We start from the raw sequence: 141,169 nt of genomic DNA, 5'->3' as shown, positions 1-141,169 counted from the left end.
GGGATTTGACGTTTGAGCGGCGCGCGGGCCGTGCGGCCGGGTGGTCCCTGTTCTCTGTGCACGACATGGCGCTCAGACTCATGGACGAGGACGCGCTGCTGCGGGAGCTGGGCGAAAACCGCCGCCGCTTCCAGAGCCGCATGCGGCAGCTGGTAGAGAAGGTGCGGCGGGCACGGTGGCCGGGCGGGACTGGGGCTTCCTGAGGACGGGGAAGGTGGGGCTCAAATGGGGAGCCCCTGGCAAGGCTGGGGTGCCGGGGCCCGGGCCCTGGAGGCCACAGGCGTGGGTTAGCCCCCATCCCGACCCTGAGCCCTGACGGGTCCCCGCTTTCTCCCCACAGTACAACCAGCCCTTCGAGAACGACCCGCTGGTGGAGATGGCCACACTGACCTACGAGACGCCCCAGGGTAGGGGTCCCCCGACTTCTGAATATTCACAGTAGAGGGAGACCAGGATGGAGACGTGTAGGGTTAGAGCCGTCCTTACCCCTGCGAGTAGGAGCCCAGAAGCTGTATCTCGCACAGGGTTAGGTCACGTGCGGGTGGCGTCTCCTGGGGGTGGACGCTGAGGCAGCTGTGCCGTGTCCCTGTGGGCAGGCGTCTCGTGGTGCTGGCCCTGAGTGGGGAGTGCTGGACCCCGGCTGAGTCCCTGTAGATGAGGCCGCGTCCTCTCTCGGACAGCCCTTAATACTGGATTTCCTGCGACAGTCAGGGCCGAGCCAGGAGTCCTGGGGACCAGCGTGGGCTGCCTCCAGCGTGCCCAGCGTGGGGTGTCTGCAGAAAGCTGGAAAGAAGAGCTTCTGGGCCTCTCATGTGGCGTCCTGGCTGCTGCTGTGCTGGCCCCAGCCCTGGACGCTCATGCTGAGAGTGGTGGTGCAGGCACACACATTCAGGGCTGTCCTGTGTCCGCTGCCAGATGCTCCTCACTGGGTCCCTGGCGCTCACAAGACAGGGCCAGCCGAGCCCGTCATCCCGTGAGTTTCTGGTTGGAGTCCCCACCACACTGCTGCTTTGGCAGGCAGCCGCACAGCTGTAGTGCTGCACTGGCTTCCCCGGGCCCTGCATGCCTACGGTGAGACAGGCAGTCATCGGTGTCTGACGTGCTCTCGGCACAGAGCTGAGAAGCAGCTTGCCGTGGGTCCCTCGGCCAGAGTTGCAAAGCCCCGATTTGGCTCAGTCCAGCCCCTGCTGGCAGTGCCGCACCTGGCCTAGGGTGTTTCGTTGTCAGTGACGTGGTCTGAGAGAGTCTCGCTAACAAACTTATTTAATCTGGATTTTTAAAGCAAGCATGCCTTCGGCTGGGGAGATGGACTGCCGGGCCCACAGGAGCCCTGGTGGCGCAGCGTCAGCGTTCTGGGTTACTCACCTGCTCATTTTGTCTCTTCTCAAGGACTGAGGATATGGGGCGGAAGGCTGGTGAAAGAAAGAAGTGACGTGCCCGCCCAGGTATCAGAGGCCTCGCCGTGGGGGTGAGGGGGTGGGCCGTGGCACAGGTGCCCGCTTCCTCGCTCTGGCCTTGCTGGGGCCTGTGTCACAGACTGAAAGGGAGAGAGATCTTTCACTCCCCGTGGCATGGGCCCTGCAGGCCCTGCCTCCTGCCACGAGGCCCTCCGACCCCTGCTAGCCCTCTTGGGCTGTCTCCTGTGTCCTAACAGCTGTCACTGGCGCCACGTCGTCATGGAGAACAGAAACACCCAAGGCCTCTGAGCACAGCAGCAATTTGTAACCAGGTCCAAAGTCCAGAGCGTGCTGTGCACTGACCCTGCCTGCGGGTAGGGACTTCCGCAGCCTTGTCCTGGTGGGCGTCTGGGCCGGCAGGAAGCTGCCCTTGGATGGCCTACATCCCACACCGGAGGGCCTGGCTCAAGTCTAGGCTCTGTCTTCATTTGGGGCCAGTCCTTGCTGCTGTGGGCATCTGGGGAGGAGCCAACAAGTGGCTATGCTTTGTAATAAACATAAAGTAAGCAGATGTTTTAAAATAGTGCTTAGAATTACCTGGAAGTCCTGGGGCCTTTCATAAAGCAGACGGCACACAAGGAGAGGGACCTTACAAGGCGCTTTGTCTCGGTGTCATGGCGGGGTAGGGAGTGTGGGTGTGCAGTTACCCCTGCCAGCTCACCCTGTCCTGCCCTATGAAACAGGCCAAGAGGAGCAGCAGCTCCCCGCCAGCCACGGCCCAAGGTCATGAGCTCTCCGTCGACAGCACAGGAGGTCTGCAAGCTGGTGAGTGTCACTGGAGCTGGCAGCAAGCTCGGGAGGCCTGGGACCCGAGAGTGTCACCGGAGCTGGCAGCAAACTCGGGAGGCCTGGGACCCGAGAGTGTCACTGGGGCTGGCAGCAGGCTCAGAAGGCCTTGCCTGTGTGTCACCGCTATTCAGAGGCTTGATTCCTCACTGTTAAGGTTTCTGTTTGTTTCCAGGGTGCATTTTTAGGAACTAAGCATCCTAGTGCCCCATTCTGCCCTTCCGGGCTCCTGGCAGGTAGGGAACCCTGCCTTGCGAGGTCACATCTGTGGTACTTGGCATAAATGTGCCTCTCAAATATCTGTGGATCAGTAGGCACACACCCCACTTAAAAAAGGGCTTAGTAGGAGAGCCCACTTTGCCCTGCGGGTGGTGTGAGAGCCCTGGCTTCTGCAGCAGGCCTGGTTCTGCTCCTGTTGCTTGGGGTCCTCCCCGCCCTGCGCCCTCTGGAGCCCAGCAGCGCCCTCTGCTCCATCCTGCTCTCTCACCCCTCTGGGTGCCCACCACCAGAGCTCACATGAACCTGCAGCTCCCCTCCTGGTCACCTCCGTTCCTGACCACCTCTGTTCTTTCCTCGCCTGCATTCTTCCTGGCCTCACTTTGGTTTCAGTCTCCATTGCTGAGGCCTAGCTGTAGGTAGAGTTCCTGGAACCCTGTTGCTGGATCTGTTGGTAGGCTGTGCCCCACTTTTTACTTTGGTGGCTTTGGCTAGCCACATCCCCCCGTGCACCACAGTGGCATTTGGAGTATCTGCAGAGCCCGACTTTGCCCCAGGGACTTTGCAGGTTCTTGTCCCCACTGGGCCCTTGGGATGCCCTTCCCCAGTCCGTCTCTCCTGGGGTCCTGGCCCCCCTCTCTGACATTCCCTCTCATCTGGACTGACTGACCAGATGCACCATCTGCAGAGGCCATGCTGGATCAGGGCTCTGCACTTGTGGTCGCCCCTTGGGCCCATCGGTGTGTGCCAGTGTGTGCCAGTCCTTCACCACTGCCTGCTGCAGACTGAAGCCTCTGTGCAGTCCTGTGGCACCTTGCCTGCGCCAGCCCATCCGGGGGTTGGGTTCCCAGGGGGGCACTGGTGCTGTTTCAGCACAGAGAAGCCCGCATGGGCCTCTGCAGTTACTGGTGTACATCCACATTTCAGCTCTATACGTCCGTCAGGCCCCTGAGCTGCTCAGTGGTTGGAAATAATTATCCACGAGCCACACTGTCCAGTAGTCAGCGTTGACTTGAATTTGATGGAAAATTATGTAAAGTCAAGTTCCAGTCCTTGACCTTCCTGGCTGCAAGGGACCTACACGCCCACAGGGTGCCCACTGCCAGCCAGCACTGTGTCCTGCTGGGTGTGCTGGGCTGGCAGGGCCCTCCGGGAGCTGGGGTGGTGCACAGCTGCTTTCCCCACGGGGTCTCAGCAGGACATGGCCCTGTCCTCATCCAGGGGTCACTCAGGAAAGGTTCACACGGGATGCCCGCAAGGCAATGCCAGATCCACACGGGAGGAGCAGACCAGCTTCCCCAGCAGCCGTGACATCACTTTGCTTCCTTCTTTTAGATCCAGAGGGCAGTGATGTCGACGCGTCTCCGGACCGGAAGGCTGCGGCCAGCTGGGCTGCAAGGGTGAGAACTGTCTCTGGGGTTGGGCTGGCATAGTCGGGCCTGAGGGTTCTTGGCACACACACTCAGCTGGCAGAGGCTGCGTGTCTAGCAGCATTCCCGCCCCTTCGTGGAAGTCCCGCAGGCTCATTTGGCCCTCCATGTCTGCAGTGACTGCTGCCTCCTTGCTGTGGCACTTGGCAGCAGTGCCACATCTGCCAGGCTGGCTTGCACGATGCCCTTCACCCTGCAGATCCAACTGTCCCTTCCTCGCCCTCCCACCTGGCCTGAGCACCCAGGCTTGACTGCTGGGTTCTGAGTCCTTCCTGCCCAGGCTTAACTGAGCAGGAGTTTCCAGGTCAGCCTTCCGGATCCGTGTCATTGGCAAGGTCACGTGCCTGGGGAGCCGACACAGTGAATGGTAGTGCTGTTCGTGTGTCTGCACACGTGCCTGACGGCTCACAGGGACCACGAGCTTCCTTGCGGAACCTCATTCTCAGGCAAGCAGCCCTCACCGCTCCACCTTCTCTCCCACTCAGCCTGTTGTGTCTCAAGGGCCCTTGGAAACCGAACTGAGATGGAAATATTTGACCCAGGTGGATATACTGCTGCAGGACGCAGAGTTCTTTGAGGTAATCTAAGTGTGGTAAGCTTGTAAACTTAGGACAACCGTGTAGTGTCCCCAAATCAGGAGCACACAGGCACAGCATTGCCCTGCTGAGGTACCAGGTGAGCCCCGGGTCCCTCGGGGTAACGCCACGGAGCTGTCAGAGATGGGAGCCCTCGGGATGTGTGCATGGCGGTGGGGGCCAACCCTTGGGCAGGGGGCTGGGAGCTGCATGATTAGCCATCAGAGCTGGGAGGCTTGAGGGGAGCCATTCCTTGGCGCTGCTCTCGAGGGGCTCTGCCTGCATCTGAAGATGAGAATTCAGGAGCTCCCCAGTTCCTCTCTAATTTGCTGACTCCCCTCAATGTCCTTCACAAAACAAAGGGCACCTGGTGCGAAACAGGCAGTGCCTCCTACAAGAGCGTCCACTTCCTGGCCAGGGCGAGGGGCATGGCATGGCATGGCATTGGCCCTGCTGTGCTGCTGGCCCAAGACCATGGTGACGCTGTGTGTCCCAGTGGTGCCTTTCTCCACCCCTAGGCGAAAGTGATGACCGCTGGGTGGCTGTGTGGTTCTGCCCACAGGACTGCAGTGAGGGGCAGAGCCATGGGGTCCCTGCCCATTAACCATCTGTCACGAGGTCCAGGAGTGGTGGGAGAAGAGGCCACCAGCCCTCCCATGAAAGGGACAGAGTAGTGACCAGCAGAGAGGGCACCTGGAGGCCATGTGCACAGGCCTTGCTGGGCTTCTCTGACCACTACTGCTCCAGGCCCATCTGCTCACCATCCCTGACCTTGGAGGTGGCACCTGGCCCAGCAGGAAGGACCTGTTTCATTCGCCCAGGGCCTCCATAACGGGCAGCTCCTCACCCTTGACCTTGGAAGCGGCACCTTGCCAAGTAGGGAGGGCCTGGCTCCATGAGCCCAGGGCCTCCACACTGGGCAGCTCTCATGACCCCTGGCTTTGATTGCAGAGAGCAGCGCGGAGGGACGGACAGGACCCCTGCTGGACCCTGGCCACGCCTGCCCCTGGTGAGTACACACTGAAGAGCTGGTTTTTCCCCCAGCAGTTCTGGCTGCTGTGCAGTGGCTCTTTGTCCGGGCCTGCTGTGCTGACATGCCTGGGAGTGGCGTTGGCTTCCATGTCAGGGGCAGGAACCATCCAGTGTGTAACAAGCAGCGCGTGCAGGAGGCGCAGTGAGCTGCCTGTCTTGCTGGCAGCTGTGCACACGTGCATGTGAGCTGTGTGTCTGTTCATTTGAGCATTTGCTGTGAGTCTCCTGAGCCCAGGTGCCTTCTTGTATACCTGTTGGTCCTGCACGGCCTTCCCCAGTGGGCCGGTCCTGCCCACTGTGACCTTTCCGGGGGCTTGTACAGGTGCAGTGGGGGCATCCCTGTGTTTGGTTGTTAACCTGTGCCCGAAGCAGCCCCTCGGCCGTCCGCGTTCCAAGCCCAGGCCCCTGGGGTGCTCCAGGCCGGCCGTTTGCAGGGCATTTAGCGCCTGGATGTGCATGATTGGGGTCTGGGGTTGGGTTCCTCTGGAGCACTGCTGGCAAACCCACTCGTGCCAGCACGTCCCACCTTTGGTGAATGTTGGTTCTCACGGTGGAGTTAAGGTGGATCTGCCCAGTTTCTCCCTGTGGGAGAGCCTTTTCACTAGGTGTCCACTGGGGGACCTTTGCTTTGCTTACAGGACTTCCCTCCAGAGCTTGCCCAAAACACCAGGGCTGGTTTTTGTTTTGTTTTTTTCAAATGTGTTTAAACATGGAGTGGCAGAGGAAGTGAGATCCTTCATCTGCTGGTTCACTCCGCAACAACCAGGGCAAGGTCAGGCCCCCTCAAGGAGCCAGAAGCTTCTTCCAGGTCTCCCACGTGGGTACAGGGGCCCAAGAACTTGGGGCATTCTCCATTGCTTTCCCAGGCCACGAGCAGGGAGCTAGATCAAGTGGAGCAGCTGGGACTTGAAGCAGCATTCATGTGGGATGCTGGCACTGCTGGCGGCAGCTTTACGTGTTATACCACAGCACTGACCCCGTGCTTGGGGTTTTGGTTTGGGTTTTTGCTTTGCCAAAATCAGTAAGGATCCCTGATGTGTTTTGTTGCCAGCATTCAGTTCAGAGCTCCAGTGGTCCCAGTTGGGGCCTGGGCAAGCCCATCAGGCTGGCATCTGTGTCCTCTGACCTTCACTCAGCAGTCTCTGAGTGCTCTCCCCTCTCTGTCGCCCTTCTCTGCCTTCTCAGCAAGCGTCCAGTCCCCTGGCAGCAGCCCTCCAAGGAGCAGCCAGAGCTGTGTCCTTCCGGTCCCTTGGGCATTGTGTGTGGGATCAGCTTGATCCCTGGTTCGTTTTTCTCTGTATTACGCGTTTTACCACCTGCAAAAGTCACAGCTATTGGAGGAAGTGTATCTGTATCAGATTTTTGACTCACGTCCCTGTCTAACTGGGGCAGGTGACAGGACAGGCGGGCTGCGCGAGGAAGGTGGGAGGGGTACTCGGTTCCATCCCCGTTGGCTGGGCGTGGCCTTGAGCTCTACGCAGTCTGCACAGGGCTGTGGTGACTGTTTCTCTCCTAGGAAATGGTGATGTTGGCCCAGCGAAGCCAGCTTCGTCTCCCCAGGAATGGGGCCCCTCCTGTCCTGGCTCAGCAGACACAACCGTGGTCCCCAAAGATGCCAGCCTCTACCTTGTGGGGACAGACGGGAACAGCTCCTGCAGCAACCAGGGCTGGGCCACCAAGGACATGTGCGACGTGACCATCAGTGACCTGTACGCAGGAATGCTACACTCCATGAGCCAGCTGCTGAGCACAAGGCCTGCAGGGGTCATCTCCACCAGGACCTCTATCCTGCGCGCCTGGAGCTGCAGGAGGCGGCAGAGGCACAAAAGCAGACTGAATAGGACATACTGCAAGGTCAGCAGGCCCTCCCACAGGGAAGCCACACGCCCACCCGTGCCTTCTCCTGAGCCCAGCGCCAGGGCAGGAGTGCTGACAGAGTGCGGGAATTTCCTAGACGTTTCTCACCGAACGACGGGTTCCGAGCTGAAAGAAGCTCTTCTTGAAGAAGAAAACAAGCCCCCACGTAAGACATTGGATTCAGACCGGAAAGAGCTGCAGTTAACGCCCTGGAAGAAAGCCCTGGGGACGCCCCAGGACGCCAGCCCTGTGCGTGACTCTGGCAGGGAGAACAGGCTGAGGACATTGCAGTGGCTGATCTCCCCTGTGAAGATCATCTCCAGGCCAGGGGCGCTCCAGGGCCACGGGCAGCATAGGGAGATTGAGGTCAGGTTTGATAAACTGCACCAGGAATACTGCCTGAGTCCCCGTCAGCAGCCTGGCAACCTGCCAGGCCTTGCAGGCTTCTGGGCCCTGGATGTGTGCAGGGGCGGGTCTTGGAGCCCCGGGCACTCAGAGACCCAGAAGCCGAGCCTGTCTGTGAGCAGAGCCAAAGGCAGAAGTTTGAGGGAAGCCTTTGAGCACCTGGGCAGATGCCTGGAAGCAGGCGAAGGCCCATCAGAGGGCAGCCTCTGCCCCTCTCCTACCAGGACTGGCCCCCTCTACCCTTCACCTACAAGAACTGGTCTCCTGTCGGGTCCCAGCCACCCGCAGCAGGGCCAAGGAAGCAGCCCCAGCTGGTCTGGAAAGTTACTGGCGTGCAGTAGAGCCATTTCAGGACCGAGGACAGAGTCTCTGGGCAGCCAGCGGAGCCGGTATGATGAGATTAAAGAGGGTTTTGACAGACTGCATCAGAAGTACTGCCAGAAGCCCCAGCAGGCCGCAGCACCTGCACATGGAGCCAACATCCAGGCCCGGCACCCCGCAGATGACACCCTGCACTGCTGGTTCCAGAAGTCGTCAATGTCACCTCAGTGCTTCAGACAAAGCCTGCTGGGTTTGAGCACAGTGCAGGATAGGGCATCAGCTGACAGCACCAGGCAGGACTATCAGACTCCAGCGAAGCGACGCAGGCTGCATGACCGCCAGCTGCATGCATCCTGGGCCGACCCCCGCAACTCCAAGGCTGTGTCCAGTCCAGGACCACCCGGCGAGAAGGTGCATTTGTGAACCTGGGCGAGGGATCCTCTGCACTGGCTGCTGACAGTGGCTTCCCAGGCCAGCGACCTCCATAGTGCTTTTGGACACACTCCAGGGGATTCCTGGGGGTTCGTTTTCCAAGCATTTGCTCCAATTCTTTCCTCTAGTCAGTATTTCTGTCAGGAAGGTATGTGTGAGCAGCATCAACAACCTGATCTGTAGAACTTGGCATATTCAAGAAATATTCACTGGCGTCACAGGGAGGCCACGCTCAGGAAGTGAGAGGGACAGAGGGAGAGCTGTACCCGTCCTGGCCCAGCACCCCTACACTAAGCCCAGGCAGGGGTGGTGGTCGCCACTGGGAGGGAACCCGGCCACTGGATGGGAGCTGATGGGACATCCACTAGTTCAGGGCTCCTGTTTCCTTGCTGTCACAGAAGTAGAGGTGCAAGGCAGTCCACAGGCCAGCCACAAGTGGCCACGTGGGTTTGGCAGTTTCATGTTCTCCAGCAAAGTATTTCCCAAGTAACCAGGGGAGTGAGGAAAGGAGCGTGGAGGGGTGTCACAGGGGAGCTGAGATCACACCACCAGCTAGAAGATAGGCAGCCGCCTTTGGGGTCCTGTGAGAGGGAGGCCCGCCTACCCCAGCCCCATCCTTAGGATGTGACCTCAAGATGGAGGTGACCATGAGAGCAAAGCCGTGTGTGCTGTCTGGTCCCTGGGTGACGACAGACAGTAAAATGTGAAATCGCGTTGTTCCCGCCCACCACCAGCACCCGAGGAACGAATCTGGCTTCCCAGCTGGAAGAGAACTGGCTTTAGCTGGGAGGATCTGGAGCCACAGTTGCTGCCCTGGGTGTCCTGAAGCACTTCCCTCTGGTTTCAGGTATGAGCACCAAGGTCGCGCAAGCCCAGAGCAGGTTTCCATGGTGCTGACTCGCTCAGAGAACTCTCCCTCCTCGAGTGGAAATACTGCAAATAAAGTTGCTGCTTGGAAAGCCCCAGGGTGATCGCAAGGCCAGCTTGGCTGTTTCCAGCAGCATCTCCCCGTCGCGTCTCACAGGATGAGATTCTCCACTCAGTAAACCTCTCAGAACCTTGGGTCCCTCCTATGAGGTGACAGCATAACAGTGTGTGGGAGGAAGTCACGCTGGGAGAAGCAGGGGAGAGAAACGGCCAGAGGAAGGGGGACCAGTGTGCACGTTGACTAGGCCCTGGACACACAGCTTCATTGTACCTTGCTGCTCACATCTGGGTTCCTTGTGAAATAAGAAGGCCCCAGCCCCTGCTGTAGCCACTTGGGATCCCCCTCTGCTGACACAGGGCCCATGGTGCCTGCATGCATGACTCGGCTCAGGTTCTTAAACCAAACCCCAGAGCCTGGGGAAGGGGCACAAATACTTGGGTTGTTGCAGTTCTACAGATTTGAATGCAAGGCCAGGAAGCCAGCATGGTCGGGTGTGAGGAATGTGTGGTTGAGTCCTTGGCGCTGAACCAGCAAGGGGGCAGCCAAGGGCCCAGCTGCTCGGTGAGAGCCTGGCCCCCTCCCAGCAGGCTATGCCGCATCTCTGGCTGGCCCACCCCAGCTATGACAGCTGCACACCTGGGTCAGGCTGTGTACTTGTGTAGCTGTGGAGGGACAGGCTACGCTCCTGACAGCCTTAGATTTGTGTGGGCTGTCACAGCATCTCACCCAAAGGGTGGGCTGCAGCTGTGATGGGGCTGGCCCCACTACCACATGGTGTGGCAAAGCCATGCTACTCATGGTCAGAAACTCCATCTCAGACGGCCTTGTTGCTCTTGGAGCCGGAAGTCACGTGCTGGCCGTCTCCCTGCTGCACGTGGTAAATGGCCGAGTCATTGCTGGCCACATCTGTGAGGTCGGTCTCTACCTGGCAGAAATCGGCTGCTTGCTTCCATGTGGGCCACCATGAAATAGCTGGACACCCCTGGAGCTGCCACCTGCAGGCTGGTGGGCAACCACATGGTGCTGCTGTCAGCAGGTGCAGGGCTTGCTGCCCTGCTGTGGGGACGAGCAGGCTGCTTGCTCTGGAGGCCTGGGAGGGAAGCCTGCCCTGCTCCTATCCCTCAGCACTGCTTCCTCCTTCGCACCCTCAGCCCCCCGGGCTCCTGTTCCTAACTGCAGACCTCTGGAGAAGGGTAGATAGGGGTGAGCCTGGTATGAACATCATCCCCTGGAAAGTGCTCCCAGGCTGGTGGCACCTCTTCTGTGCCATCACAGCTCTGCCACCTTGGCCACGGCTTTCCTACCCTGTTGTGGGGGTCTTGGGGCAGAGGCTGCACAACTTCTTGGTTCCTTGGGGCTGGGACACACATATCCTAGGTACTGCCTCCTCACAGACAGCAGTCCAAATGGCAAAGATTTATTTGAAAAATAGAAGCAAAGAAAAAATTACCTTACAACTAAAAAAAAGCATGACTGGGAGGATTTCATTTCCACCCCTGGCCAGACTGAGCCACCTGTTAGGACCTTCCTTCCGGTGAAACCAGCACCCCATACTGGCTGCAGCTGTCCAAGACCTTAAGCGTTTCCTGGGCAGCCATGCGGACCCCAGGGTCCGTGTCCAGCTGCAGCTCCTGGAGCGCTGGAGGGTGGAAGCAAGGATGAGGCCTGACTGGGCTTGCCCGCTGTAGACTGCGGTCTCCCAGGGCCTCAGGGCTTTAGTGACCACTCGCAGGCCAGAGGCACTGCCTATGGGACCCAGCAGCCGGGCCAGTGGGGGAGGGCAAGGGTCTTCCTGGTGACCCCTCCTTCAGTGCCCTGGTCACACCCCGGGGGGCCCTGAGACTATACCACTCACAGCTGCGCATTGAGGGGAAGTCCAGCTTCTTCAGGTATTGTGCAGACATCTGCTTTATCATGATTCCTAAAGTGACAGCCAGGGAGACAGGCTAGGCTAGGAGGTGGCTGGGCCACCTGAGAGCCAGGCTGAAGGAGGTTGCCCTGCTCCAGGCCAGCAGGAGTGGGCTCCACGGGGCAAGACCCAGCTCCTGCTTCCCACCTCCTGCTCACCTGCCAGGTTGCAGGAAGCAATTCTGATCCTGGATAAGTTGTTTCTGATGTAGGTCAGTGTCTCCAGCAGGAAGCAATAGAGGACAGCTGGTTTTTTCTGAGTCTGCAAAGCCCAAGCGACACACACAGACTTGGGGAGTAAGATCCAGGAGATGGAAGGGTCTGCCCAGAGAAGGGTGGGTGCCACCCATGTCCTACAACACGTTAGAACACAGGCTCAGGGCCTTCAGTCCCTGCCGTCTTGCTGGTCACTATGGGGGTGGGAGGATGGCTGTTAGATCTGTCCAGAACATCTGTGTGCTGTTCCAACTTGCTAGCCCCTGGCCACACGTGAACTTGCAGAATGGGCCTGACCTAAAAATGGCATACCCACTAGGGTTTGAAGGCCCAAGAAAATGCAAAGTTTGAATTTTGATCTCGGTTGCACATTGCAATGATCAAGTTCTAGGTAGGTTGGACTGAAAGAAATGTATCACTACCACAAAACTGCTTGTGAGTGCGGCTGCTGGGCTAGAAAGGAAGGGGCCCTGGCCAGCACTACGAGGCTCATCACAAAGGGCATGGAAACTGGAATGAAAAGATGGTTATGTTGGTGCAAAAAGGGAAAAATGGAGGTCCACACATTCTAAGGTCTTCAAGCATTTGTATCCAAGTGCCTTTTCACGACATTGACCACAGAGCTGACAGCCTGCGGCTGGGAGGAGGCAGACAGGGTCCCGGGCAGGTAGAGCTGGCCAGGCCTCCTCACCAGCACGGAGCACATGGTCATCTGGAACATGGCCAGCTCGTCATCTGTGCTCGTCTCGCCTCGCCGCGGTGGCCGCTCCAGGGACTTCCAGCCCCAGAAGTGCAGGCACTGGAACATGGTTGCCTTGCAGGCCTGCGAGGGCGGGGACACAGGACGGCTGAAGGAGCAGTGTCAGGTGCCTGGCAGGGCCAGCTGTGCCCCGCAAGGCTTGACCAATCCAGCTCACCCCTTCCCCAGTCTGGGGAGAAGAGGGAAAGAGGGAGTAGGGTACTGAGTCCAGAGGGAGTGGTCTCCATGTGGGGGTGCAAGCAGCCCAGGTTCACCAGAGAGGCTGTGACCAAAGAGGCAGACAGGACTTCCTGCCCCCAGCAGTGGAGGAGCTGAGCTCTGGGGAGGAAGGTCCAGCTGGGGCCAGGTAATCCCCTCACTTCCTCTTCCCTGTCCCCCCCTCCCCTCTGTCTCCCTTTCCTCCTGCCCCCTCCTGCTTCCTCTTTGTCCCCCTCCGCTTCTTCCTCCCTCAACCCCCCTCGCTACTCCTTGCCCTACTGGGAGGGGTAGCAAGGGAGAGTGAAGGTATATCAAACAAAACCCTGAGTCCTGACACCTGGAAGTGGCCTGCAAGAAGCAGAATCTAAAGCCAGAAGGCGGGCGGGGCTGGGGCTAGAGCAGCCGCACCCCCATGATCTGGGGGGTCCTGCCTCTCCCTAGCCCAGGGGTGGTGCCCTCCAGCTCCAAGCCCATGGACCCTGGGACACATCTCACCTGCGCTGTGTTGGAGCAGGGGTCCTGGCAGTGCAGCAGGAGGGGGACCCAGGCCTTCTTCACTTCGCCCTTGAAAAAGTGCTTCTTGGAGAGGCCCACAATGGCCGCCAGCTTCCCGAAGAGGACAAAGGCCTTCCAGCGCAGCAGTTCGCTCTCCTGGGCCGAGGTGGTCACACTGGGCAGGCCCCCACGCAGCCTGGCCATCCTCCACCCCTTGAGCTGTTTTCTTAGCAGAGCTCACCCAGCACCTGGGCCCCAGCCATCACACTGGTCCTCAGACCATCTCTTTCCTGGACAAGGAGTCAGGCTGGATTTGAGTGCACTCCCCTCCTAGCAAAGCCCAGCTGGCCTGAGCAATGTGAAAGGAGCCACCTTTGAGCCCCAGAACACAACCAGACTGACTGCAGACCTCAGAATGGGCTGGATTTGCTGTGCAAGATCCCAGGATTGGCTTATTGCTCTAGCAGTGCCAAGGAGGGCACTGGACTCTGGCTTCCCAGTGCAGTTTCTCTAGGGGACAACAGACAACAGGGTACCCTCATTTTAAAGATGTTCCCTAAGAGTTTGCACATCAGAAATCTAAACCCCAAATTCACATGCTTTGGAGATGTGATTAGGCTGCTCTTAGTAGGATTCTAAGGGGAGGAGGAAGGGCAGATGCTGTGGTGCATCAGATTAAGCCTCTGTCTGTGTTTGGGCACCAGCTCAAGTCCCAACTTCGGCCTGGCTCATCTCTGGCCGTGGAGCATTTGAAGAGTAAAACATCTCTCTCTCTTTTTTGTCTGTACCTTTGCCTTTAAATTGATAAATCTGTTAAAAGATGGGGGAGGGGGAATGACACCACACAAGTACGCTAGGCCCTGGCTGGATGCAGCTGCAGCTGCAGGCACATCCCTGCCTCGAGCACCTTGCCCTACAGCCTCCATCTCAGCCTCCTCCCTCGCTGACCCAGGACCCGGCCTCGGCCCTTCTGCCTGAGCCACAGGCGAGCTCGTCCATGGGCACTCACATCATCGAAGAAGAGTCTGCAGTGCTCTGAGATGGTGTCGAAAGAAGAGCCCACGTCCCCTTCCCGGAGCTCAGCCAGGATCTTGGTCAAGGCCTCCATACCCTCCGCGGTGACACAGGTGCTGACTGGCACCCGCAAGGAGCGCAAGCAGGCCCCAAGGAGGAGCTTGCGGTACTGCTTCACCTGCAGGACCGCACACATCTTAGTCTGCATGCCCACTCCACACTCATGTCCTGTGTGGCTTCAGCCCCTGCCTTGTGCCCCAGCCAAACACCCAGGATGGGCTTCATACCTTCCTGGGGGACCCCAGGGCCATGTTCCCCAGGGCACGTAGGGACAGCACCTGCAGGACCTCATCCTCCACCTGCCCCGCACCCTGCTCCAGCATCAGCATCGCTGGCCTCAGCAGCTTCTCCTGGTACAGCCCCGGATCGCTCATAAACTGCAAAGAGAGCATGGCGCAGTCACTGCCCGATGGGGGATGGGTGCAGAGGGGCTCGAGCGCCTCAGTGTCGTCATGCAGAAATGGGATGATGATGTTCTTGCACCTGACTTGAGGTTGTTGTGAGGATTCACTAAGGAAGTGTGGGAGACATCACCCTGATAGACACACACATCTGTGTGTCCTTGTGACCTCAGAACAACCACCCACATCTGAGCAGAAGCCCCCGGGGGACAGACGGCAGGGAAGCCAGACAGGTTGGTACTGGGGAAGTAGAGCAGTCTGGTGCCCATCCATTCGTTGTCACGTCCGTGTGTGGTTCCCTAAATGCCGTCAGGTGGGGAGGCCATGCGACAGCCTCCCTCCTGCCCCAGTCTGACCTCAGTCAGGTGGGAACTTCCCGTGTGACTTTAGTTTTACCGAGCCCCAAGAGCCAGGAGTGCAGCACTCACACCTGATTTCAAAATGCCCTTGGGGATAAAGCTCAGACTTAGTGCACATTTGGTAGTAGGTGAAAATGGCGGAGGGGGTCCCTTCCTTAACTACCTTTGTTTGAGGTTTATACAGAGGAGGCTGCACACCAGGAGACGCCTGTGAACTTGGGCAGACTTGGAGGGTCTATGTATGGCCCACAGCCAAGAACCACTGCACTTTTAAATGGTAAGAGAAAAAAGCCAAAGGGCATGCGGAAGTCCACATCTCACTCTCCACCCACAAGGCTTTGCGGGACTCAGACATTCCACTGGTTTGCTTGCTGTCTGGCTGACTTCCCACTGCAGCAGCCAGCTGGCCGGAGTCGTTTACTGAAGCAGGTGTTCCTCAAGGCGCCTGGCCCGTAACACCTGCTCTGGCTCCAGCCCATGATCCCAGCCTCCTGCTAATGCATTCCCTGAACGGCTCAGGTGGTGGGAAACCTGAATTGAGAATTGTCGTGGCCCTTTGCGGAGTGAACCAGAAAATGGGAGGACCCCTTCCCTTCTCATTCTCTCTGACCCTCAAATAAAAATGAAAGCAATCGACTGTATGGCCTTTACAGGAAAGGTTCGCCACCCGAGGCCCTCCCACCAAACCCTGAGCGTCATGCAGTCATCAGCTCTTGGAGCAGAAGTTTCTGCCCAGTTCCCTAGGGACCTCAGAAAGCTCCAGTGGTGTCAGAGCTGTTCATGGGACAGCCGGGCGAGGCATGGCACCCTCTTCTCTCATCCTGCTCTCAGAGGCCCCCTCTAGGTGTTCACATTGTCACCCAGGGGGCAGCTGCTACTCTCTCCCCACCAAGTGTGGGGCTCTGTTTCAGCTTTCACCCCACCATGGCACCCAGCCCTGAACTGCTCATGTGATGAATGAATGAGTGGATGAACACGCCAAGACAGGAAGCTGTCCTGTTTCCCCAGCCTCAGGTGACCCTCAGAGGGTGGGCCCCTTACGTCACCCACTCACCCACACCCCACCAGCACCCAGGGCCTCACTTCCACGCAGATAGCAGTGCTGCTGACTCGGCAGCTCAGGACTTTCGAGTTCATGCCCTGGAGCACCAGCTCTGAGAGCCTCTGCCTGTAGCCTTCCAGGTGGCGCATGCACAGCCTGAGGGTGAGAGACAGGAGGGTTATGGGTGGCTGCCACTTGGCTTCCCTCCCCCACTCCCCTCCAGGAGCTTGGTTGGGGTGGCCAATGGGAGGCCTTCTCTACTTCTATAAAAGGGACAAGAAGAGGACTGCTCTGCTCTGGCCCTATGTGGATGTCCTGGTGGCCTTGGGCCAGCCCCCTCCAGGCACTCCTGGCACCCGCTGTGGAGCAAGTAGGTCGTGGTGAAGGCTTTCTGTTGCCCCACACTGCGGTGGCACCCTAGAGTCAGGTCCCAGTGGTCATTGCGGCAGGTGCCTGCCCAGGAACTAGACATGCGGCCATGCCCTGCCCAGGGGATGCCCAGCAGGCAGTGCCTCCTCCACCCCCAGCAGAGGCTGGCTGTACCTGGCCAGCAGGCTCACTCCCTGCAGGAAGGTCTCGCTGCTCTCCAGTAGGGTCCATACCACCTGCTCTTCCAGGGCCCGCAGCAGGTGCTCACTGTTGAATCTCTGCAACAAGAGCTGCATGGACTTGATGGTGATCCTGCAAGAAGGTGAAAAAACAGGCTGTGGTCACCACACTCTAGGCAGCCGCTGGGCCAGCCAGGTCCAGCCCCCATGGAGCTGAGGATACGGGCATGGGAGAGAATGGGTCTGCCAGTTCTGAAGCCATGACTCCTAATTAGACACACAAGAAGGAGGCATGGCTAAGACCAGCTTCAAGAAACTTTTCTTCCCCCACTGGGAGAGGGAACAACATTCAGGAGCCCCTCTGCATTTTCTGGGATGGCATGAGGCCATGTTCAGTCCAGACCTGCAGCCTGGCACCCCATGCTGGCCTCCTCACTGCCCAACCATGACTAAACACCTTTGTGGGGTCAGCTCCTCGGGCAGGGGCCCCCGGTGGATCAGCCTCCAGGTCTTCAGGACGGGTGAGGCAGCTTCAGGCCGGTAGTTCCCGCTTAGCTGCAGCAGGAGCGTGTAGACGAGGTCAGGAACCAGGTCCAGCAGCTTGTTGTCCTTGTCCATCTTCTCAATGAGGAGGTGGATGGTGCACAGGGCCTGCAGGGGACAGCTGGGGGTGTCAGGAGTGCAGCTCGAGCCCCTGAGGAGTCCTGGGGGTCCGTCCCATGCCACTTACCATCAGGGGGTCCACGGCAGCTGTGCGCCAGATGTCAGCTTTGGACATGGCGTTTATCTTGGGGCCGAACTGCAACTGCAGCCGGTCCATCAGGCCGTAGAGCATGGTCCGGGCAAAGGTCGCGTTCTTGGCCACGGTCAGCCACACCTCTGTTAGGTGGCTACCCAAAGACAGGACGAGGGCTCATGGGTTTCCTGCTCTGGATAGCATCCCTTTTGGCCCCCTGCAGCCCCCTGAGTCCATGCTGAATTCAGGGATACATCTCAGGGAGGCGAATCAAGCTGATAGTCACGCACACCCGGGTCTCTGGTTCCCTGCTCAGAATCCCTTTTGCTGTTTGGGCTCAGTGTTGCCTCTGGGAAAACTGATCCTGAGAAGTCTGCATTTCCAGGTGACCTCAGAGTCCCCAACAGACCCACTGTCTGAGGACCCCATGGTCATGACCAGTAGCTTCCTACGTCCCCTGTGTCAGGTCAGCACCAGGAAGCCTGTACATGTCTTCTTCATATGTGAAAGGCTTAGAGACAGAGCTCTCCCACCTGCTGGGTCACTCCGCTGATGGCCTGCAGCAGCCGGGACTAGGCCAGACCAGAACAACAACAAAAGGCTAGCAACCTGGAATTCAATCCAGGTCTCCCACGTGTGTGGCAGTGGGACCCAAATACAGGAGCATCATCCACCGTCTTCGAGAAGCCACAGGAATGGAGGGCAGCAAGAGGGAGGGGCCTCGGTCCCATTCCTGGATGATATCACCATGCACACCTGCTGGACTGCCTTCTGAGCTGTGCACATAGGGCTGCACTGTGCAGGCGTTCACACCTGTCCTGCTTCCAGAGCCAGCTGGCCGCCCCCATCAGCTCACAAAGCCCGCACAGTCCTCTCCCTGGGACCCCTGTAGAGCAGGCTGCCCATGGGAGCCATGCTGCCTCAGCCCTATGGCTGCGCTTGGAACTCTTTGCTCTGTACTCAGACCCATAGTGTGACCCCTCTGGGAAGGACCACCCCCACTGTTTTTGTGACATGCCAACCTGCCCCCCAAGCTGGTCCATATGAGTTGTGGACCACCCCACCAAACACCCCAAACACACTCCCCAAACCTGGGGAAACCCTGCGTGCACTGTTGGCAGAGCTCAAGCAGGAAAGAGGGGCCTGCTGGGTCTCCCAGAGCTGGGGGACAGACCCATGCATTCTTGGCAACCAGGATGGGCCCACTCCAGCCTGCAGGGACCCACCTCTCCATGGGCAGGGGCTGCCTCAGCAGCGACGTGAGAACGGTCTCCTGGTGGTAGTGTGCCAGGAGCAGGACAGCTTCGATGAGCAGGCGCCGCACATCCAGTTCCTCCACCGTCGGCAGGTGGATCAGGATGGTGCCCAGGATCTCGGCCACCTGGGGAGGGGGCAGCCTGGGCTCCCACATCATGGGCATGCCTCCTTTGGGGCTCTGGCCCAAGGGGCTGATGGGTCAGGGAACACTCAGCAGCAACCTTCTGCTCATTTCTTAGTGTTTTCAGCATGGGAGGCAGGACACAGCGGGAGAGGAAGCTGCTCGGCTCAGGCCTGGTCTCCTGTCTGCCCACTGGCCCAGGCCATCTCGGCCTGCTTTCCTCCCTACTACCTCTCCTTTCCCCACTCCACAGCATTTCCTGTTCCTCCTCTCCAGCAGCAGCCAGCGGCTCAGCCAGATAGTCACAAGGGGTGGGAGAGCCTTGTGAGGGTCCCTCAATCAGGTGCAACCCCAACCCTAGCCCCAGGGGCCCCCACCTTGTCCTCCAGCTCCTTGACCCGCAGCTGCAGGAAGGTGCCGATCCAGGTGACCGAGGCCTTGTCATGCTGCAGGCCCATGGCCCCAATGTTCTCGCACAGCTTCTGCACCAGGGCTACCACCTCATCGCTGCTAAACTCCATGCAGATCACCTGGGAGTAGAGTGGTCAACACTGTGACCCCTGACACCCTGCCTCTCCTGCTCCCTCACCTTTCAGCACCCTCTTTGCAAGGGGCCCAGCACCTCACCTTGGCAATCCTGGAGGACATGTAGAGGACGGTGTCCATGTTGCTGACCCATAGGTCCTCCTTGCATTTCTCCAGCTCCCTCTCCTTGGCTGTGTCCCACAAGGAGCAGGTCTGGCTTGCTGTGGGGGGAGCCAGGCAGGGTCACCTCTGCCCCCACCCTTCCCCCGTCCAGCCTGCATCCAGCCCTCCTGCCCTGTGCAGGCTCTGCTCCTGGTGTCCCACCTTCCCCGTACCATGCAGGTCCAGCAGGCAGGACAGGATTCTCATGGAGGCCATGCGAGTTCTCAGATGTGCATCACAGGTACAGGGGGCGATGAGTCCCACCAACGTGCTAAACTGCCCCGGCTTCAGGGGGATCTGAGGGGCCCGGCAACCGAAGACTCGCATCCTCCATCCTCTCACACACACAGCGTGGAGGGTGACCACAAAGGACAGACCCTACCCTGGCAGCTTCGGGCCCTGGGGCAGGGATGTGCCACCCCCTGCCTTCCCTCCTCAGAACCAGCTGCATGGAGACCAATCAGCTGGGATCCCAGGGGTCCTGCCAGGGTATGGCTGGAGTCAGCTTCGCTCTGCTGCAGGCTCCTGCCTTGCTCCTGGAGCCAAGTCCTGAGGGTTCTGATCTAGTCCCCAGCCTACTCACTGAGGGACCCAGGTCTTGTCTGAGTCTTGGCCTCTTGTCTCTGTGTGCCCTCTCTAGCAGGAGGCGTTATCTGGCTGCTCTCCAGCAGCCACAGCAGCCCCTTCCCCAGGGCTGCCTCGGGGAGGGTGAGAAGCCAGGGAGGCTGGGCTGGACTCACGCAGAATCCAGCACTTCGCTCATAGACGTGCAGCAGGTGGAAGAGAAGCTGCATGGCCTTCTCCCGCTCCCACTCTATCTCCGACAGAATCCACTTCTCCAGGAGCTGCAGGTGCACAGAGCATGTGGGGGTTGGGAGGGGGTACTGTCAGAGATACTGGGCCCACCTCGGCCAGCCTTCACCCTCCGCAGCCTCCCCACTCCTTGTCTGATGCTCAAGGCTTTCCCGGCATTCTCCAGGTTTCTGGTTTTCTTGTCCAGCCCCAGTTGTAAGGGCAAGGAGCTTGGTGGCTGTGCTTGGCCTGGCTTCTGATGCCTGCCTGTAACACAGGCCCAGGAGCACACCACACCCTGCTCCCACACCCCGAAGACTCTGAGGAGGGGGCCTATTCTAATATGGAAGCTCATGTCAAGGGACTGGCGGTGTGCACAGTGGGTTAGGCTGCAGCATGCAATCCTGGCTTCCCAGGAGAGTGCTGGTCCAGCTCCCAGCTGGTCAGCTGCTGATCCAGCTCCAAGCTAATGCTTCTGGGAAAGCAGGAGAAGATGGCCCATGGGAGACTTGGATGGAGGTCCAGCCCCTTGGTTTGGCCTCATTTAGCCCTGGCTGTTGTGGCCATTTGGGGAACGAACCAGGGGATGAAGGTTCTCTCTCATCTTCTTTAAAAAATGGAAAAGCATGAAGTTGGTTCCAGAGCCAGGCATATGGAATTGAATAGGAATGGGTCCCGTCTCCATGGCTGAGGGTCAGTTGATCAAGAGGGTTCAACAGCCTTCCATTGTCTGCGACCCAATAGCACAACCAGGATGGCCAGGAAGTGAAAACTGACAAGCAGCTCCGCAGAGACAAGTAGGGACTGGGGGGCTGCTTTCTCAGCACCTGGTAGAGCAAAGCAGCAGATAACAGAATGACCTCCCTTGACCAACTTGACCTGGTTGACACTAGGGAAACTCCCCACCCAAGAGGTGTACAGGACATGTGCCAAGACAGATCCGACCGGGACCACAGAGCTATGTCAATCCATTTAAAAGGATCAGAAGGCTACACAGCACGACCCCCAGTGACCACAGAGCCTCACAGCGCGACCCCCAGCAGCCACGGGGCCTCACAGCGTGACCCCCGGCAGCCACGGGGCCTCACAGCGCGACCCCCAGTGACCACGGAGCCTCACAGCGCGACCCCCAGCAGCCACAGGGCCTCACAGCGCGACCCCCAGCAGCCATGGGGCCTCACAGCGCGACCCCCAGCAGCCACGGGGCTTTAGCCATGGGGAAGCTAAGGCAGAACAGTCTCTGGACAAACCCCTCAATCTTTAGAAATATCTCCAGAACCCACAGCTCAAGAGAAATCCAAGGGGGAGGGGCTAAAGAGTATTTTGAAGGAACATAAATTTAAAACATGGTGCATCCCAATTTGCAAGACCCCAAGTCTGCGAACTTGGGTTATCTGGCCCTGAGGTGAGACATGCCCGACACCATGGCCGTCAGGGGTGTGGCACCTGCAGGACATATGTACAGGGATGCATGAAACATAAAGGGATTTTGCATCTAGACTTGGGCGTCGTTCCCTACACATCTCAGTTATGCAGACATCCCAAAATACAAAAAAGGAAACCAGAAACGGTTTCTGGTTGCAAGCATTTTGGATGAGAGATTTAGCAGATAATAAGAAGTAAACAACCCAATTTTAAAAAGAAGTGAAACTGTAAAACTAGCCAAAATCCTTGGAGAAACACTGAGGATATGAAAAAGAAAGACCAAGAAACTGTTTTTGCTTAGAGGGGAGTGAAGAGAATGGAGTGCAGCACACAGCATACATCAGCTCCTGAGACGAAGAAAGCAGCTAGGAAAGTTCAATATGGGTCGCAGGTGTTAAGCACTGGGTTAACGTTAAGTTTTCTGACTTTGAGTGAATGTTCTGTTTTTAAAACCATTTCTTTTCCTCTAATTGAAAGGCAGGAAGAGAGGGAGAGATCTTCCACGTGCTGGCTCACTCCCTAATTGCCTAAAAATAGCTGAGCTGAAGCCAGAAGCCAGTACACCATGCATCTCTCACACAGGTGGTGGGGATCCAGGCACCGAGCCATCATCTGCCACCTTGCAGTATGCGTTAGCAGCAAGTCTGGATCCAAGTAGAGCTGGGACTCAAACGGGCACTCCAGTACGGGAAGTGACTTCACCTGCTGTGCCATAATGCAGTTAATAGTCCACGATTCAAAAGGGTGTGTGTGTGTGTGTGTGTGTGTGTGTGTGTGTGTGTGTGTGTAACAAGACAGAGGAAGACAGAAAAAGAAATCATAGCAAAATGTTGGGGAAAGTGGGTCTGGACAAAGAGTTTCCTTGTTCTCTTCTTGCAGCTTTTCAGCAAATTTGAGATATCACCCGTGGGATGAGTGCAGCCATTGGTGCTGCCTCCCCCTGCTTCTCTCAGCCTGACCCTCGGGCACTCCCCATGTGGGGTGACTCACGTGCACCATCTCCTGCAGCCCCTTGGGGTCCAGGTGCCCCTGCAGGAGACTCTCCATCAGCTGCTCCAGAGCCCCCATTGCATTTGCGTACAGAGCCTGCACCGAGAGAGAGCAGGCAGCAAAGCTGGCACCACGCAGCTGCTCGCCCAGGAGCATCCATGCCGGCTTGAGGGGTGGGACACGTCTGATGCTCAGCGTTAGCTTCTGCTTTTTGTGTGGTCTACAAGACCACCTTTGAAGAGGAATCACATTTACATGACCCCTGCAGCCCACTTCTGACTCCTTATCTGGGGCCAGAACCCGAAGGCAGAGGCAACCACCTGCCCAAGAAAAAGTTTCATTTCCCATTAGCCTCTACTTCTAGGTGACACCATGTGAATGCATTCTGGCCAATGGGAAGAGGGTGAAATGTCCCCTAAGTCTTCCTTGTACCTCCTCTTCTCTGGTGTCCAGGTTGGACATCACAGGGCCCTGTGGTGTTGACAAGGGCGAGACCTCTGTCAGCCTGGGTTCTCAAAGAACTGCCTGAAGCAGCTCCACATCTCCTCTCAGGACAACTGAACTTTACTCAGGTGGGAAATCAAGCAGGAGCCGGGCTGTAGTGCTCGTGGCTGGCCTCGCCTGGCGCTGCCCAGCACAGGCCCGTGGCTGCGTCTGGGCACTCACAGAGGGGCAGGGAGCTGAGGCCTGCGGCTCTGCCCAGGTCCTGCTGTGTCAGGCACCAAGGGGCCTACCTTAATGGCCTCATTGTCCTCTCTTGGGGGCTGGAGGGAAATCACCGAGTGGATCCCAATGTCCATCAGCTCACTGCTCTCCTCCATGGAGTAGGAAGGCTTCAGCTTACTGGGGAAGAAGGCAGAGGTGGACATTAGGACCTGCTGCCCATGGTGGAGCCCAGGCACGGACTGCACACACAGGGACTGCCTGCTCCAAGTCTGTGACTGCCTCACCTCTGCCCTGCTGAAAAGCAACCCACACACAGGGCCCCGGGCCAACCCAGGCTCCCATGTCTGTGCCCAGAGTCTTGCTCAGCATACCCCCAGGACAAAAAGCTGCCAGTCATGCTGACAAGTCCACCCTGTTGTGGGCTAAGGAGTTGATTAGCACTGTTAAGCTGAGCACTACAGGGAATGGGCTTGGGGCTAAAAGCACCCGGTCTAATTGGACTCATCTGTACCCAATATTCTGCTAATGAGGGTGTGGGGGAAAGAGTTTACAAGGAGAGGTGAAAGGGCAAAAAAGAGACTTCAGAGAGACTTCCACCATCACTGGTCTGTTAGTGCCTCATCCCCCAGACCTTCGCCGTGTCCACGTTACTGGCACTGCGGGCCAGTACACACCCAAGAGCCTGCTGAAGCCAACCCTGTCGTTCCTCGCTGGCCCATCCCTGTTATGGAGGAGCAGGTGATGGCATCAGCTCACCTCAGATGGGAGAGCGCGTCCATTGCCACAGTCCGCACTGGAGAAGCCAAGTGGTCCGGCGGCTCGGCCTTGATGATGGCCTGCCCGAGGAAGAGGGGGAGAAGGGAGGACGGTGAACTGCACACTGTCCAGAAGCCCCAGAGCAGTGAGAGTGACTGTGACAGCGTCCACCCCTCCCCCAGCCAGGTGCAAGAAAGAGCTGTAACAACCAGGCCTCTTTCCTGCGACACTCTTCAGTGCCTTAGGGGGCTGGGCTTCTTGCTCCAGGTCAGTGCTGCCCTGGCTGGGTGCCCGTCCCCTTCTCTGGGCCTGGCCCAGGTCAGGCAGCAAGTCAGTGCTCACTGGGATGGTTTCCTGGCAGGGATGTGGGGGGGCGTGTTCTAGATGCAGCATGCCGGCCGGCAGCTGACATCTTCCACATGGACTGAAGTGATGGCACACTGCTGTAAGTCCCACAGGCCTTGGGGAAGCACTCTGCAGAGGACGTCCTTCGGAGGCCATACCCAAGCTGCACCTTCTAGGTCAGCCTGCTGTAGATCGATGGCATCTCGAGTCCCACTTGTCGTTGCCTCCGAACAACCAGCTGGAAGGACTGTGCCCTCCATCCTTCCCCACCCCTGTGAGGACGTCACTGTCCCCTAAGTGCCTCCCCGGGACTGCCGCTGAGGCTGCCACTGGCCTGACCCAGTGTACCTCCCACTACTGCCCATGAACCGGTGGCTCCTGGGCACCACAGTCTCCACGTGGCTGGACACCATGGGTTCCCACACAGCAGGAGTCTTCCACCCCTGCTTTCCAGATGCTTCTTGGCTCTGAAAACTTTTAGCAGTCACACACCAAGTCTCAGAATCCCTTCCAGCGAGACTTCTTGTCCTTCAGATGCCCTCAAGAGCCCTGGGCAAACCTTGCTCAGGCAGAAAAAGCCAAGCAGCCCAGGGTCCTGCCTGAGCGAGCTCAGACGGAGGAGGCTTGACTCCACTCTCACCGTGACAATGCTGGTAAGGGTCGCCTTTTGGGCGAATTGGAAATCTTCTAGGCTCTTCACACTTCTGATGGCACTGGTGACCTGCGCAATGCTCTTCATCAAGGCCATTTTGAGGCTGACATCCTGTAGGAGAGGGGTGGGAGGGAAAATTCATCTGCCCCTGTACCTTCCTGTGCTCTGTCCCTTCCCCCACCTTGAACCTAAGGACTACGCTTTGGCGGCATGTCGGGGGCTCTGGACAGAGACCACCACTGGGTCCTGTGGAAGATACCCTCTCTCCCCAGCCTCCTGCCATGGTGCCCAGGGCAGACATGGGGCCCAGGGCACTGAGCCCCACAGGAAGATGCATGGGTGCCTGGGTGAAGCGTCCCATAGCTTCTGCTGTACGGATGAACCCTGGAGGGAGGTGATCCAGACCCAAAACATGAGTGCTTGGCGACCCCTCAGGCAGGTGCTTGGAAAAAGCAGATTGCCATGGTTGCCAGGGACCCGGAGAAGGAGCAGAGGAAAAAAGTTTGAGTTGTGAGACGAGACTGCTGCAGAGGTGGGCGGTGTGAATGCACTGAAAGCTCTGAAACCTGGTTAGATCCAGGGCTGCTGTTGGGCCACAGTTAGTTAACCTAATGCCTGCGTTGCTACTGCACATATCAGATTGCAAGTTCCCGTCTGGCTGCTCCACTGACAATCCAGGCTCCTGCTAATGCTCCTGGGGAAGCAGTGGAAGATGGTGCAAGTGCTTGGGTCCCAGACAGAGTTCCAGGCTCTTGGCTGCCCCAGCTGTTGCAGGCATTGAGGTAGTGAACCAACAGGTAGAAGGCCTCTCTGTCTCTCCCTCTGTATTTGCAATACTGCCTTATAAAGATTATATGTTCTTTACCATAATTTAAAAAAAGTAAAGTAACATTGGCCTCCTTTGTGTTTTATCCTTGTTTCCAAGAAAGCAGCCACTGCCTTTGAGTCTCTTCCCACTTCTTGTCCCTTAGGATCAGGCCTGGGCCCAGGCCGAGGCCAGAGGCAGAGGCAGAGGGCTCCTCCTCTGATGTCTGGGGTTCACACCACCCACCCACTCAGGACAACTTCCTCCTTCATACAGCCCTCAAGTGCAGAGGACAGCACAGCTTTGGGCAGCCTCTCGCCTGATGCTGGGCTCAGTGAGGACTCCTGCCATCTCCTGGGCAGGAAGGAGAGTCAGGTAATGACAGAGGGTGACTCCTGGCTGGCCTGGCTCAAGGAGGGCAGGAAGCCCTTGGGCACTAGGGGCAGGCTACCTGGCAGCTGCTGGAGTAGTGGTGAATGATCTTGGTGACAATGGGGTTGTCCACAAGGGTGAGCAGCAGCTGGGGGTGGCAGTAGGAGGCCACACAGCTGTACATCAGCATGAGGGCGCTCTTCACAGTCTCTCGCCTCCAGGGGAGGTCCTTCTGCAGGGAGAGCAAGAAGAGCCACACCTGGATGAGTCCATGGCCCCACAACCCATGGAGCCATTGAGTTGGCTGTGCTACAAGTGACTGCGCGTAGGGTGTCATTTGTTCACTCACCCATTCTTCATTCATTTATTCATTCACCTTTCTCGGGCACCACCTACACACCAGGCACTGCATGGACACGCAGAGGCAGCACAGACTGCCCAGGACAGCTTCAGGGAACACCGAATGCTAAGCGCTATAAGCAGGGGGTTGTGTGGAGACGGCCCCTCCACACCTCCTCTATCCAGTGGCCTGTACCAGACCAAGCATGCATGAGGCCAGCAGTGCCGTGGAGCCACCCTTGGCCCTGCCCCACTGGTGCTCACATCCCCTGAACAACCTCCAGGCAGGAGGTGTTCCCATGGTGGGCAGGGAGGAGGAGCACCCCAGCCCCTGGTGCTGTGGGAGAGAAATCCCGGCCTCGGGTCTCGCCATGGGGAGGAGCCCGGGGTCATCTCTGGGGTACCCTTGGTGTTCACCCAAACAAACAAGCAGACACTCAGGCAAGGGTTCAAATGCAAGGGCAAAGCCTACAGGCTCAGACGCTCCAGGAGCTTCCCCTAGGAGCTCAGCCAACCTGTGGAACCGCGCTCTGAGGACATCACATCTCACAGGGCCATGGGCTGTGTCAGTCCAAATCCTGGCTCCTCCCCCACCACTGGCCTTGTGCCTTCAGACTAGCTCTAGGTTTTCTCCCGTGCTACCATGGGAATTGAAAACCGCCAACTCCTCCACCACCGCTGCCCACCCCACACCAACACTGTCAGCTCGTGGGCAGAGCTGTTCTTAGAAGCAGTCCATGTAGGCAACCCTGGGCACTGCCTACACAAGGCCTTCAGCTCTTGTGGGGCTGCGCGGGGCCTGGGACTCTGCATTCCCAACCAGCTGCAAGTGAGCTGCACTTGGGAGTTCCTGGGTGGGGCCTGGAAGCCCCTGAGCTGCCTCCTTCAGCGGGCACGTACCCGCCAAGCCCCAATCTGCCAGGACTGCTCCGACTCCTGGATCCTCTCCTCAAAGTCCTGGAGCACATTCAGCACCGTCTTCACCTGGCCACGGGCACACAGGCCGAAGCACATGACCACGCCCTGCAGGGAGACCCCGTGGCCGGGGTGAGGGCAGGGCAGATATGTATACGTGCATGAGCACACATACATACACATGTGTAAGGCGTACATACGTGAATACATCAGGCAGATACTGGCACGCATCCATGCACACACATATGTAAGTCATAAACACATACACTCAAGGTACACACAGCTGCATACTGCACACACACAAGACGCGCATCTACACAAAGGCACACGCAGGCATATATACATGCTCGTGAGCTCACGGGGCCCTGAGGGCCTGCAGACAGCAGGGAGCTGAGGCGTCCTCACCTCCCGGTCAAAGTCGTTGCTGTAGTCCGTCTTGTACAGCAGTTCCAGCAGCAGCACCTCGACCTTGTCGGCCTCCAGGCCCATGGCCAGGGTGAAGCCCAAGGCCTGGTACAGAAAGCCCTGCGCAGCACCACAGAGGAGGGCTCAGGCCTCCCACTCCCACGGGAAAGTTTTTACTAAGGAGCTGTAAGATGGTGTGTGTGTGTGTTGCTTATCTAATATGTGCTTTGCAACTGTTTTCTCCAATTGTACGAATTGTCTTTTTGCTTTTCATCTTTATTATGTACAATTTATTTTTATCACTTCGAGCTTTTTGGTGTCTTTTTTATTTTCAAGTCATGGTTATAAAGAAACACAGACTTTGCACTACTGGTTCACTCCCCAGGTGCCCACAATGGCCTCGTCTGAGCTTCAGCCAGATCTCCCAGGTGGCCGGCAGAGGCCCAAGCACTTGGGCCATCCTCTGCTGATTTCCCAGCTGCGTTAGCAGGGAGCTGGATGGGAAGTGGAGCAGCTGGGACTTGAACAGGTGCCCATATGGAATGTAAGTACCCACAAGGTAGGCCCCGTGGTGTCAAATTTAACATGAGTTTGCCCAACACAAGACTGCTCTAGTTACAGACAGCATGGCCCTCTCCAGCCCCTCCTGGAAGCCGCCTCGTGGTCTGCGGGGCCTACCTTCTCCACAGAGGGGCTGTCAAAGCTCTCCATCTGGTTGTTGAGCTCTTTGCTCAGGCGCAGGCTCCACGTGGAACCCTGGGTCTTCTTGAGGGAGCTTTTCAGAAACTGGGGAGACAAGAGACACAGGGAAGAGGGGCTCCAGCTTCCCAGCCTTACGCTAGCTGGGCCCTAGGAACGGAGTGTGACCCTGTGCAAGTGCTGGGGGCCCTCACCCCCATCTCTAGATGTCTCTGCCCCATTGCATGCTAACATTCTGTGGCTTTGCTGGCTGTGGAGATGGGGGCCACACCCTGCTGTGTTCTAGGCATTCGACTGCACAGGCAGCAGGCTTACTCTCCCAGGCGTCCCTGCTGATGAGAACTGTGGAGGTCATGGCTATGTCGTCGCTGACAGCTGGGGCTGCTAGCCTCCCATCTCCCCCGAGGTCAGACATGTACCTGGAAGAGCTTGTCCTCCCAGGCCTTCTGGTTCCAGGTGAACTCAGTGTGCTCTGTAGAAGTGCACATGTGGGGTCATGTATCAGGTTCCTCCCGCTGCTGCCCGTGGGATCAGCTCCTTACCTGGGCACTCAAGGGCCTTCATGCACAAGCCCCGTACTCACAGCATTTCCCTCCCTCCCTGCCTCCCTCTCCTACCCCAAGCTACTCAGTCAACCCACAGACCTGCATGGACAAACCCACCCTGTGCCTCAGCTCCCACTTTGCAGTTATGCAATTGGTTCCCCAGTGGGAATATCGGAGTGAGCGGATGCTCACCTTCCAGGTACTGCACCAGCAGAGGGATTTCCTTCTCCCAGATGTCAGCCATGAAGGGCACGATGCTCGGGCTCAGCGTCCTCAGGAGGTTGAGCATAGCTATCCCGCGGCCCGCCCCCTTGTAGGGTGATGACATCAGCACCTACCAGGTGCCAAGGTTCCCATGGAGCAGGGGCTGGGCACTGCTGCCCCTCATGAACACAAGGAGGCCCTCATCAGCTGCATGGCTTGCAGTCTGAGCTGCCAGGCCACCTCCTCTGTCCTCCTTCCTGGGGCTTGGTCTGGGGACACTTAGGGCACAGGGACCTCCAAGCAGATTCAGCTGTCCAAGTCCCAGCTATCAGAGCAAATTGCCCAAGCCACCTGTATCCACAAGGACTGCCTGGCACTTGGCACACTCCATCCTGCCAAATGTCCAGTTGCCTCCTGGGTCCTCCCCGGGTCCTGCCTCCCTTTAGGACTCTGGAGATGAGGAGCTCACAGAACAGACCCATATGGCAAGGCCACTCACCAGGAGACGGGCCAGCAGCTTCTGAGGGGTGGGCAGCTCCACTGAGGAAAAAAGAGACACCACTCCCATTGGGGCTGCCAGGCACAATCCCACTGTACCCCCAGAATGGAGAATGGACACTTCCTTTTCATGGGCTCATTCTGGAAAGAGGGGAGAGCTGGGTTGGGGTCCAGCAGGTGCAGAAGCTCAGACTGTGCCTATGTGCTATGGGGGCCAAGAGTTGCCATGGTCATGTCTTCCTTCTGCTGTGAATCTTGGTTTCTGCCAAGCCACTGCAACCATATGGCTTCTCCCCCATCTCTGTCTGCAGCTCTGGGGCAATGACCCCCCACCCTGCTCCATGCTTGGTCAGGTGAGCAAGAGAGGGACAGGACCTGGGAGAGGCTCAGCCTCTGTGTGTGTGTGGGAGAGGTGTGAGAGAGCCACTAGAGGGGTGTGAGGGAGCCATGAAAACCTTTCCAGACTTCCCTACCTCTCTGGGTTGGCGAGCCTCCCTGCCTCGCCTGTATATGTGGCCGAGGAAGCCAGGGAGGGGAGGGAGGGGACAAAGTGACATCGGGAGTGGTGGGTGGGCTCAGGGAGATCCGAATCCCTGGTGTTAATGGGACCCACTCCCGGTGGACCACAGGGTGAGGATTGGAGTGGTACACAGGGGATAGGTGGGGTGGAGTGGGCATATGCCCCTGGCTGGCCTAGAGGGGCCAGTGGGAGCAGAGGACCAGAAAGCCCACAGAGGGGAGAGGTCAGGCCAAGAGTAGCAGGACTGCAGGCTGTATGTATACATGACATCAACCCCTCCCCATGTTGGACAAGTGCTGGGTGGTCCCTGGAGAAGGGGAAATTGAGGATAGCTCAGGTGGGGGACGGACACTGATTAGCCGCCAGCCTGCCGGCACAGGGGGCTGCCCACCAAGCTTGTTCTTGCCAGCCACGCCGGCCTCTGCGTCCTTGCCGTGCAGCTGGCGCTCGGCCAGGTTGGTGAGGCTGATGCAGATGGGCGTCAGGGCCTCGGTGTAGTTTGTCTCCATGATGTAGCACAGGAGCCTCATCCAGAGCTCCTGGGCAGGGGTCAGGAGGGCAGAAGGAAGGGGCCATTCAGGGGGACCGGGAAGGCTCCTGCCCTGCTTCCCCACAGCTGCCCCTGACCCTATCGCAGCCCTAAGCAGGCTCTAAGCCCACCGCAGTGCTTGCCAGGATGCCCAAATGGTACCCAGCTGATATAGTTGGTATTAGCCCAATCCTGCTTTGTACCATGCCCAACTGTGCACCCACCATAGCCTTATGTCCATGGTCCCACTCTGACCCCAAATCCTCTGGAGAAGGGGCATCCTGAGCAGGTGAGTGGGCAGTGCTGGCCAGACAGCCAGCAGTTACAGGTTCATGAAACTGGACACTAATCTAGGTGTGGCTGAGAAGGATTCGAGTCGTGACAAGACCCACCACCCATGTGGGAGGTCCGCCTCCATCGGGAGGGTCCTTGTGTGGTCAGGTCAGAGGCTCTGCCAGCAAGCAGGTCCCCAAGAGAGGATGATGTTCTTCTGGTCACCATGGCACCTCCTGCCTCGGAGTTTCAGCCTCATCAACCACTGCATGGGCATGAGCCCAGTTGCTTAAGATGGACCAGCTTGGAGTATCTTCTGCTTGACCAGCACAGATGGTAGGGGCTGCATCTGCTTCTCGGGTTTTTGGCCGACCATTCAACACCCCCAGCTATGATTCACTTCCCCCCACCTGTGTCTATAGGTGAGACCCCCGTGCTACCAACTCGCAGGTGCAGTGGCTAGACCCGTGCTCCCCAGCAAGACCCAAATCTCCCAGCTCCTGGTTGCCCACAAGGAAGCAGCATTGCAGAAGCCAAGGGTATTTCATCCCGGCCCCTGCTGAATCACAACTGCAAGGCTTTGAGAAAGATGACCACATCCCTCGCCTACCTTCAGCCTTGTCATCGGCAGAACTCTGACACAGTTAAATCAAGGAAATCCAGGAATCTGACGGGCTCATCAGGAAAGCTGGGTGAGCCTGCACCTGTTGCCTACCTAGCGCAGCCTGAGCCACATGCAACTCCTCATGCACAGTAGCTGTCAGTTTTCTCACTATCTCTGCCATGTCCATGACCGGCCACAGGACGGGGAACACCCAGGCTCTGTCACTCTTGCCAGGATGCTCTTGTGATACACTTCTTCTGCTTTCTGGCTATCTCACGCTCATTGCACTTAAACTGGACACACTGCGTTCTTCTATAGCCTCTGCTCTCGTCTTTCCCACAGCAGGAACTCACTATAGCATTAAATTGTGAAAAGTCTTCCCAACAAGCGCATACACCCTTGAGCTGAAGGGATTCTGAGGGAATAGACACAGATCAGACCATCAGACCCGGTGGGCACCAGACACGCCTTAATGCTCCAGGGCACAGAGGAGGAAGGCAAAGTCCCATCAAGGACATGGCTGTGGAGCTGGGACCCTAAGGACAAGCACTCCGCAGGAGGAAGAAGAAAACCCTCCTAGGCAGGCAGGACAGTGGGATGCAACACGCAGACAGCACAGGATTCCAGGCTTGCTTGGTTCTTCCCCGCCTCTTCCCTTCCACCCCCCAATTCCTCAGGCTGGTGTAGCACAGCCCACGCCACCAGATCCAGGTGTGAGACCCATAGCAGAGTGCACACTCACATTGCTGGTGCCTCTGACCAAGGATGTGATGACCTTCACGGTGTCCATGGTCACATTGTGGACCATCTTCTCCTCCAAGTCTCTGTGACACGAGCTCTCCCGGCAACTGGTCTGAAGACAGAATGGGCTAGTCAGGGAGCCCTCCTGTGGACCGCTTGTTGTAGTCTTGGGGGTCTATAGGCCACTCAGAGCCATGTGTGAGTGCATGTGTATGTGTGTGTCTGGGTGTGTCTCCTTCTCGTACTTCTGCTACGAGCAGAACAAGGGACAGTCTCCCCCACCCTCACCGCTTTAGAAGCCATTTCCGAGGCCCAGCTGCTCCCGACATTGTACATGGGGCCACTCACCAGTTTGTACGTGGATAAGGTCAGTTGTACTGACACGTACTTCAGGCCCCAGCCCTTGATCCTGTCCTGGTAGCCAGACAGAGCCAGCTGGCTGATGATGCGAAGAATGGCCATCCTTACCTGGGAGGAGGCATTGGGGTGGGGGAGGACAGAGTCAGGACCTGCTCTGCTGGGGGGCTTGATTCCAGGACAGGGTCTCAGCACCTCACAGCCAGACAGGAGTTTGGGCTGGTTGGGGTTAGAAGGAGCCCTGAGGGCCACCTGCCTCCTGCCCACTCTGGCCCCACCCTGGCCTCACAGGATGTCCTGGGGCAGCACACCCATGGGGACCTCATGGGAGCCGTTCAAAGACACACAGCCAACATACCAGCTGCTCTGCCCACCAGCCCCCATGCAAGGGGCGTCCCTCCCTTACCCTGGACCCTGGAACTCACTGCATGGGGGAGGCCAAACAGCAGAACCAGACACTTCTTCCGCCCATTGTTTCCTGGCTTTGGAGACTAGGCTCTGGCTTAGCCTCCATCTAGCCATTTCTCTGCCCCATGCTCCTCACACTCATCATGGCATCTTTCAGTAGCCAGAGCCAGGGCTGCCTCCACCCTGAGCTGGCCACCATTGCTGTAGAGCCTAGGACTGGGGTTCACAGCCTTTTGGGGATGGAGGAGTGACAAGAGGGGTGGAGTTCCTTCCCGTCCATCCAGGTGTAGTAAAGAGCTTGGACAGCGAAAGCCGCCACGTGGTGGCTGCTGTTCCATCCTTAGGATGTCTCCTGTTCCAGTTGAGCACCAAGGGCCCAGGCAAGAGCAGGACTCCTACGTTTATGGGCCTCCCTCTCCCACAGCCTCACTCAGGACTGGGCCAGAAGCCAGGGTCCCCTTCACATGTCTTCACCCCACCCAGCTGGCTCCTCAGGAAAGGCCCCGGCCCCATGCCCCTGCCAGGTATCAGCCCTGGTACCTTGGATCTGGTATCAGAGAGGGTGTTCTTGACGATGCGGATAGCCAAGCAGATGGTCCTGATGTTCATTTTGGGCTCTGCAGGAGGTGGTGGGCCAGGAGGGCTGTGAGGACGCAGGGTTCGCCCTGGCCCATCCGCTTCTCTCTTCTCTGACTTCTCCCAAGTTCAAGACCCCTTTCCTAGGGTCTGCCCAGGCCAGGCTCCCCCTCTCATGTCCTCCCCGCAGCCTGCTGCTGCAAACCAAGCCTGGGACTGTCCCCAAGGGCTCTGCAGTACCTGTGCCCTCCCGCCCAGCTGCATCCAGAAGGGGGAAGCACTGGCTCACCACTGGCACCAATCACAGCCCTGATCAGGTTCAGGGTGCCTACGCGCACGGCCTCCTGGCTTATCTCCATCTGGCCGAAGAAGAACTTCATCAGCTCCTTGGGGTAGGAGTGAGCTGTAGGAACAAGGATCCTTCTGTCATGGCCCCTGTGCCGTGGGGGACAGCACAGGCCGCAGTGCCCCTCACCTCCCACCTGGCAGTCTTGGGAGCGTCCCCATGGCAGAGGCTCACCCAGGGCTATGAAGCAATGCACGATCTCCACCAGGTTCTGGCTGCTGAGCTGATGCTGGGCCGGGGCCTTGGTGCACACCTGGGTAGGGGGTGTGCAGGGAGCAGCGTGGGAGGTCAGAGGGCACAGACCACACTGGGGACTGCACAGCTCCAACAGCCCAGCTGAAGGTGGGAGGCGCACCAGAGGGGCAGGTGCTGGCCCTTCTTCTCCCAGCATCCCACACAGCCCAGCCCCTGCAGACCCCACCCTGAGCCAGCCAGGCTTACCTGCGAGTGGAGTTCTGTGAAGAGGGGGTGCAGCTGCATCTGTGGGATGGGGGTGTGGGTGGAGACTGACATCTCCAAGATCTGCCTCAGGACCTGCAATGGGCAGGCAGATGGTGATGGGCAGCCATCTATGGACTCAGGGTCAAATCCTAGACCCTTGAAATGCATCTGGGTCCTTTGGGGTGGTTAGACCTGCTGAGTCAATACTACCTTTCCATCAGCCCCACCTGTTTCCCGTGTGTCAGAGCTGCCGAGTCAGCACTGTGTTTCCACCATCCCCACATGCTTCCCGTGTGCAGTAAAGTGCAGGAAATACCACCCCAAGCCCCCAAGCCTGGCATTCAAGCCCTTTTCACTTTCTTTCCTATTCATCTGGTAATGAATTCCATTCTTCAGCAGGAATGATGTGCAGGGGAGCAGGTGTTTGCCCCATGAGCTAAGGAACTGTTGAGATGCCAGGGACACACAGCAGAGTTCCTGGGTTCCACCCTGTCTCTAGTCTCCTGCAACTTTGGTCCCTGGGAGGCAGCAGTGATGGCTTAAGGGACCGGGCTTCTGCCACCCACACGAGAGGTCCACACTGAATTCCGGCATATATAATGCTGCTCAGGTGGTCCTCTAAGCCTGCCATGCCCCTTTCTGCTTCTCACTTCTGTGGCTGAGGACTGGGCCTTCAGACATCGTTGCCAGTCACATCTACCGGGACATGCCCCAACCAGGGCTCCACCAGTTAAAGCATAGTGTGGGCAGGCCAGCTCCCTAGAATGCACCCCAAGTTCATCTCCAACTGGAGCCTTAGAATGTGGCCTTGCTTTGAAATCAGGTCTTAGCTCTTAAGCTGAGAGCATGTGGGCTCTCAGTCTAGTGACCAGTGTCCTGGAAAGGGATAAAGAAGACACAAGGAGGCAGCCCTGGATGACAGATGGAGGCACAAATGGTACAGCTCAGTCCAGGAGCATCTGCTGCTCCAGGCAGCCGGAAGGGACAGGAAATGTGTCATCCCTGGGGCCTTCAGAGGGAGTGCAGCTTGGACCTCTGACCTTGGGATATGGTGAACATAAACATCCATGATTGCAGCCCCCAGGGTTGAGGTTCTTGGTTAGACCAATCCACCTGATGTAGCCACCAAGGCCTCTGCTACCTGGAACAGTTGCAACCCTACAGATGCCAGGTCCTAGCCTCATCATGTACACAGAGGTCAGGTGTGCTTGCATCATGTCAACACATCTGCCGTCACTGCCTCCAACCAGACAGGAAGCCTGCACCCCGATTCTCACCACCAACACTACTGAGCATCCTGCCCCGTGGCCCTCACCTGTGTGATGAAGAGGGCCTCCAGACTGCCCTGGTACTCAGCCAGCAGCAGGGGGATGTAGTCATACACCTGCTCCCGCAGGTCATCATTGGGCAGGAGGAGGCCCAGCATGGGCTTCAGCGACTTGATGACGCCCAGCTTCACCTGCCATAGGAAATGGGGCCATGGACTCATTTCCCAGGCCGCCCAGCTAGCCCTTACACATGGACTCGAGCCCACAGGACAGAAGGAGACCTTGGAAGTAGCACCAGGTCTCCCCCAAGCTTCACAGGCAGTGCAGCATGGCCAGATGCCAATTGGGAGGCCCACCTAGGTACTAGCTGACTTGGAGGTGTTCAACCTCCCTGTGCCTCCTGGCCTGGGATCTGCCAGCATCCCCTGAGAAGGGTACATCAGCATCACACCTCGGGGTTGTGGTGCCTCAGCCACACGGTCACAAAGTAGCGATACATGGGGAACAGCTTCAGAGCAAACTGGTCCTCTGTCATCACGGGGTACACACTGTCCTCCAGGTGCCGCAGGTAGAACTGGACTGTCTCACAGAAGGTCTCCATGGCTGCCAGCAGTGGAGAAAGGCAGTCAGGCTGGTATGGGAAGGCAGAGCCAGGTGCCCCAGTCTGGACCCACCTTCTCTGGGAGAAGATGCTCCCATGCTCCCGGAGGCAGCAGGTGACCAGGCAGCAGGTAACCCTCTCTCTTCTCTTCCAACCCCTCACAGCTCCCCAGTGTCTACCCTGCACAGCTAGGTGAGAGTTGAGCACATGCTGGTGTGTCAAGCCCTCCCTCCCCTTCAAGGACACAGGGTCAAGGTAGTGGCTTGGAAACAGTCTCTCCCCCAGGTCCTGAGGATTCCAGGACAGAGGACATCAAAAGTGTTTAGAATGTTGTGGGGTCAGATGATCACATTTGAATCACATCAAGTGTCTGCCCAGGGCAAGCCCAAAATGAAGATGCTTTCCCAGATTCCGCCCCCCCACCCCCGTGGATGCCACCTGCTTTCTCCTAACTCCTAAACTACAGGACAAGCCACACAGAGTCACAGTGGGGATCTCCCTCTGAGCCACTTGTCACTCAGACAGGCAATCAGAGGCTGCATGAAACAGGAGACCCAGCAATTGTCCAGAAGCCAATGAGTAATGCACCTCTTGTCTGGTGACCCCTGCACCTGCTCCTTACCCTGCTTCCTCCCTCCAGCACCCTGGCCAAGCCAGACTTGCAGGCTTAAGAGGGGCAAACGCACCATTACAGATCACCTGGCGCATCTTGGCTTCACTAGCAAGTCTCAGCATTGTGAATATGGTAGCCAGAGTGATGCCCATGTATGGCATGAACTCAAACACTGTGGGGTAGAGTGGGTGGGGAGATTGGAGTTAGGGCAGAGAAGGCACAGGGCATGGAGGGTAAGTCCACTGCCCAACACCTCCAGCTCCCGATAGCCCAGAACCAGGGACCCCTTGGAGATTCTGTTGGGACTACAAAATGTGGTGTGGGCCCAAAAACCGAAAAAGTGAGCTGGAGGTGAGTGAAGGGTAAAGGAGACAAGAAAGGAAGGGGAAGGAAGGGAAAAGAAGGCAGAAGAGGCAACAGAGAGGAAGGAGGAAGGGTTTGCAGAGACAAAGAAAAGAAGAGAAGGAGGCTATGAGCTCCAGGGTGTGTCCAGCCTCCAAGGTCACAGATCAGACTCCATCAATGTTCTTAAATGCATGAAGAAAGTGGGAGGTGGTGGATGAGAGAGAGAGACACAGAGAGAGAGGTGCAAGAGGCCAACATCAGGCAGGCAAGCACCAATGGGGGAGCACTGTGCTGGCCCAGCCCTGAGGGCCTCTCCTACCGTTGCCATTGGCCAGCTTGGCCAAGGTGACAATAACGAACTCTTCAGTGAGGTTGAGGGGCTTGAGGTGGTGCTGTAGTTCATACATGACCAAGCTGAAGTGATTCCGGGACAGAGCCACCAGGGTGTCGCTAGCCACCTCTGCGTTCACATAGCCCTCCCTCTGAAATGTGGGTGTTAGTGGGTGGGAGGCAGACAGAAGGGGAGGGGTGGCCAACATTGCCCACCAGGCCTGCTGCTGCCTTCCTCTCCCAGCCAACCCCAGCCAGTTACAGTCACCAGGTGACCAGGGGGACCCAAGCCCAGCCCAGCCCTTTGGCTCTGCTACCTCGGGGCTCTCCCTCATCTCCCGCGAGGCAATGGTCACCAGCCTCTGCACGCACTGCTCCTCCAGCTCGCCCTGCTGCTGGATGATCTCCTGCAGGATGTTGTAGATGTTGACCTTGCGCTGAGAGGAGATCTACAACACAAGGGTGCTGGCTGGGGTGAGGGAGAGGGGTTCCCGGCTCTGGGGTCCAGCTCCTCCCAGCTGTTTCTTGGCCTCGTCCCTGCGCCCATGCTCAGGAGGCAGCCAGCAGCTCCCACACCCCAGCTCCCCCAACTCCAGCTCCTCTCCATGAGTTATCTGTCCTGGCTGTCACGCGGGTGCACCAAGGTGGGTGTCACGCTCTCCGCACACTGGGCATTGCTGTCATTTATTTTTGTGTATTTTGTTTTAAGATTTACTTCTTTTACTTCAAAGTCAAAATGACTGAGAAAGGGAGAAACAGAGACAGGGTGAGACCAAGAGAGATCTTCCATTCCCCAAATACTTGCTGTGGCCAGAGCTAAGCTGGGCCTGTTTGAAGCCAAGAGTCAGGTGCTTCTGGATTCCCCAGGTGGGTGCAGGGGCGCAGGGAACTGCACCCTCCTTCACTGCTTTCTCAGGACATTAAGCTGGATCAGAATTGAAACAGCTGAGAAACAACTGTGACCCATGTGGGATACTGGTGTTGCAGCTGGTGCATGCTACATTCCCATGCCAGCCCCACCATGATTTGCTTTTTAAAAGATTTATTTTTATTGGAAAGTCAAATACACAGAGAAGACGAGAGATAGAAAGAAAGATCTTTCATCTGTTGATTCACTCCCCAAGTGGCCGCAGCAGCAGGAGCTGCGCCAATCTGAAGCTAGGGGCCTGGAGCTTCTTCCAGGTCTCCCACATGGGTGCAGGGTCCCAAGGCTTTGGGTCATCCTCGGCTACTTTCCCAAGCTACAAGCAGGGCCACCAGGACATGAACTGGCACCCATATGGGATCCTGACGCATGCAAGCCGAGGACTGTAGCTGCTAGAATACTGTGCTGGGCCTGATCATCATTTGTCTTTTATATTTATTTTTGATTATTTGAAAGGCAAAGAGAGAAAAAGAGAAAGAGAGGTCTTTCATTCATTGGTTCACTCCCTAAATGCCTGCGACAGAACCAGGGTTGGGCCAGAACTCTGGATCCAGGCACTCCACCCAAGTCTCCTGTGGGTGGCAGAGGCTCCAGTAACTGAGCCATCACCTGCAGGAACCAGGCACTCCCGTATGAGATGCAGACGTCCCAGCCAGCAGCTCGATGCTGTTTGGGGAAATCATCCAGGTGCAGGGAGACAGATTCCAGAGGGACACTCCAGTGTGTGCCTTGAGCTCCTGCTTTGAGTTGGGCTCATAGGGAGGAGGGCAGAGGCCGCTGCTCAGCGACAGAGCTACAGCTGGATCGGAAGAAATATTTCCAGCATTTTATCCCATGGAGGGCTGAGTACACAGTGGTGCATCACGTGTCTCCAAACAGCTGAGAGACAGGGTTTGGAATGCAGCCAGCACTGACAAACGGTGACAATCTAAGGTGAGGGTACACAAATGATCACATTGTATTCTGTAAATGTTTACAGCTACTGCCTGTCAATAAAAAATACTGTGTTTGTGTTTGGAAGATGCTGCGTGGGACAGCTGCCTCCCTTGGAATGCCAGCTCCACTTCTGATCAGGATTCCTGTGGATGCACGGAGGGAAGCCCACGGCGGGTGGCTCCGGTCCTTGCCTCCCATGTGAGAAACGCTGACTATGCTTTGTGCCCAGCCCTGCCTGTCACTGGCATTTGGGGAGTGAATCCATGGATGGGTGGCCTCTCTCTCCCTCTCTCTCTTTCTCTCTTTCAAATAAGTTTTAAAATGAGTTCGATTTTTAACAAACTAATTTTATTTGTCTTTAAAGGGATAGCCTTCAAAGAATACTTAAAAGTCACAAGAGGCCAATCATGAGTCTTGGAAACTGGCAAAGCTGCCCCAGATGGCTGCAGATGAGTGTCAGGGGCTGTGTGGCCAATGCGCAGGGATTTCTGGGCTCTACAAGGCTGGGTATCTGCAATCCCCTTTGCTGCCTGCGCTGGGTCACAGCTCTGCAGAGAGCAGCAGCTGAGCATGCAAAGGTTCCCTCCTCAGCGGGACAAATGCTCTTTGCCTGGCACAGCAAATGAGTCTCTGAAGGCCAGGATCCCCACGTGAGTGACTGTTCACATCTCAGAAATTCCCTCACTAAGGAATATGTCATCTCATAACCACATATCTGTTTATTGACTGTTTATTGCCACCATTTACTGACTGGGCTCTATTAACTATGCTTCTTATTTCTGTATTTCCTGGTGTTTTGCTACCTGGGGGACAGCTCCTGCTGTCGGCTCCAGGATGACCAAGATGGGCAGTGCAAGGGGACCAAGGCCCCAGCAAGCCTACAACCTGTTCTCAAGCAGTACGCACCTCTCCTCTCGCCCTTCTCTGTGTCCTAGCACCCAACACCCAGCACCACATCTTTGTTCATCAGCACTGACAGGTGGATGGATGCAGGTGGCTGAGCTCCCAGGAGGGATCCAAGGTGAAGTGACCCTACCTCTGGCACCTGCAGACAGCGGATGAGAGCGTTCATCACCACAGAGGGTTCTGTGGCGGCCTTCTCGGTGATGATCACTGAAGCCAGGGCCTTCCTCAGGTCCAGACCTGAGCCAGTCATGTCGGTCGTCGCTGGCTCGCTGTCCATGATGTTCAGGAGGTTTGTGACTTGCTGGAAAGCGCCTGAAACGAAGATGGCCATCCCAGGAGATGTTCCTGGCTTGCAGTACACCTGTGCAATTTTACCTTCACCTGCCGTGTGATGTCCACTGTGCAGATGAGAGACACTGAGGCCCAGGCTGGGACCAAGATGGGACAAGAATGAAGAGACGGGGGTGACAGGCTTACCAGTGTGATCTAATTCAAGAGGTTCTGGCTCTTCTATTTCTTCTGGAGTATCTTCTTTGGAATCTAATGCTACTTCTGACATCTCGTCCTCAAGCTCTTGGAGGTAAGATGAGATTTGTGAGAGACCTGGCGTGCCAACGGAAGCTACGGTAATCCAAGGCACCCACATGTTTGTGGAAGCCCTTCCCCTTGACTATGGGCAGAAACTGAGGTTTGATACTGGTCAACGAAATATGGCAAAGGTGATAGGGACCTTGAGAGGGTTGCTTTGAATGGCACAGGTAATGAGAAATCTTAGGATCATATTTGGTAACATAAGGCTCCATATTAGCAGACTAGACACCATTCTGCCACTAGAAAAGCAAAAAACTGTGATACAGACTGACTATGGAGGAACCATATGCAAGAAACTTGGTCCTGCCAAGAGCTGAACTAGGCCAAAAGCCTTGTGAGCTTGGAAGAGGACCAGGGCCTTAGAAAGCAGTGCAGCCCAGCCAACACCTCACTTGTCACTTCAGGGTCCTAGGCAAAGGACCAGCGGAGGCATGCTGGACTCCTGACCTCCCATATATGTCATAGGCAATTAGGCCACAGTGATAGGTAGCTAATACCCTAAGCTAAGTAAAATAGCCCTCCTTCCTTTCTAGGAAGTTAATGACTGATGAGAAAGCCACAGCCACAGCTCTGTCACTCTTCACAAGGGCCATCTGTACAGCAACAATTTCTTGAGAGCTCATAAACACCAGCACAGAAGCCAACATGGAGGATTACGAGCTCCACCCCGGATCCTTGCTTCTCCTGGCCCAAGGTCCTCGATCCCCAAAGGCCACTCCACAGTCCTTCATCATCCTGTGCTCTCTCCCTGCTGGGAACCCCTTGTTGAGCTTTTCTGGGACCCACATACTGACCTATCCTCAGAGTCCTCTTCTGAGGGGGCTACAACAAACCACATGGGATCTTAGCCCAATCCACACCAAGAGAAACGTGGGCAGAGGTGACCCGTGTCAACGTGTGACAGTTAGGCTGCTCACAAGGACCGGCTCTCCTGATGGGGCAAAGATGCTGCCAAGAGCCTCACTGTTAGTTCCTTGGAACGTTGGGAGCCAACTGCCTCCCTGATGCTCTGTCAGCCCAGGCCTCTAACTGCGTGTGTGTGTGTGTGTGTGTGTGTGTGTGTGTGTGTGTGTGTGTGTGCGCGCACACACAAGAATGAGAGGGAAATGGTGTGAGTAGGGGCTGGTTCACAACCATGTCTCAGGAGTGTGCAGCCATATGGGCCCAGGCTAGGGAGTGTGGTCAAGACAGGTGGAAAGAAGAAGAGGGGACAGCAGGGATGTCCTAGAAGGAGGACTCCCCCACAAAAAAACTGAGCCACTTGCAAGATTGTAGGGACGCAGATTCCCACTGGTAGAATACTGAGAAGATAAAAGAACGTCAATGACATCTAAGAAAGTAGGGAACCTGTTTTCTTAGATTAAACATGGGTCCAAAAGGATTTCTCTGTCACCTAAAGCTGAAAGAGATGTGGATCACATCAATAATTGATTGGAATGAGAAATGTTAGACTTGGGAAGTCTGGCTACACATTACAGGACTTAGAGCCATCCAGGTCCAAGACTGCCTATGGCGCCGGTTCTAATCCCGGCAGCTCCACTTCCCATCCAGCTCCCTGCTTATGGCCTGGGAAAGCAGTCGAGGATGGTCCAGAGTATGGGGACCCTGCAGCCACATGGGAAACCCAGAAGAGGTTCCTGGTTCCTGGCTTCAGATCGGCGCAGCACTGGCCTTTGCGGTCACTTGGGGAGTGAGTCATCGGACAGAAGATCTTCCTCTCTGTCTCTCCTCCTCTCTGTATATCCACCTTTCCAATAAAAATGAATAAAAATCTTAAAAAAAAAACGAAAAGAAAATTGCTTTTTGCACATTGTGCCCAACACTTCTTCCCCATAATATTCCTGCATTGTTCCAGGTTTGACCCCTCAAAGACACCCTAATCAACATGGTGCCCCCTTTTTCAGTCCTTCTATACTATCTCCTCCGGCTCCCCACTGGGCCTTCCAAAGATCACTCATGTCACATGCTTGCAGTTCCATTTCACATCCCCTCCACTACAGACCTACTGTGTGCAAGCCAGCATAGCTTGCCATGTGGTTATGGATACAGGCCACAGGTCACAACATTGTCCTCTGAGAGGGTCTTCAGACTTAACACATGAAATTCCATAGATTTAGGGCCAGATGTGAGTGTAGCAACTCCTACGTTACAAATACTTCAAAAGTTAATGAGTGAGAGCAATCAGTCAGTATTGTTCACAAATACATGGCCCATCAGGTGGCTCTCCTGACCTGGACCTGTCTAGCCAAGCTTGACAGTCACTCATGTGACCATTCTGTCAGCTGGAAAGGTGGCAGGAAGCTGGCTGTTGGCTGGCCAGTGACTGAAGGGTGCTTGGGATCATGCAAAAGGGCTAGCCCATGATGTTCTCATAGCAGGTGGACAAATTTTCAAGCCTAGACTTGGAACTGCACCTTTTACTCACCATACCCTATCAACTAAGCCTGTTCAGCGTCATTCTGCACCAAAAGGGTGGAGAGCATAGTCCCCATACAAAGGAAAGTGTATATTCATACACATACAGAGAGAGAGAGGCATATGTGTGTATGTACATAGAATACATACATATATAAAGAATATATAGAACATATAGGAAGTGCACACTCACGTGGCTATCAGGAGGAATGGAGGAAAGGGCCACTTTGTGTTACGCAGTGGGCACATGGGTCATTACAGCAAGTGAGGGGCCTCGGAACACATATGGGAGAAGACCTCAAAATAATGAGGCTAGGGGAGCAAATTTCATTTCCAAAAATGAGAAGACTTTTTTTTTTATTAGGCTCATAATTCATTCACAAAATCGGCCTCTCTACTATCGCTTTACTGAGCTTCCCAGGTCAGCTTCTATAGAAGCTAGCACAGGGCCCAGCGCGGTGGCGCAGTGGTTAAAGTCCTCGCCTTGCACACCCGGGATCCCATATGGGCGCCAGTTCTATCCCGGCAGCCCCACTTCCCTTCCAGCTCCCTGCCTGTGGCCTGGGAAAGCAGTCGAGGACAGCCCAAAGCTTTGGGACCCTGCACCCGCATGGGAGACCCGGAAGAGGCTCCTGGCTTCGGATCGGCATAGCATTGGCCGTTGCGCTCACTTGAGGAGTGAATCATAGGACAGAAGATCTTCCTCTCTGTCTCTCCTCTCTGTATATCCGCCTTTCCAATGAAAAAATAATAAAAATAAATCTTTTAAAAAAAAAAGAAGCTAGCACAGAATCAAGAGAAGATGGGGGCTAGCAATACAGTATAACTGGTTAAGCCACTGCCTGCAATGCTGGCCTTTCCTATGGGAACTGGTCTAATTCCTGGCTGCTCCACTTTTGATCCAGTCCCCTGCTAATGTGTCTGGGAAATGCAGCAGAAGATGCCTCAGGGGTCCAAGGACAACTGGCCCACAAGCTTGAAAAACATCCACCTGTAATCATCATCTCCATCTCATTTTAAATGCTCTCCCATTTCTTGCCTATGCACCGCAGGCATTCTTGTTCACAGCGGTACATTACAGGCTGCATGGGATCCTGGCTCTCATAAGCTGAGGGCACCTCTACGGCCATGGCCTGGAGTCTCCAGAGTCATCTGCCCAGGTGGAACGCCTCCTCGGTGCAGTGGGGCCCTCCTCCAGACCACCCACATCTCTCTCCTGCAGGCTCTCTCCTCTTTGTGACCCATTAGACATGCAAGGACATGAACACCAACCAGGAGCAGGTTTTGGCCAGAAGTGTTCAGGAACTCACCTACCTTAGCTTGGGTGGGTCTCCGTTTTCTCCAGTTGCCCAGAGATGCAGTGCCTGATGACCACCGCTCTGCCACCAGCGCTTCCTTTAGGCTAGGCGTTGGGCATGCTCTGATGCACTGCTCAAGGGCTTCTGGGTGTGTCTTGGTCCTCACAGTGGCTTTGGGAAGTGGTGGGCATTTAGGAGGTGGAGTCTGGACAAGACGGCAGGAACCCAACCTGCCCAGCGTCCTTGTTGGGTGGAGGAACCTCTTTCTTCCTAGTGACACAGAAAGAGGGCCCTCATCAGAGCTGAGAGATGCCAACCTCCTGAGCTTCCAAAGCTGCAAGCCAAAGGCAGCCTGCCTTGGGTGCCCTGTTATACTCATGGGTACACTTTACTTCCCAAGTAAATTCCTGTCCCTGAATCCCATCCTAGGGGGATCCCTTGTGAAGCACTTTCCCTCTCCACAAGGGCATGCACCCATACAGACAAAGCTGCTGAAATGGTGTGTGATGCCTTGTGGTGGAAGACAGTCAGGGCTGGCGCAACCAGGTGGTGAGGGAAGTCGGCATCTCATCTGAGTGCCAGTTTGAGTCCTGACTGCTCCTCTTTCAATCCAGCTCCCTGCTAATGCACGTGGGAAAGCAGTGGTGCCTGGGTCCCTGCACCAATGTGGGAGACCCAGAAACTCCTGGCTTCTGTTTCAGCACGGTCTAGCCTTGGTCACTGTGGTCATTTGGAGGGTCAACCAGCAGATAGAAAATCTTTCTCCCTCTGTCTTACCTTCTCTTTAACTCTGCTTTTCAAATAAATACTCTTCAAACAAGTGACACTAAAAGTGAATTCCTCTGGAAGTCATAGTTGAGGAAGCCCTGGTCTACCCATGCCCTAATATGCCTCTTGACCACTCTGATTAAACTAAATGCTCCAAAAACACTGGGAGGACATTCACAGTCGATGGAAGTGGAAAATGTTAGAAAACACCATGCATATCTCGTACACCTCCAGTGTTTCCTAAGTCTACGCATTTGCCAAGCGAGCAGCAGTGGTTCTTTCTGGGAGATGGTTCTTCTGGACTTTTCTGTTCCCGTGTGTACAGATGTGTGCATGTAGAGGGAGAATATGTGTGAAATTCTGTAATGGTCTTGCATTATTTTTTGTGAGCAGAACACATTCATTCAATAAATAGATATAACACCAAAAAAGAGAAAAAAATCTAAGAAATTAAATTTATTAGTAAAATTTGAGCTGTGAAAAACATCAAATACCCAGGCCAAGCATGACAGTTTGGGATTTTCACGTATTCAGGTGCATTTGACACAATTTCTGATGACCCGCTCAGGATCCGGCCTCCTTGCTTCCCAAGGTCGGAAACCATACACTGCTCTCCAGGACTCCACACCACCTGCTCTTCTTTTGAGTATGCCTTAAATACGCAGTCAATGCCTTCTTCCAACACTCAGGTTCTGAATGTAAATGCGGCTGGATCGTTGCTGGTGCAGAAGAAAGGGATCACCAAGGCTGGTGGGAGCCAGACGGCGATGCTGATGCAGGGGCAGCCATGGGACCACCTCTGAGTCTCCGGCTCCACTCGAAGACCACAGAGCCCTCCACGTTCTGTGTAGCATCAGACGGAAAACAAGTGTGGTCCAGCTTGATGGTGCTGGAGGGGGCGGGCACATAGTCAAGTACCTTCACCTACAGACATGACCAGCGATTAACTCAACTTCATTCAAACAAACAACCAGACAAAAATCGTGGTGGGGATGTCTAATTCGTGGCAAAATATGTCATTCAAAAGAATCAAATGATTTTAACACTGACTCTGCACATTTGGAACAGGCTGAGCAATGGATGCAAACTTCACCTCATCTCCCTCCTGCTTCCTAATGTGTCTTGGACTTGTGGGCTTTCTTCACGCGCCCCTTTTTCCCAAAGCATTTCCCACAGGCAAAGGCACAGCACTTAAAGGTGACGAAGGCCACGGTCAGCACGATGGCCAGGAGGAAGCCGATCACATCCAGAGAGTGGTACTGGTACCAGGTGAGGTCATGGGCGGCGGGCCTCAGGTGTGGTGCCCCCTTGTGCCTCATCACGAACTCCACCCAGAACACAGCCAGGTCCAGCGGCTCCACAGGACGGTCCTTGTGAAGGCTGGAGAGGCGCATGATGTTTTCCTTGTAGCTGTACACAGAGAGACACAGTTATGTCAGTGCTGGGAACAGCCGCAGCGATGAACCACCTCCCAGGACACTGCTTCTGGGTAGAAACGCTACCAGATTTTCTAGTCTGGTTCCATCACAAGCAGAAACACACACACACACACACACACACACACACACACACACACACACACACACACACATACACACACACACACACATGGGCCCGGCACGGTGGCACAGTGGTTAAGGTCCTCGCCTTGCACGCCCGGGATCCCATATGGGCACCGGTTCTAATCCCGGCGGCCCCTCTTCCCATCCAGCTCCCCGCTTGTGGCCTGGGAAAGCAGTCAAGGACGGCCCAAAGCTTTGGGACCCTGCACCCGCGTGGGAGACCCAGAAGAGGCTCCTGGCTTCGGATCGGCATAGCATCGACCTTTGCGCTCACTTGAGGAGTGAATCATCGGACGGAAGATCTTCCTCTCTGTCTCTCCTCTCTGTATATCCGCCTTTCCAATAAAAATTAAAAAGAAAAAAAAGAAACACACACACACACTCTCACACATAATGCTCTCTATCTCTAAAAAGAAAGAAGTAGAGTATGAATTTAATGGATGAAGAAATGAAGACAGGATGGGGAGCCAGTAAAGGAAGGAAAGGAAGGAAGGAGGGAAAAAAAAACCCTAGATGTCAAAAATGCTTATTTTAAAAGTGGCTGAGGGGCCAGCATTGTTGTGTCAATACCTTTTCCTGCACCACCAGCAGCCAATATGGTGCCGGTTCCACACATCCTTGGCTGCTCCACTTCCAGCTCCCTGCTAATACACCCAGGAAAAGCAGCAGAGGATGGCCCAACTGCTAGGGCCCCTGCACCCACATGGGAGACCCAGAAAGAAGCTCCTGGCTCCTGCCTTCATCTTGGCCCAGTCCTGGCTATTGTAGCCATCTGGGGAGTGAATCAGTGAATAGAAGGCAGAGATCTCTCTCTCTCTCTCTCTTTTCTGTCTCTATTACTTTTTCAAATAAAAAAACCATTTTTTTTTAGAAAATGGATGAATCTTGCTTTTTAACTTTTCCCATTTCCTTTTTGTTGTTGGTTTCTTTTTAGAAAATTAGAGATTATACTTTCTTTGTATTAAAGCAAATCAGAATTTTGCAGAAACACTTTATTATAAATTAAATAGTTTCACCTTTTTTGGCTTCAAAAAAAATCACGTGGTCAAAGCAAAACCTGCCTCTAAGTGCTAACTCCAAGGTGGCGACAGACTTGAATGCTGTCATTGTACCATCAAGCCACCCCAGGGCTACAGCCAGTGTGAGGTGGTGTCTACACAAGACGGATTCCCATTTGTTCTGGAGAGTGCTGAGAGCTGGATAAGATCACCTCCATTCAAGATGTATTAGCGTCTACCCTTGGTATCGATGCACTAAGAGCAGCAAGGGGGAGGGAAAAAGAGAAGGAAAGAAAAGGGAGGAGAATAAGATCTCCTTTTGGGGACTAGTGAAGACCACTGCTGACCCAGGCATGCCTGCACTGCTGCTTGGCTGTGTGGTTTACAAAGTAATGCTAGTGTCTGACCATGAATCCTGGGACATATCTTTGTTTTATGCAAGTCTTAAGACATATTTCCTTGGAATTTCATTCATTCAACATTGACTGAGCACCAATTATGACCTCGCTGCACGGTGATTTGAAATGTTTCCATTCCTCTTAATTTTGAGTTGGCACAGTCCCCATTCAGACTGCTGCAGCCATGGAGATCCATAACCAGATGAAATTGATTCAGAAGTGAACAGCTGCAATCAGGCACCAACCTGAGCTCATCAGTCAGTGTTTCCAAGAAACAACAGTGTACGAGGAAGCCTCTAGGTCAGTCACCTGTCAGTTCTCAGCAGTTACCTATAGCACTCAACAACCTGGCAGACTCATGCCAACAGCAAGAACCTGGAGAACAAGCGCTGTCCACGGGCAGGTGTCAGGTTTCACGTGTCGTTTGAAGCAGACATGCAGAAGGAGCGACTGGGTTGAAGAGCAGACTCATGTTCCTTTCTAAGGGAAGCCCCGGTGAGGGGGAGGGGAGATGCTATGATGTGAACACATCCCCAGGGGTCATGTGCCAGAACTCAATTTCAATGCAGGAGGTGACTGGATCTTTAAGACAGACAGATGTTTTCTTCAGGGGACTGGATTAGTTCCCGTGAGTATCGGTTGCTATAAAGCAAGACTGACCATCTGCTTTTGCTCTTCCACATACACCCGCCTACCCTCCCACTTTCCTGCCATGTTGCGATACAGCACAAGACAAGGTCCTCACACATGCAGCCGCCCAAGTAATGAGGTGATAAATCTATTCTCTGAATCACCAGTCTGATAGAGCAAGAAATGGGCTCAGACAGGGTGTCTGGCAGCTCCATAAACACAAACACACATGCACAAGTGCACACACAACATGGATAAGCATGCCTATGCATGGACACACCCACAGATGAAACATAGAAACACATCTATGTGTACACACACACACACCATTGTTGGATGAAAGGCCCTGACACCACAGATGACACATAGAAATACACCTATGTGTACACACACACACACTATTGGATGAAAGGTCCCAACAGCCATCCGTTCTTCCCACACACTTGTGATGAGTATGACGGCAGAGCAACAAATTTCATGTGAAGACCATGTGATCCTGAACAATCTGTCTTTGCTTTCATTCTAAGCCTCTGGTAACACATGACTTCCACATTGGTTAAGTCCCATGGACAAAACTTCCCACAGGTTCCAGTTCTAGGAACAGCTGTACTTCTAGACCCCTGCTTTGGTCTTACTTTGTAGACTCCAAACTTCTTAAAATGGAGTACTCTTCCCTTTGATTATCATCATGGTGATATTATTTTTTATAAGCTGCAAATCATCCAAAGGGAACAAAATTTTAAGTAAATTTTGGCAAATTATAAAGGAACTAAAGAATCCTTTCATAAAGTATAGGATAGGTCAGCCAGATGATCTTATTTCTAAATCTAGACTTGCACGCATCTGTTTTCACATTGGATTATTCATCACAAGTGTCATGCCCAAAGCATCGCCCCCTACCTCATCTCTTACCTTTTGTCATTGATGACCTTTTTCAGGGCGTTGGCTAGATCGTCGGAGGTCATTTCCAGGACGTTCAGGGTGATGCCAGCTCCGCGGGTCTCCATGCGCTTTGCATTGTCCATCTGGTCGCCAAACAGGGGCAGCATCACCATGGGAACACCGTTGCATATGCCTTCATAAATGCCATGGGAGCCCGAGTGGGTGATGAAGGCACGCGTCTTGGGGTGGCCTGGGAGGAAGCATAGCAGGGAGGGATGTCAGCGGTTACATCGCTGTTTCCCAGTCTGACAGAGCAGGTTCTGAACGTGCTGGGGGTGGGGAGACTCTGTGCTATCCTTTTGCAACCCAGGCAAAATTGCAGAAGAAAGTGTGGGCTGAGACATCCCACTAGACAACGAGGCGCTGTAGGACATGGTGGCCAAGCCTGTTCTCAGGCTCAACCCTGTTCGTCACAACAGCTGTGCCCAGCCCAGTGTGCTAACTGCAGCTTGGTCTGACCTGCGTGCCCAATCCTTCTGACATACCGAGCAGATCGTTTTGCGGAAGCCACTTGACAAGTATTGTATTCTTTGCAAGATTTGATGGTCGACTTCCGGTATACCGCCACAGGACCTTGGCAGAGACAAAAAAAAAAAAAAAAAACCAGAGTTTAAAGAAAGAATATATGACATTAAATACTTGCTACATTAGCTAGAAAGGTGAGTCCTCTCTGAATGCAGAAGGGTGAATAGTGACCTGGAAGGCTCCCAAGGGCTTCCAACACCCTGAGTCATGGAGGTTGGGTATGATGGTATGCTGGGGGAATCTGTGAAGTGGTGCACATGGTGCACTTATGAGGTCTTCCCATTTCTGTATTTCTAGAATAAGCCTGAGTCATGAAAATTAGGGATATAGACCTGTAACAGCAGAAATACACAGAGTAGTAGTAGTCCCAACCAACAACTGTTTAAAGAAACAATTCTATTTAGTAGGCAGAAAGGAAATTTAGCCTATCCACTCTTTAAAAGAATTCTCCCCAGTGCACATTCTGGTCTCTTAGAGAAATTAGGACTCTTAGTGGAGTGGACCATGGCTTACTGGAGTCACTTAGTTGAGCCGCAACAACTGGAGGATGAAACTGGAGGACACTGCATGAAGTGAAATGAGCCAGATGCAGAAATAAACATACAGATACTGCAGGTTTGGGGGCTGCTGCTCTGGCTCAACAGGCTAATCCTCTACCTTCCAGTGCCAGCATCCCATATGGGTGCCATTTCATGTCCCATTTGGTCCACTTTCTTTTTTTTTTAAAAAAAAGATTAATTTACTGTTATTGGAAAGAAAGATTTACAGAGAGAAGGAAAGACAGAGAAAGCTCTTTTGTCCACTGGTTCACTCCCCCCAATTGGCCATAATGGCTGGAGCTGAGCCACTCCACTTTCAATGCAGCTCCCTGCTTGTGACCTGGGAAAGCAGCAGAAGATGGCTTAAGTCTTAGGTCCCTGCATCCACGTGGGAGACCCAGAGGAGCTCCTGGCTCCCGGCCTCAGATCAGCTCAGCTCAGGCCATTGTAGACTATTTTGGAGATGAGCCAGCGGATGGAGGATTTCTCTCTGCTTCTCTCCTCCTCTCTGTAAATCTGACTTTCAAAAACAAAATAAATAAATCTTTAAAAAATATTATATTGGTCTTGGTCATATGTGAGAGCTTTTAAAAGCCAGTCTGAACATAGAGTTGTAATTACTAGAGGTTGGGAAGGAAGTAGGGAAGGACAAATGGAGAGAGCTTACATAATGGGTTCCAAAACAGTCATATAAATGGAGCAAGTTCTAGGTTTCGACAGCACAGTGGGGCAACACTAGCTCATAATCATCATTCTGCATTTGAATGTGTAGGCAGAAGAGTCCAAAGGTACCAATCATTAAGGACAAGAGCAGCAAAATGTCAAGTACGCTGATACCATTAAAAAAAATACCGTGTGCATCTTGAAATATGTCCAGTTCATAGACATATGTAATTACTGTCAGCCATTTTTTGAAGATTTCTTATTTATTTAAAGACAGAGTGACAAGGGCCCGGTGGTGTGGCCTAGTGGCTAAAGTGCTCGCCTTGAACACGCCAGGATCCCATATGGGCGCCGGTTCTAATCCTGGCAGCTCCACCCCCCATCCAGCTCCCTGCTTGTGGCCTGGGAAAGCAGTTGAGGATGGCCCAAAGCCTTGGGACCCTGCACTGTGTGGGAGGTCTGGAAGAAGTTCCTGGGTCCTGGCTTCGGCTCAGCATAGCACCGGCCGTTGTGCTCACTTGCGGAGTGAATCATCTGACGGAAGATCTTTCTCGCTGTCTCTCCTCCTCTCTGTATATCTGCCTTTCCAATAAAAATAAATAAATCTTAAAAAAAAAAAGACAGAGTGACAGAGAGAGAGGACAAAAAAGAAAGGGGAGATCTCCCATCCATTGGCTCACTGCTCACATGACTATAATAGCTAGGAGATGAGACAGGAGCCTGGACTCCACCCAGGTACCCCACATGTGCAGCACATGGGGCATCTTCTGCTACTCCCCAGGGGTGTTTATAGGGAGCTGGAGCAGGGAGCAGGGACTTCAGCTGGAAATCTTACATGGGATGCTGGCATCACAGATGGCAGCTTACCTACTGTGTCACACTATCCTTTTTAATGTATGAAAGAGGCAGGCAATTGGCACAGAGGCTTAACCACTGGCTGGGATGCCCACATTCCGTATCAGGGTACTGACTTCCAGTCCTGGCTCTGATCTCCCTTCCTACTTCCTGCTCATGAGTGCCCTGGCTCAAGTAGTTGGGGCCCTGCCATCCATGTGGGAGACCCAGATGGATCTCTCGGCTCTAGGCTTCAGCCTAACCCAGTCTGGCTGTGGCAGGAATTTGAGAAATAGACTAGCAGACAGCAGAATTCTCTCTCTCTCTCTGCTCTTCTAAATAAATAAGTGTTTTAAAAGTCTAAGGAGGCAGTAATGTTAACTTATCTGATTCTCATAATGAATACATGTGCTAACACACTAAAACCCATAAACATGTAAAACTGAACTTTCTAAATAGAAAAAAAATTTCAGGTGAAAGACAAGGCTGTAAAACTTCTGAATCATAACGCAATCTGGGCCAGCTGGGAAGAGGCAGGGACCACTCCAGACTGCGGCTCGAGCTGCAGAGTGAAGCTCACTTCTCTGACACACCTGGGGCAGCAGTGTTTCTGCTTTTGGAGTGCCTTCCCAGGTGCACTGAGAGATCTAGGAGATGGGACTCAGGTCTCGTTCCCTGTGCACCTGACACACGTGGCTTGCAGGTGATTTTCTCAGTATGTCCAGTGTCCCTGTGAGAGCAGCCATGGGGGATCACGGAATGTTCCAGGTGGGGTACTGGGCCAGTGCTCAGAAAGTGTTGGAGTCTAGAGCCTAATTTGGGATTTTGTTATTTCTGGACTAGGGATGTTCAAGCCATGACAGGATCCAGTTAAATGCTAGAAGTCTGTGGTTACAAAACACTTGGAGATGGAGATGAGGGAACCAGAAGGAAATCTCTTCTTACTGTCTGAGGTATCTTTCCCAAAGCATCGGCGATCGCCATCGCTTTCTTCTCCGGAATCTCAGAGACCATAGATCCCAGGGAGAAAACCACAATTCCATGTTCTCCAGAGGCATTCACGTAGGCTTCAAATTCCTAGAGGCAAAAGGAAAACACCTGGTTAACTGGGGAACGCTATGCTTTAAGGTTCAAGTTAGGTATCTTTCTCTTAAGAATGTAATTAAGAGTGTGTGAGTGTGTGTATGTGTGCGTGAGAGAGAGAGACAGAGAGAGAGAGATAGGTGTGGCATTTGGTGCAGTAGTGAAGACAACCCGGAACACCTGTACTTGTCAGGATGTTGGTTTGAGTTACTGCTCCACTCACAATTCCACCTTCTTATCATTGTATCACCAGAGAGACTTGGGTTGCACACACAGGAGGTGAATCAGAAGACGTGCGTGTGTGTCTTTCTACTTCTCTTTTCAAGTAAATAAATTTTAAAAAGCAAAGGAGGAGGCCTTCTTACTTAGCTGTTTCAAATTCTGCAATTACAGAATCCAGATAAATGTACTGATTGTGTCTCTCACACACACTCACACATACATGCAGGCACGGCATCTATGCCACTGAGGTGTGACATGGCACAGCTTCCCCAGTTGCTGGTCCTTACTGATATAATCAACCCCAGGAAGCCTCCCAGGTGGTTTTGTGTGATTCCCAAAGAATGCCTAGGATTTGAATAAGACTGTGATTGACAGAACCCAGCAGTTCCCTGGGACATGGGACAGTCAAAACATCAAGTCCTGGGTAAATCCTAGGCTATTGGTCAACTCCAGATGTGAGATTCCAGATGTCAGCAAGCACAATTTGGACAAGACTTCTCCTGACCTTGATGCTGAATGTGACTGCGACAGTCCAAACACTGACCAGTCCTCCCACAAGGAGAGTCCTCTCTGTGACTCCTCCTCCCTTCAGCTTGCACAAGCTCATGGTGGCATGAGTTGGCCATTTTGCATCGAGCTCATACAGAAGGCCAGGGATACCAGGGTTGTCCTTTCTGCTGTCACGCTGCATTTGGGGATCTTCTGCATCCACTTGCTCTCCCCTTCCTGTCCCCAACACTCTGGGAAAGATGGCTCACTTCCAGTGCTCCTTAAGCTCTGTCTCCTGGGTGGCAGTAATGAACTCATTACATTCCCCAGGCCCTTTGCTCCTCGGTCATATATAACCCTACTTCAGACAGAGCCAAGCCTATTCTTCCCTCCTCTTTTGTTCTCCCACATCCACTTGGCAACCAACAGGATGCGACTAGCATGAGAAACCAAACCCGCAGGAAGAGCAGGAGGCAAAGTTCACTTAGCAGGAGTAGACTGAGGTTTAAGTGGCCTGTAAGTCCCTCTAGCAAGGAGAGCAGGGCCACCCACAGAAACCCATTATCATGGCTAACGCCTAAGTCCCAGACCAGCTTTTATTGGGCACAATAAAAGTGAGACCCATTCCTTAGTTGGCAAAACTCACCCTAACCCTTGCCCTGATTTTGCAACCCTATATCTGCCAAATGAAGAAGCAACGTGTACTCAAAAGTGACTCTTATCCCCACCCCTGGACTCTTTACCAAATATGACATTCTTTCCCCACCCGACAGGAGCCTTTGCAGATAGTCCCCAAGTTTTCTTGTGAGTTTTGTGTTTTCATTTCCAGGTTTTTCTAATAGATTTTCCACTTCCCACTTATTTTTGCACACTTCCAGAACATTTCTGCAGCCCACAGATAAGGTGCTGGAGGCACGCTGCTTTACTGTGAGGGATTAGTCCGTCTCCCACAGCCTGTGATCCCGTGAGTCAGCTTCTGTCTCCTCCCCACACTGAGATCTTGGGCCCTGCTGAGCCTGGGTCTGGCTGTTCTCAAACCCAAGACGTGTGGCTCTCATCTCCAACTGACTGGTATCTGTAGAGAGAGATGGCCCTGCAGCCTGACAGGGACTCACATGCTTGAATCCTCTGGTCTCATCCCTTTTCTCCCAACGCTGCTCAGAAACACCAAAGGCATGTCTCATGGCAGGGGGTGTTCCCTCTATGGGCTTTCTTTAAGGGTTATACTTCAAGTTCAGGACTTCTAAAGTGCGAATTGTTGTGCTCGAAGATTGCCCCCAGGGGAATGGAAAAGGAAGAGTAGCTTTTTATTTTTATTTTAATGAGCACATGGGGAAAAAAAATCAACAATAGCTTGAAAAACCATAAAAGTCAGGAAAAGGCCACATGGCAAACGAAATGAGAACTAAAATAACAGGGGAGAGCTACAATCAGATCAATCAATTGGAAACAGTGAAGCAGAAAATTAAAGAAATCTGACCAGATGTAAAAACAAAAAATACCTGCCCAGTGTTGTTTAGAAAGAAAGAAAAACGTTTGAAGACACAGGAGTAGTTAAAAAGTACTAGGGACTTAGAAGCAATTCAGGAGTCGTGCTACCGATCTCAAGAAAGCAGAATTCTAATTGAAACACGAAACAAGACAAAGAGGGCTACTGTCAGATGCAATTTACCAAGATACTTTTACACATGAGCCTGCTTGCACCCAACAAGGCAGCAACCAATAGAAAGTGAATGTAATCTACCACCCAGACAGATTTGTGGGTGGAGTGAAGGGATTATAGTTACAGCAGTGCATAAAGTTCAGTAGTCTCCCACCAACATCCCAGAAGAGGAACTCTTATAAATACAAAAGGCTATTTGCCAAATAAAGCAGACAAACACGACACAAAACAATGAGAAAAATTCATTTTCACCAAAATCAGCAGCAAAACAAAAATGGTTGCTATAGCCAGAATTATGCAACAGTTTTTTAGAGCTTCCAGAGAATTCTGTAACAAGGAGCCAAATGTTTTTTTTTTTATCAGCAAATGACTGCAAGTCAGCATTTGGGTTTTTTTGGTTTTTTGTTTGTTTGTTTGTTTTTATTTGGTTTTGCATTTTAACTGGGGAAATCAATAGTCTGGAGAAATAGCTGAATATTGAGCAACTGGCTAGAAATAATGAAAATTGGGTAGAGAATAAAATGGGGAAAATGACACAGTCACTGTAATGGGGGGAAAAGCCTGCATACATGAATCTGCAAGAAACAAAACTGAGTAAGAAAGAAACACGATAAATATGAAGAAAATCCTAATGTAGTAAATCTTTGTTCATACATTCTGGAATGCCCAAGCAGATTCATTGATAAATTCTCCTGTGTTGATTAGAATTTTCGCCACACATGCATTTCCTCAAAGTCTGAAGTTTCAGAGTGAATGCTAAACACAATGACTTTCTTCATGATGATGAGAAAATTTTGAATACTTCCTGAATGTGGACACCCTCATTCCATCTTGCTTATAGGCTTGGTGACAGCTTACCCATGCCTTTCCCTCTACAGGGAAGAAAGCCATTCACAGTTTTCTGTATTATTGGATTTTTGCTTTTAGGAAATCAGCACCTCCTTCTATCTTAACTAGACCACTTCTTCAGACACACCCGTGTGCCACAGGCTGTGGGGCAATCACAGACCTCTGGAGGGTCAGCAGATCTTGCTCCACATCACGGATGAATACTCAAAGCCCCACAGAAGGAGGATTCCGAGCACTTGGCAATAAGGTGGAGGCATCAACCCAGTGCCTGATTCCTTGCTTATTGGTCTTTCTGCTGCACCAAGTCTCTCCCCCCAAATCACACGCTCACTTAAAACACGAATCACACTGGAACTTCAACAGGCATCAGGTCCAGGGATCTCTGTGGGTAAGAAGAGCCCCACAACAGAAGCCAAATTCAGCATCCAGGAAGTTCCTGGGTCACTGGGCCACCCTCAAGAAATTAATGTGTGTCCACTGAAATGTCACCCCTTCAGAGTCCTTCCCCAACACTCCATTAGAAGACACTGCTCCTGTGTCACTGTTCTCTGCACTGAGATTGAGAAGATGGTACGATGGCTACCTTTTGCTTATTTCAGAACTGTGGAGTGAGAAATCAACATACTATCATTTCTGGGAAAGTGACTAATCAGTGTCACAACTTGAGAAGTATAATTAATTTGTTAGCAGAAAAGGTACACAGGACCTAGCTGCCTATTGGAATATCTGTAGCAGGGGCCATCTAGATATTTATAAAATCATTCATGGGTCATACAAAATTATTATTTTAAGAACTAGTCTGTTAGAGATGCATTGAATTTCAAGCTCTGACTGCAGTTGCCTTGGCAGGGCCACAACAAATGATTTTGCAGGCCCACAAGTTAGATATTCCCCACTCCTGATCTGGAGACCAGCGATGTAACCAGAACCATAAAAACGACTTCCGTTGCCAGGACCTATAACTATCAAACAATGATTTCATCAATCTCAGATGTTGCATAACTGAGCCAATCAAGGTCCAAGTGCACGCTACACTTTCCGTCTATGCAAGGTGCCGCAAACTTAACACTTTGTGCTCCTGGCACAAATGTCTTGCTGCAACTGACTGCCTGTTATCCATCAGAGCACACAGAGTAAAACATCAAAACATGTATCTGAGGCTATCAAGAGACAGCCCAGGAGATGATGTCAAAGACAGATGAACTCAGGCGCAGAAGACTCACAAGTTAGAAAATAACGAAAGAGGTCATTTTAAACTATCTCAGAGTACTGCTTCAGCGAGGTCATCCACCCAGAGAACTTGCAAAAAAGAGTGGCTGGGAGGTCCTGCTCAAATACACACCTGAGACAGAGCGTGTCTGTGAAAGCAATTGATCCCACCCACAAAAACCATGTTGGGCATGATGGGCCTGGGGTAGTCCTTCACAAAATCACCTCTGATCAGCCACAGGGAAGCAAGGCTCATTAGTTCCTGGACGGTCACATCTCTCTGAAGCACTTCTGAGGCCAGTGATGCATACGGGGAATAAACCACGTCACACATGAAGTTCTCCATCAAGGCAACAAGCGTGTTCTTCACTCGCTCCAGGAAAGTCATGTGATCTGAGGCAGAGGTCATGATCCTAGGCACGTAGGACAGTGGGTTGGGGCACTGGGTACCCTTGAAGTCCATGCCACATGGCAGTGCATTCAAGAAGAAGACAGCAGGCAGAGTCAGGTACTGAGCTACGATGGAGCCACAAGGAAGAAAGGGGTCTGTTAGCACGGCATCAAAGCTGCTTTCCTCTAGAGAGGCCATGACATCCTTGTTGTGCAGTAAGTGGGAACAGGCAGACAACAGCAGAGCAGAGTCCTTTTTGACTTTCTTGTAGGTCGTGACCACCCGTTGCAGGAAGGGAGCATTCTCAAAAACATGACGTCCAAGGGTGATAAAGCTTTCCTCCACATCCTCCCTTTGGAATGGCACGGGGTACTTCTTCAAGGTGTACGATGCTCCCTCTTTTATAAACAACGTGGCATCAGGTGCCACAACCACTATCTCATGTCCTTTCTGCTGCAGTTGCTGGATGAGCCCAAGCATGCTCAACCAGTGGCTGCCATCAACGGGGACCAAGAGCAGCTTCGAGGCGTGACACACAGTGGGGCTGAGCGCACACAGCAGCAAGCCCAGGATGAGCAGACAACGTGAGTCCTGGCAGCTTGCTACCATGGTGCTCTGTCTCTGTTCCTTTCCTGCCGGAGTACCTCTGCTCCTTCCTACTCACATGTTACAAGACCAATCCACCCAACAAGTTAATGTTTGAAAGAGTCACATGACCAAAACGAGCTGCATGACGAGCAGGAAGTAGATATAAAGCGGGGGAGGCTCACTGAGCTTTTTTCTCTTCTTCCTCCTCCTCTTTCGCCTCCTCCTGGTTCTTCTTCATCCTCTTCCTCTTCTTCTTCCTTCTCCCTCTCCTCCTTCTCCTTCTTTCTTTTTTTTTTTCAACTGCCATCACAATTGAACTGATACAGATTCTTAAGTGGCTGCAGACATTACCTTCAGCACCTCTGGGTTCATAAATTAGAATTTTTCTTGGACCACAAAAGTGTTATCAGAAAGAGAAAGGGGCTATGCAATGACAAATTAAACTTCCGTTTCAGGAATATAACATCTTCTAGGAAAGAAAGGAAGACATTCCAGCCTATCTTTGGCCACTGAAACCTCTGTGGCAGTCCTTCACATCTCAAACAGGACTCAGTGTCATCATCTGTGTCTGTTTTTGATTCATCAAGCCCAGCTCAGCATTGGGTCTTCATGCTTTAGCAGACACCACCAGCTACAAGTCTCCTGCTTCCCCAGAGCTCATGTTCCCTCATGAAAAACGGATTCACATATTGCACAAATGGGGACACTGGAGATCATAAAGAGGGACACAGGGCTGGGGACATGCTGGGCTAGGGTGACCAGAAAGGGAATTCTGCTCTAGAGCATGTGCATGCAAGCCCTCTCCAAAGATAGATCTGTATTCATTCAGAAAGAACATTCTCTAAAAAGAAAGACAAAATGTGATGGACTTTAAAAAAGTATAGAAAACGAAATTACAAGGTAAGCTTCTTTTCTGGAATCCATAATACGCATTTCCTATGAATCTTTTAGAGAGCCCTTGATGCATGGATTCCAAAGCCTTTTGCGTTAACATAATCTTTCAGTTCTGTGTTCCACAAATGTTTTTGAATTACTATCAAGCACACAAGCAAGTTGAATTACATTCCTCATAGGAACCCAAGGTTTAGAGCAAATAAGACCCGCTGAGAAACTGTGATGACTGAGTTGAAGGCAAAGGTGAGAACTTGACAAAAACAATTAAGAGAGTTTAAGTTTCCTGAGTCTGCACTATGCACCACACACAGGCTAAGCACCTCACAAGTCCTCTGTAATTCTCCAGAGCTATCCTACAGAGGCTGGTGCTATCTTCCCACTAAGGGTGAGAGAGGTACAGATTTAGCAGAGTCCAGTATTTCCATAGTGGCGGAGCTGAGACCCAAGCCCTTGGTGTCAGGGCCCAGAGCTCCTGCTCTTAGCAGCAGCTCTCCAGCTGCCCCAATCGTATCCAAGCAACTGTGAAAGCCTTAATGGAAAGTTACGGCCAACTAGAAGTCAGAAGAAAACCTACCCAGCTGAAATAAAAGGAGAGAAGGACTGCCAGGCCAAGGATAATGCACAGGGTGACCAACATCCAGTTCCAGCTGTGCTCCAGGGGAGGCCAGAAGAAAGATCAGGGAGGAAGACATCACAGTTGCTAAATACAAGTGCTCCCTCCCAAAGAAAGGGCCAACCAGAGCAGAGACAGAGTCTACCCTTGCCTTTAGGGGTACACTTCAGATCTCAACATTCTGATCACCTACGTCATCACGAGTCACCTGTGCTGGGAAAGGTAAGGGGGGCCATAAGCACACTGCTGAACAGCGTATCCCTGCCATCCTGGTACTCGGGGTGCCTGTGGGCCACCATTCTTCCTTCACCGAGTTCCCAGTATGGCTGTGCCTCTCCCTGGGTGTACACACACATGCATGCACATGTATGCGCGCTCGTGCGTATACACACACACACACACACACACACACACACACACACACACACAACTGGAAAGTCCTCCCCAGGTACAAGAACTCTTGATCGTCAGCGAGTGGAAAGGATACAAGTGAGACCTTTGCTCTTTGTCTCCAGCATTATCTGACGATCCCCGTCCGGGTTAAACTCTAAGAGCAATAATTGAGTCTCCTTGTCAGGAGCATTTATCTGGAGATGACCCGGGCAAAGGAGCTATGCACACAGGCATCACTGCGCTTGTCTCAGGACTTGCTGGAATCACCCCCTACCTGCTGGTTTTTAGAGGCTTCTGCACACAGACACTCCGAAAGGATCATGGCTCTGCCCCTGAGCAGGCAATGCTGGCTCTAACCTGCACACTCCTCAATCATGACTAAAATCCAGCCTTCCTGGATCCCAAGCAGATCTGACACTTAAAACCCACAGGGACGAGGGAGGACTTCTGTGGTTCAGGCTCTATGCTAGGAGCTGGGGCCAAGAAATCAGGTTACAAACTGTCCCTCTATACCAGGGGAAATACACACCCAACCAGGAAGTACAGGGCAGGGTGACCCATGTTCTAGTAAGGGGGTATAGGTGTCCCACGAAATGCACCAGTGAAAGGGTCTCACCCAAGCCAGAAGTGAACCCCACCCCTCAGCATACTCCTAGTCCTGTAAGCAAACCAGGGTGAAAAGATCTGTTCCTAAAGGAACAACCTAGACCCAGCCATCGCTCTGTGGGTCACCTATGGGAGTCTCCAGGGGCAACAAGACTGTCTCTGGTTTGCTGTTCTAACATGTAGCTGGCAGCAGTCTGCAGAGCTGTTCTTGCTATGAAACTGTAGACACACAGACCTACTGCTTACACTTGGGGTTTGGCCCTGGGACTCACAGGCCCCAGAACACTGTTCTATAGACAGTGTCCAGGCAGTTTCTATTCAGAGAGGATTTCCCTCCTCCTCTCTTTGCTCTGTGCCCCAAATCTAAGCAAGCAGTGCTGAATCTGGGTGATTTTATCAGTCAGACCTAGCCGCTGGTTTGGTTTCAGTGTCCCAGTCATGGGTCTCCCCGTCTCTTAGGACTCAGCTACCTTATCCACTTCCCCCCTCCACTACCTCTTGGGACATCTCACAGAACAGCTCTCCTTGGCCAGAGGAAAATTCAGACCCCTCAGTCTTGCCCTTAGGACTCCCTGCAATAGACCCCAGCCCACCCATCCTAACTCACTTCTCTCCAGCCATTCTGGATTGCTCACCCTTCCCAAAGGTTGTTCGGTACTTCCCAGAGCTACTGTGTTCACCCTGGATTGTTCTTTCAGCTTCCATCAGTTCATTGTATTATCGCCAAGCGTTAAGGTCAAAGCTTCAAGTTCAGCCACTCAAAGTGATACAAGCTCTGCAGTCTGTTCTGGATCAATGCTGTGGTCCCTGGAGACCTGCCTTCACTGTTATGGCAAAATCATTTGGTGAAACCGAGGTGTATGTGGTTTATCAGTTAATCATTTCCCCCTTAGGTTACTGTAATTGGGGTGTTGCATCACAACTTATCAGAGAATATAGTACCCAATAGAGAATAAGGAGAAACTTATCAAAAAGGAAAAATTCTGATCATGACATAGTTTTTGCGGGCATGACCGCTGTGCCCAGTGTTTTCCCAGAGCCTGATAAACATGGCCTACACGCTTTCACGGTTTTGGTATGCTAGACAAACAGCTCTCTAGCCTCTGTGTGCAGAATCCAGATTTTCTATGGGAGTTTTGCAACGGAACATCATTTCCACATAACCATTTTGTCTGACTTTTCCGCTAATTCTCTCCTGCATGCACACCAGACTTTTCCAGTGGCCACTTGCTCTTACAATAGACTGAAGGCCCACACTGTTTCTTACTAAAGCCACGTCATAACAAAAGATGAAAAAGCACCAGCAAACAACAGAAATCTAAAGTACCACACTCTTACTCAATTTGTTTTGAATTATTTCCTCACACACATTAAAAAAAAATGAGTTACATCACTGAGTACTAGATGTCTTCATCTTATTGACTGAGTCTATCTTTTCCATTATCACAAGCAAAGCCAAAAGAACCCAGAGGTCAAAACACATGAAAACTGCCTTCTAGACAGGGAACATGGCTTTGTCAGCCCAGGGCCTGTCTACACCCATGGCCATCACTCCAGCTCTCTCCTAGGCTGAAGGAAGCCGCTAATACAAAGTCAGGTTTTAAAAGCACATTTTCAAAGGCCCGCATAAGCTCCCCTTCAGCCCACCGTGCTTGGAACAAAGGCAGAGCTCAGCGAACTGGGCTGTTATTCCCGTGCGTGAGGCATCACAGAGTTCTCCGGGAGAACTCCGCGCCAGCCCTCGAGCACAGCATTCTGGGATGCCGGGGCAATCTGCACCAATGGGCCGCAGCCACGTCACAAGGGAGACAGCGCAGACTCGCCAGGCACGCGCAGCATCTTGGGATGCCAGGGCAGCCTTGGCCAATGGGCCGCAGCCACGTCACAAGGGACGGCCCTCCGGCAGGGCTCGTGGCCCTCACGGGCTTTTCACCTCGCCAGTCGGGCTCGCGCGGGCCGCGGCGGCCTAGGCCATGGTGGACTACTACGAGGTGCTGGGCGTGCCGCGGCACGCGTCGTCCGAGGCCATCAGGAAGGCGTACCGCAAGCTGGCGCTCAAGTGGCACCCGGACAAGAACCCCGACAACAAGGAAGACGCGGAGCGGCGCTTCAAGCAGGTGGCCGAGGCCTACGAGGTGCTGTCGGATACCCAGAAGCGCGACGTGTACGACCGCTGCGGCCGGGCCGGGCTGGAGGGCTGCGGCGCGGGCGGCGGGCCCTGCGAGGACAGCTTCCAGTTCGTCTTCACCTTCCGCGACCCCGCCGACGTCTTCAGGGACTTCTTCGGCGGCCGGGACCCGGTCTCCTTCGACTTCTTTGCGGACCCGCTGGAGAACCTTCTCGGGAGTCGGAGGGGTTCCCGGGGCAGCCGAAGCAGAGGGTCGGGCCCGCTCTTCGCCTCCATGGGCGAATTTCCAGCCTTTGGGGGCGGGTTTTCTGCCTTCGATACAGGATTCACCACCTTCGGTTCCCTGGGAAACGGAAGCCTTTCCTCCTTCTCGGTGTCCGGTGGCGGCGGCGTAGGCACCTTCAAGTCTGTGTCCACCTCCACCGAGATGGTTAACGGCAGAAAGATCACCACCCGAAGGATCGTGGAGAATGGGCAGGAACGGGTGGAAGTGGAGGAAGACGGAGAGCTCAAGTCGCTGATTATAAATGGCAAAGAGCAGTTGCTACACATCGACACCCAGTAGTCTGAGTCACCTGACAGCCGAACGCGTGTTTCAGCAAGTAACGGGACCTTTGAAACAGTTGTGGGCCAACTCTACTCCGACAACAGCTGTCCCCCAGGATTTATAAACGGCTCCTTCCTATGCCTGCTTTGTTGTTATTGTGGGGGGCCACATGCCCAGGATCTTCGTCTTTAAAAAAACTGTTGTAAATATCTCTATGCACTTTGCTATTTATTAAACTCGATACCAAGGCCATCGGTTATTTCCTAGAGCTGGACAGAATGTTCACCACGGAACCTTGACCCATCCATTTTTAAATTTTTTCATTTGGTTTGAAGCACGGCCAGGTGGTGTGCTTGGTCTGTTTAACTGGACGTGTTTTAAGTTTATAGAGGTGAAAGGTAAGTCTTCTGCCCTCAGCTTGGTTGTTCGTTGCACAGACACGCTGCTGGCTGAGGGAGTGTTGCTGCCTGCTAGATGTGTTACTACCTCCTGAACTTTTTAAAAGCAGAGAAAGCTGGCAATAGTCATGTTGCTTTTATTTCATGGTTGCCATAACAAATTATCACCAACTGATGACTTGTAACACAAGTATTCATTTGGTTTTTGGAAGGTTGGGGGACAAAAGCATGAAACTTATTTCACTGAGCTACAAACAAGGTTGGCCAGAGCACACTCTCTGTGATGGCACAGGACGCCTCCCAGTTGCAGGACTAGTTGGTGACAAGTTAGTGTTGCACTCAGCCCTAACTTAGTTCTAGGACTGTGGCAGATCCTCGGAACATATGAAAGCATTTCCAAGAAGCTACACAAACATCCCTGTGTCATGCATGATACATCAAGCTAGGTTTATGAATACTAATTGGATGAGGTCTCTCTCTCTCTCTCTCTCTCTCTCTCACACACACACACACACAAACTGCATCAGAGGAAATTTTGGCACAGTTCATGTCCCTGAATACTTGTTTGGTCATAGTTGCCTCAGCAATGTCCATCACAGAATGTTCTGTCCCATGGTCATGTCTGATGTATTCTTGCATGAGGCATGAGAACCAAACGCCAGCTGAACGAGACAGGTTACAAATACAGCAAGTTCTGAGTCCTTTGCAAGCAGGTTTTGTGGGCTGAACACACTGTCAACAAAGTATGGCATCCAAGGGGAACGGCATGCAAACCCCACAGAAATGTGGGGTTCAGCCATCACGAACCTTTGGGATCAGAGCACTTGGCACCAAGGTACCTGGGTAGCTGCTTCCCGGATACAAGAGGTACCAGGGTTAAGATGACTACCAGACTTTACAAATTAATCCAGTGGAACAGGCATTTAACCCAGTGGTCCAGACACCTGCATGGCTGCATTCAAGCCCCTGCTCTGGCTGCCGATTCAGGCTTCCTGCCAATGGCCATGGCACCAATTACTGAGTTCTTGCCATCCATATGGGAGACTTGCATGCAGCCCTGGGTCCCACTTCACTGTGGCTCAGATCCAGCCATTGTTGGCACTTGGGAAGTAATCAGCTAATGGACATGCATGCTCTCTTATTTTTATTGAAAAGGCAGATTTACAGAGAGAAAGTGAGAAAGAAAGACCTTCACTCCCCAAGCGGCTACAACAGCCAGAACGGAGCTGATCCAAGGCCAGGAGCCAGGAGCCGCTTTCAGGTCCCCCATGTGGCTACAGGGTATCAAGGCCTTGGGCCGTCCTCAACTGCTTTCCCAGCCACAAGCAGGGAGCTGGGTGGGAAGTGGAGCAGCTGGGATATAAACCAGCACCCATGTGGGATCCCAGCACTTGGTAAGGCAAGGTTTTAGCAACTGAGCCATTTTAAAATGATTGTGTTCACATGCCAATAAAGGTAACCTAGACCAATGAAGATCTCCACTTACTAGTTGGCTGAGGGTGGGTTTGTTTCTGTGCAAGTGAGGAGAATAGGTAGCAAGGAGCTTAGTATGGCTTTGTGTGTTGGAAACCTCCACTCTGGGTAGGTTAGAACAGGTGTATGTGTGTAACTACAGAATTGGTGAAAACGGATCCTGTAATTGACCCATCAGCAATGTGGCACACCAGGCTCCCCCAGAGCTCATGGATCACTAACAATTCTGGCTCATTTAATAGTTGAGGCCCAAGACATTCAGCTTTAACAGAAAATTTTCCTTTTACTGAGGTATAACATGTTTAAAGAATTTTCAAAATTGAAAATCTCCAATATCTTTGCCTCAAAAAAAGTAAAAACTACAAACTACTAGTACAGGTCTACATGTGGGTATTCATCAGTTGTGGATGACTGAGTGGGCTTCCTTTTCCTGTGGTGTAAAGATCATTGTGTCAGGCTCTCACAGTGGGTTTTCCCCACAGGATCACTGGCACACCCCACAGAGCTTACCAGACAGGGAGAGGAATCTCCCTGAAAAGATAAGGAGACCTGTGTCCACTTCCTCCTGGCCTAACAATCCCAAAAGCTAGACACTCCTGCTGGAGTTCCCATACAGTTGGTTTAGTTCAGCACTTCTCACATAATAAAAAACCTTTGGACAAGATAATTTTATTTTTTAAGATTCAATTATTTGCCCTCTGAGCCCCACCCCCACCCTTTAATTTTTAAAAAAGACTTATTTTTATTGCAAAGTCAGATATACAGAGGAGTAGAGACAGAGAGGAAGATCCTGCGTCTGATGGTTCACTCCCCAAACGGCCGTAACGGATGAATACGAGCTGTAAGGTCACACCAATTCATAATTTAAATGAATACGACATAAATGGAAGAAATTCTTTCTCCAAGAAAGGAAATCTGGCTTACAGGGATTCTGTTTTGAGTTAAACCCAAATATTTAAGATCCATGTACACTGCCTCTGAAATGCCTGCTAAAGGAGCAGATCCCACTTGGGAACAATGGGGCATTGGGTGGGACTTTGGTGTTGTGGTCCTCTTTGCTCTTTAGTGTCAGGTCTCCTCATCACTGACCACATGTTCTGTGGGTTTCAAGGCTCACAGTTTTGTCCCTCCCATCACTCCTTAATTATGTCACTGTACCTTACATGTACTTACAAGACCTAGTTGACAACAACCACCAGTGTCCCCCAACTCAGGTTTGTCACTACGTCATACAACAGACACCCCATCCTGGAAGCAAAGCTGCCTATCAGCATGGCTCTAGCACTGGAAAGTGGGTTTCAATGATCATGTTGTCTGATCACAGAGTTCACGTCTTAATGTCTCACTTCCACTTCATCTACCTGGCCTTTCTGAGAGCTGAGGTCAAATTTGATCTCACCTAAATCCCTTCCAAGACAGGGCCACTAAAAAGCTGTCATATCCTCAACTGCAATCTGCTAATCCCTTTATTCTTTGCCAGGGTACAAATGTTCCCGTGTCCTGGAAAGGCCCGTGTCTTCAAGGCCTGGCCTCCAGAATGCATACTACTGGGAAGTAGAATCGTTAGATGTTTAGCGGGGTTCAGGGTGTGGTGTTCCTAGGTCACAGAGACATCCTCTCAGAAACTCCCAGGTAGTGGTTATGTGTGAGTTGTTTCCAAACCATGAGTTTGGTTCAACATTCTCTCATTTCTTCTCTGTTCCTGGCTTGAGATCAGACCACCCCATAAAATGAGACTCCTGCCTTTACATTCTGCCATCCTCACCAGATGCCAAATCAAGGTGATTGCTTGGTCTTGGAATTGGAACCCAAAAGCTATGACCTAAAATATCTCTGCTTCCTTCAGAAGACTCTGTCAAGAATTTCATTATAGGAACAGAATGCTAGCACATACTTCTGCTGAAAACAAGCCAGCAACAACTCCTAACAAATTAGTTCACAACACAGTTTCATCTGACACAGCTGAAGAGAATCAGATGAGAGACGAGAGAGAGCTTTAAGAAGCAGTCTTGATGGAGTCACACCATTGCCCTCTAACTTAACAGATTCTGTTCTTTGCATCTCATTCCTATTAAGGACTATGATGGTTCCCTAAAAACTACTCCCATAAAAGATTATTAGGACAGTGAGAGAAAGAAAACTTTTAAGAGAGAAGTGCATAAGTAAGAATTTCTAAGTTTTAGCTATTAATTAAATGTGTTTTACCTATGTCATTAATTGGATTAAAGCAGCAATACAGACCTGAGAGAGAGGCTTCCTGTTGGCACAGTTGATGCCCCCAATGAAGACCATGTTGGGCATGATGGGCCTGGGGTAGTTCAGCACAAAGTCTTCTCGAAACAGCCACACAGAACCATGGCTGAGAATGTCCACCAAGGACACATCTCTCTGAAAAAGCTCTGATGCAAGGCTTGCATAAGGATCATAAGACATGTGACAAATGGACTTGAGGCCCAGAGGGTAGAGCATGTTCTTGACCCTTTGCAGGAAGGTCATGTGGTCTGAGTTCATTGTCATGAGCCTGGGAATATATGAGGAGGGATTGGGACACTGTGTGGCCTCGAAGTCCAGATCACAAGGAACAGCGCGCAAAAAGAACACAGCAGGAATCGACAGGTACTTAGCCAGCAGTGCCCCGCAGGGGAAGACAGGATCAGTTATAACCACATCAAAAGAGCTGTCATTTAACTGCCTAATCAGAGCTTTGTTGTACAAAAGTTCTGCACAAGACCTGTGAAAGAACATAGATGCATTTCTCATAGCTGTGAAAGTGTTAAGAAATTTCTTCAGAAAATCTGTGGTTTCAAACATATTTCCAGAGTTACCGAAAAGCAGTTCATGAAATTCCTCCTGAGTGTAAGGAATGCTGTAGGTTTTCAGGGTGAAGAAATCCTCTGCTTTGATGTGCAGTTTCACTTCTGGAGTGAGGACCACAGCCTGGTGGCCTCGGGCATGGAGCTCCTGCACAACCTTCTGCATGCTGAACCAGGGGCTTCCATCTACGTACGTCACCAGCACCTTGCCACCCTCAGCCCAGGGCAGCACACACAGCCACAGGAGCAGTCCTGCCAGCCCCAGTAGGCGACTCCTCAGTCCCAGTACCATCTCAGCAGAAGACAAGTGCAGCTCAAAATCCACACCAGGCTGAGCCACCTTTATTGGATTTCCTTCATCACTTGTACACTATCACTGGGCTACTTTATCAGTGCATAATGCTATTGGGAGGCAGAGTTAATCATTGAAGAATGGATATCTTCTTTCATAATTACCCTAACCTTTGCATCCATACAGAAAGCACGGATCTCTTCCCTCCTATCTTGGACTAACTTGTCTGATCTGCTGGGAGTTCCTAGTTGTCATTCGATTTCCAAAAAAGGCTATGGACACGGGTTTTACTTTGTTGCCTCCAACATCTCTGGTCATCACATTTTATGAGCCACACCTGAACTTAGAGGAATGCCCAATACCATTTCCTCCTGACTCACCCTCTCTGTTGGATATGACCCTATTTGGCAAGCCTTTCAATTCTTTCCTACTTCAATGAGAAGCTGGGAATTGACACAGAAAACACTGATAAACCAGCTTTCCTTAAACGGGAATGAAGTCGCTGGCTCACCAGCATTTGTTCATTTTCCACGCCAGGGTGACTATGTAAGATCAGGGAAGAATCTATGGGAAGCAGCTTTCAAATATGGAAATCGTCGGAATCTCAGACTTTGAACTTGAGATGTGATGACTGGATTCTGTAAAGGAAGTTAGAGAACCCCATGCCCACTCTACAGATGGACTAAGCAACAGCACACCAGGCCTGTATGCAGCACCTGACTCCCTCTGCCTCCTACCACTGGTCTGAGAGAACAAAGCCTGGCCTTGGAGCTGGCCTGCCTGCATCTTTCTTCCCCTGAACAGGAAGCCAGGTAGAAACTCAATGTCCAAGGTTAACAGAAATGCTTGTGGAGTATATCACCTCTCAGCAACTGCAGTGGTCTCAGGCCCAAAATAGAACATAGCAGCAGATAGGCTGTGGCGTCCTGGCCTGGGATCTTCCTCAGCTTTTCGTGCGTCTCAGCAGCCTCTAGCACAAACTTCTCCTACTGCTTCCTGAGCTCTGTGTCCTGTAAACTATGGTAGAGCACTCAGGAGACAGAAAGAAATAAGGGGCACATACTTTGGAAAAGAAGAATCCAGCAATCACTCTTTTCAGACAATCTCTTCATATAAATAGAAAACAACCAGGACTCCACCAAAAAACTGTTAAAACTGAAACATGAATTCAGCAACGTTGTAGGGATACAAAATCCATTTTTAAAATTCAGATGCTAAATGATCATAACCTGCCCCCACCACATTCCCTGAGTTTCCAGCCAACTGATTTCCAACTAATTTCTAAGAATATACATTAAAGAAAAGGCAGTCTTGTCAACCAACAAATGGTGCTGTGTCAATTGGATATAAACATGCAGAAGAGTTAAACCAGACTGTTATTATTTCCCCCATACCCAAAATAAATACAAACTGGGTTAAAGATTAAACATAACACATGAAACTGATAGAAAAATATCTAGGGAAAACACATTGTGCAAAGATGTTTTGGATGAGATTGCAAAAGCTCAAAAGCACTAGATAAAAAGCAACAAAAGTTCAAATGGAGCAAATCAAATTCAAAAGCTTCTGCACTGCAAGGAAACCACCTAGAGAATGAACAAACGGTATGCAGACCTAAAGATGATCTGTAAGTTGTGCATCTAATGAAGTGTTAACATCCAAAATGAACAAAGCATTCAAGCATTGTTTAGCAAAAACCCAAATAATTGGAATGAAATATAAGCAATAGAATTAGGCAGACGGTTCTCAGAAGAAGATATACAAAGTAGCCACAGTGTAAAAAAGAAAGGACAGGAAAAGAAAAGTGCCACGTGACTACATTGGAGAATTGCAAATCAAAATCACATTGGCTAGGTCACTTGTTCATGGTCATCTGGAAATAAAAATGAGAGTAAGGGGTTTCAATCATTGTAGTCTAACGAATATAACCATACAACTAAACCTGAAGAATTACCTTGTAAATGCTTTTCCCCTTTCAAATTTTCACAAAGACATATATATCCATAATTGTTCACTACTCTGACAAAACCAAAATGAAACTTACAGTCCCTTGTAATGAGAGAAGCATATTCAACAAGAAGTATAGGAAAAAAAAACACACAAGATCTAAATTTATGCATTGCTACAAACAAAGTGATTATGCCATTAATGAGCAGGCTCTTCCCTCCCCACAAAGGGTGGTTCTCTCAATATATTGATAAATATGTTCTATTTCTATTAAACTTGAATACTCAAGGTCCAAGTAAGAAGCTTCTGGAATTCCTGGTAAAAGAGAATGTCAAATTTTGAAAACGTAGCATCAAGAGATGAAGGTTCTGTGAAATGGTGAACATCTCCTAAGAAAAACCCTTCCCTTAGACTCCTATCTCCCTGACACCCACCACACCTTCAGTGTGTTTCTAGGATCAGTTTTGTCCCTACATAGCCCCTTTAAACATTCCTTGATTATTTTAGTGTCCCAAATAGAAGCCTAATTTGACAGTAGCCATCATAATATATCCATATCAGGTATGTCCTCACATCACACCTTAGCCCCCATGTGCTGAGTAGAAACACTCCTGTCAGCACAGCTCCAGCTCTGAGAAGTGGACCTTGATGGTCCCATCCTCTGACCAGTGCCCGCACCTTCATTGGCTCAAATCCCATTTTACTTACTTTGCCTCTTTGGAAGTTTTACTTCCACTGGGAGCTGAGGTCATCTTTAATCTCACCTAAATCCCATCCAAGATAGCGCCATTAAGAACTTCCATGGCACAAGAAGAAAAAAGAAAACAACTTCTATGCCAATGATCACAATGTGCTAATTTGCTTGTCCTTTGCTGTTGCTTCCGGCAGGTACATGTATCAAATGCTTGGTCTCTGGGCTAGAGCTACTACTTGAGGGTGGTTGCCAGAAGGATGTCCTTTGGTGACTGAGAACATGTCCACAGAAGATGGCTCTCAAGGGACTGCTTGACATTTGTTGTCAAACAGCATTGAGAAAAACCCAAGTTTGCTAGATAGATAGATAGATAGATCTAATCTTTCTTTCTGTGAACTTATTTACCTTTCTATTCCTGGCTCATGATCTGACAAATCACTCTGACAAGTCTTTAGACCACTGCCTTCTGCTCACTTCAACAGAGATCTAACCCGTTGGTGCATCTGATTGTGGACAGGAAGCTACCCAGACCAAGAACTAAGAAACACTCTCTTATAAGTTGACTGTGTTGAGGGGCTCATGACTGTAACAGAATGCTATCTACCATAATATGCAAGTAATATACCCTGATGGATCCATACATAGCACAAGTTCTCTTCTGCAGCACAATCGAAGAATCTCACACAATGAGGAAGCAGGTGTTCTGACAAATAGAGAGTCTTGGTGGTTGGGCCCGGCGCAATGGCTCAGTGGTTAAGGTCCTCTCCTTGCACGCCTGGGATCCCGTATGGGCGCCGGTTCTAATCTCGGCAGCACCACTTCCCATCCAGCTCCCTGCTTGTGGCCCAGGAAAGCAGTCGAGGATGGCCCAAAGCTTTGGGACCCTGCACCCATGTGAGAGACACAGAAGAGACTCCTGGCTCCGGCTCAGCATAGCATCGGCCGTTGTGGTCACTTGAGGAGTGAATCATCGAATGGAAGATCTTCCTCTCTGTCTCTCCTCTCTGTTTATCTGCCTTTCCAATAAAAAAAAAAATAGAGAGTCTTGGTGGAGTCACACCAATGCATGCCAATCCAATTACTGACCCTCATACCTGGATCGCACTATTCTAGGGACCATTGCAATCTTTCACCACACTACTATGATCTACCACAGAAGATTACTAGAAAAAAGAGAGGTGAAGATCCAGAAAAAAATGAGATGAGTAAGCATTTATAAATTAATTATTAAAGGATATTCTACAGAATGATTTGATGAGGCAGCATACAGACCTGAGAGAGAGGCTTCCTGTTGGCACAGTTGATGCCCCCAATGAAGACCATGTTGGGCATGATGGGTCTGGGGTAGTCCAGCACAAAATCTCCTCGAAACAGCCACACAGAACCATGGCTGAGAATGTCCACCAAGGACACATCTCTCTGAAAAAGCTCTGATGCAAGGCTTGCATAAGGATCATAAGACATGTGACAAATGGACTTGAGGGTCAGAGGGTAGAGCATGTTCTTGACCCTTTGCAGGAAGGTCATGTGGTCTGAGTTCATTGTCATGAGCCTGGGAATATATGAGGAGGGATTGGGACACCATGTGGCCTCAAAGTCCAGATCACAAGGAATGGATCGCAAAAAGAACACAGCAGGAATCGACAGGTACTTAGCCAGCAGTGCCCCGCAGGGGAAGAGAGGGTCAGTTAGAACCACTTCAAAGGAGCTGTCAATAAGGTTCTTGATCAGGACTTTGTTGTACAAAAGTTCTACACAAGTCTGGTGAAAGAACGTAGATACATTTTTTAAAACTTCAAATGTTTCCAAAATTGTCTTCAGCAAAGGCATTGTTTTGAAGCTCTTTCCAGTCTGCCCTAGGATGAGGTGGTCAAATTCCTCCTGAGTGTAAGAAGTGGCATAGGTCTTCAAGATGAAAAAGTCCTCTCTCTTGACATGCATATTTACTTCTGGAGCAAGGACCACAGCCTGGTGGCCTCGGGCATGGAGCTCCTGCACAACCTTCCGCATGCTGAGCCAGTGGCTGCCTTCCATGGGCATCACCAGCACCTTACCGCTCTCAACCCAGGGTAGCACACACAGCCACAGCAGCAGCCCCACCAGCCCTGTCAGGAAAACTTGAAGTCCACGCACCATCCCTGCAGAAGCCAACAGTGACTCTCCTTCTGCAGAAAAATTAATTTTTATCCTATTTTCACCAGGCCATGTTGCAAAACAGCATGCCATTGGATGGCACAGTGCCCTTGCTATGTTAATGATTGAGGAATCAACCCACCCTTGCCTTTCTTGATTGCCCTACCCTCTGCCTCCACCATGAATATAGGTGTGCTGGCCATATCTGAAGGAGCTCCTCTTACCCTGCTGCAACTCACTCTGTTGCTCTTTTTTCTTCTTAACAGAAAGCCAGGATTTGGATGCTCCTTTCATCTCATCACCTGCTGCTTTCTTTTAACAAGTGTTTGGCAGGTTGCAAGTGAACCTCTGAAGAGTCACTAAGGGTCTCATGCCCAATCTCATTTTTCTGCTGGAAGTAACACCACTGGTAAGTCTTCCTCTCTTTGATGGGAATATGTGGCCTCTACACATGCCAGAGCACATGACACACTCCTCTGCCCCCACTAGGATGGACCTGCACTCCAGCATCCATCACTCCTGGCTGCATGCAGCAGTCCCACTCATATGCAGAACACAACAGGGTATCAGTATCCAATGGCAGCAAGACATATCATGGGCCCACGGTCAGGCAGAACCCCACAGCACCTGACCCAGGCTGATGTCTGTACTCAACTACCTGACCTGCCCATTCCCAGGCACAGGCTTACAGACCAGACCAGAAGAACCATGTGGTTTACTATGAACCACATCCACCAGGAAGAACATACACACTCAGAGCTACAAAGTTCCAGCAAATATGGCCTTGGGTTCCCTCTAGTGCCAGAAGAAGGAAAACACAGAGAACACAGCATTGGTGGACTTGGGGTGCCTTGAGTGCTATGACACCACCAGTGACCAGGGACACAGAAGACTTCATCTACAGCCTGATGAGAATAGAGGAAGGCCAGCCACAGAGGACCAGACTGCAAAGACCACAAAACTAGCTAATCTTTCCTTGGGGAGTAGTGATGTTCCACCAACATCACTCAGGAAAAACGATCTCCAAAAACAGATTAAATACGTTGTTATGAAAAGCATAAAGCAATGGACATGTGCGATCTCTTAGATAATGCAAACCGGTTTGGTTTTTAATTTCTTTTGAGTTACTGCTTATCTTAAAAATAGAGTCAGTGAGAAGAGGGCATAGCGACACTAAGAGACCATTTTCATGCAGCTCACCCCGCCCCCGCAATACTGCAGCTGCTAGGACTATTCCAGAAGCCAATAATCCTTTTGTGTTTCCCATTGGGTAGGAAGGACACAAGCATTAGGACCATCCTCCTCTGCCTTTGCCAGAGCATTAACAGGAATCTGTATGATAAGCAAAGGAGCTAGGTCTCAACCCAGCATGTAATTATGGAATTCCAGCAGCATGGAGCAGAGGTTAACACCCTGAACGACAGCACAGTCTCAAAACACATGTTTTACACAAATTCAACCAATTTTAAGGAAGCACAGTGAAACAAAACTGCTGAACAAAAGGTATATAAGCAATCTGAATTCAACAGCACATCACATTATCATTCACCACCATCTATATGGGATTCAGCTAGGCATCAACAGGTGGTTAATACACATCAATAAAAAGGAGACAGCCACATAACAGAATGAAGTGGTGGGAAGCCATGTGATTCCTTCAGTCAACACACAAAAAGTTTTCAATAAGAGCTCAACACATTTTCATGATGAAAACTCTCCAAAAAAATCATTCAAAGTATAAACTTAACTCAGTGACAAAAAGGTCATAATATAGTAAGTCCAAAGCTAAGATAATAGGGAATGGAGAAAATCTGGAAAGTCTTTTTGTCTTAGATGTCTGGAATGATACAAGCATAACGACTTTCATCACTTTCACTGGACACAGTTCTAGAAGTCCTGGTCAAGGAATTAGGCAACGTGAGATAGAGGAGATGTCAAATTGGAAAGAATGAAGACAAACTCTACTTTCCATGTGATGTGATGTGATCTTATGTATAGAAAATCCCAAAGACATTCATTGAGCTCCCAGCAATAACTGAGCTTAGCCACGTTGCAGGATAAAAAAGCAACTGACATTTCGGTCTGACACTGGGGCATTATGTGAAACACAAGTCAAGAAAGCAGTCCCATTTGTAAAAACTAACAAAAATGCAAGAATAAATTTAACAAAATAAATGAAAACTCATTACAACATAACTGATAAACAATGAGGGGAGAAATTAAAGGGGACACAGAAATTGGAAGGATATCCCACATTCATGGAAACCTACCCTAAGTTAATTGCTTGGGAGAGTAAAAACTGTTCAAATGTACATGCTACCCAAAGCAGTCTTCAGCAAATGAGGTGGTACTAGCATAGATTAAAGGTGACACACGCTCATTTGGAGCTCCTATGAAGCTGTAGACTAAGAGTGAGAATATGTAACATTTACTGGTGATTCATAAAAGCCAGAGTACGGTCCCCTGTACAAAGTCATCCAAAGAGAAAAATGGGAGAGATCACTGGAACTGGTGAAGGTAACTCTACAGAATATAATCAAATAGTAAAGAAAAAAAAAAAGAAAGAAAAACTTAAACACTTGCTTACATTTCAACATTATCAGAACGATAATGGACACATCTACCATAGAATTGATAACTGCATTGCACACAAGATAAAACAGACAAGGTCCGATGACCATTGGTTTGAAAGAACACATACAGTCATAAACATTAAGATGAGTTAAATGAAAATCACACAAATGGAAAGGATTCTTATTCATAACATCATCTATTCTGGAGTTAAAAAAAGAAATTGAGATTCCTACTTTCAATTCAGTCTCCTCATTGCTGACCCCACATTCGCTGGCTTCCAAGGACCTTGTTTTGTCCCCCACTCTAGCAGCTTCCTCCACAGACAGATAATTGAAGTGTCCCAAGTAAAATACCCAATTGACGTGCATCTACAATGTCCAACCCTGTACATCAGACACCAAACCCTCACGAGAAAGCCTCCTGCCAGCACAAGTAGGACACAGGAACACCAGTAGGACATCCTCTGATCACAGACCTCCAAGCTTCAATGTCTGCCTCCTGCTCATCTTTCTGATCCTGCTGGAAGCTTCCACATCATTTGAATGCCCAGGTCCAGTGCCTTCTGAGATACATCCCTCCTGAGTCAGGAGGACTGGAAACTGTCATATCAACATTGCACACTTGGCTACTCCCTTACAACCCATGGATAATCAGCATGAAAATTTTCCCTGGAGGATCAGCTCCCGACACAAGCTCATGTACTCTTGCTCACTTTAAAGAAGTCACACACCATGAAGATGGGGCCTTGAACATGACCAGTCTTTGCAAATCCTATTGCACATCCTCTCCAATCACTCTAAGCCAGCCAAGGGACCTGCATAGCTAGTGCCACTACTTGTGGACACAACAGCTCCTCTCCCTAACACTGTTGGGAGAACGATAAGTAGAGATTGTTGGAAACATAGATGAGTAAGTACTTGTACCTTTTAAATTAAATGCTCTACCTATAGTGCTAATTACATAAGGGCAGCATACAGACCTGAGAGAGTGGCTTCCTGTTGGCACAGTTGATGCCCCCAATGAAGACCATGTTGGGCATGATGGGCCTAGGGTAGTCCAGCACAAAGTCTCCTCGGAACAGCCACACAGAACCATGGCTGAGAATGTCCACCAAGGACACATCTCTCTGAAAAAGCTCTGATGCAAGGCTTGCATATGGATCATAAGACATGTGACAAATGGACTTGAGGCCCAGAGGGTAGAGCATGTTCTTGACCCTTTGCAGGAAGGTCATGTGGTCTGAGTTCATTGTCATGAGCCTGGGAATATATGAGGAGGGATTGGGACACTGTGTGGCCTCGAAGTCCAGATCACAAGGAACAGCGCGCAAAAAGAACACAGCAGGAATCGACAGGTACTTAGCCAGCAGTGCCCCGCAGGGGAAGACAGGATCAGTTATAACCACATCAAAAGAGCTGTCATTTAACTGCCTAATCAGAGGTTTGTTGTACAAAAGTTCTGCACAAGACCTGTGAAAGAACATAGATGCATTTCTCATAGCTGTGAAAGTGTTAAGAAATTTCTTCAGAAAATCTGTGGTTTCAAACATATTTCCAGAGTTACCGAAAAGCAGTTCATGAAATTCCTCCTGAGTGTAAGGAATGCTGTAGGTTTTCAGCGTGAACGTGTCTTCTCCCTTGATGAGCACATTCAATTCTGGAGCAAGGACCACAGCCTGGTGGCCTCGGGCATGGAGCTCCTGCACAACCTTCCGCATGCTGAGCCAGTGGCTGCCTTCCATGGGCATCACCAGCACCTTGCCACCCTCAGCCCAGGGCAGCACACACAGCCACAGGAGCAGTCCTGCCAGCCCCAGTAGGCGACTCCTCAGTCCCAGTACCATCTCAGCAGAAGACAAGTGCAGCTCAAAATCCACACCAGGCTGAGCCACCTTTATTGGATTTCCTTCATCACTTGTACACTATCACTGGGCCACTTTATCAGAGCTATTGGGAGGCAGAGTTAATCATTGAAGAATGGATATCTTCTTTCATAATTACCCTCTAGCTCCACCCAGGAGGTATTAATCTCTTCCCTCCTATCTTGGACTAACCTGTTTGAACCTGTTGTTCTCTGGGAGAACATTCTACCTCACTTCCTAGTTGTCATTCGATTTCCAAAAAAGGCTATGGACACGGGTTTTACTTTGTTGCCTCCAACATCTCTGGTCATCACATTTTATGAGCCACACCTGAACTTAGAGGAATGCCCAATACCATTTCCTCCTGACTCACCCTCTCTGTTGGATATGACCCTATTTGGCAAGCCTTTCAATTCTTTCCTACTTCAATGAGAAGCTGGGAATTGACACAGAAAACACTGATAAACCAGCTTTCCTTAAACGGGAATGAAGTCGCTGGCTCACCAGCATTTGTTCATTTTCCACACCAGGGTGACTATGTAGGATCAGGGAAGAATCTATGGGAAGCAGCTTTCAAATATGGAAATCGTCGGAATCTCAGACTTTGAACTTGAGATGTGATGACTGGATTCTGTAAAGGGAGTTAGAGAACCCCATGCCCACTCTACAGATGGACTAAGCAACAGCACACCAGGCCTGTATGCAGCACCTGACTCCCTCTGCCTCCTACCACTGGTCTGAGAGAACAAAGCCTGGCCTTGGAGCTGGCCTGCCTGCATCTTTCTTCCCCTGAACAGGAAGCCAGGTAGAGATCCACGGTTCCAGATATCAGAGAGAAGGTGCATAGAGATAGTAAGAGACCTTTTTTTCCTATACTTGATCCCCACCATCCCTCAATTTGTTGTTCAGTTGGTTCTCCAGTATGCAAGCAGAAGGCATAAATCCTATTTGAGTCCCACCATAGGTAGCAACAACCCAAACATTAAGACCATCTTCCCCTGAGTTAACAGGAAGCTATATCATAAACCAAGGAACAATGTCTCATGCCAGCACCTAAACATGGGATTCCAGCACCATGGCGTAGTGGTTAACACCCTGAACGATAGCACCAGTCCCTAAACAGGTATATATTATTTAATTCCATGAATTTCAAGAAAGCATAGTGATGCAATAATCCTGAACTAAAGGCATATGATCAATCTGAATTCACCTCACATCTAATTGTTATTCATCATGATATATGTGGGATTTGGCTGGGAATGGAAAGACAGATGTCATACACAAATCAATAAACAGGATGCAGCCACAGAGCAGAGTGAAGTAGTGTGAAACCATATACTTTCTTCAATGTATGCAGGAAAAGTTTTCAATAAACTTCTCCTTATGACAAAAATTCTCAAAGCCATCATGGAAAGAACGTGCATATCTCAACAAGAGGAAGGCCATAATGATGTAAGCCCAAAGCTAACAACCTAACAAATGGGAGATAATAAAAACTTTCTTTTAAAGATCTGGAAGAGGACAAGAATGTCAACTCCCATTCAGCATAATTCAACATGTCCCCATCAGGCAAATGAGACAAGAAAAACGAAATGTGGGATGTTGAACTGGCAAGCTGTAACTAAAATGTATGGGAGGTAATGTAGTCCTTCACGTAGAAAGTCCCCCAAAATCCACACAGCTATTATAATTAACAATTGAGCTCATCAATTAGCATTAATCATCGTTAGCATTGCTAAATGGAACTGGAACTACAAAAATGCAGGAATAATTTTAATCAAATGGGTAAAAATAATTGATAAAAATTGAGGAAAGAGAACTCAAAAATACAAGGATAACCATGTTCATGAAAATAAATCCTGTGTTTATTCTTTGAAAGAACAAATATTAGTATAATGTCCATACTAACCAAAGGAATCTTCTTTCATTCAGCAAACAAAGTGAAAATTGCATCGATTTCCACGATACGCACTGTCATTTGGAGGCTCCTGTTAGGTGATACACATGGTAGTAAGAATATCTAACATTTATGGGCATCATTCATGCCACCATCAAAGCCTGAGTCGTGAAGTCATCTGCACAAGATCCACCACTGAGCAGAACAGGAGTGAGAAACAGAATCAGAGAAGTTAACTCCAGAGGATGTAACGACACAGAGAAAGTCATTTAAACAATTTCTTCCTTCTCAGCATTTTTACAACTATAGTAAATAATATCTACCTTATGACTGATAATTGCTTTGCTCACAAGGGAAAGCAGAAAAAGATACACTATGGTTTGAAAGAAAACATACTTAAGTGACGAGAAGGAAAGATGCCATTAAACAGTCATAAACATTAAGATGAGTTAAATGAAAATCACACAAATGGAAAGGATTCTTATTCATAACATCATCTATTCTGGAGTTAAAAAAAGAAATTGAGATTCCTACTTTCAATTCAGTCTCCTCATTGCTGACCCCACGTTCGCTGGCTTCCAAGGACCTTGTTTTGTCCCCCACTCTAGCAGCTTCCTCCACAGACAGATAATTGAAGTGTCCCAAGTAAAATACCCAATTGACGTGCATCTACAATGTCCAACCCTGTACATCAGACACCAAACCCTCACGAGAAAGCCTCCTGCCAGCACAAGTAGGACACAGGAACACCAGTAGGACATCCTCTGATCACAGACCTCCAAGCTTCAATGTCTGCCTCCTGCTCATCTTTCTGATCCTGCTGGAAGCTTCCACATCATTTGAATGCCCAGGTCCAGTGCCTTCTGAGATACATCCCTCCTGAGTCAGGAGGACTGGAAACTGTCATATCAACATTGCACACTTGGCTACTCCCTTACAACCCATGGATAATCAGCATGAAAATTTCCCCTGGAGGATCAGCTCCCGACACAAGCTCATGTACTCTTGCTCACTTTAAAGAAGTCACACACCATGAAGATGGGGCCTTGAACATGACCAGTCTTTGCAAATCCTATTGCACATCCTCTCCATTCACTCTAAGCCAGCCAAGGGACCTGCATAGCTAGTGCCACTACTTGTGGACACAACAGCTCCTCTCCCTAACACTGTTGGGAGAACGATAAGTAGAGATTGTTGGAAACATAGATGAGTAAGTACTTGTACCTTTTAAATTAAATGCTCTACCTATAGTGCTAATTACATAAGGGCAGCATACAGACCTGAGAGAGTGGCTTCCTGTTGGCACAGTTGATGCCCCCAATGAAGACCATGTTGGGCATGATGGGCCTAGGGTAGTCCAGCACAAAGTCTCCTCGGAACAGCCACACAGAACCATGGCTGAGAATGTCCACCAAGGACACATCTCTCTGAAAAAGCTCTGATGCAAGGCTTGCATAAGGATCATAAGACATGTGACAAATGGACTTGAGGCCCAGAGGGTAGAGCATGTTCTTGACCCTTTGCAGGAAGGTCATGTGGTCTGAGTTCATTGTCATGAGCCTGGGAATATATGAGGAGGGATTGGGACACTGCGTGCCCTCGAAGTCCAGATCACAAGGAACAGCGCGCAAAAAGAACACAGCAGGAATCGACAGGTACTTAGCCAGCAGTGCCCCGCAGGGGAAGACAGGATCAGTTATAACCACATCAAAAGAGCTGTCATTTAACTGCCTAATCAGAGGTTTGTTGTACAAAAGTTCTGCACAAGACCTGTGAAAGAACATAGATGCATTTCTCATAGCTGTGAAAGTGTTAAGAAATTTCTTCAGAAAATCTGTGGTTTCAAACATATTTCCAGAGTTACCGAAAAGCAGTTCATGAAATTCCTCCTGAGTGTAAGGAATGCTGTAGGTTTTCAGCGTGAACGTGTCTTCTCCCTTGATGAGCACATTCAATTCTGGAGCAAGGACCACAGCCTGGTGGCCTCGGGCATGGAGCTCCTGCACAACCTTCCGCATGCTGAGCCAGTGGCTGCCTTCCATGGGCATCACCAGCACCTTGCCACCCTCAGCCCAGGGCAGCACACACAGCCACAGGAGCAGTCCTGCCAGCCCCAGTAGGCGACTCCTCAGTCCCAGTACCATCTCAGCAGAAGACAAGTGCAGCTCAAAATCCACACCAGGCTGAGCCACCTTTATTGGATTTCCTTCATCACTTGTACACTATCACTGGGCCACTTTATCAGAGCTATTGGGAGGCAGAGTTAATCATTGAAGAATGGATATCTTCTTTCATAATTACCCTCTAGCTCCACCCAGGAGGTATTAATCTCTTCCCTCCTATCTTGGACTAACTTGTCTGATCTGCTGGGAGTTCCTAGTTGTCATTCGATTTCCAAAAAAGGCTATGGACACGGGTTTTACTTTGTTGCCTCCAACATCTCTGGTCATCACATTTTATGAGCCACACCTGAACTTAGAGGAATGCCCAATACCATTTCCTCCTGACTCACCCTCTCTGTTGGATATGACCCTATTTGGCAAGCCTTTCAATTCTTTCCTACTTCAATGAGAAGCTGGGAATTGACACAGAAAACACTGATAAACCAGCTTTCCTTAAACGGGAATGAAGTCGCTGGCTCACCAGCATTTGTTCATTTTCCACACCAGGGTGACTATGTAGGATCAGGGAAGAATCTATGGGAAGCAGCTTTCAAATATGGAAATCGTCGGAATCTCAGACTTTGAACTTGAGATGTGATGACTGGATTCTGTAAAGGGAGTTAGAGAACCCCATGCCCACTCTACAGATGGACTAAGCAACAGCACACCAGGCCTGTATGCAGCACCTGACTCCCTCTGCCTCCTACCACTGGTCTGAGAGAACAAAGCCTGGCCTTGGAGCTGGCCTGCCTGCATCTTTCTTCTCCTGAACAGGAAGCCAGGTAGAGATCCACGGTCCCAGATATCAGAGAGAAGGTGCATAGAGATAGTAAGAGACCTTTTTTTCCTATACTTGATCCCCACCATCCCTCAATTTGTTGTTCAGTTGGTTCTCCAGTATGCAAGCAGAAGGCATAAATCCTATTTGAGTCCCACCATAGGTAGCAACAACCCAAACATTAAGACCATCTTCCCCTGAGTTAACAGGAAGCTATATCATAAACCAAGGAACAATGTCTCATGCCAGCACCTAAACATGGGATTCCAGCACCATGGCGTAGTGGTTAACACCCTGAACGATAGCACCAGTCCCTAAACAGGTATATATTATTTAATTCCATGAATTTCAAGAAAGCATAGTGATGCAATAATCCTGAACTAAAGGCATATGATCAATCTGAATTCACCTCACATCTAATTGTTATTCATCATGATATATGTGGGATTTGGCTGGGAATGGAAAGACAGATGTCATACACAAATCAATAAACAGGATGCAGCCACAGAGCAGAGTGAAGTAGTGTGAAACCATATACTTTCTTCAATGTATGCAGGAAAAGTTTTCAATAAACTTCTCCTTATGACAAAAATTCTCAAAGCCATCATGGAAAGAACGTGCATATCTCAACAAGAGGAAGGCCATAATGATGTAAGCCCAAAGCTAACAACCTAACAAATGGGAGATAATAAAAACTTTCTTTTAAAGATCTGGAAGAGGACAAGAATGTCAACTCCCATTCAGCATAATTCAACATGTCCCCATCAGGCAAATGAGACAAGAAAAACGAAATGTGGGATGTTGAACTGGCAAGCTGTAACTAAAATGTATGGGAGGTAATGTAGTCCTTCACGTAGAAAGTCCCCCAAAATCCACACAGCTATTATAATTAACAATTGAGCTCATCAATTAGCATTAATCATCGTTAGCATTGCTAAATGGAACTGGAACTACAAAAATGCAGGAATAATTTTAATCAAATGGGTAAAAATAATTGATAAAAATTGAGGAAAGAGAACTCAAAAATACAAGGATAACCATGTTCATGAAAATAAATCCTGTGTTTATTCTTTGAAAGAACAAATATTAGTATAATGTCCATACTAACCAAAGGAATCTTCTTTCATTCAGCAAACAAAGTGAAAATTGCATCGATTTCCACGATACGCACTGTCATTTGGAGGCTCCTGTTAGGTGATACACATGGTAGTAAGAATATCTAACATTTATGGGCATCATTCATGCCACCATCAAAGCCTGAGTCGTGAAGTCATCTGCACAAGATCCACCACTGAGCAGAACAGGAGTGAGAAACAGAATCAGAGAAGTTAACTCCAGAGGATGTAACGACACAGAGAAAGTCATTTAAATAATTTCTTCCTTCTCAGCATTTTTACAACTATAGTAAATAATATCTACCTTATGACTGATAATTGCTTTGCTCACAAGGGAAAGCAGGAAAAGATACACTATGGTTTGAAAGAAAACATACTTAAGTGACGAGAAGGAAAGATGCCATTAAACAGTCATAAACATTAAGATGAGTTAAATGAAAATCACACAAATGGAAAGGATTCTTATTCATAACATCATCTATTCTGGAGTTAAAAAAAGAAATTGAGATTCCTACTTTCAATTCAGTCTCCTCATTGCTGACCCCACATTCGCTGGCTTCCAAGGACCTTGTTTTGTCCCCCACTCTAGCAGCTTCCTCCACAGACAGATAATTGAAGTGTCCCAAGTAAAATACCCAATTGACGTGCATCTACAATGTCCAACCCTGTACATCAGACACCAAACCCTCACGAGAAAGCCTCCTGCCAGCACAAGTAGGACACAGGAACACCAGTAGGACATCCTCTGATCACAGACCTCCAAGCTTCAATGTCTGCCTCCTGCTCATCTTTCTGATCCTGCTGGAAGCTTCCACATCATTTGAATGCCCAGGTCCAGTGCCTTCTGAGATACATCCCTCCTGAGTCAGGAGGACTGGAAACTGTCATATCAACATTGCACACTTGGCTACTCCCTTACAACCCATGGATAATCAGCATGAAAATTTCCCCTGGAGGATCAGCTCCCGACACAAGCTCATGTACTCTTGCTCACTTTAAAGAAGTCACACACCATGAAGATGGGGCCTTGAACATGACCAGTCTTTGCAAATCCTATTGCACATCCTCTCCAATCACTCTAAGCCAGCCAAGGGACCTGCATAGCTAGTGCCACTACTTGTGGACACAACAGCTCCTCTCCCTAACACTGTTGGGAGAACGATAAGTAGAGATTGTTGGAAACATAGATGAGTAAGTACTTGTACCTTTTAAATTAAATGCTCTACCTATAGTGCTAATTACATAAGGGCAGCATACAGACCTGAGAGAGTGGCTTCCTGTTGGCACAGTTGATGCCCCCAATGAAGACCATGTTGGGCATGATGGGCCTAGGGTAGTCCAGCACAAAGTCTCCTCGGAACAGCCACACAGAACCATGGCTGAGAATGTCCACCAAGGACACATCTCTCTGAAAAAGCTCTGATGCAAGGCTTGCATATGGGCTGTGATTAATATGACAAATGTACTTCATGCCCAAAGGGAAGAGCATGTTCTTGACCCTTTGCAGGAAGGTCATGTGGTCTGAGTTCATTGTCATGAGCCTGGGAATATAGGAGGAAGGGTTGGGACACTGTGTGGCCTCAAAGTCCAGATCACAGGGAATAAAACGCAAAAAGAACACAGCAGGAACTGACAGGTACTTAGCCAGCAGTGCCCCGCATGGATTAACCGGGTCAGTTAGAACCACATCGAAGGCACTCTCATTCAAGTGTCTATTCAGGAGTTGGTTGTGTAGTAGTTCTGAGCAGGATTTGTAATACATCATAGAGCCATTTTTCATGCTTTCAATAGTTTCCAAAAATTTCTCTAGAAAATGTGTTTTAAAGATCATTTGTCTGTGACGTTGGAAAATATAGCCAAATTCCTCTTGGGAATAAGAAGTGGGGAAGGTTTGCAGAGTGAAGAAGTCCTCTTCTTTGATGTGCAGATTCACCTCTGGTGCAAGGACCACAGCTTGGTGGCCTCGGGCGTGGAGTTCCCGTACAACATCCCGCATGCTGAGCCAGTGGCTTCCATCTATGGGCACCACGAGCACCTTGCCACCCTCGGCCCAGGGCAGAACACACAGCCAGAACAGCAGCCCCAGCACAAGATTCCGCAGTTCTAGCACCATCTCTGCAGAAGGCAAGGGCACCACTCTTATAGCACAGTAGGCTGTGCCTCCTACCCCAGCTTTTCTCACATTTATATTGTTGCCAGGGCACTGATCAAACCTGCATGCCATCCCATTAGTTAATCATTGCCATAAGCCTATCCCTGTTCTTTATGACCGCCCCACCTACCTCTACCTTTCAGACATGGACCTGATAACCATATTGGGACTCTGCTGCTCTCTGTAGGGAGCATGCTACTGCATGCGGGTTTTTTACTGTTTACAAAATTCGACTTTGGACCCTTGTTTAATTTCATCACATGCACTTCGCTTTTGACCCCTCCTTGGCAGGCTGCAGCTGAGCCTGTGGAGTCCCCAGGACCCTGACCCCAGCTTCATGCTATCCTGGATAGTATACACTGAGTCTCCAAACTCTTTCCTCTCTGGTATCGGGCGAGTGGGGGAAGTGGCTCATTACAGATGCCTGGGCATCTTCCAACAAGAAAGAACCAAAAACAAAGAGAGAGAGAGAGAGAAAAAAAAACAACTACCACTTGGCTACAATACTCTGCAAATGTGCCAATATGCAAACTCAGAGAAAATGGCGAGACAGCCCTCTGGATCCCTGCAGAGATCTGCCCCCTGCACAGACCCCAGAGACGGACAAGAGCTGTCCTCAGGCCTGTGTGATGCTGCTGGATGGATACCCATGACTGATGAGTGCAAAGCATTGCCAAATAGGGCCCCTGCCCCATTACCATGACAGGTACACTGCACCTACTTGAACACTGGAGTACCCCCAGAAACTTACCAGTGCCCTGCTACCACTGATGTGCACCCCCCACATGGCTGCAATTGCTATCCACTGCGCACATGTGCCTGGACCTATAGGAGTGGCCATCCTGTGGATGTCCTACCTCTACTGCTATGTGTTCTACACTTACCTGGGTCCCTGGAATGTCCCTCGCCTTATAGACACAGATGGGATCTCTGCCTCAGCTTTCACAGATTCCATGAATAGACAGATGATAGAGCTGAACAAGTTGCATAGAGACCACATGAGGGTACTCAACTGGAACCCAAAATAACACAGCACACAGCTCAACACCCATAGAAACACCTTTGTGGGGAACTAATTACAAATTCCACTGAAAAAAGTTAATACAGACCCCATATTTCCCAAGTGCATCAGACAAATGGAGGGGCAGGAATGTGAAAAAGTAAGAGGACATGACTCTCCAAAGGACCACACTAACACTCTAGCAACATGCTCCAAAGAAATCGGATGAAAAGCCTGAAAAAAATTTTGAAAGAATGGTTCTAAGGAAACTCAACGTACTACAAGGAAATCAAAACAGTTAATTTAAAAAAATGTGAAAACAATCTATGATATGATCCCAAAAAGATCCAAACGGAAATCATGCAGCCAATGAGCTCAGTATACAACTGAGGGCCACAAAACAGACTAGATGAAGCAGAAGAATTTCTAAAGTTGAAGATAGATCATTTGAAATAAACGAGAAGAAAAGAATGAATGAATAAAGACAGCCACTCCCAACCGATGGGACAGCATTAAGTACTGGCAAAGGCATGCAAAAGCTATTCAGTGAGTTAGCAGGAGAAAATGTCCCATTTTAGGAAAGGATGTGACCCTGTACGATCAGAAATCTCAAAGGACAACACAAGGTCAAAACACAGGAGGAATTCTAAAATAGCTAGAGGTGAAACTGTTGTCCAGAGTAAGTGAGGACCACTTGCAGCACCCACATTCCATGTTAGGGGGCCAGTTGGAGTCCCAGTCCCTGCACTTCTAGTTCAGCGTCCTGCTAGTGCAGCCTAAGTCACAGCAGTCATGGCTGCTCCACTTTGAATCCATCTTCTTCCTGAAGCTCCTTGGGAGATAGCAGAACACCCACGTGCTTGCATCGTTATCACCCTTATGGGCAAACTGGATGGACTTCTTGGCTCCTGGCTTCAGTTTGGCCCAGATATGGCTGTTCCAACAGAAGAGTGTGAGAGAAGACGGAGGAGAAGAAGACGCACACTCTCTCTCGCTCGCTCTTTCCCTCTCCCATTTCCCTCTCCCTCCCTCTCTCTCTCTGTATTTATACATGTTTGCATGTCTCCTTCTTTGTAAAAACTAAATACAAGTATTAACACAAGCCAAACAGAAATGAATATAGAACTTATCTAAGCTACAAAAGAACCCAAAGAAATGAGAATAGGATTACAATGAATTGAAACAGTAAACAAAATGTAAAAAAGAACAAGCAATTCCAAACTTGTTTCTTAGAGATGATCAATAACATACTTCAGCCAGTTATGTACCTAATAGAAGAGGGAGCAGAAAAAAACAACATACTTTCATGGACTTGGGTCTTGTGAAGGATGAAAACTCCACAAACTCAGCACAGTCCAATCTCATGGTGAAACAACCCACACAAGCAAGGGAGATGAAAGTGAGGCAAGAATGGGATGGAGAAAAAGGTCAAAATCAGATCCTCCTGCAACTGTCTCTCCAGAGAAACATCCAATTTCAACCACTCTATGCAATGGGAGCACCTATATGGGAGACCACAGTAGCTGTGGTTGATGTTAGCACCTCAATAAGAAGAGATGAATTGAAGAGCGGGTGAGTCCGTTTCTTGGAACTCCTTTCCCTTTCCCTGACTCCAATGAGTGCAGCTTGGAAAGAAGCACTGGCCATGTTACAAAGGGAAAGGAGAAGAATCAGTGATAGACTATAAACTTGAGCCAAGGACTGGACATGCCAAAGTGACACCCAATATGAGGCAGAGCCACAGGCAGTGCATGTGCACAGTGTTTCTGGATTCACCGGGGGGCAGGGACTTGAGACATGACCAGGGCAGGATCGTGCTGTGGCCCACACCAGCGGCCTCTCTGGCCTGGGCTTGCAGTATTGATCTGGAATTGAAGTACTCCATATGAGCAGGAGCTTCAGCTGCAAACCACCTCAGGGTCAGCCTCAGCAGCCCAAGGAGTCCCCCGTCATACTTACCCCACCTCATGCAGCATAGCTGGACAAAAATTCCATATGTTAAGGGATAGAAGGAATGGTAGGATTTTTCTTGGACTTGAGTGGAGCATCCACCATGGTGAATCTCAACACTGAGCTGAACCTAACAGCTGCTGCCTGGGCTCACAGAGTCTGTGGACCTCCCTGAGCATCACACAGGGAATCTGACCCTCCTGGGATTGCCATGTGTTCCAGTCTTCGTTGCCTAGGATTATGCAGCAATGCAGGCTCATGGCTGACCACATCAGCAGGCAAGACACAGCTGTCCCTTGGACCCGTTCATGTACTGTATGGGCTTTTGTGAGCTGTAGCTTTTGCAACCTAGCATGGTAGCAGCTTCAGTGTTCTAGGACTTCCCAACTTATCCTTCTCCCAACCCCAAACAAAACAACAGAGAGAGAAGAGAATATGGTCACATAGAGAAACCAAAAGAAAGCACAAGCAATTTAAAAAACTGTATTACTTTTCAAAACCTTTTGAAAATATAACGGACACTTATCTTTATGAGATGAATGAAAGACAGGGGGAGAAGATTTGTCCTAGCATAGGCAAGTGATGGTGTGACCTCATCAAACCTATGCTTGTGTCATGGCACCATGTTCCTACATCTTTGATCTCCTATAACTGAGAGGAGCTCAGAGACCAAGCTGTGAACTGACCCAGCCACGTGTTTTACTGTATATTTGTGATAGGACATTAATGAAAGTAGCAGCTTTCACGTGTTTTCAGTAATTTTCAGTGGGAAGCATGGGAGTGGGGTTTCATTTTGATGCCAAGCTCAGGCCATGCACCAAGATAATAATTAGTGTTGTCATCAATAAATTCCTTTATTTGAGGGGGCATTACACACACACACATACACACACACTTATGTACATAAGCATAGGATACCTCAAAGAGAAAGCTACCTGATTTGAGTGGGCAGTGGGGCAGAGGAGGAGTCTGGGCAGTGGACAGAAGAGGACCTCCAAGCAGTCTCCAAGTGTGCTCTCCGCAGAAAGAGAACTTGCCTTGTTATTGACCTCTTTCATGAAGTGCCTCCCTAGGCATAAAACCCCATGGCAGTTTTATGATACTTTATTGAATTTAACACAAATGTCAATATACATATTTTCATATCACCTTTCACCAAGTCCAACTCAGGTCCAAAGGAATCTGAGTTAGACTACATGTGGACACTCTTACAATTCCTCTCCCTTTAACTCCCACAGTTAGAACTCCTTGCAAGATGAGTAGACAAGGAAGCACTTAGAAGCTTTTCCTTTAATTTTTTTCCTAACTAGAGAACTGATGGGAGAAAAGCAGCAATACAGACCTGAGAGAGTGGCTTCCTGTTGGCACAGTTGATGCCCCCAATGAAGACTATGTTGGGCATGATGGGCCTAGGGTAGTCCAGCACAAAGTCTCCTCGGAACAGCCACACAGAACCATGGCTGAGAATGTCCACCAAGGACACATCTCTCTGAAAAAGCTCAAATGCAAGGCTTGCATATGGGCTGTGATTAATATGACAAATGTACTTCATGCCCAAAGGGAAGAGCATGTTCTTGACCCTTTGCAGGAAGGTCATGTGGTCTGAGTTCATTGTCATGAGCCTGGGAATATAGGAGGAAGGGTTGGGACACTGTGTGGCCTCAAAGTCCAGATCACAGGGAATAAAACGCAAAAAGAACACAGCAGGAACTGACAGGTACTTAGCCAGCAGTGCCCCGCATGGATTCATTGGGTCAGTTAGAACCACATCGAAGGCACTCTCATTCAAGTGCCTGATCATGACTTTATTGTGCAGTAGTTCTGAGCAAGTCCTGCTGTGCATCTGAGAGCCATTTTTCATGCTTTCAACCATTTCCAATAATGTCTTCAGAAGATTTTGTCTCTTAAAGATCATTTGTCTGTGACGTTGGAAAAAGTGGCCAAATTCCTCTTGGGAATAAGAAGTGGGGAAGGTTTGCAGAGTGAAGAAGCCCTCTCCTTTGATGTGCAGATTCACCTCTGGTGCAAGGACCACAGCTTGGTGGCCTCGGGCGTGGAGTTCCCGCACAACATCCCGCATGGTGAGCCAGTGGCTTCCACCCATGGGCATCACCAGCACTTTGCCACCCTCAGCCAAGGGCAGAACACACAGCCAGAACAGCAGCTCCAGCACAAAATTCCACAGTTCTAGCACCATCTCCGCAGAAGAAAGGCACACCACATACTCCACACAAGCCTGTGTCTCCTATATATATTTTCCTCACATTTATATTGCTACCACCAGGTTGCTTATCACAGTCTCATGCAATTGGAAGGTACTATGTTCTCTTCAAGTTAATCATTGTACCATAAGCCTCTCCCTTTGGTTTATGACTGCCCCACCCTCCACTTCTTTCTGGTAATTCTGAGCTGGGTTGTTCAAATCTGTACACATACTTTGACCCTGCTTATCTCTCAGGGACACACCAGTGTCCCTGTTCATGCATCGTGTTTCATTCTACTTTTAAATGAGACTTTGGACATTCTTCAGTTCCTCTCCTGCCACTTCTCTTTGAACAATTGTTCAGCAAATTATGACTGAGCTCTAAGGAACCACCTGCTTCTAATTCACTTTCTCTGCTGGAAGATTCAATCTTTGCTAGGTCTACAGACACTTTCCTCTCTGCTCAGCCAAGATGCCCAATGACTGGCATTTCCTGACAGAAGGATAATAAAAACAAAGAAATAACAACTCCTACTGGGTCACAATACGTGCGGGACTATGCTAGAATGCAGTACAAATGCAATGGAGAGATTGGTCATTAGACAGCAGAAAGATCTCACCAGAAACTGCCAGAAGAGCACCTTAGGCCTCCTGCTTTCTTTTGAGGTGTATTGTGCCTCTCAGGCTCCGCCCCACCGAATGAAGTGCCCAAGGTATGTCCATAAATTTCCTGTCCCCACTACCATGCATCCTTGGCCACTAGAGTAGCCCTCCTCCAGTGTACCCTCATGGACTTATTATTGCCCATGGTGCATCACCTTTAAGTACCCATCCTTGTATTCTGGGGGAGGCTCTCTCTCCCTCACATGGCGCCTCAAAGTCTCACAGTGCTGCTGCCTTGAGTACACATTGCAAACAGGTGTCCATGCCCAGGGGAGGGGCCACATGGTAGTTGTTCCACTCTCACAAGCTCTAGGGCACAAGCATGTTCACACCCCAGAATGGCCTGAGAGGCAGACATGATCTCTGCCCCAGCTGCCAGATCGCTCTGCCCAAAATTCTGACAGAGCAGCAGAGCCTATCAAGAGACAACCTGAAGATATCCAACAGGAACTAGACCCACTAGAGCACAATGACATAAAGTCACAACTTGGGAAAAAACACTTAGTACAAAAGCCACACAGTAACATTGGCACACTCCCCAGATACGTCAGGTGCACAAACACAAAATTTAGAGGAAATGAATAAATTTCTAGGTCATAGAAAGAACTGAAATTGAACCATGAAAATGCATAGACCTAGAATTAACAAGAAACAAGGCCCGGACTGACTCAATGGGAAAAATGATCCCAAAAAAGACAAGACCAGGATTCACTGCAGATTTTCCCATAACTGTAAAGAAAAATTAACATCAATTCCTCAAATGATTCCAAACAAATAAAGTGGAGGTTAGGGTGTGGGAATCCTTCCATACTTGTCCTGTGTGGCCAGCACCAGTTACCCTGAGACCAGTTGCAGATAAGGATACAACAGAAGAAAATTATAGATGAATATCCCAATGAGCATTGATAGGAAAATCAACAAAACAGCAGCCAATTGAATCCCATTGGATATCCCTAAATTCACAACCTATCAACAAATGGAGTTTACTCCAGGCATGCAAGGATGGTTTCACACATGCAAATCAGATAAAAGACAAACACCCCTGTACCATGTCAACAGACCAAGATAAAGTGTTAAATAAAATCCTATGTCCTTTCACAATAAAACTGTCACAGGAATGTGCCTCAACATAATATATGCTACCCATTTATTCAGAGGCAATGTCTTGCAGAATGGGAAAACGTTGACAGCACTTTCTTTAAGATGTGGTTCTACAGAGCTGAATGTCATAGGTCCTGAACCCATCCTCCTATCCTCCTGCTTGTCAATCAAAATGCCCACGTGCCCAGAATTCATCTGTTTCACCCTGGACTTGAGGGAAGTTGCCATGAAAGCAACCAGATGGAGATTCATTTGGAATTTACTGATATTTCATTACATTACGTCTATAGGGGCGCTCCTCTCATTTCAAAAAGAGGACCACAACTAATGGAGCTCTCTCGTCCAGGGCAGCTGGCGTGTTCTCTCTCCTTACCTTTCTCTTACTGGATCAATGCACATCTGTGGTGGGAATCTCTTTGTGTGGAGCAACCCATCCTCATGTGTGTGTGTGTTTGCTACTGAACATCTAAACAAAAATTACATTATATACTTAGAAAACTCAGTTCTTACCTTTGTGCATGGAAAGAGCCTGGAATTCAAAGTAAATCCCACTCTCACACTTCCTAATGAAAACTGACATGTCAAGACATCCGAATTGTAAACTTTCTTAAAAGTTTTGTTGAAAATTTGCAGTAAACACCCATGACAATCAAGTTCATAACTTAAATGCTCTACACCTAATAGACACAGGAAATCACACACACAGGAAAAGGTACAGTGACACATGGACACATCGGGTGTAATCACACAATTATGCTTATTTCGTGGCAAACTGCTGCCCCTATATGCCGTGCATGTCGGGGACAAAGAAATCTCTAGTTACAGCATATGAGAACACCTGCACAAAACCTCTCCCTTTAACTCTCAGGAGAATAAGGTGAGCTCTTTAGAACGATAAGTAGATAAGGAAAGAAGTTAGAACTTTCTCTATGGAATTTTTCCAAGCTGAGGCACAGATGGCAGAAAAGCAGCAAAACAGACCTGAGAGAGTGGCTTCCTGTTGGCACAGTTGATGCCCCCAATGAAGACCATGTTGGGCATGATGGGTCTGGGGTAGTCCAGCAGAAAGTCTCCTCGGAACAGCCACACAGATGCATGGCTAAAGATGTCCACCAAGGACACATCTCTCTGAAAAAGCTCAGATGCAAGGCTTGGAAATGGGTCATACAGCACATGGCAAATGTAGCTCTGGGGCAAAGTAAAGAGCATATTCTTGACCCTTTGCAGGAAGGTCATGTGGTCTGAGTTCATTGTTGCTAACCTGGGAATATATGAAAAGGGATTGGGACATTGTGTGGCCTCATAGTCCAGGTCACAAGGAATAAAACGCAAAGTGAACACAGCAGGAACTGACAGGTACTTAGCCAGCAGCGCTCCACACAGGAAGGCAGGATCCGTTAGGACCACATCAAAGGAACTCTCATTCAACTGCCTGACCAAAGATTTGTTGTACAATAGCTCTGAGCAGATGCCGTGATAAAATTCAGAAGCGTTTCTCATTGTTTCAACATTATCCAAAAAAATCTCCAGAATATTTTGGTTCTCAAAGAACAGGTGTTGTCGCCGTTTGAAATTACGATCAAATTCCTCTTGGGAGTATGAGTTGGGGAAGGTTTGCAGGGTGAAGAAGTCCTTTCCTTTGATGTTCAGATTCACCTCTGGTGCAAGGACCACAGCTTGGTGGCCTCGGGCGTGAAGCTCCCGTACAATATCCACCATGGTGAACCAGGGGCTTCCATCCACGAATACCACCAGCACTTTACCACCCTCAGTCCAGGGCAGGATACACAGCCAGAGCAGCAGCCCCACCAGCCTCACAGGTGGAATTCGCAGTTGCAGCGCCATTGCACCAAAGGCAGACACACCACAGTCCCTACAGCAGCCTGTGCCTCTTACCCCAGACTTTCTTAGATTTATACTGTTCCACCAAGTTGCTTATCACAATCTCATGCCACTGGAAGGCACAGTGCCATCTTCAAGTTAATTATTGCAGAATAACTCTGTCCTGCCAGCTTATGACTAATCTTATTGCCAGTATATAAAGGAGACCCAACTGACCCTGCTGGTCTACCAAGGAGCACACCAGTTCATGCTCTTGAGTTTCACTCAATCTCCTCAACCAGACTTTGGACTCCAATATTGATACACATTATGCAGACAGCAGGGCTAACATTATTGAGCACCATCATTTGCAATTCTAATCTCCCACTTGGAAAACAAGATGTCCCCTCCTTCACGTTGCTAAGACAAAGCTTGTGAGAAATGTAACAGCTCTGCTTGTTGTTACCACTCCACCAAAGCCAATTGAAGAACACGACAAGGAGCAAAACATACCACCCTTACCCTAAGTCTAAGCAGTGTGGCTCAGAGCTAGACACCAGCCACTAGGCAGGGAGTAGGAACCTACACTTGGATCCTACACTTGGATCCCAAGACAAGGAATGCTAAGGTGGATTCCAACAGAGTCTCAGCACATTGCCTACAGATAATTCCAGGACCAGGTAGATACTGAAGAGCACAACACAACAGACTCGGTCATGTTCACATCACTACTGGCCCTGGCTGGACCTGGGTGTCAACATGGAACTTCACTGGTATTTATGACTATGTGCTTCAGCTGCAAACCAGCACAGAAGGAATGGCAGGGGTTTATCTAGGAACTCAGTGGAGCTTCCACCATGGTGAACCTCAACGCTGAGCTGAACCCAACTGCCACTGCCCTGGGCTCCACACACACAGCCTGTGGACCTCCCTGAGCTACAAGTGGAGATCCTGACTCCACTGGGATGTCCATGTGTCCCAGCCCATATCACCCTTGCTAATGCAGCAAGCAGCTCAGCATCATGAGGGGACCACCACAGCAGGAAGAGCACAGCTTTGTGAGTCTTGGATCTGCTTCTGTGTCACATGGTTTGATGGATTATAAGATTTATAAACAAATCCTATAGTAGATACAGTGGTGAGAGTTCTTCCTATCTTAGCCTTATCCTGACCCCAAACAACAGATGGAAGACAGCCATGATTCAGTAGGAGGAAGAAGGAGACGTAAGCATTAGACTCTGCTTTGGAACCATCAGTGAGACCCCCCCATGGTGAGATTCAACATCAGGCAGAATTGTGACCCAGATAAGGACTGTGGTTGACTGCCTGGATCTGCCACAGTCCCCAGGTACTTGCTCACAGCCCCATTGGAGAAGTGCTCCCGGCTTCCTTGACTCACCTAGAACCCACCTTGAAAGCACACAAAACTACAGAATGATACCAGTCTGGGCTTGGGCACTCTCTAGTGATAAGAACAGGAAAACAGTGATCACTGACTTGCAGCAAAGCTGGACTTAGGTGTTATCTAGTGCTGACACAGCACCACTTGTCACCAGCATGATGGACCTCATGAATGCCTACTTAGATTTCTGGAGGATAGGTGAAAACACAGTCAGACTGAAAGAGCAAGAAAATGCTAGGATTTTTAGCTTTAGCCATAGCTTGGTTCAGCTTCACTAAGGCCTGATTTTAGAGTAGGCCACAGTCAGTCCAGAAGGTGTCCAAACCTTATCGAAGGAGACCAGATCCTTAACTCTTTCAGGTTATAAAGAGCAGAGTGGTGGCATGCCTCCCTGTGGCAAGGGCTCTACCATGGGCAGGGCCAATGCTGGAGTCTAGGCCTGATAGGCATGAAGACTATGGAGATAGGGGATCACAGGCCTGTATTAATGAGGAAGCGTCCTCTTAGCCACAGACTACCTGGCATAGGAAGACAATCACCATGTTCACTAATGAATGCTGTAACCTGCAAGTAATCTCAGACCATCAAAAATGTCATGTGTGATTTGTACAGAATATAAAACAGACTCAGGGAGTTTGCTCTGGCCTCTTGTACCCGGCTCAGGTGCCAAGAGTCAAACCTGGGCTCAGCTGTTTCTTTCATTTGAATTATTCCTTCTTAATTCTCCCTGTGCCTAACTAATTTTGTTCACTGCTTACCTCTCAGCCTTGTACCTTGCAGGACTGCTATGTGCAGGCATGCAAGAGAAAAGAGGGCTCTTCCTTGGTTGGCAGATATAGTTATGGGTCAACAAACAGCCGCAATTTAAAGGAAAACATCACCTCAGCAAACAAAAAAACGAAGCTGACATCTGGCTCAGTTCATGATCAAGGAAAGCAGAAAAAAGGTGATGTACTAAAACCTTGTCCACATGTACAGTGTCAAAACGTGGGTTCTATTGGGCTGAGGACACAACAGTGTGCACAGAACCTGGGGTTTTTAGTGGGCCAAAGAGTAGGAAATGGTTGTTCAGTCAAAACAGAGTAACAGAAGGTAACTCTGAATGCTGTTGTTTCTTAGGTAGACAAAAGGCAATATTCATGCATTGGATATTATGAAAACAGATGAAAGAAGTAAGAAAGGAAGGGAGAGAGAGAAGAAGAAGAAGAAGGTAGGAAGGAAGAGAGAGAGAGGGAAGGGAAGCAAGAAAAGAAGAGAGACAGAGATTAAAAAAGAAAGGAAGGAAGGAGGAAGTAAGGAAGGAAGGAAAGAAGGGAGGAAGGGAGGGAGAAAGGGAGGGAGGGAGAGAGAAGAGCAAGAGGGAGGGAAGAAGGAAGAAAGGGAGGAGGAAAGGAAAGACAAATTGATATTAAGTATGACAAGAGATAGGGTATGACTGCGCTGCTTTGAACATAACAGTGTATTCATGAATCAAAACATGCTACTCTCTAGAGAATCAACAGACAACATGCTAACACATAGAAGTTAAGCAGACAGCAGCCATCAGCATTTTCCTAGCTCATGTAACACATGGTGAACAGGTAAGGGTACCTGACATGTCTCTCCACAAAAATGTGGATCTGACATAGGTTTCCTGTTGACACGCCCTGCACTTTGGGCTCCTGTCAAACTGTGAACCTGACAGGGAGAGCACAAACACTTCTCAGATGCTCACGATTCCAGCATCAAAGCCAGAGTGGTTAGCTGACCCGCACAAGGTCCTGCCACAAACAGAATGGCAGTCAGCAACAGAGTAAGTGAGGTTATTCCAGAAGACGTAACCATACAGGGAAACAAAGGAAAAAATCATTTTAAGGTGCTCAGCGCAATAGCTTGGCAGCTAAATCCTCACCTTTCATACACCAGGATCCCAAATGGGTGCCGGTTCGTGTCCTGTCTGCTCCACTTCTCACCCAGCTCCCTGCGTGTGGCCTGTGAAAGCAGTAGATGATGGCCCAAGGCCTTGGAACCCTGTACCCATGTGGGAGACCCAGAAGAAGTTCTTGGCTCCTGCCTTCAGATAGGCTCAGCTCCAGCCATTGTGGCCACTTGGAGAGTTAATCAATAGACAGAGGGTCTTTCTCTCTATATCACCTTCTCTCTGAATATCTGCTTCCCAATAAAAAAATGAAATAAATCTTACTTTAAAAGAAACAAAATAAAACCACCAAGAGCCCTGCTTCAACAAGATCCTAATAATCAGGGCTCAAGCAAGATGACGAATAGCTGTTGGTGGCTGAACACCAGCTCACTTCGGATATGTTGTGTTTGATCCACAAGGTTGAGTGATGAGGTCAGCATCTCCTGAGGACACCTTACCTCTATAGATTTAGAGTCCTCAGCACTCGCCCCGTTCACAGCATTTGTGGACCCTAAACTGAGATGCCTCCACAGAACCATTCAGCATCAGTATGTGTTCCTGCACAACCGTCAGCATAGATTGGTGACCTGAGACATGCTAGTTGTAAACTTACATGACATACAACCGGCACAATTCCTCCCATCTCCAGAACATTCCCATGCTACACAACATACACCAAAACACCTGGAGAAAACCCTAACAGCACTGCTCTAACACAGGAAATAGGACTCAGTGATTCAATCCCAGAATCACAGACCTCCAAAGTTCACGTTCCATTTCCACCTAACTTCCCTAACTGGCTTGAAATCGCTCCTTCATTAGACAGTTCAGCTCCCAGTGATGGCATTTCTATGCAACCAAAACCAGAGAAAGAAATATTGCCATGCCCACCACTGCACATGCCTGCTTCCTTTTGTGCTTTGTTGAAAACAGCAAAGAAACCCCCTTGATAATCAACATGCTGAAAGTTGTGCAAGAGCTCCAACCTGAGGCCACCAAGCTGTGGTCCTTGCACCAGAGGTGAATCTGAACATCAAAGGAGAGGGCTCCTTCACCCTGCAAACTTGAACCCTTTGGAAAACTGAGTAGATAAGGAAAGAAGAGACAAGTTTCCATTTGGAGTTTTTGCTAGCTGTAGCACCAACAGGAGAAAGGCAGCAATACTACCTGAGAGAGTGGCTTCCTGTTGGCACAGTTGATGCCCCCAATGAAGACCATGTTGGGCATGATGGGCCTAGGGTAGTCCAGCACAAAGTCTCCTCGAAACAGCCACACAGAACCATGGCTGAGGATGTCCATCAAGGACACATCTCTCTGAAAAAGCTCAGATGCAAGGCTTGCATAAGGATCATAAGACATGTGACAAATGGACTTGAGGCCCAGAGGGTAGAGCATGTTCTTGACCCTTTGCAGGAAGGTCATGTGGTCTGAGTTCATTGTCATGAGCTTGGGTATATATGAGGAGGGATTGGGACACTTTGTGGCCTCAAAGTCCAGATCACAAGGAACAGCGCGCAAAAAGAACACAGCAGGAATCGACAGGTACTTAGCCAGCAGTCCCCCGCAGGGGAAGACAGGGTCAGTTAGAACCACATCGAAGGAACTCTCATTCAAATGTCTGATCAGGGCTGTATTGTGCAACATCTCTGAGCAGGTCTCATAATACAACTCAGAACCACGTTTTAAGTTTGCGAGAGTTTCCAATAATGTCTTCAGAAAATGTTGCGTTTTGAAGAGCATTTGATTGTGACGTTGGAAATCATTGTCAAATTCCTCTTGGGAGTAAGAAGTAGGGAAGGTTTGCAGAGTGAAGAAGTCCTCTTCTTTGATGTGCAGATTCACTTCTGGTGCAAGGACCACAGCTTGGTGACCTCGGGCGTGGAGTTCCCGCACAACTTTCAGCATGCTGAGCCAGTGGCTTCCATCCATGGGTACCACAAGCACCTTGCCACCCTTAGCCCAGGGCAGAACACACAGCCAGAACAGCATCCCCACCAGTCCCAGCAGGGGGTTCTGCAATAGCAGCACCATCTCAGCCGAAGATAACAGCACCTCACTCTCCACGCCAGCCTGTACCTCCTACCGCAGCTTTTCCAAACTTTATGTTGCTATCACCAGGTTGATTATTAAAGCAGCATGCCATTGGAAGGCCCAGAGCCCTCCCTCAAGTTAATCATTATGTAATTTATCTGTCTTACTCTATCATGACTGCCAAACCCTCTGCCCCCTTTCAGTAGAGGCCTTTTGCACATCCCCTATCTGGATGAAACTCATCTAACCCTACAACTAACTATGGGGGCATTCGAGTTCAGGTTCCTGTAGTTCACTCTAATTGCACAATATGAGTTTGGACACACATATTATTGTGCTATTGAACCCAGGCGGCTGGAGTAGAATCTACCAAACTAGAGGTAACTGCAAGTCCCATACTTCCACCAAACATGCAATTCTCTTCTCCCACCAAAACCAATTGAAGAACACGACAAGGAGCAAAACATACCACCCTTACCCTAAGTCTAAGCAGTGTGGCTCAGAGCTAGACACCAGCCACTAGGCAGAGAATGGGAACCACTAATAGGTCCTACACTTGGATCCCAAGACAAGGAATGCTAAGGTGGATTCCAACAGAATCTTGGCACATTGCCTACAGATAATTCCAGGACCGGGTGGGAACTGGAGAGCACAACACAATAGACGCATAGTCATGTTCACATCACTACTGGCCCTGGCTGAACCTGGGTGTCAACATGGAACTTCACTGGTATTTATGACTATGTGCTTCAGCCACAAACCGTCTCAGTGTCAGCCTCAGCAGCAAACAGAGGCCTCCATCATCCCATCCCCACCTCAGACAACACAGGTGGATAAAGATTCCGTCTGTTGGGGATGGAAGCACAGAAGGAATGGCAGGGGTTTATCTAGGAACTCAGTGGAGCATCCACCATAGTAAACCTCAACGCTGAGCTGAACCCAACTGCCACTGCCCTGGGCTCCACACACAGAGCCTGTGGACCTCCCAGAGCTACAAGTGGAGATCCTGACTCCACTGGGATGTCCATGTGTCCCAGCCCATATCACCCCTGCTAATGCAGCAGCCCAGCATCATGAGGGGACCACCACAGCAGGAAGAGCACAGCTTTGTGGGTCTTGGATGTGCTCCTGTTCTGTTGAGTTTTGCTCTGGTAGCTTTGTAACCCACCACAGCATTGCTTACAGTGGCCAGAGGACTTCTTATCGTAGTCTCCTCCTAACCACAGATAGCAGGAGGAGATCATGGTCCAGTAGGAGGAAGAAGAGGTGGGTAGACATCAGACCATGCTCTAGACATTAGGTAAAGCCAGCTATGGTGAGATCCAGTGTCAGGGACTTCGTGCCTTAATCTCTGCCTCAAACACATAAGGATGATTTAGATGAAGTATTAATAGTCTATCAATGTAAAGACAAGCTTCTTGAATTTGTGCTATTAAAAAATACATATCCTCTAGGATTTGGCTCATTTTTGAGGTCGTTACTTTTTAACAGCAACACTGTCATCAAAATGTTCCACATCTCCCATAATCTCAAGGATCAATCAATAAAATAAATACAGGATTTAGCAACAGAAGCAGCATATTAAGACAGTGTACATACTGACCTAAATCATGTATTTTTATGTGTCTGTTACAGATGACATAGCATTTTGGAGTTTAATTCCCTCACTTGGCTTAACCAAGAAATGCTGACATTTCAACCAATCTGGAACAGCATGAAATGCAAGACCCCTCAGAGGGACAAGATGACTCAAGGGGATTGCTGTTCCTCTAATCACCTGGTTGGGAGCTGTGCTGGGAAGTCACGCACTTGGGATTTCTGAGAAGGTGGGGACAATAATCCATATTGCAGGCACTGGGAAAATTACTCAATCCTTTAATGTGCAATGGTTGCATACAACCAATAAGCATCAGGGAATCCTGACCTTGTCAACAGACAGAATGTCCAGAAATGGATATTCACCATGAACAATAGGCTTCTGTCCGTGGATGCAAGGATGGACACACAAGTCAATACATACGATAAGCCACAGTAGCAGAAAGAAAGAGTAAAATTACGTGAGCATTCCTGTAGATGCAGAAGTACTCAGTGTAATCCAACACTCGTACACGCTAAAAGTTCTCCAAAAGTTAGCTACAGGACGAACACACCTGCTATGCCAGACATTACAAGCATACAACCAAATCAGATGAAATGGGAGAAAGCTGGCCTCTCTACATCTAGATCCAAAAAAGATATCTGATCTCATCACTTTATTCAACAAAATCTGGGAATCAAGCAAAGGCAAGAATAAAAAACATCCAGGAGGAAAGTGATTCCCACCATTTGCAGATGAGGTGACCTTCCCAATCAGATGACATGAACTAACCTATCAGCTCAGCAGCATTGGAGCAGACCTGATCAACATCCAATGTCAGTAGCAATCCCACACGAACAACAAAGGAACACCACAAAGCTAAAATATGGATGGAAGAGACTGGAGAAGACACATACACAAAAGGAGTGACAGATGTGATTGTGGGCTGGGAGAATTGTTCGATTGTCCATACTGCCTGGAACAGTTTACAGCTTCAATGCAATCCTTATTAAAATACTGAGGGCATTTTTTACAGATCTAGGAAAGACCATCTTAAAATTCACAGGAAACCACAAAAACCCCTCCATTGAAAATATACTATAATTACAGCAATCCAAGTGCCATAACACTGAGATTAAAACATACAAACCAAGATAACAAAATGGAGAGCCTGGGAATAAACCCATGCACCTGCAGCAAGCGCATCTTCCACAGAGATGCTTAAAGTACACATTAGGGAAAGGACACCTACCTCTTCAATTACTGGTGCTGGAAACTTAGGGTTTTCACATGAGGAAAAGCAAAAATACACCTACATATACAAGAGGCAAAATGAGCTGAAGCCTTACATGTGAGACCCAAACATATGTGACAGTTAGAAGAAAACAGTGAAGAAATGCTTCCTAAATTAGACCGGCAATTTGTATTTTTCATAACACCACAGAGCAGGAAATTAATCTGAAAACAGGCCAATGAATTTAATTAAACTCAAAAGCATCAAAGGAAACAACCAACAGAACGGAGAAACCACAACAAAATGGAACAAAATATTTGGAAACTATACATCTAGTAAGAATTCAATATCCAGAATATAACAGTAATTCAAGCCACTCAGTAGCAAGGAGCCAGTAACTTGCTAAGAAGTGGACATTGTGGACATTGCAACCATCTGGGGACAATTCAGCAGACAAAAGTGCTGTGTCTGTGTGTGTGTGTGTGTGTGTGTGTGTGTCTGCCTGTCTGTCTGTGTGTATGCAACTTTTCTCATTCTGTGATTCTTTCAAAATTATTAAACATTTTTTTTTAAAAAAATGATTCACTACAAAAACTGAAACAAACATGGCTTATATTCAGGGTCTATAAAAGACACCCCTAAATTCTCACTAAAGCAAATTTGCAATCAGGACATGAACCAGGAGAGGAGATTTTGGTCAAAGGTCAGGTTCTCCTAAAGAATCCCTCCCATTTTTGCACACTTGTGCTCCTCTGTGACAAAAGTATCCTATAATTGTAGGCACTCCGCTTTGTCTCCTCCCTAGCAACATCAAATACTGTTGAATGGTTTCCCAAGTTGAAGATTCCTTTGGCAGGCAGCCATCACCGACACACAACTCTGCTATGTCCCCTCATCATGGCCCAGAAACAAACTTCTACACAAAAATCCTGCTGCCAACAGTGCTGCATCAGAGGAAGCAGGACTCAGAGGTTTCATTCTCCTAACACAAAAACAATATCCTCCTTGTCTCTCTTGTGATCAGCTCATTTCTGTGCTTCTGAAGCGACCATGGCCTTGGAGAGTTCAGGTGGCTTTGCTCATATTTCTATCCTTTCCAATAGGGGATTACGGAAAATGATCACAATCGTATTGCAATTGACTTTTATGTTTTTCCTTCTGCCAAGAATCCACAAGTCACCACTCCCCTCCCTAGGAACTAATCATATGGGTCAGTTCACACCTCAGTTGCACTGCACCTGCACAGAGGCACTGAGTCATACATCCAAGAAGATGGCGGCAAACACATGGAGAGACTTGGAGTCTCATTATTGCTGGCCAATTCTATTACAAGGCTCCCTCCTTCTCACTCCTCTTAGGGCACCAAAACAATTTCTACTACTGAAGACTTCAACAAGAATGAGAGATGGAGATAACTGGAAAGACGGAGACATGAACAAGCATTTGCACATCGCAAGATATTGGAGAGATAAAGGCAGCCATACTACCTGAGAGAGAGGCTTCCTGTTGGCACAGTTGATGCCCCCAATGAAGACCATGTTGGGCATGATGGGCCTAGGGTAGTCCAGCACAAAGTCTCCTCGGAACAGCCACACAGATGCATGGCTAAAGATGTCCACCAAGGACACATCTCTCTGAAAAAGCTCAGATGCAAGGCTTGGGAATGCATCATAAGAAATATGGCAAAAGTACTTCATGCCCAGAGGGTAGAGCATGTTCTTGACCCTTTGCAGGAAGGTCATGTGGTCTGAGTTCATTGTCATGAGCCTGGGAATATATGAGGAGGGGTGGGGACATTGTGTGGCCTCGAAGTCCAGGTCACAAGGAATGCCATTCAAGAAGAACACAGTAGGAATCGACAGGTACTTAGCAAGCAGTGCTCCACAGGGAATCATGGGGTCTGTTAAAACCACGTCAAAAGAGCTGTCATTGAGGTGCCTGATCAGGCTTTTGTTGTGCAGCAGCTCTGAGCATAACTGGTGATAGAACCTAGCTGCATTTTTCAGGTTCTCTTTATTTTCCAGGATAATCTTCAAGAAATGCAGTCTTTGAAAGATCATTTCATTGTGTCGCCGAAAGATGTCTTGAAATTCCTCCTGGGTATAAGAAGTGGCATAGGTCTTCAAGGTGAAATATTCCTCTCCTTTGACGTGGATGCTCACGTCTGGTGCAAGTACCACAGTCTGGTGGCCTCGCGCGTGGAGCTCTTGCAGCACATTCAGCATGCTGAGCCAGTGGCTGCCTTCCACAGGCACCACCAGTACTTTTCCACCCTGAGCCCATGGCGGGACACACAGCCACAGCAGCCCTGCCAGCCCCAGGAGGGGCGTCCGCAGCCCCAACACCATCTCAGCAGAAGGAACACAGAACACGCTCTCCTCAGCAGCCTATCCCAGCCTTTCTCATTTTTATATTGTTGTCGTCAATTGCTTATCACAACAGCATGCCAATGGAAGACAAAGTGCAATCCGCAAATTAATCTTTGTGCAATAAGCCTATCCCTCACTTTTATGAGAGCCCTACCCTCTGCCTCCACCCAGGAGGGGTGGGGCCCACAGCCACATTCGGTACAAACTCCTCTGACCCTGCCACGCTCTGGGGAGCATGCTAGTGCAGGCTCAATTCTTCTTAATACTGCCCAAACCAGGATTTTTCTTACCACTCCAAAAACACACCTTTTTCTTACCAACATCTGCTACTTCTCCTTTGCCACTCTTTAACAGGGTGCAACTGATTTATCAACTATACTCTAAGAATTCTAGTCTCTGCCGTATGTGGCCTGATGCCATACTGTGTTAACTCTTTGCCCTCTCACCTGGGGAGATGGCTGATTACAGGCACCCAAGCAATTCCCTGATAAAGAAGGATCATGAGCATAGAGAAAAGCAACTACTACTAGACTATAACCCTTATGGGAGTGTGTCGGAGGGCAGTTGGCACAAAAGGGAAAGCCAGCCCCTAAGGCCACTGGAAACAGCTGACCCTATTCAGACACCACAGAATGACAAGTGCACACTGGGCTTCAGCCTGCCCTGCTATTGCTTGTTCTTGGGGTTCAGAGTGCCGCTCAGGCTGCTGGGGTAATGAAACCAGTGACTTCACAAGTCCAAGCCACGCAGTGCAGCTTCCCTGCTCCTGCCAGGTTCCCTTCCAGCTTTGCCAGGGACTCCACACCTCCTTGCCTACTAGAGCAGTCCCTGCCAGTACCGCTCTCCAGGACCGAGTCCTGCCCAATCATCACTGATGCACAAGCCTTGCAGCCCCCAGCCTGCTGTGGTGGGTGAGCCCTCTTCTAAACTCAGGGCCTGTGGAGTCCGACAGCCCACTACAGCTGCCATGTGTGTGCACTGCGTACACGTGCCTGGGCCCTTATGAGTAGTCATACTATGGGTACTACATATCTCTGCTATGTGCTCCACACCCCTACAGGACCTGTGGGCACAGACAGGCTCTCTGCCCCATAGGCCACAGTCTCCACACCCAGAACCTCTGATAAAACTGAACAAGTCGTACAGAGAATACACAGGTACTCAATAGAACCAAATCCAACACAGCCCAGAAACCAACCCTGAAGACACTTCACTGAGAGAAACCCTCTTTACACAAATACTGCTGAACACAGCCAGGACAGACCCCAGATCTGCCAGACACACAGACACCAGCACAGGCGCAGAGGTGTAAAAGTAGGCTGATGTGGCTTCTACCAGGAGCACACTCCACAGAAAAGAATTCTGACCTAGTGCCTGTTAAGCCATTCAAAACAGCAATATAAGAAAACTCATTGAGCTGTAACAACATCCAGACAATTCATCACAACCATGCAAGCAATTCATGATATCAATTCATGACATGAAACCATTAAAACAGCCAAACAGGATAGACTCAGTGTAACACCTTATCTCTTACAAGCACTAGGATCCCATATGGGCGCCGGTTCCTGTACTGGCTGCTCCACTTCCATTCCAGCTCCCTGTTTGTGGTCTGGGTAAACAGTCAAGGATGGCCCAAGACCATGGACTTTGCACCCATGTGGGAGACCTAGAGGAGGCTTGTGGTTTCCTGCCTTTGGATCGGCTCAGCTCTGGCCGTTGTACCTATCTGGGAAGTGAACCAGCAAATGGGAGATATTTCTCTCTGTCTTTCCTTCTCTCCATCACTCTGGTCTGCCTTCCCAATTTACAAATAATGAGACAAATAAGTGAGCCAAACAGGAATGTAAGAGCCCAGTTCACCAATCGAGAGAGCTCTGTCTCAGGGCATGCAGGTTGGAGACTTGCGAGTTGGAGCAAAGTCTCTTGCTAGAGTCTCAAACAGCCAGATTGAGGACCCTGGGCATAAACCGGCAGGGGGCATAAGGTCCTGCCCTGGGGTGGTGCCCTGTGTAGTATGTTCCCCTTCTTAGGTTAAAACAAGGACACCCTAGGCTGCTTCAGCCTCAAAGTCCAGGAGCTCTGGCAATCTACAGCTGGTTGGAAGCACGGGGTGGGGTAGGACAGGGCCATTAGATAAGACAGAGACAGGTAGGAAAATCTGATTCTCTGAGTCTTCTTACCACATTTTGAGACCCATCTTCCCTCCAATCAGACGTTTCAAAAACTGTTGAGAAAGCAGTTTGCTAAGCCACTGGAAAGCCATCAGCACCATGACATCCTACACCATTCCTCATGGACCCAGCCCACAGTGAGATGTCCTTATTTGTAAAGAAGAGCTATATTGAAAAGAATAGGAAGAGAAACAGAGAATCCGCCCCCTACCTATACATCCCCCAATGGATGCAACAGCTGGTGCTGGACAAGGCAGAAGCCAGACACCAGGAACATCATCTCTGAGGGTGGCTGGGGCACTCTGGCAAGTCCAGCCAGTGAGCTCTAGTGGATGTTGGCTGCTCACAGAGGACTGACCCCCTGGCTGGGACTTCAGGGACATCCCAGCAAGAGTCTGACTTTCCCTCGGAGACATCCCCCTTTCTTTCTGCCAGGGCATCAACTGCATGCCTGTTGATGATTTCCTGGTCAAGGACATGAGATTTGGGGCACTGACCGGCTCAAATACAGGTAAAGAACGAATGTGACCCAAGGCTGGGTGTGCCTGGGAATCCACTGTCCCCAGTTCTATTCTAATTGAATTGCAGATTAACCAAGTGCTGACATAAATGGAAAATACTAAATTAACCCAAATGCAGTTTTAGTTCCCATGATTATATGAATATTGGATAAACAATCTGCCTCCAATGTATTAGTAAAAGGAGAAAGAGGTGTGCTGAAAATGGTTAGCATCACTTGGGTCTGTTGTATCCTATTGTCTCTTTTACAAGTCTTAAGATCATAAAAAATACAGATGGAATCTAAGGCACAAGTGTTCTGTGTATCAAGGATAACAAATGGATTTTAAGGGATGACTCTTTGCATGCTTGAATAAACCTGTGTTCTAGCATCAGCTCTCTGGGAAACCTGACTTGACTGGCATCGCAAGTCTTAATCAGCGAAGAGTTTGAACTCCTGTCTCCAAAGCTTCTCCCTGACCCACCTACCAGTGCTCTTTCTCCACCAGCAACTCCTCAAACTTCTCTCTAAACAAGGGCTGGCTCCCTACTACGGACTCTTCCATTTCCATCCAGTCTCCCTAATGTGCACCTGACACAAACTCATGCAACTTTGATGCACACATCAGAAGACAGGGTTCTGATATGCATCCGTGCATGACACAAACCAAACCCTGCTGGGTAAGGTGTGCAAGTGGGAGCATGAGGGGCGATCATCACTCACAGGCTCTGATGACGCCAGACACCAGTGGAAGTTCTGCAGGTTGAGAGAACGTAACCCCTGCACCAAGCCTGAATCCACACAAAAGTTACCAAAAGACTTCCACCACAGTGAGCATGTCAGCAGAAAGCACAGCACAGCACAGCGTGACTCAGCTGCACAAAGAGGGAGAGCACTGACGGACAGAGACAAATGAAGGAAACTCAGGGAAGTTTGTGAAGTGGGAGTAAGAGGGTCATCATTAAACAATCCACGTGTCATTTTCTCTAAGTGTTTTCCGCCAAATTTGGATGATCATGTATGGATAGGATTTAAATTTTTTCCATCAAAATAATCCTGTCTTTTGCTTCCACGTCCATATACTGTTTGACGCCACCTGCATGGGGTGACTATGAGGATTGCCGAAGTATTCTAAAATTGATGCTCACAGGTCTCTGTAGATACTAATACCCACAGTATTGAAAACATCAGATAGTAAATTCTTATGTGATTTGCCTCTTCAAACAACCCACTTAATTTTTTAAAAGCACAAATAAAAAAGTCTTCATTAATTTCATTCTCCAAGTATCACCTGCATTACTCCTCAACAAGTCTCTTGGTTTAAAAAATTTCTGAATCATTTGAGTATTTTGTCAATTATTTAGGAAATCACTTATTAACAGCAATACTATTAAAACTTTCCATGCCTCTGATAATCTCTAAAAACAGCAATCATAAAGATAAACACCGGATTTTGAAAGAGGTCACATTTTAATGCCAGTGCTGACACTGGTCTAAGGTGTGTTCTTTCAAAGTGCCTGTTAAGGATGACATGGCATTTTGGGATTTGTTTCCTTCTTTGCCTATCCTAGAAACACTGACATTTCAGGCTGGACCAGTGTGAAATGCAAGGGCCAGAGCCGCGAGAGGAGGAACGAAAGCAAACAAAGGGAATTGCTGCCCCTTACCCCTTCACCACCTGTGTAGGGCTGCACACTGCACAGGGGCCCTTGTCTCCCAGAGTTCTCCCATGAACTTGCTCTTACCTGCCCCTCCACACCTTACTGGGCATTCCCCTTCTGTACACAGAGGAATTAGGCCTTGGAACTAAGCCACCACGTGCCCAGTCACAGGGCTGGGCTCCAATCCACACCTTGTAGTTCTTCACCTGTGTGTTCTTGCTGTACTAATATAATGGGAGCAAGGAGGGAGTCCCTGGTCAGCAGAGGAGGCTGCAGCCCCCTTCCCCTTCTCTCCTTTAGAGCCAGTGGGACAATGAGGGTGTACTCCTTCCCAGAGCCCTGGCTCTCTTCCACTGGCTCCACGTCCTTTTGCAGTCCTATCAGGGAGAAGAACAGGCACTTCTTGGCACTCCAAGGGCAAGAAACTAGGACTTCACTCTGATTTCCTTGATTCCAATGCCCCTTCTGATCATGAAATCTTGGACTGAACTGTCTTCTGAAGCAGTGACATTGGACACTAACAGCAAAGATGTGACTCAACTGAGTTCAAGTATGACAACGCAGAATCTGACCACCTGTTGGCCAACTGTAAAGGCCTCAAGAACAATGCTCTTTCTTAGGCAAACTGTGTGTGATTCTATGGGAAGGAGCAGGGGCTAGAGAGGAAGGCAGAATGGCATCAGAGGCCCCTGTGATGTTCTGGCACAATCAGAACACTCCTGGGGCTAATGAAGGTGCCCCTGCTGGGAGAGTTGGCCTTGGGAAATCTAGGGGTAAGAAGATTCTGAACCTACAGGGCTGCCCCTTGATGCTGTCCCTCCCAGTGGTTGCCACCAGCCAGATACCCAAAGGACTTCTCCAAAGGCCCATCGAGGCAGGAACAACTGACCGGTCCTCTGAGATGCCATGCTCATTCTTCTAGACCAGAGGTGAGTAGAGTCTGAGTCAGTCACATGAACATGAGCATAAATGAGGAGCTCTCCTACACGGGACAGGCAGAGATCACTGAGTGGGTCCTCTGCCCTTGAACCTGACACACAGCATTATGCAAGGAATGTTTACCAAGCTAACAATTCCAAAGAGTTCTGTGTGTTTTGTAGCTATGCTTGGATGACACGATTACAGCCTCTATCTGGTCGCAAACCAACTTCCGTCGTGCTAAAGTAAACATCCTTCAAACAGCTAATGCTGTCTGATTATTTCACAGGAGAAAGGTGATCCACCATGAATCAGTTGCTGAAAACTAAGACCCAACCTGATGATTATCCCCATAATACGGGACATTGTCTGCAAGCTCACACGGGATGACAGTGACATGCAGAGGAGGCAGACCAGAGGTGGTCCCATTCATTGCTCAACACCCAGCTTCATTGCAGGTGATGCTTACACAGTGGAGGGGACCAGGAAGCCAAAATGACATTGTGTTCCTATGCCCACACCACATAGGAAGAATTCACTTTTAAAAAGCCTATGTAAATCCTGTGGACTTACATGCCTCTGGTTCAATCTCCCTGAACCTCAGAGATTCTATTTCACAACAGGAGTTCCCAAGAGCCACTCCATAGTGCTCAGCCCTCTGCCTCTCATTCTCACATGAGCTCTGCCAAATGTTCCGTGTGTGAACAGAGAAACCACAGCTGGAGAAAACCATGGGAAAGGTCTTTGATTCAGACTTCTTGCTGATGGAAAACACATGGGAAAGAAAATCCTAGCATGAAGATGGAGTTGTCTGAAAATTTCCAAGGTATAAGTACTTAAAAAGAAAAGAGAAAAGAAAAGGCTCACAGGATTCTATTTTGGAGTGGTGCTGTGTGCTGCACTTCGCTGCTCAGGAGTGTGTGTAGGAATGTTCCTGCATTCAGAGACCACCTGTCAGTATCTGCACAGCTCTGAGCAGGTGGGCTCTGTGGGCAGCATACAGCTCAGTCGCATATTCTGTGTGGGGGCTTGAAGGATTTCCACCTCCCTTTAAAACCAGGAAACTGGAGACCAGTGCTGTGACCCAGCTGGACAGCCTCACACTTGTGATGTTGTAGCACAAAGGGTGTTGGCTCAAGTCCTAGCTGATCCACCTTCAATCCACTAATGGCCGGTAACAGAAGATGCACTAGGTGGTTGGGTCCCAACATCCACATGGCAGATTCCAGGTAGACTTCCAGGCTCCTGGCTTCAGTCTGGTCCAGGCCTGTACATTGTGGCCATTTATGAGTTAAATAGAAGAGAATGCATGGATGATATCTCCATAGATTATATAGGTACGGACATAGATCTGTCAGTAACTCTACCTTTAAATTATAATAAGCAAATCATCTCATAAAAGGTATCTAAATAATTCTTAGCTCTAAGCCATACAAAAACAGAACTGTGGGAATGCAGTTACTAAGATACCAATTGGACACATGCATTGAATCGAAGATCTCCTGGGTTGAAACCCTGTTCCCCACTTCAGCCTGACTGTGCCCTGACACCAGGCATATTTTAGGAGGGAAGGAAAAGAGGAGACAAAAACATCTACCTATCTCTTAACTGTTTCTCCATGACCATAAATAAGCAAATAAATTATTCTAAAAAAGGATCTACTTTAAAAGGTGTGGGATTTATTCAACCCAGAACCCAGAAACAAAGCCTGCCACACAGTTAGGACAACTGGATTTCAGCTACACACATCACACGTGCCTTGGTCACACTTGCATCTCTACTGGTCAGGAATACTTATTGCTAAGCTCTTTCAATGATCCTGTCATTGTCCCCAGATCAAGCAAATGTAGCTATTGCTGTCACTCTGAGCTTATTCCAACACCTCCACGTGCCCTAGGCCTCAAGTCCTCACACACTCTGGTTGTTCCAGACCCACCAACACCTCCCCACAACCATTTCTTCAAGCAATGTTCCCCCAAAGCAAGAAAGCAAATGTGTCGAAGAAGACAGGGCCCATGAGAACAGGGTCTGCCCACCAAAAGCCCATCCACCAACCTGAGGCAGGGCGCCCTCCTTCTTGCAGTTGATGCCCCCGATGAAGACCATGTTGGGCATCACAGGCCTCGGGTGCTCCAACACAAAGTCATATCTGAGCAGCCACATGGAGTCCTTGTGAAACAAGGTGGCCAAGTCCACCTTTCTCTGCAGGAGCTCCGAGGCCAGCTCCTCATACTGCGAATACAGACAGTAAAACAGAGGGATCTCCAGCAGGTTGACGAGGAAGTTGACCACCCGCTGTGGGAAAGTCATGCGGTCCGTGAACTTGGTATAGCACCTGGGGATGTAAGACACTGGATTCGGGCTCCCACCAAACCCATGTTCCAGGGAGCAGGGGAAGCCCCTGAACAGGTACACAGAGGGCAGGCCCAGGTACTCAGCCAGGATAACACCACAGGGCAAGGCTGGGTCCGTGAAAAGAGCATCAAACTTTTGCTCCCTGAGGAAAGCCAAGGTGTCTTTGTGCCTCAGGAGGCTCTGGCAGTTTGTGTTATACATGCTGATCACAACCATGTTATTCCCGTACTCAGTCAGTGGCCCACTCAGCCAGTGCCGGTACGTGAAAAGCTTTTCTCCAAAGGTGCGGTAACGGTTCTTCTGCTCTTTCTCATCAAATGGCACCGGGTAGATTCTTCTCTTGTAGTACTTGGACTCTTTCAGGAGCAAATTGACTTCTGGCACCAGCACCATGATGTCATGGCCCCTCTGACTGAGAGCCTCCACTATGTCCTGCATGCTGAGCCAGTGGCTTCCGTCCTGAGGGAACACCAGCAGCCTGTCCCCCATCACCACGGTGCCCCAGAGTAGTAAGAAGAGAGCCCCTGCACGTGCTCTCTGACAGGCACACGGCAGCCGGGCCATCCTGCAGAGAGTCAAAGTGACAACAATAACAAATGTTCACACACCCTGTCCAAAGCAGCTTCCCGCAAGCCGGACAGTGGTTTTGCCAGACTCTCTCTCCCAGACTCTGGATCCAGCCCTCTGATTTAAATGAGCCTAGATTAATCTTTAACCACTTGGCAAGCCAACAGCCTACTTCAGCCTACTTGCGCCAATGAGCGCCTCAGGAGCTTTCACCTGTGATTCTAGGCTGACCTCCCCACCTGTCTCCAATCTGACTTTCCCTCCTAAAGATTCATAGCAAGTGTGAGCACAGGCTGCAAAGAACCCTGGCACGATCCCTCCCCTCTGCCATCACCATCCTGAATTCTTGAATCTCTCATGAACCATGACCCTCATGGTTGAAAAATATCAAGTCTACATTCTTTTTCCATGTTATTTCAGAACACAAAGGAAGCATTAACAGGTAACAAGCTCAAGACAAAGAAGCTGGCCACTTCTAGTATCCATGGTGATGAATGGGTGCAGAGCAATAAGGGAGCCGAGTCAGCACAGGAGGAGACTGAAAAAGTTCCACCTGCCATGCCCTTGGCAGAGCTTCTGTCATCAGCATTTTCCATTATCTACAGCAGAATCTAGTCCAAATGGGATCGAAGGCCATAATTTCTGCTTTCATTGTGGCTAAGACCATGAAGTCTGTAGTCAGCCTGCCCCTTCTCAGCTCCCAGCCACAAGGGCTTCATCTGCCTAGTAAGAATTGCTTCCATGCCCACTGCAGGACTGCTATGAAAGCTGCCTGAGCTAATTCTCATCAGGACAAGGATGGACACCTCTGCCCATATCAATCGCATACAATGGAAAGGGTAAGACATAAATTCTGCAAAATCTCTGAACACAAGACTCAACCCTCGCCTGGTGAGCTAGAGTTGAAAATGACAGGAAAGAGGGGGAAGAAAGAAGAGGTAGAACTAGAGATCAGGGGGCAGGGAGGAACACGCCAGACATAGGGTGGACAGGCAGCAGGGTGTGCATAGCTCGGCCAGAAGTTAACACTAAAGGAGGTTCCAAGGAAGTTGCCTGGCTTCTGGGAGTTTTCTGGCAATCTTGGGGATCCATTCATATTCAGAACAAATTCCACAATTTCGACCTTTCGTTGCCATGATACTCTCCCTGTATGCATGTCTCTCTGTCTGAATGTCCCCCTTATGATGAGGATGCCAGTCTACCAGATGAAGACCCTCGCTGAAGCCCTCACTATATTTAGTACCAGATGCTATCGCTTTTCGCAACAAGGTCACGTCCTGAGCACTGAGTGCCAGAGCTTGGACACATCCTTAGGGCCCACATCTAGCGCACAGCACCATGGAGACACTTGTGCCAGGATGAACATGATGCACATATGTCATCTGAGTCCAACCTCACAATGTGGGCATGAATACGCTTCCATGCAGACAACCCAAGTCTTCCTGCCACGGCAGAGGAATCTGTTGTTAAATCCTGCGTAGTGATAACAAACCTTTTCCATAAAGGCCCAGGTGGGAAACATTTCAAGTTTTGCCAAAGCACTCAGCCTCTGTGTTAATAACCCAATGAAACCAACAACCACAAACAACACTGAAAAGTAGATGTGGGCTGTGTTCCGGTAAAAGTTCATTTGCAGAGACTGACCACCCATTAAGATTGGCCCTCTCTAGATTCTGATACAAACCAAGATGTCAGGTCTACCCCAGAGAGCCACATGGCTTGTGAGCTCTCTGCCTGCCAGTTTCAGGTAGTGAATCAGTCCTATGGAGGCTGCCCTTGTCCAACAACACGGCCCATCCCTCCAGAGTCCCTCCCTCCTTCTTCAACAGCCTCCTTTCCTTCAGTGCACTTTTTTGTGGTTTCATCAAGCAATGCAGGCACCTTGAGGGAAAGGACCATGTCCTTTGCTCCCTGCTTTGTCCCCAGAGCCTACAACGACGTCTGCTATGCAGTAGGGCTCTCAGCACATGGATGCAACAGCTTTGTATTACATATCCATTCTATTCAGGATCTCATTTCCTCGTTTCTTTCCTGTAGTCAGGATCCAACAGGAACTGGGAAGAAACACCTATTCCTCAGGAGCTGGTCACTGGCTCTATCTACACGCATTTAAGAGAAAACACACAACTGACCTCTGCTTCCATGCCACACTGAACACAGTGCACACCTGTGACCACATGTGTGGGCTTCTTCATACACACCAGTTCGCAAACACCCACTGCGTGTCTGCAGTAGCTTCCAGTACGGACACTGGCCAGAGACCCCACTGACCCACAAGGCAAGGGTTCATTCTCCTAAGGCTGCCCCGCTCTTGCACCAGCCACAGGAATGCTTGCCCAGACAACCCATCACTTCTGTCTGACTTGGCTGCAAGTCAGGGGCTTCCACACCCTCTATCTTGGCTCAGTTACTTGCTGGGATGACTCAGAAGATCAGGGAAAACAGTTTATGGAGTCAGTTACCAAGGGTGTGGTAAACAGCCCAGTTTAAAAAAAAAAAAGAAAGAAGGTTACAGGCAAGGGGCCAATGCTCCCTCCCTTGGGAGTGCCAGTCTTCAGTCCACTGCAATGCAGGCCTCGGGACTCTGTCCTTTGGGGTTTTCATGGGGACTTCATTAAGGCATCATTGACTATGGACAATCAGCTCAACTTTCAGCCACTACCTCTCATTCACCAGCCCCTACCACCACCCAGGCACAAACTAATTGCCCTGGATACCAGTCTCCATTCTTCAGGATTTTCTGGAAGCCACATGAGTCATAAACTCAGGCTTGGTCAAAAAGGGCTCATTTTTATCAACCCAAAAGCACTTAATTCCACTTTCACCTTCCTGTCACTAAAGTCTGAGGAGCTCTGTCCCAGGAAACACAGACTAGGACCAAAAGTGACACTTCGTTGCTTAGATCACAGCATCAGAACATGTAAACCATTGCTTACCTTGAAGAAATTCAGTCTTGAGAAGGGAAGGCAGCACATAGAGTGATGAGGGCCCTTGGGGAAGAAGTCAGCAAGCCTAGTGTCTGCTCCCAATGCAGCCACCCATCAGCCAGGGGAGGAGTTTAACTGTTGCTGAGCCTCAGGTTTCACAACTCAGAGCCAAGGGGCGGGTCACATCCATTGTCCCCACCCTCCCCTTTACTGTGGAGGGCCCAGAGGAAGGCAGATGTGGACTCTACAGCATCTACTAGAGGCACAGTCCCTAGGATATCAGGGCAGAGCTGCCCAGACCAGGTCATGTGCAGGCCTGTTCCACCCGACGTATTTGGCATGCTACGACCGTGGGAAAGAGAAAGCAGCCTGAGGAACAGCATTACCAGCCTCATGGCAAGCTCCTTTTCACCTGGGAACACAGCCAGACGCAGGAAGTTCACCATGCAAGGCATTTCAAGGTTTAGCTTCATCCAAACTGGGTGCAGCTTTCCAGCACCCACTCTTTCTGTCTTCCCTGCCAGAGAGGCACAAGCAGGGTTCCTGCTAACAACGATCAGAGGCCAGCAAGTGGCAGGAATCTGCCTGGCACCCATACAAACAGCAGTAAGTGCCCAGATAGTAACCCAGGGATCGGAGCAGGACCCCACCCTGCACACGATGAAGAGCTGGCCAAGGCCACTTGCAAGATTGGTCAGTTTGAGTGAACCTGCAAAGCCTCACGAAAAATGGCAAGATAAGCACACGGAGCAGGAGTTTGGTGTAGTGGTAAAATGCAGCTTGGGATGCCCACATCCTGTGGTCGAGTATCTGTGTTTCAGTCTCAGCTCTGTTTCCATCAGTGTTCCATACTAGGGTTCCTGCCACCCTCGAGGACTCAGAGTCCACCCTCCTGGCATTTCAGTCTGAGTCAGTATTAGGCGAGTGAACCTGCAGGTTGAGGGCCTTTATGTCTCTGTCTCACTGCCATTCAAACAAAATGAAATTCCTGGGGGAAAAAAGTAAGTTTAAAGGGTTAAATTTATTTTGGTGCCAAAATAAAACCCCTTTGAAATCCATGCCTATGAGATGTCTTTAAGATGTTCACCAAGAATGCATATTATGAAAAACAGGCTAAAAATAATGTTTGCACCAATGTGAATGAATCATTCCCTTTTCTCACACGTTTCGGTGCGCTCATGCAAGTGGGGGGAGAGTGAGGCAGGCAGGCCTGCAATGGGGCTGCAGTCCGGAGCGTCTGGCTGCCCGACCGTGCCGGGCCCTTCCTCACTGAGCATTGTGCTCTGAGTCTTGATGCTCTTCCTCAGGTCTTCCCCAGCAGCCCTGATGAACGTAGGCTGCAGGCTGGAGGAAGGGAAAGGAGCTCACAGCATTCACAAAACTCACTAACAAAGGACCCAGGAAACAATTCTGTTTTCCCTTGTGAGTCTGAAGATGGTACTGTAAGAATACTCTGTGTGCGTGTGTGTGTGTGTGTGTGTGGATGTATGCTGTGTATATGTGTGTGTGCATCTGGGGTGTGATGTGTATAGATGTATACTGTATATGTGTGTGTGCACGTGGGGGTGTGGATGTGTGTAGATGTGTGCTGTGTATATGTGTGTGTGCATGAGGGGGTGTGTACATCTGTGCAAATGTGCATGTGTTCACACATGTGCACATATTTCTGTGTGCACGTACGCTCATGTGTATGGTTGTGCCTGTGTGCTTCTGCCACTGACCCTAGAAGGATGACTCTCTCATGTGTGTTATTCACAATGATGATTTCTGCAGAGGTGTTGCCCTACTGTCCTCAGGTGTCACCAGTCAGCTAAGTGTCCAGGCTAGGGCCTCCTCAGGGGTTACACGGGCCAATGACTCAGGCCTGGGACTGTAGCCAACAACATGAACAGAGTAGATTCTGGGATGAGACCAACCTCTGTGGAGAAGTAGCAGATGCCTCAGAAAGGGAGGTGGGGGCATCTGGTGTTCTGAGGGAAGGGGAGACAAAGGGGAGACATGGGGTAATTTCATGTAAGGTGCAGGGCACCTGGAAAGGTTGACCCTATGTGGACTTCTCTAGATGTTTGAACCTACTTCTCTAGATGTTTGAACCAGGGACAACCTAGATTTAATGGGGCCAGGACCAACAAGCTGTCACAAATATATACTGCAAAAAAATGTATCTAGACTATTAAGATGTCAAACCAAACAAAAGAACATTTTATTAAAGAGCTTTAAACATCCAACTACATGAAAAATTCTTCATTCTTCAGCTCTTGAGTTACACAGAGAGATATAGGATGTTTATGAGGATAAGTTAATCCTTTTGACTGGCCGTGGGATGGGCACTGTTGATGCCAGCATGTTTTGGCCCCAGCCTGGTCAAGCCTGGCCAAGACTTGGTCAAGCCTGGTCACCCACACATAGCACAGGGCAGTATGGGCAGCACGGCTTACTCACAAGACAAATGCTCTGCGTACATGTCCTGCCACAGAGTCTGTATCCACAAGTTGCAGGGGGTTTGCAGCCACCTGAGCAGTGTTCCCAGCAGAACAGAGGAACGGGCAACAGTGGCACCTTCCCATCCTGAAAGGCTCACCATGGTCAGCCCTCTCTGCACAAGCACTTGAATTTCACAGTATATTTCACAATCTAGGCTACATTTAATTCAATATAGCTACATCCTTACGCTCAGCCAGCATACAGTCTCTCTATCACAGACACTTGTGAAATGAGGACCGTTCGTGTTAAATCGTGACTGGGAGCCAACTGCAGGTTATTCAGTAACACTACCAAAAACAACTGTGCTTACCAAGACATCAGCAAACCATGTACATCAGACCCACTCTGGGCAAAGTTCAATGCACGGAACATTTCCAGAAGATTCCAGAAGGTTTCCCAAGAACTGTGCTGTCTTTGGAGGGAGGCCACAAAGGGTGAAGGCTAGGCACACAGCTCAGAGATCAGAAGGACTGGGCTTCCTGTATATGAATGTTCACAGCCATAGTACTCTCTAGGAAACAGCCAAAACACTCACCAACAGCTAAAGGATAGACCTACTGTGGCAAACTCAGACAACAGAGTGTCCACCACCACATAAAGCAATGGAGTGCCGACTCCTACTGCAGCGCTGACAAACCCCGAAGCAACACCTACTGTCGGACTCCATCTCTATGAAAGCATTAATTCACACAGACAAGACCTGCGTAAGACTTCAGACTCCCATTAAGTTTCAGCTTCCCCAACTCCAATGAAGCTCCCTCCAGCACACCTGGGAAGGCATCAGATGTTGACCCAAAAGTCCTGGGGTCTTTACTAACCACATGTAACCAGGGTGCAGTCCCTGATGCCAAGCTTTACACTGGACCAGCCCCCATCATTGCGACTCTACAGGAAGTAAACCAGTTGATGCAAAATCTGTCAGTTTCTTACTATGTCACTCATCATATCAGTAACCAATAAATAAAATATAAATCTTAAGTAGAAAAAAAAAGGAAAAATAGTTTCCAAGGCTGGTTTCTTTTCTTTAGGTAGAGGCAAAAATCCTGGAGTTAAACAGCAGCAAACGTTGCTCATGTGTAGGAATATGTCGAAATGTCATGAACTGTATACTCCCAAAGATGAGAATGAGGTATGAGGATTATACATTAATTTTTTTAAAAAGTAATTGTGCTGATTTAATCCTCCTTGAAAATTTAGAACAATAGAAAACAAGAGTCTGTCTCTATGAGAAATTAAACCTGATAAAGACACTATAATCAAACTATGAAGCTGGTGCATGAATAGAAAAAACAAACAACTGGACAAATTAACAATTCAGAACACATGCAGATGAGGAGAAAATAAAAATAAGCCAAGATGTATTTCAAGAAAATAGGTAGAATGTGTTAATTACTGGATGGTGTTGGGATGATGGACTATTCATTGAGAAAAAATGATATTATATCCTTCTGCAGAATACCCTAAGGTTCTCATTTGTAAAACAAACATACCCAAGAACGGAACAATTGAAAACACTGAAAAATTATATGGCATAAAACATTTACATAGCTCAGTTCTGGAAAGAGCTGTTAAATCAAAATCCATAAATCATTAATGAAAAAAATGAATCAATTTGATCAATCCAAAAGAGAAAATCCTGGAAATCCCAAAATATAGAAAACAGAGAATTGCCCAGGAAATATTCCTCCTACTGAGCGAATATTTAACATTTTTTCCTACCAACATCCCTATAATAATGACTAAAAAATAGGACTGCTTTATTCAGAACACAGGAGATGCAAACGCCTATTTCACCCATGGAAACAGCAAAAGAAGACCCAGAAAATTCATCGAAAGGTAACAGTTTCACAACCACTGGATCTAACGAGGACATCAATAAACTAGTGCTTTCCTGACTGCTGACCTAAGTGTGGGTCACTGAGTGTTAGAAAAGCACATTGTCAAATTTATTAAAGTGGAATAAGAAAAAAAAAACTTAATTTCTTATTTTTTTGGCATTTTTATAAACACTGTTAAAAATGAAACCCAAAAATCACATATAATTTGCCATATTGCATATACACCCATTGTTAGAATAGCATCATAAAATTTGCTGACTCACTCTGGAAAGAATACGCTAAAGTTAGCCATCAAACCAAGAGCAAACTGAAATACAACAAATGTGACAAATTAGCTGTATTGGGAAAATTTTGATTGTCTAAAATATCAAAACAGATGTTGTTCTAGAGATGACCAGAAGACAACACTGACCTTTGACAAAGGTTTCCTCTGATGGCAGTTGGTACCACCCACGAAGACCATGTTGGGCATCACAGGTTTGGGATAATCCAAAACAAAGTCAGTTCTTAACAACCAGATTGAGGTGTGGCTGAAGAGGTCATAGAGTGTGACAGGCTTCTGGAGAACTTCAGCGGCAGTTTCTAAGGCAGTTTTGAAAAAGTAGGGGCCAAGTAACCTCTCCTGCCAGTGGATAAAATGGTTCCAAACTCTCTCCTCAAAGGTCATGGCATCAGAGAACACCCCAAAAGCCCTGGGAACATAAGACAGAGGATAGGGACTCTGTGTAGCTTCCTCAAGATAGTGGCAAAGCACTGCCTTAGTAAAGACCACAGATGGCAGGGAAAAATATTTGGCAACAATTAGGCCGGTCATATCAAAAGAGTCCGTTAACACTGCATCAAATGAACTCTGCTTTATGAATTCAACTAAATTTTTGTCTTTAAATAAACTCCTGCCATGGGAAAATATGAGTTCAAAAACATTTTTGGAAGAACCCATTAAAAAGCCAAATAATCCACTCTCCTTCATTTTCCACTGAGTGTTGGCAAAATCCTTGAACTCACGATTCAGATCTTCCAGGGTGTGAGAAGTCGCATACCTCTTCACTGTGCAATTCAGGGACTGTCCCAGCTGCCAACTCACTTCTGGCACAACTACAACCAACTCATGTCCTCTCTGGATGAGCTTCTCTACCACCGAGCGCATGCTGAGCCAGTGGCTTCCATCCACAGGAACCACCAGCAGCTTGTCTGCCTGGCCTATGCCAGGTACCAGCAGCAAGCACACACAGAGAGGAAGGATGCTGGCCACAACTGCAGGAGCCATCACCAAATCGCAGCCCCGAGCAATGCACCTGCTTCAATTCCAAGCTCAGTTCACAGTCGGCAGAAGACACACACAAACCCTCTGCAGGAAGTGACGAGTGTTCTTCCAGTTAAAAAATAAATAAATAAAACAAGCCAATGTCATCCACTGCAATGATTTACCCATGAAAACAATAATTAATGAGGAGCTGTCACTGAGATAACTGTTTACTCTCCAGGGAGGTGCAGCTTCTGATCTTTGCCTTGGGGAGGAATCTTGTCCTGGACTGCAATGTGCATGTAGAAAGAGATATGAGACCATGGTTTTGATAAATGGAAACAGAAAATAAAGCACAAAATACCATTGAGTAAGGCTTGGATTCCTGCACCATAACCCTCAGCTTACTCCAGGTTTCATCATAGGATCATCTAAGGTTCCTTTCTCAGCAGGAAACTGGTTCCTTCCCCAGATTCCAGGGGAGGTGTACCCAGGAGCGATGACTAAGGAAAGATATACATAGATTTTTGTCAATATGTATCTTTCTTAAGCGTTTGACGTCCTCAAATTCATAAACACACACACACACACACACAGAAATATATATTTTGCTATGTTACAATGAGCAAAAGAAAAAATTCAACAGAAAACTTGAATAACAAGTTTATCTAACAGAAGTACAACTGCTTGGAGAGAGAGAACAATTGTAATTACCTGCATAGAATAGGAAGATACGAGAATGAAATGGAGTGAAGAGAGCTTATGAGGAATGTGGGACATCACCACGGAGAAGTGACGGAACAACGGACCCGGACACATACTTAAGGAAAGAAGAGCTGTAAAGGGAAAAGTGGCCCAATAGGGGAACCGATGCCTGAATTCAAGTACAAATGCACTGCATCAGGGATAATGGGTTAAGCTATCCCTTGCCATCTGCCACCATGAGGGTGCTGCTTTAACTTCCGGTTGTTCCACTACTGGTCCAGATACCTGCAAATGTGCCCGGGAAAGCAGCAGAAGGAGGTCCACGTTGATTGGGACCACAAGTCCAGAATGGAGTACCTGTCTCCTGGCTCTATCCTGGAAGAGATGAGCTATTACAACCTTTTGAAGAGAAAGCCGACGGTTGAATCATGTGTCAACCCCTTCCTCACTCTTCAAATAAAAACATACATAAATAGTTGAATAAACATATTAAAAGAAAAGATAATGAGCTCCCATGGGTGAGAGACCAGGTCAAGGGGGAAGAACTGCAGACAAGCAGTGTCAGTCTCTACCAGACAATAAAAATGGCTAAAAAGATACTTTAACCAAACAAACCATCAGCCGGCATATGAGCAGAATGCCAGTGGGCCAAACTGAGAATTCAGAATCAGCTGCAGATGAGGAAGAAACTAAAACCATGACAAAGATATTCAAGAAGTGGATGTAGTATGGATTAATTGCTAAATGGTGTTGGAATAAAGGACTATTCATTGAGAATCAGTAAAATTAGATATTTATAGCTGGATATCCTAAAGTTCTCATAAAAAATAGACTCAGAAGGGCTATGTCCCCACTGCTCCACTTCTCTGCTCAAGGCCTGAGAAACCAGTGGAGGATTGCCCCCTGGGACTCTAGCCTGTATGAGAGACCCAGAGGAAGTTTCTGGCTCCTGGCTTCAGATCTGATCAGCTCCGAATATTGCAGCTATTTACTGAGTGAACCACACATGGAAAAGTCTCTCTTGCCTTCTCTCTGTAAATTGGTCATTCTGACAAAAAAAAATATTTTTTAAAAACACAGAAAAACAATATGTCAAAATGATTTATATCTTTCTGATTAAAAAGAGCTAAACAATCAAAATCCATTTAAGCAAAATGAACCAATTTCACCAATCCAAAAGCAAAAATCCTTCAGAATAGAAACATGAGACTATTCTTAACACTCAGGTGATATTGAGCATTTACTTACACAAATGATCCTGTAAAAATAATTAAAGAATCAAACTCTGTTATTCCTGGGACAAGAGATGCAAATAACCAATATTCCCATGAAAACAGTGAAAGAAAACCAAAGCAGCCACACACAATGCTTTTACCCAGAAAATTAACAAAAAGGTAAATGGTTTCACAACCACTGGAGCTGCCAAGGACACTGACAATCTAGTGTGCTCCCGACTGCTGACCAAAGTGTGAAGTTGTTCCATGCTGGGAAGGCAGCTTATCATGTCGGTTCAAGTGCCGTCGGAGCGTGCTATTAGGCAAAGCCACTCGGTGACTTCGGAGCAAGAACTAGAAATTATGTCCACACAACACTGAAGGAATGCTTAGATCTGTCCCGCTCACAAAATAGAAATGTGAAAACTCAACTGTCGATCAGTCAGTTGATAGAAGACTCACCCAAGGTAAAGACTTGTAAGTAATTGTTAACAGAATTTTAAATCGCTGGCCTTGGGATGATGACTTGAGTTACTGACAAGGGAGACAAAATGCTAGACATTAATACAGTAGGTGTGAGAGTCCCCATTAAATATTTGTATGCATATGTGATCATTGTAAAACCTTGGAAGGATACACACAGAGCCTGCATGCTACGTGCAGGACTGCTAAACGCATTTTTATGAAGCTCAGCACAAGAACAACCAAAAGGGAATCATCCTATATTGCTGTATTTTGTAGTGTTTTTCAAAATCAGGATTTAAAGTGAAGCTAGAAATCACACATAATTTGACATTGCATATACAGATAGCCATATAAACTAAAGCAGCCCCATATAATTTGATGACTCACTCTTAAAGAAAGGGCCAAAGTGATTAAATCAGAAATGAATTCTAACTGAGCAATGTAAATAAAAAAATCAATTGTGTCAGAATCTTTCTTTTTTTTTCATATCAAAACCCAGCTTATTCTAAAGGGCGGTTGATACCACCAGTGTAGAACATATAGGGTATCACAGGTTTGGGTACTCAAAAACAGAATCAGTTCTTAACAACCAAATTGAAATGTGGCTGGAGAGGTCCGAGGGTGTGGCACGCATTTGGAGAATTTCAGAGGCAATTTGTAAGACACTTTTGAAACCATTGGGACTAGATAAACCCGCTTGAAAGTAACAAGTGTGATTCCAAACATTGAGAACCCCAACAAAGTTCTGGCAATGTAAGAAAGTTGGTAGGGGCTCTGTGCACTCCAACCTGGTTGGTTAGTAGACACTCAGCAAATCATGAAACCTGATGGAGGATCCAGTTTAAAAAAAAAAAAAAAGATATGAGCCACTGCCAATGATTTACCCAAGAAAACAATAATTGATGAGGAGCTGTCACTGAGATAACCATTTTCCAGGCAGGAGCAGTTTCTGACCTTTGCCTTGGGGACGCAATGTGAGTAGAGAAAGAGCTATGGGACCATGGCTTTGGACTTTGGAGACCAAGCAAAATTATACCAAGAATACCTAATAAAGCTTGCATTTCTGCAAATTATCCCACAGTCAAGTTTGGATTTTATCCTCACACCGTCCTCTGCTCCCTCCTCAGCAGGAAGCTGCTTCCTGCACCTGGTTCCAGAGGAGGGGACTGGCTGGGAAGCAGTTACCGCCCAGCATCTCCACTGTGCTGCTTGCCCTCTGCCATTCTCTGCAAGATTCTTGTGCATTCCTGCATCCCTGAGACCTCTCTAAGGCTGGAATGACAATGATCCCCGCCAACAAGGACCACGGGGCCAAGCCAGTTTATCACAAAGATCACTAATATAAGAAAACTAGCAAGAAGTGTTGGACTTGGACAACCTAACAGATACAAACATATTCTTTCCAACATCAATGAAATACGTATTTTCCAGATGCTCTGTGGATCACGTGGACCAACAGGACTCAGCAAACTTAGGAGCATTTAAATCAAATCAAATATATTCACCAGCCACAGGATATCAAAGTAGAAACTAGTGACAAAACCAGCAACAGGAGAAATTTCTGGAAATTCACAAGGGCATGGAAGTTAAACTATGCACTCCTTAACAAATAATGGGTCAATTGATAACTAAATGTTAATTTTTAAAACGTCTTGAGACAAACAAGAGCAAAAATAGCAACAAGTCAAACTTATCTACTAGAGAAAAATAGTTCGAAGGGAAAATTTGATAGCTTTTGCTGCCTGTTAAAAACGTTAGATTTTCAACTGCAAAATTTGACATTACACATTAAAAATACTAGAAAAAAATGAAATGCAAAAACAATAAGAAAGAATTTTAAGGGATAAAGAAATAAAAGGGACTTAAAAATATCGATAAAACTAACTAAAGAACTGTTATTTTAAAATAAACAAAAATAATAAAGCCTTAACTAAGCAAAATGAAATAGAGAAAATCCAAATGAAATCAGAAAAAAAAGAAGGACATGTTTTGACAAATGCCACTGAAGTAAAAGGATACAAGAAATTACTGTGAACAACATACGAAAATAAACTTGAAAATCTCAAAAATATTATACATTTCCATACCCGTGTAACCTGCTAAGGCTGGACTGCTAGATTACAAAAAAGTAGAAAATGTCCATAGACCATGATCAGATAGGGAGAGTCTTTTGTCAAAGACAAAACCAAGATTTGACAGTTTCTCAGCTGAATGTCACACAACACTCAAAGATCTTACATCCACCCTACTCACACTCTCCCAAAGCATCAGAGGGAGTTCATCCAAAGTCTTCACAAAGTCCTTATTACTCAGATAGCAAAGCCAGATCAAAAAAGAAAAATAAGAAAACTGCACACGCTGAAACCATTAATAAAAAATAGGTTCAAATATCCTCAACAAAATACGAGGACACTGAATTCAACAACACACTGAAGAATTATTTCACATGATCATCCTTAAGAGGCAAGGAGGGTCCAACATACACAGATCAATACATCAATCACATTGACAGAATGAATAAAGGAATGTATCACTTCATTATATACGTGCAAAGAACTTCACTGAATTCAACAAACTTTCAAGAAAAAAGTTCCCACCAAAGCAGCTACACAAGCAATGTGTCCAAAATACAAATATTGTCACAAACAGCAGGGCACCCTAACTCTGCGCTCAGTCCCCAAACACTGAAAGCTTTTCCTCCCAGATCTTGAACAAGGCAGGGTTGCCCATGCTCACCTCTTCTAAGCATCCTAGCATCAGCCATTTTTCCCAGAGCAATTACATAAGACCAGAATAATAGTTATCCAAATAAGAAAAGGAGAAATTTCTGTTTCCTGATGACATGATACACACATAACTCAGTAACATTCTTGCTTACTGACAACTATCCAAAAAACAAATTAATACTAAAAATCAAATACTTAGAAATGCATCTTGGCAAAAAAAAAACCAAAAAGTGAAAAATCTAAACACCAAAAGCTGTACTATGTTGATGAAAGGAATGTTAGGATAAGTGAAAAGATCTTATATTCATGGGTTGGAAGAACTGATTTCTTTAAAATATTCACACTACTCCAAAGTATGTACAGATTTAACAGAATCCCTAAAATTTCAATGACCTTGTTGACAAATATGTAAAAGAATTCCAGAAAAGACCCTGAATAACCACAATGATCATGGCAAAATTAACAAAGCTTGGTATAATACTACCTGATTTCAAACTATACTAATTGCTATAGTAATTAAAACAGCATGGCCCTGGGGAAGGAGGGAGGGGGAGAAACTCATCAGTCGACCAAATGAAAAAAGAACAGAGTGCAGAGGGCTGGAGCCACCTGTATTAGCTAATCCTCCATTCTGTGACACTGGCATTTCATATGAGCACCAGTTCTTGTCTCAGCTGCTCCATTTCCAATCCAGCTCCCTGCTTGAGGCCTACGAAAGCCGCAGAAAATGGCTCAAGTCCTCGGGCCCCTGTACCCACAAAGAAGACCCAGAAGAAGCTTCTGGTTCCTGGCTTTGGATCAGCTCAAGTCTGGCTGTTGCAGCTGGTGGGGGTTGGATCAGCTCAGCTCCAGCCATTGCAGCCATTTAGGGAGTGAACCAGCAGATAGAAGATCTCCCAGTCTCTCCCCATCTCTCTGTAACTCTGCCTTTCAATGAAAATTAAAAATTAAAATTAAAAAGCCCAGAAATGAACCCATGTATCATGCATGTATGGTCAAACGATCTGACAAAGGCCTAAGATACTTCATTTGAAAAGGACCGTCTGTGTAATTACTGGAGTTGTGCAAACTGAAGGTAAACACAGAAGCACTGGAAGCTTCTCTCATCCCAGATTAGAGAATCAACTTAAAATGGATTAGAGGCTTGGATTTAAGGCGAGCAACTACAAATTTCCAGGTTGGAAAAAAAAAAACTGGAGAAGCTCAGTCTTCCAATTTGGATAGCCTTTTTCTTGCTTGACATGGACAGGGCCTCTGGAGCAATGCTGAACAGAAGTGGAAGGAGCAGCCCTTCTCCATGCTGGTCTGACCTCAGCCGAGAGCTACCCAGCATTCCACCAGGAAACGTGTTGCTGGCTGTGAGTTTTACAAAGATGCCCTTTCCTATCCTGAAAATTCTCTTTTATCTTTTTTCCTTTTTAATCACTGAAGGATTTTGGATTTTATCAATTAAAATGATTACATCTTTTTAGTTTTGATGTGTGCTTTGTACGTCATTTAATTGGCTGTAATTTTTAATTGAGCACCATGACTCAGTCTAGTCCTCCTCCTTCAAGGACCAGCATCCCACGTGGCTATAGGCTCATGCCCTGGCTGCTCTGCTTTCCATCCAGCTCCCTGCTTATGGCCTGGGAAACCAGGGAAAGATGGCCCAAGTCCTTGGACCCGCACAATGGAGGACCTGGAGTAGGAACCTGGCTTCAGATCAGCTCATCTCCAGGCGTTGTGGCCGCCTGGGGAATAAAGCAGGGAATCTTTCTGACTCTCCTTCTCTCTGTAAATCCGCCTTTTGAATAAAAATAAGTAAATCTTTAAATTAAATTATAAATGTAATACTGGTTAAATACACATAATGTGTATTTAAATCACTGTGCACCTAATCATTTCTAAGTGTATAATGTAATATTAACAATTTTCACATTGTTTTTTAAAAATTTATTTACTTGTATTGGAAAGTCAGATTTTCAGAGAGAAGGAGACACAAGAAGAAAGGTGTTGCATCCACTGGTCCACTCCACAAATGGCCACAACAGCTGGAGCTGAACTGATCCAAGGCCAGGAGCCAGGAGTCTCCTCTGGGTCTCCCACACAGGTGCAGGATTCCAAGGTTTTTGGCCATCCTCCACTGCACTCCCAGGCCACAAACAGGGAGCTGGATGGGAAGCAGAGCAGCCAGGACTTGAACCAGCACCCATATGGGATCTCAACACATTCAAGGCGAGGACACTAGCCACTAAACTACCGCATCAAGCCCACGATTTCCATATGCTAGTGTAATGAATAGTTACACATCCATCCTTAAGGCTAAAGTAATTTTCAATATTTTATTGTGCAGATTCATGCATTCTCTTCCTTATTTAATTACGAGCTATCATTTGTTTATAGGAAATTATTGAAATGTCATCCCATCCCTATTTCAATAAATATAAGAAATTTTGCTACATAGTCCCAATATCACATTGCATACAAAAGGATCAACAATTTCTTAATAATGGGTCATTTTGGTCCATAAATAAATTTCATCAAATGCCCCAAGGTACTATAATCTCTTCTTTGTGTATGCTTCATAACTAGATAAATAAAAGCAATAAAAGTCAATATTCTGAGGCTGGCGCAATAGCCTAGAGATGAAAGTCCACATCTTCAATGCACCGGGATCCCATATGGGCACTGGTTCTTATCCCAGTGGCTCCACTTCCCATCCAGCTCCCTGCTTGTGGCCTGGGGAAGCAGTCGAGGACGGCCCAAAGCCTTGGAACCCTGCACCTACATGACAGACCTGGAAGAGGCTCCGGGCTCTGGCTTCAGATTGGCACAGTTCTAGCTGTTGTGGCCACTTGAGGAGTAAATCATCGGACAGGAGATCTTCCTCTGTGAGTCTCCTCCTCTCTGTATATCTGCCTTTCCAATATAAATAAATAAATAAACATTTTTTTAAATATTCTAATCTTATGATGAGGCCTTGTTTATATCCACTTGGTCAATTTAAATTTGAGTTCTGGGATGGAGCCAGAATCCAAAATAAATATAGGAAGCACAGGTTTATATTTCTTTGTAATTGCACCCCAGCCCACAATCTTGACAATATTCTCCCTGGAATGTGCACCATGAACCCGAATGTCTTCCAGCTGGATCCCACGAAAATTTGAAAAAGTTGTATAGTGGTGGTTGGTGTTCTGCCAATGAACCCAAGCGGATTAAAACTAACATAGGGCTTGAGACATGATGCCCGAGCGCGCGTGTGCACACACACACACACACAATCATCCACCATGTTTCCTTTTCATCAAACAGGTGAATCCAGAGTACGATTCCCTGCTCTCCAACAAGGTGAAGCCAGGAAGGAGAAACACACTGCTCATCGGTGTGCTAACGAGAATTTGTGTGTGTAGGTGAGCTATATGCAAGCCTCTTTGTCGAAAGAACCACTTCATACACATTAGTTTATTTTGCTTGGGAGACAGAGAAGCAGAAATACAGGGATAGTTTCCATGTGTTGCTGCATTTTTCAAAATAGCCACAAAAGTTGAGGCCAGAACTCCATCCGAGTCTCCCATGTGGGTGGAAGAGACTTAGCCCCTTGACCCTCACTGCTGCTTCCCAGGAGTTTGGAGTCAGAAGCATAGCCAGGATTGAATCCGGGCATTCCATTATGGGTTTGAACAAAATGAGAGGATCCTCTTGGATTTCTGAATTCTCCTTTGGGAATTTCGCAGGTTTTAGGCTTATATTTACATTTATAAATATACTCATAATACTAAAACACATTAAAATTTTCATGAATCTATGCCTTTTAATAGGTATACAATACCATATATATTCCGCATTTTTTCTAGAATATACAAAGAGTCTTCAAAGCATTCATGGAAACGACACATTATTTAATTCCAATTTCTGTGAATGTTGCAAAATACTTTACAGATAACACATACAGTTCAATGTTTTCTATTTTATTGACATCGTTAGAGTATCTACAATATCAAAGCCTGTCTATATTTCTGTACTCTAAGCACCTCAGGTGACCAACGTACCACCCTGAACTGCGTTGGTTCAGAGAAGTGCAGGGCCTCACCCCTGGGCAGAGGACAAGGGTGCAGGCAATGCCTGGGGGGCATCTGGTGCTGCACTGACACAGGACAAAGGGCAGAGAGTCCCTGTGAGTACGCTCAGCCACTTAGAGTCCTGCAACTCACATCACACACTGTGCCAGGTCTTGCATAAAGCAGAACATGATGCCTGAGTTTGACAGGTCTGAAAACTTAGCTCGGACTGCGTTTTAGGACAATCCATCGGCTGAAAACACACTCTTTCAACAGGTATCTGCCAATATCGATGAGTAGGTTTCTTTGTTACAAAGTCCACAGAAGCAGATAAGGCAGTCAGAACACTAATGAAGATGATCAGTCCCATCCCAATGAAATAATGTGCTGAGAGCGTTCATCAGCTATTTCACCTGGATTTAGCAGGTGTGCAGCTGCCGAGAATCCTGCTCTTGTGTCCGTCAAGTCTTTCTCATGGCGAGTGATGGCCACCAGCTGAACTGAGATGTTATTGCACAATGCTTGCGCAGTTTGTACTCCAGGATAGCAAAATGAGTGGTATGCATATCCGGGTGAAAAAAGTATTTGTCCCCGATTTTATATTGCTCATAAATCTTACAAATAAGAGAAATTAGTAATATAGCCAAACACAAAGTATACAAAACTAAAGCTACACTTCAATACCAATAGATAGCTCAAGACACAAATGGAAGTTACCCCATGCATAATAGTTAAAAAAAAAACAGTGAAATGCCTAGGAATAATTTTAAAATGAAGATGGACATAGACCTGAAGGAAGTCTTTAATAGTGAAACTATGCCAAGTTGACAAAGGCATTCAGTATAAATATTACCATGGGCTGAATAACTGTATATTGGAACTAAATGAAACAACTTAAAATTTGATGTAAGATAATGACTTATCAGAGTCATCAAGAAATTTAGAATCATTCAGCCCTACCACATACTAAAGCTGACTGCAAATTCACTACAGTCCCCAACAACTGCACTGCACATAAACGGAGAGACAAATCATGGAGAAAGAGGAGTGATCCGATGCAGATGCAAAGAAATACAGAAATTTCAAACGTAAAAGATCAGTTATACAAAGAATAGAATCTCTGTTATTATCATTTTCATGAAGAGATACTAAACATATGCAGTGTCATGTTCTAATCTTTTTTCCCGATGGATGGCAATGGGACAAAGCCTTATTCATAGGAAAAAAAAAACTACAACAGTTCACTGTATACATTTTTAACAGCTTTTGGCCAAAAAGTAATAATAACAGCAATAATACTATTCACATTGGAGAAATGAAAAAATCCAAACAATATGGAAAAATGTTCACACAACTGAAGCTTAAAATTATCTAAACAAAGTTAAAATCTGACTATCCAAAAACCAAAACCCTATAGGACAAAAGTAAAAAAAAAAACAAAAAAACAGAAAAAATTATTCAGAGCATATTTGGGGAACGGGTAAGTGTGAATACTTCTAATACCAAGAGGACTAATCCAACCAGTGATAAACTGAAAACCGGCCCTATTCCACCGACTGTGATTCTGCCACACACAGGAAATGCACCTGAGCGACACATCTGTGGAAACAGAAACAGCAGAACACGGGACTTTTGTCCAGAAAATTTACAAATATTTAAAAACTTGAACAAAAGTAACCCTATGTCTCAGGTTCTAGCATACTGTGCAAAGATCAAGAATATGGATGTGTGCAAATAAAAGCAAATCCTAGCACAATCACTCCATTATACACCTCATAAGAAATACTCTTGACACTTTTGTTTGCGTTTTTTCCAGTGGTTTAAATTGTATGTGTGTGCATGTGTCCAATGGAAATTTACTCACCTATTTCATTCCATTAAATTCAGCAATAGGCTGGACACAATGTTCTCGACCTTGCAGTATTCACTTGCCAGTAAGCTGTAGATAGTTTTGCAGACCAATCGTACAGGTGTGACACGTTTTTGCAATAAGCAGATCAAAAACATTACTTTGTGTACACACTAGGTTTTGTGTGTGTGATCAACGGGGTTACATATTTGGGTGTTTTTTACTTTTTCTAATGTGATTGTACTAGGATTTTCTTTTATTTGCACACATGAGATTCCATGGCTGCGAAATGCGAGAATAGTCTAATCCACAGAAAAGGAGGGAAAACATTGTCCAGAACCCAAGGACAAGAGCGACTGCCAGAGGACACGGAGCTTGATGTCAGAGCAGGGCAAACATCTTGCTCTGCCAAGCGCTGCATACTGTCTTCCCCTATAGGAAGGATTCCCATGTTTTTTTCATATCTTTTACATTTCTCAAGTCAAACATTCCCCAACCCTGATCAAGACAAAAAAAAAGTTATTCCCAGAGGTATTTTGCTGTTTACTTTTAAAGCAGGAATCATGATTGCTGCACAGCCACATGTAGGAGAGAAAGACTGGTGGTGAGTAGACCATGGAGCGCACCCAGACTTCCAGATGGAGCAGCAGGCTGCTCCTCTTCCCTTGCTAAACATAAACCCCCTGCAAACTGTGAAGGCCCCCGACACCGACTGGCCTCAAGGCATCAGTCTGAATTTTTGGAAAGCAACTATTGCAGTGAGGACATTAGCAAGCATGTCCTTGTGTCTAGATTCATCATGGGAATGGCAATATCTGCTGGCACTACAGCTTCACATAAAGCAGGCAGCTTCCTTCCTCATCAGTGAGCACAACCCTTCCTCCCAACTCCTGCAGGGTGCCCAAAGTGGTAGAGAGAATCTTGCATTTCGAAGGTGGCCTAACCCCGTGGCTGTGGCAGCCATGAAGATGCCTGATTCTGCACAGCTACACGCGATTAGGGGGTTCCATCGCAGGAACAGATCATGCCTTTGCTGACATCGAGTCAAAGCAGGCAGCCTGGCAGGGGCAGCATATTCACACTTCCCCAGCCCTTCTACAAGCCCTGAGGGCAGGAATGGCAGCATCAGCTGCTGAAGTATCACCCCGAGACTACTAACACAGGGAACACCCTGCTCTCTATAGCTGAGGCGGGCTTTGGCTCTCGGTGACTGGGGGGTTGTCTGCACCAAGGCTGTGGGGATTCGGTGACAGCACAGGAGTGTGTGGTGTGTAACTAGGTCTCCGGCACACAGAGAATGCACAGGTCTATTGTGTATCACGTGCTGGTATGGGTGGCAGGTCTAGCCATCATGGGCTAATCTCTCAGGCGTCAGTCACCTGGAAAGAGTGGGGCACAGGCAGTAATTCCACTAACGGTTGTGATCATGCCGAGCCTGTGCTCACATGCCCAACCAGGGCGTCACCCTGGACTCTCACCCCGCATTTGAGCACAAACCACAGTATACTGCCTACACCCAGTACAGACCCCCAGATAACCACTGAAGGAGAGCATTCCACCAAAGCAGAGGCATTGGTCAAAGATCAAAACTATCAGAGGAGTAAATCAGGGACTGGTAGAAATGACTTAAAATAGACATACATGAGAAACATGAGCAAGGGAGACAATAGGGCTCCTCCAAAACAACACAACCACACTCTAATATTAGAATGCAAAGAAGAGGGCCCGGTGCGGTGGCGCAGTGGTTAAGGTCCTTGCCTTGCACGCCCGGGATCCCATATGGGCGCCGGTTCTATCCCGGCAGCCCAGCTTCCCTTCCAGCTCCCTGCCTGTGGCCCGGGAAAGCAGTCGAGGACGGCCCAAAGCTTTGGGACCCTGCGCCCATGTGGGAGACCCGGAAGAGGCTCCTGGCTTCGGATCGGCATAGCATTGGCCGTTGCGCTCACTTGGGGAGTGAATCATCGGACGGAAGATCTTCCTCTCTGTCTCTCCTCTCTGTATATCCGCCTTTCCAATGAAAAAATAATAAAAATAAATCTTTAAAAAAAATTTTTAAAAATTATCGAAGGAGTATAAGTAGATAAAGGATTTAAGAAAATCCATATCCAACATGAGAGACATGTTCTATGAGATTAAAATTGTAAATAGAAATCAAACTGAAATGGCAATAGTGAAGAATTCCACATACGAAATGAAAACATAGTGGAAACTCTGAACAACCATTCAGTGACACAGAAGAAAGAATTTGGAGCTAGAAAACAATTCTTAGGGAAAACCTCAGCTGGATAAAAATGACAAGACATGAGAAAATCCATCAAAACATCTGAGCATTATGTGATGTCATCACAGGACATAGTGTGCATGTCGGAGGGGCTCCTGCAGGCGTGAAAGGAAAGAGAAATATCAGAAGTCCCACCCAGTGACATCATCACTGAAAAACCCCAAATATGGAGGAGGAAAGGCGTGTCTAAGCACAGGAAGCACAGACGACTCCGCACTGGACGACCCAGAAAGATCTTCACTGAAGCACATCTTAGTCAACTTCCCACGTTTAAACAAATGTCCTAAAATGTGCACGTGAGAAACAACCAATTCCCTTTAAAGGTTCTCCAATCAGAAATACATCCGATTTCTCATCAGAAACCCTACACTAGGACAGAATGGAGAGACACAATCCAGATCCTAAGAGAAAGATACTGCCAACTTGAAATACCATTCCTAGCAAGCTCTCATGTTCACATGAAACAGAAATAAAATACAATCAGCCCATGCTGACACCAAATACGTCTCCAATCCAACAGCTGTGCATACATGCTTTAAGAATAAACATACAAACTATTCATAGATGCCATACAAAACTACCAACAGAATTTTTTTTAAGTACGTCAAAGTAAGAAAACATGGAAACGATTCTTCACACTATGCTTTTCACTGTTTTTCCAAATCTACTATTATAAAACGCAGATTGAAACTGATGTACAATGACATCAAGCACAAACACAAAGAAGTCAATCAATGAGAACAGTTGGCAACATTGCCTTATGCACAAACAAGAAGGTGGCACAAGCACATTAGTCAGCTAGATACAACTACACCACTTCACAAATCACAGTCAAACACAAGGTTTGTTATTTAAGCAGAATACCAAGGCATGCTAATCCTTCCAGGCTAAAGGAGCTGGAACTCACCTTCGACAAAGGTTTCCCCTCGTGGCAGTTGATACCACCCACGTAGACCATGTTGGGCATCACAGGTTTGGGATGTTCCAAAACAAAGTCAGTTCTTAACAGCCAGATTGAGGTGTGGCTGAAGAGGTCATAGAGTGTGACAGGCTCTGGGAAAACTTCAGAAGCAATTTCTAAGACACTTTTGTAAAAATGGTGGCAAAATAAACGCTCTCGAAAGTGAGTGATATGATTCCAAACTCTCTCCTTGAAGGTCATGACATCTGAGAAGCTTAAAAACTTAACTGGAACATAAGAAAGAGGATGGGGAGACTGCGTAGCTTCTTCCAGATAGTGGCAAAATACTCCCCTGGTGAACACCACAGATGGCAGTGATAAATATTTGGCAACCACTAAGCCACACATATCAAAAGGATCCAGAAACACTGCATCAAAAGAAGTTTCTTTCAAATACTCCACTAATTTCTTGTCATTAAACAAACTCCTACAATGCGAAAAAAAGAGTTCAAACATGTTGTATGCGGAACTATTCTTCACATTGAGCAAGTCGTCATCCCGAACTTTCCATTGGGTTTTGGCAAAATTCTTGAACTCACGGTCCATATCTTCCAGGGTGTGAGACGTCCTGTAGCTCTTCACTGTACAATTCAGGGACTGTCCCAGTTGCCAACTCACCTCTGGCATGACAACAACCAACTCATGCCCTCTCTCAATGAGCTTCTCCAGGACAGAGCGCATGGTAAACCAGTGACTGCCATCCATGGGGACCACCAGCAGCTTGCCTGCCTCACCTGAGCCAGAGGCCAGCAGCAGGCACACACACAGGGGAAGGAGACCTGTCTTCATTGCAGGAGAATTTGCCGAGCTGGTCTGGAGGAGCACAGCTGCTGGGAGTATGGGCTGAGACATGTGGTAAGCGGAAGGAACACGAGCTTAAACCTGCCCAAGCGAAGGGTGTGTTTTCACAAAGTCCAAAAGGAAAAAATCACCGGCAGTAAGAGATCTCTGCCAACGGAGAGATAAGGTTAACAGTGCTGAGGTATGTACTCTTACACTTTTTACCAGGATTATTGAGAAGATTCCCTGGCTTAAAGCATGAGTTCAGAAAGTGATATTAAGCATGATTTTACTCTTTGACCAATGGGGAAAAAAAAAAAAAAACCGAAAACCTGTGAGTCATAGATCTGGCATTTGCCCCAACAACTACTTTTTGTATTTGATCTTCCCACAGGTCCCCCTGCTCAGGCAGAATCTGGCATCCCAAGTTCCAAGAACAGAGTGCAATCTTCAGACTAGAACACTTCAATAGCCTATATAAATAAATACTCCTTTAACGTATAAAAAAAAACTCAAAAACATCAGTTACTGGATATTTGATACCTTTATTATGCTTTCAAATATATACACAAGAAGCTTTGAAATATCCAAGGAAAACACACATTACTTTTATTCAGATCTTTTTCTCATAAACATGCTGAAGTATCTGTAATGGGGTTCCATCATCGATGGCTCGCACCCTATTGACAGTGCACATCCTCTCCAGCGATTCAAGTTCTTTGAAGGCACTAAAAGTACACCACCCCTGCCTTCTGCACCATTCACAAGAACTGACTGTACAGATGACGCGAAGGTTCCACGCAGATGCCTCCTGCTCACACCCCCTGCCTGCCTTAGGTTAGTTAACCGTAATTTGAAGTTCTGGCAACGCTCTTCCTGCTAGAAATCCTGTGTGAACTGTGTGGCTCTCAATCTGGTTGGAGGATAAGAGCGTAAAAACCACGGACTATTGCCACTCCACAGCGTACAAGAACTTAATATCACAAAGCTTGGGAAATAAAAACTCCTCCTAACATAGTACACTTGGGTGTACTATCACACAGGTGTGATCTCTTTTACACCCAACAACAGTATCCTTGTGTGTAACCAACATATTGAAAACTGAATGATTCAGTGGCTCGCAGTCTGTCCATATCACTAAAGGAAGTGTATCTGACTCTACTTCAAACACCAACCATGAGCCAATGCAGCTCCCAAAACTCTGCCAGCTCAGGAAGTAGCCGGGCCCCACCCTGGACAAAGAGCAGACCTGCACGCAACACCTGGGTAGCACATGCTGTTGATCAATACAGAGCAAAGGGGAGAGACGCCCTAGGAACAGGCTCAGTCTCTGGCACTACTACCACTTGCCCTCATGGCTGCTCTTGCCAAGAGAGCCAACTCATGCATGACCTTGACAAGAATAAGATGGAAATATCAATGCATTTTAAGCAAAACAACTTTTCACATTCCCATCAATTGGCCAAAACTCACTTAGACAAACCTCTGCCAACATCTGAAAGAAGATCTCATCTCTGCTAGCTTCCCTGAGCAAGCTGTGGCACTAACTGCCACCTTCAGGGAATGAACAAGGTCATTTCTTAAGGTCACCAGCACCACACACCCAGGACATGACAAGAGAAATTCTGCTATTCCCCATTCGTGCCCTGAGTGGGTGGGTCAAAATCAAGCCCAGGACCTCCAAGCTCTGTTGCTTCTGGAACTCCTCCTGCACTCAGTTGCCAGAGCAGCCCTTCCCTCCCAAGCAGACACCTGCCTCTGGTGTTTCTGAGTCAGGTTCCTCTGGAGCAAGCTCATCTCAAACATACCACCAGGGACCCTCTAGCAGAAATACGTGTCAGAGTTGCAGAGTGGAGGAACACCACCATCGCAAACGCCTGTTCCCCAATAGGCTGAGCAGGAATCTCCCTACACTCCCAGCTTTTCTGCCACATGAGGCAGGGGTTCTGTCCTTCAGGCTAATGATGATTTTACCTTCAGCTGCAGATCTGCTACTCTCAGGCGTACTTGGATGTTTTGAACATCTTTTGCGGGACACAGGGAATAGTCAACAAAAGATAGCATGCTGTATATGCATTGATTTTCTATTTCTTCCTGTCAATGCCTGCGAGGGCAAAACCAAATGATTTCATCGCAACATTCACTCTGCTGGTACAAAGTTCTCCACCTCTGAACTAGGGTGTTACACCACCCAACCACCTGTCTTACGATTCCTGAATCTTCCGTAATCACAAATGGTCTGCTCATGGGAATCAATTGAAGGAATATTAACCTTAAAGTGACACGTGAAAATCAACCCTGAAGCTAGCATCTGCACTCCATCGTCAGGCTGTCTTCTGTTGGGTGTGATGTAGTCCATCTCTATCTCAGAGCCTCTTCTAAGCACTAATTCTGAAGAAATATTGATATGGGAGCGAGCAGGTTAATATGGATGTAGGCTATTGGAACTCCCAATATGTGTGTGCATTAGTTCATACAATGCTGTGTGTGCATACGTGTTAGTGCAGTGATGGCATCACCTCCTCTCCTGTTGCTGTCTGGTTCCACTGCACACACAGGGGATGTGTGCTGGAAGTAGACTGAAAGTCACCCTGTTCTTACTGCATGCCTACTGTGTGCATCTGTTCAGAAGCCTCTCTGGGGATCAGTCTGTTGGGTTTTCTGTTTATTAGGGAGTGACTCGCTGCTGCTTGTCTAAATTCTCCTGCTTACATGAAAGCCTCAGCTCAGGTTCAGCATGAGCAGCAGGAGAAAACTTTACTTATAATCCACTCAGTTCATTTTTAACTAGAAAACATGTCTCTTTTTATTTAGCAAAATGGAAATATGTGGATGTACAACTCCTAGTGTATACTTTGTTGGATAAAAATATGAATCGGGGCTTAGCCTTTTTAAATCCATTACAGGTTGAGCTGGAAGCTATGTGTTTGGCTATGTATCCCATGTCACTACATATTTTTGTCTTTACATATGGAAAGGTATAGAAATAAGTGTGAAATATATATGCAAGTTGTAGCCTTTTTAAAATTTTGCAACACAACTTGACTATGTCATTTAAAACTAGGAAATGCAAGTGACTGATAGCAAGCAAAGTAGGAGGTAATTCTGAGGCAACTACATGTATTATTTTTACAGAAAAGGAAGACAACAGAAATCCACAATATCCATATGAAAAAGGTGAAGATTTTCAGCACCAGGAAACCAGTTTCCCAACTTTGTTACATTGTGATATTGCATTGGACACTGTGATCATAGGGCTGACACTCCCACCATCAGAGAAGAAAGCAAGCCTGAACATGTGCTCAGGCACAAATTACGTGCTTAAAATGCATAGATCAATTTTGCTCATAACAGCCAAAACAGAACTTCAATACCTGTCACTTCCAATTGTTTGAAAGATAAAAAAAAACCTAACTTCACCAAAAGACTTCCTTCCAGTCTACAAGACCATGCCAAATTTGTATGTGCTGACCTATAAGGATGTCTATCATTGAATAAGTTATGCAATTATCTGATTCAGAAATTACGTCCATCCTGATAGCAAATCTCCCTCTAATTCAACACTTGTGGAAATTACATTAGGAATAAGCACATAAACACTCAGCAAACGCGTAGACAGCTACTTATACAACCTTTTTTATTTATGTCAGGATAAATAAATGGAGAAATTATCTTTCATACTATACTTTTTGTGTTTTTCCAAATTTAGTATTTAAATATGCAACTTGGAACAAATG

The 141,169-nt window shown here is 48.7% G+C and overlaps 12 protein-coding genes across 14 annotated transcripts; 2 read left to right on the top strand and 10 right to left on the bottom strand.

The window, feature by feature from the left end:
- The first annotated feature begins 38 nt into the window (after positions 1-38).
- On the top strand, positions 39-8,703 carry LOC121151122 (Holliday junction recognition protein). Its single transcript, XM_040972343.1, has 8 exons — positions 39-161; positions 341-407; positions 1,390-1,445; positions 2,141-2,222; positions 3,795-3,859; positions 4,375-4,467; positions 5,416-5,473; positions 7,013-8,703. Exons 1-8 carry the CDS (start codon positions 66-68, stop codon positions 8,500-8,502), a joined length of 2,007 nt encoding a protein of 668 aa, XP_040828277.1. The 5' UTR covers positions 39-65; the 3' UTR covers positions 8,503-8,703.
- Positions 8,704-10,956: 2,253 nt separating this feature from the next.
- MROH2A (maestro heat like repeat family member 2A) lies at positions 10,957-41,014 on the bottom strand. The gene is made up of 41 exons (XM_040972428.1): positions 40,846-41,014; positions 40,499-40,680; positions 37,919-38,050; positions 37,591-37,753; positions 37,000-37,098; positions 36,164-36,315; positions 35,760-35,903; positions 34,445-34,537; positions 34,178-34,256; positions 33,947-34,060; positions 33,622-33,698; positions 32,665-32,784; positions 32,318-32,428; positions 30,561-30,708; positions 29,651-29,691; positions 29,140-29,281; positions 28,822-28,874; positions 28,382-28,489; positions 27,704-27,823; positions 27,284-27,406; positions 26,124-26,276; positions 24,856-24,978; positions 23,871-23,950; positions 23,183-23,291; positions 22,449-22,544; positions 19,982-20,086; positions 19,415-19,538; positions 19,182-19,300; positions 18,932-19,084; positions 18,403-18,557; positions 17,171-17,330; positions 16,898-17,091; positions 16,436-16,573; positions 15,934-16,048; positions 14,318-14,467; positions 14,026-14,208; positions 13,017-13,172; positions 12,255-12,386; positions 11,507-11,609; positions 11,295-11,360; positions 10,957-11,078 (listed from the first exon to the last, which is right to left on the bottom strand). Exons 1-41 carry the CDS (start codon positions 41,012-41,014, stop codon positions 10,957-10,959), a joined length of 5,106 nt encoding a protein of 1,701 aa, XP_040828362.1.
- A 4,867-nt stretch (positions 41,015-45,881) lies between these two features.
- On the bottom strand, positions 45,882-137,946 carry LOC121151114 (UDP-glucuronosyltransferase 1-6). 3 transcript variants are annotated; one of them, XM_040972334.1, is made up of 6 exons: positions 116,856-117,551; positions 113,053-113,917; positions 53,477-53,608; positions 50,456-50,543; positions 49,941-50,160; positions 45,882-46,850 (listed from the first exon to the last, which is right to left on the bottom strand). In XM_040972334.1, exons 2-6 carry the CDS (start codon positions 113,914-113,916, stop codon positions 46,553-46,555), a joined length of 1,602 nt encoding a protein of 533 aa, XP_040828268.1. In that variant the 5' UTR covers position 113,917; positions 116,856-117,551; the 3' UTR covers positions 45,882-46,552. The 3 variants fall into 3 exon arrangements, with proteins under 3 accessions (XP_040828268.1, XP_040828267.1, XP_040828269.1); XM_040972333.1 differs by lacking the exons at positions 113,053-113,917; positions 116,856-117,551 and adding an exon at positions 136,599-137,946; XM_040972335.1 differs by lacking the exons at positions 113,053-113,917; positions 116,856-117,551 and adding an exon at positions 68,319-69,227.
- DNAJB3 (DnaJ heat shock protein family (Hsp40) member B3) lies at positions 63,505-64,374 on the top strand. The gene has a single exon (XM_040972342.1). It carries the CDS (start codon positions 63,505-63,507, stop codon positions 64,222-64,224), a length of 720 nt encoding a protein of 239 aa, XP_040828276.1. The 3' UTR covers positions 64,225-64,374.
- Positions 73,020-73,959, bottom strand: LOC121151119 (UDP-glucuronosyltransferase 1A4-like). The gene has a single exon (XM_040972339.1). It carries the CDS (start codon positions 73,957-73,959, stop codon positions 73,063-73,065), a length of 897 nt encoding a protein of 298 aa, XP_040828273.1. The 3' UTR covers positions 73,020-73,062.
- On the bottom strand, positions 81,542-82,463 carry LOC121151167 (UDP-glucuronosyltransferase 1-2-like). The gene has a single exon (XM_040972420.1). The coding sequence runs from the start codon at positions 82,430-82,432 to the stop codon at positions 81,542-81,544; it is 891 nt and encodes a 296-aa protein (XP_040828354.1). The 5' UTR covers positions 82,433-82,463.
- LOC121151166 (UDP-glucuronosyltransferase 1A4-like) lies at positions 85,578-86,456 on the bottom strand. The gene has a single exon (XM_040972419.1). The coding sequence runs from the start codon at positions 86,454-86,456 to the stop codon at positions 85,578-85,580; it is 879 nt and encodes a 292-aa protein (XP_040828353.1).
- On the bottom strand, positions 90,638-91,642 carry LOC121151120 (UDP-glucuronosyltransferase 1A4-like). Its single transcript, XM_040972341.1, has one exon. It carries the CDS (start codon positions 91,640-91,642, stop codon positions 90,752-90,754), a length of 891 nt encoding a protein of 296 aa, XP_040828275.1. The 3' UTR covers positions 90,638-90,751.
- Positions 94,071-95,257, bottom strand: LOC121151117 (UDP-glucuronosyltransferase 1A4-like). The gene has a single exon (XM_040972337.1). The coding sequence runs from the start codon at positions 95,255-95,257 to the stop codon at positions 94,340-94,342; it is 918 nt and encodes a 305-aa protein (XP_040828271.1). The 3' UTR covers positions 94,071-94,339.
- Positions 99,664-100,566, bottom strand: LOC121151165 (UDP-glucuronosyltransferase 1A4-like). The gene has a single exon (XM_040972418.1). It carries the CDS (start codon positions 100,564-100,566, stop codon positions 99,664-99,666), a length of 903 nt encoding a protein of 300 aa, XP_040828352.1.
- Positions 104,234-105,724, bottom strand: LOC121151115 (UDP-glucuronosyltransferase 1A4-like). The gene has a single exon (XM_040972336.1). It carries the CDS (start codon positions 105,722-105,724, stop codon positions 104,684-104,686), a length of 1,041 nt encoding a protein of 346 aa, XP_040828270.1. The 3' UTR covers positions 104,234-104,683.
- On the bottom strand, positions 121,497-122,567 carry LOC121151118 (UDP-glucuronosyltransferase 1A9-like). Its single transcript, XM_040972338.1, has one exon. It carries the CDS (start codon positions 122,433-122,435, stop codon positions 121,536-121,538), a length of 900 nt encoding a protein of 299 aa, XP_040828272.1. The 5' UTR covers positions 122,436-122,567; the 3' UTR covers positions 121,497-121,535.
- Positions 137,947-141,169: the final 3,223 nt, after the last annotated feature.

Source organism: Ochotona curzoniae, unplaced genomic scaffold (assembly GCF_017591425.1).
Source record: "Ochotona curzoniae isolate NIBS_2020 unplaced genomic scaffold, NIBS_Ocur_1.0 contig_2294, whole genome shotgun sequence".
Taxonomy (NCBI): Eukaryota; Metazoa; Chordata; class Mammalia; order Lagomorpha; family Ochotonidae; genus Ochotona; species Ochotona curzoniae.
This window is presented reverse-complemented; position numbering and strand designations above follow the sequence as displayed.

Coding starts and splice junctions, on each gene's coding strand:
- LOC121151122 (XM_040972343.1), top strand. CDS start 66: ATGGCGCTCAGACTCATGGACGAGGACGCGCTGCTGCGGGAGCTGGGC. Junction 3,860..4,374: donor CGGCCAGCTGGGCTGCAAGG/GTGAGAACTGTC, acceptor TCTCCCACTCAG/CCTGTTGTGTCTCAAGGGCC. Junction 5,474..7,012: donor CCTGGCCACGCCTGCCCCTG/GTGAGTACACAC, acceptor TTTCTCTCCTAG/GAAATGGTGATGTTGGCCCA.
- MROH2A (XM_040972428.1), bottom strand. CDS start 41,014: ATGTGGGTGCCTTGGATTACCGTAGCTTCCGTTGGCACGCCAGGTCTC. Junction 28,875..29,139: donor GCTGGTGCAGTACCTGGAAG/GTGAGCATCCGC, acceptor GCACTTCTACAG/AGCACACTGAGTTCACCTGG. Junction 16,049..16,435: donor GGAGTGAGCCTGCTGGCCAG/GTACAGCCAGCC, acceptor TCTCACCCTCAG/GCTGTGCATGCGCCACCTGG.
- DNAJB3 (XM_040972342.1), top strand. CDS start 63,505: ATGGTGGACTACTACGAGGTGCTGGGCGTGCCGCGGCACGCGTCGTCC.
- LOC121151119 (XM_040972339.1), bottom strand. CDS start 73,959: ATGGTGCGTGGACTTCAAGTTTTCCTGACAGGGCTGGTGGGGCTGCTG.
- LOC121151167 (XM_040972420.1), bottom strand. CDS start 82,432: ATGGTACTGGGACTGAGGAGTCGCCTACTGGGGCTGGCAGGACTGCTC.
- LOC121151166 (XM_040972419.1), bottom strand. CDS start 86,456: ATGGTGCTAGAACTGCGGAATCTTGTGCTGGGGCTGCTGTTCTGGCTG.
- LOC121151120 (XM_040972341.1), bottom strand. CDS start 91,642: ATGGTGCTAGAACTGTGGAATTTTGTGCTGGAGCTGCTGTTCTGGCTG.
- LOC121151117 (XM_040972337.1), bottom strand. CDS start 95,257: ATGGCGCTGCAACTGCGAATTCCACCTGTGAGGCTGGTGGGGCTGCTG.
- LOC121151165 (XM_040972418.1), bottom strand. CDS start 100,566: ATGGTGCTGCTATTGCAGAACCCCCTGCTGGGACTGGTGGGGATGCTG.
- LOC121151115 (XM_040972336.1), bottom strand. CDS start 105,724: ATGGTGTTGGGGCTGCGGACGCCCCTCCTGGGGCTGGCAGGGCTGCTG.
- LOC121151118 (XM_040972338.1), bottom strand. CDS start 122,435: ATGGCTCCTGCAGTTGTGGCCAGCATCCTTCCTCTCTGTGTGTGCTTG.
- LOC121151114 (XM_040972333.1), bottom strand. CDS start 137,504: ATGTCTCAGCCCATACTCCCAGCAGCTGTGCTCCTCCAGACCAGCTCG. Junction 53,609..136,598: donor AGGGGAAACCTTTGTCGAAG/GTGAGTTCCAGC, acceptor TTTTGCCTCTAG/GAATTTGAAGCCTACGTGAA. Junction 50,544..53,476: donor TGGGAAAGATACCTCAGACA/GTAAGAAGAGAT, acceptor GTCTCTGCCAAG/GTCCTGTGGCGGTATACCGG.